General features: G+C 40.4%; 8 protein-coding genes across 10 annotated transcripts; 6 read left to right on the plus strand and 2 right to left on the minus strand.

Annotated features, from left to right (window-relative positions):
• Positions 1-536: 536 nt before the first annotated feature.
• Positions 537-5,303, minus strand: LOC146963984 (semaphorin-4E-like). Its single transcript, XM_085768076.1, has 13 exons — positions 5,166-5,303; positions 4,953-4,964; positions 4,726-4,821; positions 4,255-4,354; positions 4,021-4,131; positions 3,337-3,485; positions 3,095-3,264; positions 2,824-2,974; positions 2,508-2,730; positions 2,291-2,409; positions 2,038-2,204; positions 1,899-1,948; positions 537-1,023 (listed from the first exon to the last, which is right to left on the minus strand). Exons 1-13 carry the CDS (start codon positions 5,301-5,303, stop codon positions 602-604), a joined length of 1,908 nt encoding a protein of 635 aa, XP_085624202.1. The 3' UTR covers positions 537-601.
• Positions 5,304-9,380: 4,077 nt separating this feature from the next.
• LOC146963985 (serine palmitoyltransferase 2-like) lies at positions 9,381-39,028 on the plus strand. The gene is made up of 12 exons (XM_085767272.1): positions 9,381-9,816; positions 12,212-12,406; positions 13,487-13,641; positions 17,046-17,194; positions 21,914-22,038; positions 23,236-23,329; positions 24,433-24,538; positions 25,791-26,010; positions 26,669-26,795; positions 30,942-31,077; positions 31,915-32,044; positions 38,388-39,028. The coding sequence occupies exons 1-12, from the start codon at positions 9,508-9,510 to the stop codon at positions 38,505-38,507; spliced, it is 1,866 nt and encodes a 621-aa protein (XP_085623398.1). The 5' UTR covers positions 9,381-9,507; the 3' UTR covers positions 38,508-39,028.
• A 6,290-nt stretch (positions 39,029-45,318) lies between these two features.
• On the plus strand, positions 45,319-51,968 carry LOC146963986 (alcohol dehydrogenase 1). Its single transcript, XM_085767524.1, has 9 exons — positions 45,319-45,344; positions 45,913-46,014; positions 47,334-47,475; positions 47,631-47,718; positions 48,903-49,122; positions 50,826-51,086; positions 51,236-51,368; positions 51,464-51,602; positions 51,702-51,968. Exons 1-9 carry the CDS (start codon positions 45,327-45,329, stop codon positions 51,733-51,735), a joined length of 1,137 nt encoding a protein of 378 aa, XP_085623650.1. The 5' UTR covers positions 45,319-45,326; the 3' UTR covers positions 51,736-51,968.
• Positions 51,969-55,065: 3,097 nt separating this feature from the next.
• LOC146963987 (alcohol dehydrogenase 1-like) lies at positions 55,066-59,123 on the plus strand. Of its 2 annotated transcripts, none has more exons than XM_085767526.1 (9): positions 55,066-55,339; positions 56,294-56,395; positions 56,500-56,635; positions 57,093-57,180; positions 57,307-57,526; positions 58,114-58,374; positions 58,477-58,609; positions 58,721-58,859; positions 58,963-59,123. In XM_085767526.1, the coding sequence occupies exons 1-9, from the start codon at positions 55,220-55,222 to the stop codon at positions 58,994-58,996; spliced, it is 1,233 nt and encodes a 410-aa protein (XP_085623652.1). In that variant the 5' UTR covers positions 55,066-55,219; the 3' UTR covers positions 58,997-59,123. The 2 variants fall into 2 exon arrangements, with proteins under 2 accessions (XP_085623652.1, XP_085623653.1); XM_085767527.1 differs by having other exon boundaries at positions 55,200-55,339; positions 57,307-57,521; positions 58,109-58,374.
• Positions 59,124-62,536: 3,413 nt separating this feature from the next.
• LOC146963988 (alcohol dehydrogenase 1-like) lies at positions 62,537-69,683 on the plus strand. Its single transcript, XM_085767528.1, has 9 exons — positions 62,537-62,687; positions 65,956-66,057; positions 67,061-67,202; positions 67,817-67,904; positions 68,123-68,342; positions 68,517-68,777; positions 68,969-69,101; positions 69,229-69,367; positions 69,481-69,683. The coding sequence occupies exons 1-9, from the start codon at positions 62,670-62,672 to the stop codon at positions 69,512-69,514; spliced, it is 1,137 nt and encodes a 378-aa protein (XP_085623654.1). The 5' UTR covers positions 62,537-62,669; the 3' UTR covers positions 69,515-69,683.
• Positions 69,684-72,666: 2,983 nt separating this feature from the next.
• LOC146963989 (alcohol dehydrogenase class-3 chain L) lies at positions 72,667-77,243 on the plus strand. Its single transcript, XM_085767529.1, has 9 exons — positions 72,667-72,712; positions 73,203-73,304; positions 74,093-74,234; positions 74,329-74,416; positions 74,520-74,739; positions 75,292-75,552; positions 75,649-75,784; positions 76,735-76,873; positions 77,144-77,243. Exons 1-9 carry the CDS (start codon positions 72,695-72,697, stop codon positions 77,166-77,168), a joined length of 1,131 nt encoding a protein of 376 aa, XP_085623655.1. The 5' UTR covers positions 72,667-72,694; the 3' UTR covers positions 77,169-77,243.
• A 2,328-nt stretch (positions 77,244-79,571) lies between these two features.
• metap1 (methionyl aminopeptidase 1) lies at positions 79,572-95,189 on the minus strand. 2 transcript variants are annotated; one of them, XM_085767906.1, is made up of 12 exons: positions 95,171-95,189; positions 93,672-93,796; positions 92,103-92,154; positions 91,878-91,987; positions 91,286-91,346; positions 85,885-85,976; positions 85,719-85,802; positions 84,572-84,710; positions 83,253-83,384; positions 82,588-82,731; positions 82,407-82,472; positions 79,572-81,761 (listed from the first exon to the last, which is right to left on the minus strand). In XM_085767906.1, exons 2-12 carry the CDS (start codon positions 93,786-93,788, stop codon positions 81,595-81,597), a joined length of 1,164 nt encoding a protein of 387 aa, XP_085624032.1. In that variant the 5' UTR covers positions 93,789-93,796; positions 95,171-95,189; the 3' UTR covers positions 79,572-81,594. The 2 variants fall into 2 exon arrangements, with proteins under 2 accessions (XP_085624032.1, XP_085624031.1); XM_085767905.1 differs by lacking the exon at positions 95,171-95,189 and having other exon boundaries at positions 93,672-93,798.
• On the plus strand, positions 94,694-105,442 carry eif4eb (eukaryotic translation initiation factor 4eb). Its single transcript, XM_085767908.1, has 7 exons — positions 94,694-94,724; positions 96,452-96,555; positions 98,699-98,794; positions 99,502-99,565; positions 101,511-101,624; positions 104,550-104,689; positions 104,774-105,442. The coding sequence occupies exons 1-7, from the start codon at positions 94,707-94,709 to the stop codon at positions 104,886-104,888; spliced, it is 651 nt and encodes a 216-aa protein (XP_085624034.1). The 5' UTR covers positions 94,694-94,706; the 3' UTR covers positions 104,889-105,442.
• The last annotated feature ends 20,484 nt before the right edge of the window (positions 105,443-125,926 follow it).

A 125,926-nucleotide genomic window follows, 5' to 3' on the forward strand; every position in this document is an offset into this window, starting at 1 on the left:
GAAATTCCTAAGAACAAATAGCCTAGGCTACCGCCAGAGTTTTGTGGAGTTGATAGGTCATTGTAGTTATGGATTGTATGTATTGGACGTGTAAATGTTAAGCACTGTTAGCTTTCAAAGAAACAGACTTTAGAGCCGGCTATAATTTAATAGTAAGCCTACATAAGCTCTCATGGCAGATGTATTAATTATACGTGTACATTTTATCAAGGCCTAAATTTATGCATAATTGGGCATAGCAGCTTTACATGAAGTGGACGTGTGGCAGGTAAAATTTTGTTAAAATTTCTTATATTATACTAAACAAGGAATGGCAAGACTCCCAACCCAATCAACAATTAAAAGTAGATGTAGCCTACCTTACAGATCATTTATGTAGGCTATTTGGAAGTCAGAGATAATCATTATTCTCTTTCACTTTGCAAACTGAATGATTGGATAATACTTGATTGTATATGTTTTCTGCATTTAATGAAACCACAACTGAGTACAGGTCAAAGACTTCTTTTAACACTCCCTCTCCTCCCCTGTGAGACCATCACTCCTATGACCACACTGAGCCTGACCGTTCTCCATGTGTTATTCCTTATTGGTCTGGTCATTACAATGGATTCATAGGGGTCACTTGACTGTTGTTTCTGTTTTCATTCCCTTGCTTCTTTGCCTTGATGTATGTGATACAAAGTAACTGAACCAGTACCAACAAGATGACACCCATGAGGATCAAAGTAATCATCAGGTCCCTTACAAGACTGTCAGAGTCCTGAACCTGGACCAGGTACTGGACCACAGTCTCGCGGTGCACTTTACCCTTCACCAGTTCTACTGTTTCACAGGTATAAAGCCCAGCTTCAGAAGAGGAGGGTCTGATGATGAGACCTTGGCTGAGCACAGTATGTCTGGGACCAGGAGAGAGGATGCTGTCAGAAAAGCGCCAGCTGACTGGTAGGTTGGTTCCAGGGGAACATGGGAGAACCTGCGCTATCTCAGTGGTGAGATGGACGACAGTCGGTTTCTTTGTCACTGAAGAAGAGATCAAGAATCAATGGTGAACATCTGCAATATACCCCTTATATTTCATTAAAGGGATAGTTCACCCAAAATTGAAATTTCACTCATTATCTACTCACCCTCATGTGGACTAAGGGCTGGGAGAAGTTTCTGAGTCCTCCGTGGCTTCTCTGAGTTACAGGGGGTTTCGGCGTAGCAGTGCGTAACGGTTGCAAATGGATACCAACTGTCTTCGTAACAAAAAGACACACCAAAAAACATACAAATACCTGCATGCTGCTCGTATGTAATGTCCGTCTTGTATTGAAGCCCTGAAATGTGAAATTGTCCCGAAAAAAATTAAATAAGTCTATTTTTCAAGCTTGTTTGTAGCGGAAGCTCCTCTTCCCGGTTCATCAAATTTGGACGAACCAGGGTCTGTCCTCTTCCCAGTTCGTCCAAATTTGCCGGGAAGAGGAGCTTTGAGAAGCTTCCGCTACAAAACAAGCTTGAAATATAAACTTATTTAATTTTTTTCGGGACAATTTCGCATTTAGGGGCTTCAATACAAGACGGACATTACATACGAGCAGCATGGAGGTATTTGGATATTTTTTGGTGTGTCAATTTGTTACGAAGACAGTTGGTATCCATTTGCAACCGTTATATGGACATGCACTGCTACGCCGAGACCCCCTGTAACTCAGAGAAGCCACGGAGGACTCAGAAACTTCTCCCAGCCCTTAGTCCACATGAGGGTGAGTAGATAATGAGTGAAATTTCAATTTTGGGTGAACTATCCCTTTAAGTTACATATAACCAAGATATTACTGTAAAAACCATGAAGATACAGTAAATGTGTAAGATCTAAGATTTTTGTCAGTTTCTGCTTGGGGGAATTAACTTACATTCAGAGGTTGGGCAACTCTTGGTGTCTCCATCACTGAGGCTTTGAATCCTTCAAGAAGAAAAACCTCTTTCAATACGGAAGCCAAAACCGCAGAGCATGTTCTCATTAGTAAAAGATCAACAGGACCTCTGACTTACATAGACTCAGTTGATGCGCCAACTACAGATGCACACTGGTCTCTGATCTTGTCCCAGCCACAGTAAGGGTCTCTGGAGAGAAGGCAATCATTGCAAGATGCGTAGTGGCTACAGTCCCTCACATCAACCTGAACAGCCATGTTATTGGTGCCGCTGTACAGCTGACCCTACAGAAATACGACACAGTTTGCTGCTGCCCTGTGAAAGGCTGTGCTTTGCATTATGAAAACATTATTCATAAACTGGGCCTCACTGTTTTGGAGACGAGCTGGAGGAACTTGACAGGCTCTGGGGTGGGAAACAGTTGCAGTTCCTCAATAACGTGAACATCCTCACCGTCAAACTTTACCGCCTTGTGCAGCCAACCAGAGTCTGAGGGAGTGCAAAGGCATGATCCAACCTGAAGCTCATCTGTCAAGATCTGTGCCATCTGTGTCTGACTCTGTTTATGCTGTACAGTTGTTGTATACCTGTGCCGATAAGCATAACCTGATGCTGTGTTTGGTTCAGTGATGTGACTTGGTCCACGACGATTTTGGAAAACCGTGTCCCTCTCTGGACCAGCAGAGGTTTACCAGTCATCGGTGTTACCACCCCTTCCATCAAAGGGTGGTTCTTCACAAAGAGCAGGGTCTTGTCCGAGAGGTCGAGAGTGGTCGTCACACCCATGGCCCGCATTTCATCATTAATGCACTATCAAAATATAACAATTGGATTATGAAGGTGTCACAATTCAAGAACCGTGTTTAAAGATTAGAATTCACTCCATCCTGGTTTGATACTGACCGAGCCAGGGTGGGGGAATGGCTCCTCCTCTGTGTATGTGTCCCAACTCCCATTCTCCCTCTCAGTCAGAAAACTCCCACTGAACACCTGACTGATGTCTGACAGCTTGTAGGCACAGACGGCAGATTTGGTGCACTCACCTGAGGACTCCCTATGACCAACACAAGAAAGATTTCCTGTTATTTTCTCTCCCCATGGTATTTATAACACATTTACATCTTACATCTTTATACTAATTAGTCACCACCCTCTGTTAAAACATGCAACTCACGAGCTGGAGGTGAATGTGGCGTAGAAGATGCTTCCATTATTTGGGTCGTGGAGAAGAAACACGTCCTGAACAAGAGCAGGTGAGCCTCCGTCGCCAAACTGGCAATCCAGACGGGCCTTCAAGAAAGAAGTCCACTTTTTCTGCAGGGTCCTTTCTCCCCCCAGGTCACTCTACAACAAGACACCTTCAATTACAAGTCAGATTTACAATTAGCTGCTCTTGCAAGGAAAATAATGGTCTACCTTGCAAACACGGGCAATCCTTGACACTCGGATGCTGTCACGGTGTTCCTCCACAGCGTTCTCAGTAAAGAATAAGAAAACATTGTCGTCTTCACTCTTCTCGCTGTCTTTACTTCCCTCAACAAGGTTTATGGAAATCATAGTAGGCTCTGAAACAAACCATTGGAAAACATGAGCTCAGATAAAGAAAATATAGTGTTGTGGTTTAGTTTAGTTTTAGTTTAAGTTTATTTGTCCCCACGGGGAAATTTGTTTTCACAGACTGCACAATGAGAGACAATACATCACAAGACAGACAATGGTATACACAACAACATCCACAGCAACAGTGACAACATACAGTACATGACGACACAGTGAAACAGCAGACAGACAGATCAATATTGGACAGACAGATCAGCGGGGCCTGCTGTTCAGGGCCGCTATAGCTGCAGGGATCAGGCTTTTTCCCAGGCGAGCCCTCCTGAATTTGAGGGTTCTGTATCTTCGTCCCGAGGGTAGTGGGGTGATGTATTTGTGCAGTGGGTGAGTGGTGTCTTGGACTATGGAGTTTGCTAGGCGGTTGATGGATTTTTCGTTTAGTTCTGTGAGGTTGGGTGTGGGGAGACCAATGATTTTAGCGGCTGTGTTTGTGATGCGTGTAGAGTTATGAACCGATTGTGAAGGTCTGTCTCAGCTGCTCACCGTTGAACCAGGACCGTTTCATCTCAGTCTTGAGAGGGTTTAGTCCATGTCTCTGAAACAGCAGCTCTGTGCCCAGAAAGTTGGAAGAAGTGGCGGTGTACAATGTGTTTCCTGTCAAGTGGAGAGGGAACAAGCCCTGGGTTGTTATTGCTGTGGTCAGTGGTCCTGTTCATCAGAGGGGAGCAGTTGTGACAAACGAAACCTTGAAGAATCTTTGGACAGCTGTGAACTCACCATCCATGAAGGAAGCAAAGTGGTCGTAGGGGTCAAAAGGAACTTTTCCCTTTCCCACCTGCCTGTTCCCGTCCAGTGAGACTTTTCCATTGTTGAAAATCTGTTGAAGGAGATGTAAATAGTGGGGCTCAGTTAGATATGTATATTGGGGGATGTAATCAATCATCTCATTTCAGTCAGCAGAAAAACAAATAAACAATTCATAAATGTTAAACTATTCCTTTTATTTACCAATTATTTTTTCCCTAGGATAATTAGCTATATATAGAAAGCATCATTTTCCCATGTTGCATATATTTTGTATACCCTCGGGTTGATAAAGCTCTAGGCTGCTAAGATTTCTCTTTTTATTTGTAATGTTTACAGCAGCTGGTTGTACCACTTGTTTCATGCTGGCCTCTAATTAGAACCCATACATCAAAATGAGACGGGAGCTGCATTTGGAGTCTTTGGGAAAGTAAAGTTACTTACCAGGTGGTCACATGCAGGGTTGAAAGCATTTGTCCCACACACAAGCATTTTTCCATCTCCCATTGTATGCAGCATCCGGATGAAGTTATCACAGTCCTAATGTAATAATACAGGATGAAATATTGGAGAGCCATGGCCGATGACACTCGGATGTGGTTATTCACTTCTTACTATACCTGTGTGTCCCTGCCTTTCATCTGACAAAGAGCTCTGTCTGCTGAACTCACTGTCCATTTAGCCTGAAAGAACAGAGAATTAAGAGAATTAGCAATGATCAAGAAGCCCTGATAATAAATCATATACAGTATACTGTATATGATTGATGATACTTTCCATTACTTTTTTTTACAATGCATAGATTCCCTTTTTTTTTTTTGCTTCAGTATGCTAAACTCCAAAACTAATTCCTCCACATTGGAAGTCACGATTTATCTGGTTACCTCACTGGTCTTTTTGGTGATGTTATCCAAGCTGAGAGCGAGCACTTTCCCTTTGGCTCCAACAACAAGCTGACCGATGTCGACTCTTATCATCAAAGAGCTCAACCCATCAAAATCAGACTCTTTGAACTGTTTCATGTCCATATCTGAAGCAACAAAGGATGAGAGGCTATCTTTCAAATCCATGTTCCATTGTTTTATGTTCACACTACTAATAATGTTGCACATGGACGGTTTTGTTCTGTTATTTTTTAGTGCCCTTTATTCCTTTTGCATGTTGTAGTTTGTACTATTCCTAAATCTATTTGATTGCTTTCATTATAATATCATATAGGTGATGTTTTATTTATTTGGATTATGTACCAAGTCTGTCGAAGTAGAATTGAAATGCACATTATTGTCTATAGACATTGTGTACAGTCTACAGGTCATATATTTTTTATAATCTACATTGGATGTCTTACCTTTGAAGGTAACACTCCTGCGGGGTTTGCTGCTTGTGGGAAAACTTTCACCCATGATGAGGAGGAAATAAAAGAGCACTACAGTCGGTCCCATGATGATCCTAATGGCCCAAAACAAAAACACACCCGTTCAGTGATTTAGCAAATTAGTGTCTGACCTGTCAGTGATCCTACTTTCCAAAAAGACACCAGTGAACAATTTGTGTATTCATTTATGTTGTTTAATTTGATTTGAAATTCAGTGTGGTTCCATAGAAACAAGTTTTACTATTCCATGCTCATCAACTGACTGATTAGTTCATGATGGTAACTGCTATAATTCACTGAACATCAGTAATTATGGGATATACGTATTCAAATGATAGGCTACTGACACATTTTCAGCACAAACATTTTGAACAACTGTCTAAATTGTAAATAATACTTTATGATGATTTTAATGCTATTTCTTGACCCTGCACGTTTATTAGTAGCCTATCTGTCAAGAGAGGGACACATTCTTGCACGTATAAAACTGTATTGTTCAGCACTTTCAATGGAACTGACAACCTGCTCTTTTACTGTAGTTGCAAATCCTCCATCTTGCACTAAAGCAGAGTCTGCAGGCATTCAGTGCAGCTGAAGACTGCAGAAGTTATACTGTAGCCTAGATGTGACATGTCTTGGTTCCACTACAGCCTCAAGCCACTAGAGGGAGCAACTAAACTGGGATTTTTACACAAGTAATGAAGAGTTCTACTGTGGCTGCACTGTAGGCAACATTATGAAGAAGAACAAAATAGTTAGGCTATTAAAAAGACTCCTCATGATTACTTAAAAATTCAGTGAACTAAACTGCTAACAATGTATTTTCTGTCATTGCACAGAGGTGAGTCAAGAGTGAACTGGCAGCGTAGGCTACATAAGGCTGATATCAAACCCTTGGACAAAGAGCCAGATGCTGGGGATTTACCAGTTAGCACTTGATTTCAATTCCGTTTATGACAGACATGACCTTAAAACTGCTGGCTGGCTCAGTTCCTTAATACCTCACATTATCAAGACAAATACAAATCTTTTCATAGCTATAAATTCATTAAGAAAGTAGATCCATAAAAACCTCACAAATTGATTTTAAGCAAATAGCACAGATAATTATCATACAAGATGAATGCAGCCTAATATCTGAGATAATCTGAAAAAAAAAAAAAGGTAACACTTTACAATAAGGGTCCCTTAAAGCAGAAGTAAGCGATCCGGTCGTTTTGGCTACAGTAACTTCTTGACAGCCGATGGAGTTAGCAGTCCCCGCCCTCGTCCCTACGTCACCATGTGCTCGCGCATCCCTTGGCTGCACACACAGAGAGGACCGCCCCTTTATGCCGTTCTCTCTCCTCATTGGATAAAGGTTGTAGGATACAAGGAAAGTTTTCTCCTCGGCTTACAGCAGAGCAGAGTGGCTGACAGACCCGTGTTTCAGACCAAACACTCTAAGTGATTGCTGTTGGAAGATAGAACTATTTAAGACTTAGGCCTATATTAACACAAATATTCCGCTTAGGCTACTTCTGCTTTAATTAACGTTAGTTATTACATTATTAAGCATAAACTAATGTGTTTATTAATGCTGAGTAATGCATAGGCTACATAATGATAACTAATTTCAATATTCAACTTTTAATTTATTAACTAACTTTGAGTAGTAAACATTAATTAACTGCTTACGAATTGGCTACATTAGCTAATTAATGTGTTTCCTATCCCTAAGTAATAGGGATGTCCCGATCACATTTTTTTGCCCCCGAGTCCGAGTCCGAGTCATTTGATTTTGAGTATCTGCCGATACCGAGTCCCGATCCGATACTTTGGCAATGCAGTAAAGTTTTTAATGTAGATCAACTGTATCATCCCACTATTTTTCTGTTCTTTGTGCTCTACTAGGGATGTAACAATATCACAATCTCACAATAATACTCTACCTCAATAACAAGCCCATGACATTTATTGCAGTATTGTAAGACATCACCCCCCCCCCCCCCCTCACTCACTCCGCTCCTTCTCCCTCCCTCCCTCCCTCCCTCCCTCACCCAGCTCACCTTGTTCCTTCTACCTCTCTAACTTTAAATAAATACCTGGTTCTGTATCTGCCATCAAGCAACACAACGGTAGTTTTTTATTCAACAGTATGAGAAGTTTAACAATGTCCGCGACATCTGCGCGGTCGGTCCGTGTGTCGGTCTCACGTGCGTTACGTCGGACTCGCTCTCAGTAGAAGCTGCAGTGACTGTTGTTGCTGCAGGTGTGTGTAGCGCTCAAACATCAACAACAAGCTGCTTGGAAGTCAGCAGTGAAACAACGCAGCCACACACACACAAACAAACAGTGAGCTGACACGGTGACACGATCGTCTCTCACACTCTCGCAAGCGCCGTCATTTCATATCGTTACTTGTCCACGACGACGCAGCCACACACACACACCGTGGAGCTGTGCGCCACAGACCATGCACAAAACACAAGCACGCTGCACCGAATGCGCGTCGCTTTGGGTAATGAGCGTACATGACGAACGTCTACAGTAAAAGTAATACATCTGAACACCCCCCATGCGGCCCGTCTTCGCTTTAGACAGATAGGAAAACCCTGACATGTAGATATGTAATATATCCGATTCCTGATCGGGATGTAACGTCCGATTCCGATCGAGTCTGAAACCACGTGATCGACCCCGATTTCCGATCACGTGATCGGATCGGGACATCCCTACTAAGTAATACATAATAATGATTGATATATCTGTAAACAGTTAATTCATGCTTAATAATGTGCTAACTAACGTTAATTAAGGGACCCTTATTGTAGCCTAAAGTGTTACCAAAAAATCCTTTAATGTCAAGACATATTATAGCCTATTTACAGCAGCCTGTGTGATATCCTTAAAGCAGAAGTAAGCGATCCGGTCGTTTTGGCTAACTTCCTGTCAGCCGATGGAGTTAGCAGTCCCCGCCCTTGTCATGGATCTATTGGTCCTCGTCCCTACATCACCACATTCACGCGCATCCCTTGGCTGCACACACAGAGAGGACCGCCCCTTTATGCCATTCTCTCTCCTCATTGGATAAAGGTTGTAGGATACAAGGAAAGTTTTCTCCTCAGCTTACAGCAGAGCAGAGTGACTGACAGACATGTGTTTCAGACCAAACACTCTAAGTGATTGCTGTCGGAAGATATAGCCTAACTATTTAAGACTTATATTAACACAAATATTCCGCTTACTTCTGCTTTAATTATTCAATCATATTGATAGGCTACTGTCATGCATTTATATCACCCTGCTTGGATATCAGCTTTTGTTAACATGTTTCTTTTTTTTTAAAGGCACCATAACACTGTTTTATATGGGATAATGCCTGACAAGGTGTTCATTATCAGGAACTTTTATTTTATTTCGTTTTTGTGACAACTGTAACACTTGATTATATAATTTTATAAGTTTAGTGATTCCTTCATGATTTTAATTGACATTTTTGTCAATTTTTACCCTTTTTTAGGTCTATAATAGGCTACATGAAGTCAACCCCTACAGTAGGCTATAAAAGAACCCCTAAAATAACGTAAATCTTATTGGGATTTAACAATTTATTCAGGTTGTACAACTGACTTACCTCCTGAAAGTGCTGTAAACATGATTAAAAGTGAATCAAGTTGACATACGCCAAGCCCCGCCCTTTTCGTACACGTGAACCTCTTTGCCCCGCCCCCTCCTGCAGGCTCCGATGTGACTTATTGGGCGTTGATTTCCGGTATTTAATGTCTGGATTTTCAGGTTTCACCGTGTGTGTGTAATGTGTGTGCGAGTGTGTGCGTGTGTGCGTGTCCTCCTATGTGTGTGCGCGTTGCATGTGCGAGCGAGGGAGTGAGGGAGTTTGTAGTGCGGCTCTGAACGTCCCCCGGCTCGGATACTGTCACCGCTTTGCACCGCAGGCGAGCTCCGGAGCTCCGTGTGTTCCTACATGCAAGTTACCGTCGCGGGTCCACAACCGTCGGCCAGCAATGACTGAAAGCCCCGCGACCAAGCCAGCCGATGGGGAAGTGTGTCACCGCGTGAAGAACGGACTGAAACCGGAGAGAAACGGCTTGGTGAAGAGCCTGCACCGCTGCCATGAGCAGCAGCACAGCAACAACCACCGCCACCCCGAGGAGGAGGAGGTGAGGCCCGGGATGGGACGGGGAGGACAGGCTGGTGGAGCCGGGGAAGCATCCACTATGTGGACTGTGGACACACACAAACACCAGAACGATTGTTGTCTATATTGTCATTTTATAAACTGATAAGACAGATGTTTTTAATGCGCTGACGACTCCTGCTGTTGATAGTCTCCTCTCCTGGCAGTTTGTTGTCATAGAGACAGACCAAACTACATTGAAAACACCGTAGATTTAACAGTTTTCCACCTTTTTTCAACGGCAATTTCTTCCTTAAAACACAATTGAAAAGCGGTTTCAGCATCACTTTGAGACACTTTTTCATTCGGCATACTCTTAATGGCTCTAAGCGTCATGTGAATGGATTAAAATCTCAACTTTTATGAATGAGTTTCTGCTGAGCTCCACCACTCCCCACACAGGTTTCACAGGAGGAGGATGATTCAAAAAGGCGCATGGCTCAACTGTGAAAGTTGACATTGCACAATGTGTCACGAATTTTAGAGCAGGTCCAGCTCAGTATGTGTCTGTAATAAGAGACACTAACCGAGGATAATATAACTCCTTTGTGTGATGAATCCTACAGTCATACCAACTGGGGGCTGTTCACTGCCTGGTGACAACAACATGTTTCAAAACTCATGCATCTGATAACTGTTTATGTTAAAGGGAGAGCAGAGTATTTCAGCATAAACCTCTTATTGACTTATTTGCAGATTGAACTGAAACTGTAGTGCCTTGTAGTAAAAGTTTGTAAAAGTTCCACTTTCTTGAAACAGGGAGAAACTGAGACTATGAGTCAGTGAGCAGGGGACTGGCTGAACTGGTCCACCTGTTCAGTCAGTGTCGTCCATTGAGACTGCATGAATGCTGCAGATCTGTTTTTTTTTTCCAAAGAGCTAATGAAATTTCCACCCTTGGGTGCACCCTCTGTTACTGTCCCAATTAACGTGTCCCCTCTGACTACATGGCTGGATGCTGTTACACACATGGGCATTGAGACTCACAGACATGTTGTGGTTCAGTAATTTGAGTGTGAATGTTGCATTGCATAATTTCCAAACGTGTCCTGGTAACTTGTTCCCTGCATGTTTAGACATTGAAGCAGTTTTCTCTGACATAACAGTGTCTGAAAAGTTGTGACACTCATAGTATGATAGTAATAATTCAGTGATGTAACTGCTGACAAAAGCAAAGTAATGATAGTTATCTGTAGTTTGAGATTCTTAAGTAAAAGTGGGGGAGAGACAGAGTGTCATTACCATCACTACACATCGTCGTGTATAAAACAAAGTATAATTTCATGCTGCTGAAGTGTAGTGCCCGACTAAGAGACTGAGGAGCTGGTGACTGAACCTCAGCTGATTAGCCTACAGTTCATGCAGATGTCAGCGTTGCTGCTCTGTAAGGTATTTGAGAGAGGCATGACCAGTCACATGTAGCGTCTAATAGCCATGAGCACAGAGACGGGCATGATGGGAAAGCAAATTGCATAACGTCTGGTGGCAGGGAGTTTCTGCCCGTCCACTCCGTAAAGACGGAGGCAATCGACACGTTGATAAATTGAGTTTTCTTTACAAAGAATGGGAAAGTGTAAAGTTTATTATTGCGTTGCTGATCACTTAGCATAGAGTGCTCAGATTTCCATCAACACAACCAGTTCTTTCCTTATTTGGCAGTCAAATCTTTCCTCTGTGGCATGTCACACGGTGTTTTCTTTCCTGTATGAACAGAACTTAATACAGTGGCCTTATCTTTCTCCCACCCAAAATTTGGCTCAACACAAGTCACTTTAGAGGAAGTTACAGAAACACTGCCCAACTGCAAGTGGACATTTATGTTTTCTCAGTCACAAGATTTTATCCATAGAAAATATTACGAAAATGTGTTTTGCATAGGAAGATTTGATTACTATTCTACATGCTAAACTTGTTTTGTTTTCCTATATGTTTAGCAGTGACTTTTGTGTTTTACCCCTTTTTACTGCCTCAACATGAAACTGTGCTATTTACTGAACCCAAAAGCAAACTGAATGTAGTGTTTACATTTTAAGTCATTGTGTCTTTTTTATTTAAAAAATGACAATATAAGACTGTAAAAACTTGCATTTAACAGCCTGAACGTATGGATTTTTAACAATTTATACATAGTTTACATGTTGAAACATAAACATAACGTTACCCTTGCCTAAACCTAACCCTGATCTGTATCACTTCATTTGAATATACTGTATCTGAAACACAATGATGGCATTGTAAACAAATTACAAATACATTAGAGTTATAATAGCTCCAATTATCTCTCTGTTGCCATATCTCAACATTCAAAGTGGTTTTATGAGCAATTTTTTCATGATGCTTCAGTAAAGTACTTTTTTTTTGGTTTCCATGTCACCCAGGTCCACACAGCCTCCCATCATGGCAGCCTGTACAGTCAGCCTTTCATTGAGTCTTTTGAGGAGACTCCCATGCTGGTGGCGGTCCTCACCTACATGGGTTACGGCATCCTGACCATCTTCGGCTACCTGCGTGACTTCCTCCGTCACTGGAAGATCGAAAGGTGCTACATCGCCAGAGAGAAGGAGGAACAAAGGGTGAGAAGACGCCACACACAGATGCAAGCTGAGAGTTTACAGGAAGAGGGTATAGAAAAGTCGTAGGGAAGACTTTGAGAACAAAACAAGTTGCTGGGATGGTATCCTTGTTGTTAGGAGTTGTACCGCGACAACGCTGTGTGCAGAGCTGCTGTCAAGGAACAGGAGGCAGGATGTATTTCAGGTGTGGAATGAAAGCGATTTTAATGAACCCAGCTCTAATTAACTGTACGCTGCCTGGTGACTCAGTGGAGAAACAGCAGTGATAACAAAAAATAAACCTGAGCTGTGATCCATTTGTTATTTTATTAAGCAGATGGCTTCGCTTTGTACACCGCAAAACTTCGAAGAGCTGCAGTGTCGGTGCGTGCGTGTGGTTGGCATTTGCAAAAAGAGGAAAACAAAGGACATTTGATGTAATCTTGTCTACTGTGATTACGTCCCAAACAGGAAATAGATTGCGAGAAAAGTGCTTGTGTAAATGCTGACACATTTGGCCGTTGAGTTGGATTTGTGTGCCTCATATCCAAACTGAGTGAGGCTGGTTGGTATAACATTTGAAATATTCTCCCTGAGGTGGCATTGCTTGTCTCTACAACAGTGCGCAATTTATCTTTTTGTCAGTCTACATCAAATAGAGTATATATCAGCACTTTTGGAACATGTCCTTCACCAGTGGGGTTGTTTTCTTGGTGTTATGTAATATTTGATAGTGAAGCCCATTGTTTTTAGTATTTGGTAATGTTGAGGAAAGGAAGCTTGTGGAGTAGATACGGGGAAGTCGTTAAATCACCCTGAGGATATCCCACAGATATTTCCTCCAAGAACTAAGGAAAATGAACTCCCTCACTCATGTGTCATGTGTTTTAAATGTTACACATTGTATTTCTAGGGATGAAATTCCTTCCAGCTAAGCTTTTTCAAAAGTATGAGAGGCACGTACTGTAGGTCTTTGAAGTAGCCAGTAGTTCTATAAACTCATAAAACAAACATGCGTGATTTCTGGTGAAAATTCCTGCTCTGGTCACAGTCCTGTCTCTGCTCTCTCCTATTGTGTTCTCTTTATCCGCACATGTCCAGGACTTTGTTCCCCTCTACCAGGACTTTGAGAACTTTTACACCAGAAACCTCTACATGCGGATCAGAGACAACTGGAACAGGCCCATATGCAGCGTCCCAGGCGCCAAAATGGACCTGATGGAACGGACGTCCCGCGACTACAACTGGACTTTTGAGTAAGAAAGACAAATCCTGTTATTAAAGGGATAGTAGCATTTTTTTAAAGTGGGGTTGTATGATCTACAAATAGCCCCTAAGTACTTTAATTGCAGTAGCAGACTCTCTGCACTCCTCCCGTTAGCAACGCCAGCCCATAGCCCTGCCCAGAGATTTACAACATACAGTGTTGTGAACAGACCCAAAGAAACGGCCTATTTTCGCGGCTTAAAAGAGGTTTTACCTAAAAAAAAAATACACAGTTCCATTGTTCGCTATAATATAATTTTTTCCAGCCCCTCAAAGTGCAAGAAAAACTCAGTTTTTATTTGGATCTAACCAACTGCTGATCGGCAGGCGCTAACCCTGAGCAGAGGGATACGTGAGTTGGTTAGGTCCAAATAAAAACTGTGTTTTTCTTGCACTTTGAAGGGCTGGAAAAAATTATATTATAGCGAACAATGGAACTGTGTTTTTTTTTTCAGGTAAAACCTCTTTTAGACCGTGAAAATAGGTCGTTTCTTTGGGTCTGTTCACAACACTGTATGTTGTAAATCTCTGGGCAGGGCTATGGGCTGGCGTTGCTAACGGGAGGAGTGCAGAGAGTCTTCTACTGCAATTAAAGTACTTAGGGGCTATTTGTAGATCATACAACCCCACTTTAAAAAAATGCTACTATCCCTTTAAGGAGTGTGAAGATGTTCATCTACATGTTAGCCTGCAGGGTTCAGACCGTGCGGAGCTGGAGGCAACAAACGGCAAGAAAGTGTCAACTGTGTAGCTAATATCCTCATCAAGGTCGAGGTCTTGCTGTGCTAACACTCTTATCTCGTACAAACACACAAAAAAAGGCAGCACATTTCAGTATACAGTAGACAAAAGACTTGGTAAAGCTACAGCAGACAGCAGATGCACAGGCCACAGCTCACCAAGAATTACAGTCCAAATATTGACAGCAGTATTAGCCACAAACACCCAGTATCAACAGTCTATAATTTATGTAAAGAAAGAAAAAAAAACTAGAACTGCAACTAACAATCTGCCAATTACTTAGTTGTTGTTGTTATGTTTGGGTCTTTTTGTGTGTGTTGGGTCTTTTTTTAAAAAGGTCAAAAAAGCTGAACTTCAAAAGTCGTTTTGTCCAATTAAGAGTCCAAAAGTTTTTTGCAGAGCTGACAAAGAAAACCAACAAATATTAGCATGTGAGAAGCATGTAGCTGTAATTACTATTCAAGCATTAATTGTTTAATTATGAGCATTATAACTTATTTTGTTTAGATAACTCATATCATCATCTTTCAGATCTCCTCCTGTTTTGTTCAAACAATTGTCCAGAGCCCAAAGATAATCAATTTACAAAGGCATTAAACATCAGAGAGCAGCAAATCTTTATAGAAGCTGTAATCTACAGATGTTTAATGCAGTTGCTTCGTAAATTAATTTCAGCACTAAATTATATAACATTTATGAACCCGATCCCACGTACACTCTACTCCACCCTTTTCCTGTTATGCATTGGGGGGGAAAGACAAAAGATTAGGTGTACGTGTACAATTAACTGTAATTCACAGTATCTAACCTCAGAAATACTGTAGCCACAGACATAAATCTCTGGGATGCATTTGTAGATATACATGCATCATATTGTGCGTGAAAATCATCAGCATTTATCACGATCAGCATTTCTGCAGGTCTGGTTTGTAGTTTTAACAAAGATATTGTCTTCTTTTTAGTTTATTTAAACCAGTTCAAACTCAAATCCAGTTGAGCAAGGTATGGTTTCTAAAGTCTCAGTAGCTATAACCACAGAGCCACAACCTTATCTCCCCCAGTGTGGATTAGATAAGACCGCATTTGCAGTTATTTTGAAAAGGACCATTTCCTTCTCCTCTGGGGCACTCCCATGTGTAGTTTATCATCACGATGCATACTGTATCTTGTTACAGTGCTCACTGGTGTTTCAGGAAGGACAGAGGCCAGCCACACAGAGAGGTGTGTCATCACACACTGCAGCGAAAAGAGAGTTTTTACAGTCAAGTATGGAGTGCACGTAAGAGAAGCCGCATCAGACAACATGGCTGATCTTGAGATGGGAAAGACTGGAAAAGCAAAGAGAGACTTTCATGTTGTCCTCTCACTCCGCTTCAATTTAGTCTTTAATTATTTTTTTTTTTAACTCTTTTTTTATTATTTTTTTCACAACGGAAAATACAGTCAAAAGAAAATACAATCAGTAAAGCAATAAAGGAGAACAAAACAGCCAGTCATATCGACAGCAACAGGAAAAAATAAAAAATACAAGACGGAACGAAACAAAACAAAAATAAATAGATAAACAAACAACCAAAGACAGGTATAGACATTATATCAAAATGGGCACCATAGTTCTATCACAAAATCACAAACAGGGACGATACTGCCACATCAAGTTCCTTTTTCTTTTTTCTTCTTTTTCCCCCACTCATTCCATAGCAGTTAGAAAACAAGACCACATGTTTTCATATTTATCCACTGAGTTTGTGTTACAATATATGACTCTTTCCAGTTTTGCTATTTTAATGAGTACATTGAACCAGACTTGGATACTAGGAGCTGATGTAGCTTTCCAATGGCAATATAGTAGCTTCTTAGCAACAGTTAAAGCAGAAGTAAGCGATCCGGTCGTTTTGGCTAATGCTGCGTTCCAGGCAGGCTTTTGAAACCGTAAATTACAGCTTCAAGTCACGACTTACAACTTTGTAGCGTTCCAGGCAACCCGTAACTCGTGTTTTTCCGACCTGTTTTACCTGTGAAAGTCACTATAACGGCCACTCATAACTTCTGACCTGTGAACTCGCACCAGATCGAACTGGTACGACTTCACAGGTCGGAAAAACACGAGTTACAGGTTGCCCTGAACGCACCATAACTTCTTGTCAGCCGACGGAGTTAGCAGCCCCCGCCCTCGTCGTGGATCTATTGGTCCTTGTCCCTACGTCACCACATTCACGCGCATCCCTTGGCTGCACACACAGCCCTTCATGCCGTTCTCTCTCCTCATTGGATAAAAATTGTAGGATACGAGAAAAGTTTTCTCCTCGGCTCAGAGCAGAGCAGAGTGACTGACAGACCCGTGTTTCGGACCAAACACTCTATGTAAGTGATTGCTGTCGGAAGATAGAACTATTTAAGACTTATATTAACACAAAAATATCGCTTACTTCTGCTTTAAGGCTATTGCTAGCCATTTATTATTTGCCTGGTTCGCAAGCCTGGAAAAGATACCCAGAAGACAGACAGCAGGATCCGGCTCTATATGAGTTCTAGTTATTTTGCTTAATTAGCTCTGCTGATCATTATTATTAATTGTACCAATGAACCTGTGAAAACATTGGCTTCCTCTCATTGATCGTTTCCTCTCTGACTCTCTCTTTCTCTCTCCCAGGTACACAGATCGGGTAGTGCAGGATGTGATTAACTTGGGCTCGTATAATTATCTCGGCTTCGCTGAGAACACAGGTCCATGTGCCGACTCTGCAGCTGAGATCACCATGAAGTATGGCGTCGGAGTTGCAAGCACCAGGCAGGAAATTGGTACAAACACACACACACACAAGCGCCAGACACACCCACCGTTATTACTGTCACATTGCTGAACTTTACAGCAGCAATGACGCATCAATTCACAGATCAATTCACCCCAGTAAACAAAGCATCACAGACCAACCTGTGTGTAGTGTGTAGAGGCCAAAACAATGGATTACATCTGTAGATGTAGTGTTTGATTGTCATGCAAAGAGCAGGATCAAGGATGCCCTGATTGATCAGCCACGGCTCATCATCAGTACGTTTTCATAAAATACGTGATTGGTAGATTGGAAATTATGCTTTTGGTCATAGATCACCTTAAAATCAATCATCTGTGATTAATACCTTGTGTTTCCAGCTGAAAGAAGTGCCATGTGACTAAATGAGCAGGCACGCTGATAACATTTAGGCCATCTGCAATGCATGCAAAAGATCAGCGGTATTGGTTGATCATGGTCATAAATGATCCGCGTGATTGTGGCATCCCTAATCATAATGCATAGTTTTATTATCTCAGCTTCATTTCTCCTGCCTTGCAAACATTTTTGCTCTTGGACAAAATCTTAGGTGACTTTAAAGAAGCTATGATTAATTTTATAATGTGTGAGGTTTCCCTTCAGTGTTGCTCACCAGAATACATTGTTTCTGTTCTACTGACCTGAAACAACATTATTGCCATTATTGATTCATCTCTAGTGTAATTTTTTGATCAAATGTTTAGTCTCTCCAGTTTACTGACATTTTTATCTGTCACGTATTTTTTCTGAAAAACGACAAAAAGATTAAAATTTACATTTGATACAGTATAAAATAGACCAGGGGTACTCAAATACATTTGTCAAAGGGCCAGAATTTTTCTTAACAGACACCTTGGGGGCCGAACATTCAAATAGGCCTAGATTGAAATTAAATTCACCTTTTTTGTCTAATAATTTAAATATTTTTATTTTACTTGTAAGCACATCATTTTTATTTATACACTTCACGGTGTTTTGTAAATGTCTTGACATTATCATATCATCATTTACATATCATGCTGGAGCTTTTACACTGCTGACTTGTATCCTCAGACATGCCCTGTGATTTTCAGCTTAAATATGACCTGACCATCACAGGACATGTCTGACTCTGTTCTGAGGATACAAGTCATTGGTCCTGAAATGTGTGTTTCTCTTCTATAATACACATTCTACATCTCAGAGGTGACGTCTTTCCACACACGGGCTTCCTTCACCTTTCAAACTAGGCAGAGCTCAGTGGGAAACAGTAGGAGAGACACAGGCCGATGGAACCGGGACACAACAGCGGGGGAGAAGCAGGTCGTGCAGCTGTGCGCCGCAGACGTGCACGGAAAAACAATCGCGTCTCATCAAATGCGCGCGGCTACGGCTTTTGAGTTGTGAGCGTGCATGACGCGCGGCTACATTGAATGTATGATGCACACACAGTTGAACCAAGACGGCAGTCAAAATCACCCACGGCCTTTGCAGACAGGCAGGGAAAACTCTGCAGTCCAGCCCGCTCCCCAAACACTCGCACATGGTGATTTGGGTTCGTCAGCGTTTCTGTATCCCAGTGCAGGGCCTCACAGGCACACACAAACGCTCCGCACGTGTTTCGAAGTCCCAGCGCTTTGACTTACAGGCACACGGACCCCGAGAAATACAGTATACAGTAATATGTAAACTAGTAGAACTCAGTCGCGAGCCTGATTGGAAGGTTCGGTGGGCCGGATGCGGCCCGCGGGCCGCCTATTGAGTACCGCTGAAATAGACAAAAGCCGCAAATCCTCAGATTTGAGAAGTTGGATCCAAAAATTTTGTATTTCACTACAATTTTTCTAATATTTGTTTCTGACAATCATCTGTTTAAGTCAGTTTTTCTTAACAGCTTTTTTTTTTTTTTTTTTAAGATTTGAATTTTAGCTTTTTTCGCTAGCATTGTGCCTCTTCTCAAAAAACATTGCCTTAAAGTTATCATAAACTCAACAGAGCATATTAAAGCCTTTACCTTAATTTACACATTGAAAAAACGACTCCAAACAAAATGCAACAAAATATTGATAAAAACAACATTGTTATTGAAATATTTCAAAAAAATGAATCAAAACACAAATTAAGCCCAGGATTAAGTCACTAAGTCCAGAACGATACAAATGTGTCAGTATTTCTGAGAATCAAGCTTGAAAAACTGTTGAAAATAATATCTGGAGATTAGAGGTGTCTTCAAGGATTTATAGTTACTTTCATAATCTGTGGCTGAAGCCAGACTGCAGAGCATGTTTGATAAGATCCAGATGAGCCTGGGGGAAGTGAAGTAGACCATCTGTTTAACAGATATTTACAGATACAGTTGAACCAGTGACGCATCTCTTCTTATACAGAAAGAAGGCCTGCCCACATCTTGATAGAGGGAGCAGTAGTGGGGGCTGCATATGATTTGTCAACTCAAAGTGTTCTAAGTTGATGCACATGACTGTAGAGGAGATGACATGTCATGTAGCACTGACAGACAAACTGACTCTCTGTGGTCAAGTTTTATTATGTTTGTGCAGTGAAAGACTTAAAGCAGATATCAGTGGAATGTTTTTGTTAATATAAGTCCTAAATAGTCCTATTTTCCGTCAGCAATCACTTACATGAAGTATTTCAGCCTAAACACGAGTCTCTCCGTCACTCTGCTCTGCTGTAATCCGAGGAGAAAATTTTCCTTGTGGGATACAAGTGTTATCCAATGAGGGGAGAGAACGGCATGAAGGGCTGTGTGTGCAGCCAAGGGATGCGCGTGAATGTGGTGACGTAGCACGAGGACCAATTGATGCCTGACAAGGGCGGGGGCTGCTAACTCATGGTGCGTTCAAGGAAACTCGTACTTTGTGTTTTTCCTTCCTGTGAAGTCATACCAGTTCGATCTGGTACGAGTTCACGGGTCGGAAGTTACGAGTGGCCGTTATAGGGAACTTTCACAGACAACAGGACGGTAAAAACACGAGCTACGGGTTACCTGGAACGCTACCAAGTCGTAGTTGTGACTTGAAGCTGTAACTTACGGTTTCAAAAGCCTGCCTTGAACACAGCATTAGCCGAAACGGCCGTGCCGATGATATCTGCTTTAAGTCATCTGGTGTTATTTTGCTAAATAAGCAGTAACATAAAGAAAACGCTCGACTATATGGGCTACTATGCTTATTTGTTTTCTTACCAAGAGTTTAATAAGAAGATAGATCCCTCCTGTATGTCTATAAACCATATATGAAGCTACAACCAGCAGCTGGTTAGTTAACCTCAGAGGAAAACGGCTACCTTGACTCTGTCCATATGTAAAACTACTTTGCTTACCAGCACCCATATAGAATAGTTTTGAGCAATTTGTACATAAACCAACCTTCGTGCCTTTACAATTAAATTAATTTATACAAAAAACTGCAGATACGACTTGATCTTTTAAGGAGCTGGTGGGTGTATTTTTGAATGTTGAAGAGCCAAGCAGCTCTGTCTCCCTTTCCAGTCTTGCTCCAATCTGCTAAACTAACCTAAACATTCCTGGACTGTATCTTAACAGTGAGTGTCTTATATGAAAGTGTTAAGCAATAAATGTTGAACTATCTTATCCTACCAAAATAACTTTTCTTGGCATGCAGTGTCTTCAGAAAGTACTCAGTCCCCTGCACTTTTTGAACACTTTGTCTTGTAGACTCAATTTTAAATGGATAAAACAGCTATTTTAAGACGAGGCCCATGGTTCACCTCTCAGCACAACACTGGCCTGAAGCACACCAGCCAAGAATACGCTGGAGTGACTTCAGGACAACTCTGTTGACCGTCCTTGAGTGGCCCAGCCAAGCCCAGGCTTAAATCCCATCGGACATGATGATGGCGCTTCACAGATGCTTCTGGTTCAGTTTGATGGAGCTTGAGAGGATCTGCCAGGAGGAGTGGGATAAATCCACGTGTGCAGAGCTCGTAGGGATTTACCCAAGATAGAAGATTCAAAACTGAATTTAATACCAACGTACTACAAACTGCTGAATTAAGGGTCTTAAAAAATTATTATACATAAATCAAAGTTTTCTGCTTTTCGATTTTTCATAAATTTATGATCATGGGTTATTGAGTATAGATTGATGTGGGTAAAAGCCAGTCTTACTCATTTACAACAGAGGCTCCATACTTTGGAATTCTCATCTTCATGTACAGTAGTTAAATTATCTTCATCCCTCAATACTTTTAAGTTAAGACTGAAAGCTTACCTGTTAAATCAAGGTTCCTAATAGTTTCTTTTCCAGTCATTGGATCATTATCTCTTTACATGCTCATACACTCACTCAGTCAGAAATAAAAACATGGGTATGTATAAATATAAAATAATTGTATCTATCTCCTTAGAGTGTGTGCTATAAAATGGCACTTGTATTGCTTTCTTTTTTGTTGTTATTTGTTGTTGCTTTCTCCTATTGTTGTTGATGTATCTTCAGAATGTATGTATATTTCTTGGGGAGGTGTTTTTTATAAGCCCGTATAGGGTTTTTTAACCTCTCCCGCACTTACTATTCTTGTTTCATTTCTGTTTTTTGTAATTGTCTTTTATTATGGTGCAAATAAATAAATACAAATACAACACAATGAAGAATGCAACAAGGGAATACCTTCTGATGCCACTGTAGGTCTTCTTCAGGTTCTGAGGAGTCATGTGTTTATTGGTGACCTGTTTGTGTCTGTTTTTCAGGCAACTTGGACCGACATGAGGAGATGGAGAAACTGGTGGCAAAGTTCCTGGGCGTGGAGTCGGCCATGGCGTTTGGGATGGGCTTCGCTACCAACTCCATGAACATACCAGCGCTGGCTGGGAAGGTAAGACCAGAGGTGATGGGCTGCTCCACACTAGAACTCATCTATTCTTACAGCAAAGATTCCTTATCTCTGTTTTTAGGCTTCCTTCTCGTTTCCCAGCCAGACTCACTCTATGTTGACACAGCATTTTTTTTCCCTTTTTCTTTCTACCTCCCTCCCACTTCCTCCTCTTATAATACAAGAATGTAGGTTTTCATTGGACTGTAGCACTTAAACAGGAACATTTCATAACAGAATCCTATCACAGGGCACCAGCAGCACAGAAAAGACACAAAATCACCCTCTGGCGTTGTGTCAGGAGGAAACTTCATGTTTGTACAAGTGAATAGTAGCACAACTGCATGACAGGGTGAAAAAAAGAAAAAACAAAGGGGTCAAACCTGTCTTGTTTTGTCACATTGCTGCGGATGTTGTTTGGCAGGTAGATATTTCAGCGTGGAATCAGTGGAGGTTGTGAGGCTGCTGCTTTAAATTCTTTAGCTCTTGTGAAAATATACAAACCTCATGGTGAAGATGTGTTTACATAAACATAGGAGCGCTCACTTCCACACTACACAACCAATAAATATTGGAGCAAACTGATTTTTGAAAATGTGTTATGCTATCTGCCACCTCAGAAAAAAAAAGGAAGAGCTCTGGAAAAAATTAAGAGACCACTCCCAAAATGATCAGTGTCTCTAGTTTTACTATTTATAGGTATGTGTTTGAGTAAAATTAAATGAAATGTTTTTTTTGTTTTATTCTGTCAACTACCGACAACATTTCTCCCAAAATTGAAAAAAAAAAAAAGTCATTTAGAGCTTTTATTGGCTAATGACTAAACTAGTCTAAATAACAGAAATATAAAGTCTTTTCAGACCTTGAATAATAATAATAATGCAAAGAAAACATGTTCATATTTACAGTTTTTACAGTTTTTGTGGGATAATGTCAATGTTTAATCCCAGCAGTGGTTTTTATAATCTTACTATAAAACCAGATGTGGTTCAGGTGATGACCTCAACAGTGTCTCATTAAGTAGAATGAGTTGTGTTTGTGTTGGTGTTTAAAAAAGAAAAGAAAAGAAAAGAATGACTGTCATACATGTAGAGATGCTTTTAAGAAACATTTGTGAAAGTGGTCTCTTATTTTTTTCCAGAGCTGTATATGTTTGAATAATGAATGCTAATTAATTAATAATGGTATGGTGACCTGCAGGGGTGTCTGATCCTGAGTGATGAACTGAACCATGCCTCCCTGGTGCTGGGAGCCAGGCTCTCTGGGTCTATGATCAGAGTCTTCAAACACAACAGTGAGTACAATAGTAGTACTTTACCACTTTCTTTGGCTGAAACACTGTAAAACATATTAGAAAACTGACTGTGGCTAAATCGACTTCAGTTTGAGGAATCTGGTGCTGTTCATGCTAGCTCTCGGTCACACTGCTGAAACATTAGATCTGAATTGACTAGATATCCTCTTCATTGCACTTGCTCTTCCTCATATGAGTCAGTTTTCCATTGAAAACTCACACATTGTATTGGACTGTCTTTCAACACAGACTTCATTTTCACACAATGGAAGAAACATCTGTGGTTGTCACTGCTGCAGAAGAGAAGAGCTAGCTAGCTGCTAGTGAGACTAAAATAAAAGTGTCAAGTGTCGATTTAACACTGATTAATAATATAAGGTTAGCTCTCAATCTTGACGAACATGTGACACTTGTGTTTGTAATTAGTTGTAGTAATGATATGTCCCTTTTTCTTCAATATTTCTGGCTCGGGCAATTAGTCACAGCTCGACTTTAACAGTTGTGTGATTCTTTCACAAATAATCTGTCGGAGTAATTTGTCGGATAATCCATCTGGAGAAGCTTTATACTATTTGACATGAATTACTAGTTAGCCGTTATTGCTTCACTAATGATCCAATCAAAACTCCTCAGCTCAGCACAGTCAGCCGTTTCTTGTCTATTTTTACAGTTTTAATCAATCGATTATTATTATTATTATTATTATTATTATTATTATTATTATTATTATTATTATTATTATTAAATATAGCTTGTCTTGTCAGCTACAGCTACAAAAAAAACCTGCAAGCACATTCCAGGGGTTTGAAAACACACATCACTGTCATTTTTTTAGAATATGGAGTTGAACCACAAACATGCTAAGAACTAGGCCAAAATTATGGAAGAATCTCATATTTGTGTGATTGTTGTGTTTTTCTACAACAGCTATTCAGTCGGAGCAGGACTGTCTACTGTTTATTTGAAGGTCCATTGAAACTGTGTACCGTAGGCGGAGGTCTTACTGCTTCAAATACATTTCTGACTAACCAGAAACTGATAGTGGTTTCCTGCCGCCGTAGGTGCCACAACTTTCATTTTCAATCTCTTGATTTTGCGGTCAGATATGCAGAGCCTTGAGAAGCTGCTGAGAGAAGCCATAGTTCACGGTCAGCCCAGGACTCACAGACCATGGAAGAAGATCCTCATCGTGGTGGAGGGCATTTACAGGTACTTTTGTCTATTTTCTTTATGAGATAGATGCTTGAATAAAAAAACTTTTCAGACGCTCAGAGGCTTTCTGCAACATTAACACAAATGTGTCATTTGCCAAAAGTAATAATGCAAGTCATTTTGAAAGTTCCAGTGATTCACTGACTTTACTTGTTCCTGGTTTCAAACGAACACCGCCTGACTGACTAAACTGCACCAGCATCAGATTTTGTACATCAGTAAATAAACTGATTTTTTTTTTTTTAAACTCTTTATTTATAGATCATTTTCATCTTTTAGTACAATACAAAAGACAAATACAAAACATTGAACAATTACCCATATTCAAGGTCCGGGGGTGATCAATAAATCCGAAAGACAAAGTATCATATCCAGTACGTGCATACAGTCTCATTCATTGACCAGGTAGACTTGCCATTTCTGCCACCGTTTTTCACCTAGATCTTTTTGGAGTCTGACTGAGTATGTCATTTGCTCTAGTACATGTAGTTGTTTTACAATATTAACAAAAGAATCTGTAGTGGGGGCATTTTTCTGGAGCCAACATTTTGTGATGGCCTTTTTACTTCCAGCAAGACCCTAAGTAGGTACCGATCAGCTTTACTCAACCCATCTGGCATATTCCCAAGATAGAGAGTTGTGAATAATACATTGATATTAAAACATAGAACCTTTGAAATAATTTTTGTCACTTCTCTCCAAAAAAACTGAATGGAGGGGCAAGACCAAAAAATATGGGCATGATCAGCAAGGACCTCTCCACATTCTCTCCAGCAGGCCAGTTGTGTACCAGTCTGTTGGGACTTCTGCTTGGGGGTTATAAAGAAACAAATTAAACTTTTCCAACAAAAGTCTCTCCAAGTCCAGGAGTTGGTGGAGGATGACTGTGTTTTCCAAGCGTTTAACCACATGTCCTCTGATATTACAATGTTTAACTCTTTTTCCCCATCGTTGTTTTATGTAGTCCGTTGAATCCTTCTTCAAAGAGGTGATGCTGTGGTATAACTTGCTTAATAAACTGATTTTTGAAGTTATAAACTGATCAAACTGGTTTTGCCTATAAAATCATTACTACAGTCCTACATGAATTATTTATACATAACAATACACTTGATAACCACTTGTCATTCAGGTTAATTGTGTTTTCAGCAAACTTCCTGGATTGTGAAGGAACTAACATGAATTAACATGACCACATCATGACATTGTGTTTAACGCTGACTGATACCTTGCTGTGTCCTCTCTGCAGCATGGAGGGCAGTATAGTCCGCCTGCCGGAGGTGATAGCGCTGAAGAAGCGCTACCGGGCTTACCTGTACCTAGATGAGGCCCACAGCATCGGGGCGCTGGGGCCCAGAGGGAGAGGTGTGGTCGATTACTTTGGCCTAGATCCCTGTGATGTGGATGTCATGATGGGCACATTCACCAAGAGCTTTGGAGCCGCGGGGGGATACATCGCAGGGAAACGGGTGAGGATGGAGCGCTGTGGGTTTATTTTATGGGCATATAGAAAGAAGCAAAAGACAGTATACTGTTGCATGGAATAGATTCAGGTTCACATTTTGCATTATCTTGCACTGTTGTTGCTGGTGGATGCAATCTTCTAAGATCAGAGGTTAGTTACAGTGTAAAGTAGCTAAGTTTGAACTTAGAAAATGAAAATGACACCTGTCATCTCGACAATGTGGACTTACTGCCTTGGAATTCATCTGTGCTGCATTCCTGACATACTAGTCCTATTCATAACACATCATTATGATGACACCAGTCTGTCAAACATCTTAGAGCTTTAAAAAAAACTGTCTGATTTTTTTTTTTTTTTTTTTGAGCAAACATGAGGCATGAATCTCAAGTATAAAACTGGGTCATCATATTGTAGGCTGTAACTTATAATAAAGTGTTAATTTGAGTGGTCGGAAATATTATACTGACATACTGTCACTTAACTTAAAGTCTTCTTACGTTCTAAAATGAGCATGTTACAGTAATACAGCATTTTCATCTTAAGAAGTACAATTTGACTTCTTAATATGGACATCAAAATCAACATGTTCCATAATAAAGGTGGTAACAGCAGTGTTTTTCATGCATATTTACTTACTCGTCTTGTGTATCTGCTGGGTTTAGGAGCTTATTGAGTACCTGCACTTGCATTCTCACAGTGCAGTCTACGCCACCTCCATGTCTCCTCCTGTGGTGGAGCAAATCATCACTTCTATGAAGTGCATTATGGGAGAAGATGGCACAACAATAGGTGAGTCCAAATATTGAACTTTTTTTATAACTTTTTAAACTTTTTTTTTTGTATGTCACAATCTAGGTATTGACAATAACTTTTTTTGCAAAAAGATAGGGGTTGCCTTTTTAGTGTCTGTTATATGCAATTGTTATGGTTACAAACTCATCTAATTAATTTGCCAAATAGACACAAAACACAATAACAAAGTGTAAGATACATTTTACTGAGTGTGTTTTTATCATCATAGTTATCATTGATATCATTTGAAATCTTTTGGCCACAATAATCAATATATTCACTCACTACTCACTATCAGGAGTGAGTGGTTAAGAACTGCCATGTCAGACTTTATGCTGCAATGAGGGCATAAAGATGTTTCCAAAAGTAGTTAATGAACCAACTCTGACAGGTTCTAACATTAAAGGCACAAAAAAGTAAAGAAAATGTGATTTTGTGGAACGAATGAAATCCCTTTGGGTTTCTTCCTGTTCCAGCAACAAAGACAAGCCCCTTGATGTCTCCATAAAAAAAAAATGCTGAAAGAAAGCTTAATTAAAAATGACATCTGTTCTTTCAAATACTCTACCTCATTCCTGTGAAGTCCCCAACCAGATCAAATGATATCATTTAAAGTTACATTTATGAGAGCGCTGCATCTTCTAGTTGAGATGAAAACTCCACGTTACAGCCAAATATTTTAAAGGAGTCGGGGCAGAGGTGGAAATTAAATGGAATTATTTACAGGTTAATGTCAATGCAGATGTAACAGAGATGATCAGAAGGTGGAGAGGGATAGGACAAGGTGGTGGTGCACAAAAGAAGAACTTAATCAAAACTGGCATTAACCTGAATGACCTCAATAATGTTTATCAGGTCAGAGCCACTCAGAGTTAAAGGGCCATTCTGGCAAACCCTCTCCACGCTCTTCATGCAGAGTTTCAACTCCTCCCATCTAAGAGGAGGTACACGTTCCCCTGTCAGGCCAAATCAAATAGATGTTTAAAGTCCTTTGTCCTGTCTGCCGTTAGATTCCTCAATACGCTGTAGGTGAACCTGTTGGGAACGATGTACAGTACTGTAATCTGTGATGACTATATGAATGAATGAATGAATGAATGAATATTTATTTAAGTGTCATGCACCAATTAAGGCGCCCAGCCTATAAGGGCTTACAAGACACATTTCATATTTAGACACCAAACAAAATCATCAGAGCACAGACAAAACAAAAACAAAAACCACATGGAATTCACATAAATAATTCACTTTTTCTTTTTGACCAGGCACTTTTTATGAAAGTAGCTATAGTAAAGACTTCTTTTCTGAAGAACCATTCCAACTTTACCTCATCATCAACCCAAAACAACTCAGGTTTCACATTTTGCATTTTCTGAAACAAAAACTGCCTGGCTTCGTCATATAACGGACAATGAAACACAAAATGCAGTTCATCCTCAATTACATTTAGATTACATAATGTGCATAGTCTTTCATCCTCAGGTACTGAGTTAAACCTACCTACTTCTATTGCCTTCTATATGTATTTATTGTATTATTGTGTGTGCTATGTGAGATCTACTGTGTTTTGACTTTTGCTGCACGATTTTCAAATCAAATCAAATCAAACAATTACAAAAAGGGCACCAAGCAATAATCCTGGTGTGCATAGATAGATTGTTAACCATGAGTTAGGTTGTACGGCTCAGAGCAGAGTGAAGTGTTCAGGTGCCTTCTTTTTAGTCAGGACCCCGAATGACGACAACAGACACCAAACAGGACTGTTGCACCTGGAGGAAAAAAAACAGGGGCAGGAGGAAGGGAGAAGAAAAACACAAACCCTTTTCCGTTGTATTGCATTGTATTGCATATTAAAAGATCTGGAGGAGTAGCATATGACAAGGTCAATGTTTTACTCAGATGAATAAAGGAGCTGACAGCAACAAAGACTCAACATGCCAGGTAGATTGAAAGCTTGGAAGTGAAAATAGACCAGAAGTGACAAGTCAGATGCTGCACAAAGCAACACGGCACACAATAAAAAAAAAAGTTGTATCAAGAAAGGCAATCATTCAAAGAAAATAAACTGGATGAGGATTGTTATGAAATTAAGGTGAATGATATGTCTTGGACGTCATTTCAAAATAAACTTTTCAGTTAATTTCAGTCACTGAAATTCTCATCGTCAGCCACTAGATGTCAGTGCAAACTACAGCAGAGAGAGATGACGCTGTTGAAGGCCTAAAGAAACATTTCTGATAGTTTTGCATGTGTGACCAGCAGGGCATTAGCGAATCCTGTTGATTCACTGTCTTGTGATTTTCTGTTTAATGATACTACTGTAGTTACCCCTATAGCTTAGTATAGTATAGTAGTATTAGCAGTATAGTAATAATATAGTAATATTTAAATAGTCTTTTTATCCCAAATTTGAATTTGAATTTGAATGTATTAAAGGATAGCCCCTTGAGATGTAGCATCTCATTTTCAAGGGGGTCCCTGAACAAACATATACATAGAACACACAACATCAACAATACACTACATTACATTGTAGACATACATAACATGACAATACAACAAATACAGACATCTTGCTCACACACTCCCACATACCACCTCTACCCCCATAAATTTAACAAACAGAATAGAAATATTAAATAACATAGTAGGAATAACGAAATAACAAAATGGAGAAAGAAAGAATAACAATGAATGAATCAATCAATTAAGTAATTAACTAAAAACATGAGCAATTTGTTTTAAGATATAAATATAGAAATTGATCCTTTCAGGTTGTTATGCACTTCTGTTTCTCCTCCTTCACGGGGTCAACTCAATCACAGTCCTGCACCATAGTGTAATGTCTAAATAATAAATTGATTGATTGACTGATTATAAAATGCAAAATCACCATGGTACATGGTCTCAATACATCTTACAATAAAAACATGTCATCATAACAACATCCTCTGCCCTTAGACCCTCACATCGACTGAGGGAAAACTCCATGGAAAACCCTTTTAACAGGGAAAAATCGGAGAAAAATAATATAATATAAAATCTAAATGTAACAAACTGGTTGGAACTGAGGTCAGGTAAGGTATATTATACTTACCTGTGGTCCAAGATGTAAATAATTAGTTTGTAAGAGGAGAGACGGTAAAAGATCCCACAAAATTTCAGATTCAAATTTATTTGTTGTTGTCCCACTGGGGAAGTTTGTTTTCACAGTCCGTATATACACCAAACATATACTACAAACACAGGATTTATAATATATACCAGCCACTCCCTATTGTAGTGTCTGTAATTTGCAGTAAGTATTTACTATTAACTGTTAAGTTATCGTTTTTTTTTCCTAATGGTCAGATGGCTGTAAAATCATTTTGAAACGCAAATAAACATAGACTCATTTGTATGCACCTCTGCAAAAATATGCATGCAATTGTGTTTTTGAGTAGTTGGGGAAAACTAAATTTGTGCGCACACTAAACAGAGTTTGTTGCCTTGTGTTTGATGCAACCCCTTCTTTTCAGAGAAGCCACTGAAGAGATCTCCTGTGGGAGAAGGGAGGAAAAAAAATAACAGAGAAACTCAGAACTTTATCTCCCCATGGTGCCTGGATTCTGTAACTCTCACATGTTTTCTCATGAATGTGATTGTTTTTCAGCTGCTTGTCAACCATCGTTTTTTTCATCTTTTCAAAGCAGCGTCACCCTCACTGATTTCCTTTCTTTTCTTCCCAACCAGAAATATCAGATCTGGTAAAGAAAAACTCAGTCTGAAAGGGAGAGGAGTCTTTATTAAACTCTTCTTTGTCACTTCTTGTACATGTTTATTTTAACCAAGTTATTTTTAACCAAGAGTCGTAAGTTCTACCGAATAATCATCAACATTCAGTGCAGGTCAAGACAGTAAATAAACATACACATACTGTTCATTAACAACAAGCGGATTGCTAAACTTACTGTAAGTGCAGATTATGTTCATACATTGTAGTGACCTCCTATCAATACTGTAGTGGTTAAAAAACTTTATATAAACAAGGCGTGTGATCATCAGGTGTATGTATCTAAACACCAGCTAAAAGTTTGGTCAACTGGCAATGGATTTGCTGTCATCTCTCGTCGACTCTTCAGAATCTCTTCTCATCACCTCCAGGCCGTGACCGCGTCCGACAGCTGGCAGAGAACACAGTCTACTTCCGCCAGAGGCTTCGAGAAATGGGCTTCATCATCTACGGCAACAACGACTCCCCCGTCGTACCCATGATGCTCTACATGCCCGCCAAGATAGGGTGAGGCTTTGACTTTGACTGGCTGCTGCTGGATGTGATCCACCAAGGATATTGACCTGTTTTTATTTACTTTATTTTTAAGTGCAAAGTTTTGAGGTTTTATAAAGGAGAACATAACATCACATAACATAAACCAGACAGAATACAGAACCTTCAGTATCACTGAGGGAGATAAATCATTGTTGTTTTGTTTATTGAGGATCCCCATTAGCCGACGCACAAACGCCAGGCTAGTCTTCCTTCGGTCCTTTTCAAAAGTTTAAAATAAAATAACAATACACAGATCCAGTTACAATAAAAAGAAAGGAAAAAAGAAAGTTCTCAAAATGATAAAATAAAATAACAATACACAAATCCAGTTACAAAACATACACAGATCCAGTTACAATAAAAAAGAAAGGAAAAAGGGAAAGAAAAAGAAAGACGGTGTATCAGGAAGAAAAGAAATGAACAATAATATTGCTCTGTGTAGCATGGGGTTACAATAATCCAAGAGGGAGGGGGTAGTGGAAGGCTGGCATAAACCAACCGGCCATGGAAGTCCATCCAGTCTACATGGGGAGCGGGGAAGGTGATATATTAAACAGTTTTATGGGTAACAGTCAGAATGAAGGTTCAGACAGTCTTGATAATGGAAAAGGTAGTTTTACAAAAGAAGAGTTCAAACTCCTCTCACTAAGCATTTCACAGTCTCCCTCAGTGGATCCAGTTGCTCAGTTGTATAATGTTTCAACAGTCTTAAAGTTGCTTTACATGAATAACTTATGACGTGTGTCTTTTTTTTTTGTTTTGTTTTGTTTTTGTTTCCTGTGTCTACCTCGTCTTTTGTCCCACCAGAGCGTTTGGTAGGGAGATGCTGAGGAGGAACATCGGGGTGGTGGTGGTGGGTTTCCCTGCCACGCCCATCATCGAGTCCCGGGCACGCTTCTGCATCTCAGCCGCCCACACTAAAGACGTGCTCGACAGGGTAAATCACTACTTCCACTACTAAGCAAAGAGTTTTTTTAGATGGATAACAAGCAACTCTCACTTAAAAGGTTCCACTTTCAATTTCAAAACATATGTTGCAAATACTTTTCTGACTAAACAAGCATTTTGATGGCAAAAAAAACCTTCTCTCCCATGTTTGGACACCTGAAATGTGACCATTAGCACTAACGGGTAAAATTCTATTGATATACAGCTCCTGCACACGTAAGTGGAGCCAAACCTGCATTGTTTTTCTTCTCATTTATTTATTTTTTTTGTATTTTTAGCCTGCAAGGGGTATTGATGGTGACTATTCATGCATAGCCAGATCTCAGTATGCTCTGCCCACACAGGAGTAAGGTCTGGGAAGCCATTATTATTCAGTGAAAAACACTCTCTGGGCCTTCTAGACTTTCTTTAATTAGTCAGAATTGTCAGTCCAAAGCTTTAATTGCACTAAGCTTTACTGCTGCTTCTGCTAGGTCTTGTTCTGGGAGGGTCATGGCTAATTACTGGATGTGTGTAGGCTACACATCAAGTTTTTGTTTTGTTTTGTTTGTTTTTTCTTCAAAGTTTTCAAGTGTGTTGCTTGTTAACTTGATTTGCCAGGAGGGAGAGTGGGGTACAACATGCCAATTTTCTACAATTGGCATGGAGAGCTACTGGCTGTTACTAGCTGTTGAGAGTTATAGTCCTACTATAAGTTAGTGCCCTCCTGTTCCACTGTAATGACCCCCAAGAAAGTAAGACAAGAGATGACGGCGATATTAAAGGGAAGAGTAGGGCAGTCTAATGGGCAGAAACATGTTCTCTAACTGGGAGGACACAGGTTAGATCTGTTGTGTCCACAAGTGTCCACTAGCGTAGAAAACTTTCTGAGTCTCCTCAGACACGGATCATTAGAAGTGTATCACTCTGAGAAGTTGAGTTGAAGCAACCCCATTCAGAAACGACAGGAAAGCATCAATAGGTTGGGGCTGCAGGTTAATGCGAGGTGTATTCACAGTGTTCAGAGTTCAGACCACCACTCCAGTCGTCCTCCTTATTCATTGTGTTGCTGTACAAAAGCACAGAGCTTTGATCGCTCTTAGCAACACATCAAAAAAAGGCGCCTACTCTTCTCAACAAGGCCTCTTCTGCTGTACTGAAATGAGCTCGTTGCTGAGCCCACCACACTGCCTTTTCCACTCACGGGCCTTAAGTCCTCTTATTATGTCGCCACGACAACTACACAGCCGTAGATGGAGACATGACGTTTTAGGCTTGACGTTCCTACTTTTGTGAATGTAAAATCTCGTGTTCACCTTCAGTAGGGCTGGGGCGACATGCTTTTCTCCCGATTCGATTCTTCTACGATTTTTTGGATGGCGATTCGATTTAAATTGCGATTCTACGATATTGCCGATTCTCTCGATTTTAAGTCTGCATTTTTAACATTTATCTGCACACAAATACTGTAGGAGCCTATAAATTAACATACTCCATTATAAAGTGAACTTAAACCCTTTTCAAACCCTGTACTCTCTGTATGTAAAAAAGGCTAACAAATGCACATTGCACAATATTTTAAAAAATTAAAATAAAAAAAAATCGGATTTGGAAAAAAAAAAAATTGATTTAAAAATCGTCAAAAAAGATATTGCGATATTTATATGAATCGATTTTTTCTCCCACCCCTAACCTTCAGGGACGTTCTGTTGGTCTGAACGTTCAGTTTGGACTCATGGGAGAAGTGATGAGATTTTAGTTCAAGGTTAGGTTTGGTTTGGTGCTATATGGCTTACGGTTAGAGAGTTAGGGTTGGCCCATAATAATATAATCAGTGCATTAAGACTTATTCCACCCTTGACAATACTGTGAATATCATTTGGCACATAATTGGTTTAAGACATCAGCATCAAATTCTCCTCTCCTGCTCTTTCCTCTGGTGTCTCTCCCTGCCCATCTGGAAAACTCTGTGCATGTGCAACATAGCTGTGCAGGTGTGTGTGTGTGTGTGTGTGTGTGTATGTGTGTATCTGGAATGGAGGGAACTGAGGCCGGAGAGGGAAAATGGCAACGGGCCAAAGCGAGTTTATCTGTCTGTAGCCACAGTAACTAACTGAGGATGGAGGCAGACAAATCGGTTCAGAGAAGATACTGTCTGTTTGCATGTCAGGCAGCTGCATCACTGCTGCTGCAGCTCTGCATTGTTGCTGACAGCTCGACTTGACTTGTTTACCCTCGTTCAGAGCAAGACGCACACACACTCACACACTAATGGAGAGTGTCTCCATGTATAGAAGGATTACATTGGAGATTTTGAATACTGCCATATATATTTATTCCTTATGTTCCATATCACCCACACATAGGCCAGGGTTAGAGGGTATGATTCCTTTAGTGCAGTGGTTCCCAAAGTGTGGTAGGCGTACCCCTAGGGGTACGTGAGCACATTGCAGGGGGTACGTAGACACATTAATTAATTTATTACCAAGATGATAACTACATATCCCGAGTCACTTCAGAAGCCCATCACTGAAATGGTACATGCACCACAACTAGTTCCCCTCAGAAGACAACAACCTGTAGCACAACTTTGTATAGTTGTCAAAAGTATCGATGCAAAAGGGCGCTTCCGGATACATGACTGATTCCTAAAAGTATTGATATTAACAGCGCGCCCCCACAACACCCGTCGCCCACGTACTCGACACTCGAGCAGGCAGCGTCCAGAGCGTTTGGACCTGAGTAACTGACGCACGTAGGGTGAATTTAGCCGTAAGAGTTTAAAACGGCAAAATTAATGGCAACACTCTTCTGTTGTCTCCTCTCTTTTTCTCCGCTGGCTGCATGCACGTGTGTGTGTGTTGTGAGAGAGAAAGGAGGGGGGAGCCCCGCCCGTCAGAGGAGAGGAGATGCATTGTAATGAATGTAATGAAACAACAGCAACACATTAGACGCTGAAATTGCACAACTCACAGCACAAGCTTTTCATTTAATTAAAAAAAAAAACATCTGTTATAAGTCCTTTTGATTATAATAAAAATAAAATAATGGAACAATAATGGGAAAAAAAATAAGCTGGGAGGCACTGCTGCTGTATTGAATATGATGTCATATTGAATAATTTTCCTGGGTATTGGTATCGAGTTTGAAATTTTAGTATTGTGACAATCCTACAACTCTGTGAAGACACATTTGGCCACAACAAACACCACAACAGCCAGAAACAACTAAAATGCAGGAGAATATGTGTAAAATGTCTTTGTACAAATTGAAGAGAGAAATTGAAATGATTTTCATTTCATAATTAGTTGTGTTACGTTCTATATGACCACTTTTGGAGAATCATCAACACGTATGAGGGAGGGGGTACTACTCTGGGGGTACGCAAGACAAAAAAGTTTGGGAACCACTGCTTTAGTGGGTTGGAGTAGAGTTGTAGTGTTACACAATTTAACAGAATTGTCCAACTGTGACATCGTAATGTTCTGTGGTAATACTTTTCTGGACGTTATTTAGTGCTGGAAGTCAAACAGGAGGGAGATTGTAACCATCTGGTTGTAAGAGTCTTCACTTCCTCTCCCTAGATGACCTGCAGGTCAGAGCCCCCCCCCATTAGTTTTACTCCTCTTTCCTCCACTGTAAAAAACTAGTCCCAATAGTTTTCTCAAATCTCCCATGTCAGTGCGATGATAACTTCCATTTTGACCAAAATACAGTACACATGAAGCGTACTTGAGACTCGGAAGCAGACAGTGGGCCTGTCCCATTCCTCCACACTTGGCTCAGTGCGCTTGGTTACACACACACTTTGGTGACGTTTTGCCAGCGGAACGTATATTTGCATATAGTGTGCAAGCATGTATTAAGTGGCCAAGTGTGTGGGGGGATATTTAAAAGCAATCGGGACACACAGCCTGTGCCATTGCGCACACTAGCACAACTACAACACACAAACACACAGCAACAGTTTTTATAAACAGTCTCATCTACTCCTAAAGTGTCTCTATGCGCAAGATTCAAATCATGTGCAAGCCCAACTCCGTAAGTAAATAAAACAAACAAGAAAAACGAAAAACATAAAATAAAAACATGAACAGAGCATAATGAATATAAAATATGACATTAAAAAGTCATAATTATGAGATAGAAAGTTAATTTCATTTTATTGAGATTAATTCAATCGCATTTCCTGAACGTGACTTGTTGCTCCCGGTGACGGCGGACTTCACCGTGGTGCATTGTGGGATTTATACTTGGCCAAATACCACTCGGATGCGCTCTTACCTTAAAGAGATAGTTCACCCAAAATTGAAATTGCACTCATTATCTACTCACCCTCATGTGGACTAAGGGCTGGGAGAAGTTTCAGAGTCCTCCGTGGCTTCTCTGAGTTACAGGGGGTCTCGGCGTAGCAGTGCATGTCCATATAACGGTTGCAAGTGGATACCAACAGTCTTCGTAATGTCTTGTATTGAAGCCCCGAAATGCAAAATTGTCCCAAAAAAAATTTCCAAATTTGGACGAACCGGGAAGAGGAGCTTCGAGAAGCTTCCGCTACAAACGAGCTTGAAAAATATACTTATTTAATTTTTTTTCGGGACAATTTCGCATTTTGGGGCTTCAATACAAGACGGACATTACATACGAGCAGCATGGAGGTATTTGGATGTTTTTTGGTGTGTCTTTTTGTTATGAAGACAGTTGGTATCCATTTGCAACCGTTATATGGACATGCACTGCTACGCCGAGACCCCCTGTAACTCAGAAAAGCCACGGAGGACTCTGAAACTTCTCCCAGGCCTTAGTCCACATGAGGGTGAATAGATAATGAGTGAAATTTCAATTTTGGGTGAACTATCGCTTTAAGTGTGGGTGAAGTGCAAATCAAGCGTGCTGCACTTTCGGTTGTTGGAAAAATGGGACACAGTTGCGCCCATGAACGCGCACGCCAAGTGCCCAAGTGTGTAAGTGTGATGGAGTGTGCATATTGGGACCGGCCCTGTGACTCCAAGGCGTGCTGAGTCTGTTCAAGGTGTTATCTTCTCATGTTCTTCTTCTTCTGGAGACAGGCAGTGTGAGTAGTGTAGTGCTGTAGTGTCTTTATCTTTCATGTTAACCCCCCCTCTCTTTCTCTGTTGGCCTTTCACTCTGTATCGTTCCCTCACACTTTGATGTGTCATGTCGGTTTGTGGTTCTTTTACCTACCGTTGAGCTTGGCAGTTGTGTCTCCTCATTTACACACACACCTATACACACACACACATGTACTCTTTTATTTTCTTCAGACCTTTCATGTCATTGATCACATGAATCCCGGCTTTAAACGTCAAATCCTGACTAACCTACATGGACATGAAAGAAGTGAGGACAGATGCATTTACACATATAAAGTCAATGGAAAGACAAGAATGGAGATGAATGGCACAGCTTCTCTGCCAACACCACAAACCGACGTGCTGCTCCTCAGTTTCACTTGTTTTTTTTATTTGACAGTTTCACACAGAACTTTCTGGTGGCTGTAGGAGTCTCTCCATGTTTCTCCTTCTGCCACAGTAAAAAAGGAACATTTACATTTTTTCAGACAAGATGAGAGTCTCAGAAACTTTTTTTTTTTTTTCCGGAAATCAATGCCCGACCCCATCCCTATTCCCAATGTCAACATTGGCACGTGTACCTGTAGTGAAAACCACACCCTCTCCCCGTGACAGGTGTGGAGTGGACGTGGTTTACACATCTTATTTGCATTTCAAGGTGCAGACACAGAAATGGCTCGTTCTCAGGAGAGCTCTGGAGAGACACTTTCAGATTACTGAGATGTAGAGCTGCAGATTGATTTGGTGACAATATACTAGGAATACAATATGGTTGGACAACTTAGACCCATGTGAAATGCAGCTTAATATGGAACCTAAATGGAAGTCGTCGCCAGAAAGTAACAAATCTACACATCCCACAAAAAGAAGCCACTATACAAATTCAGGCAGCAGCAGATCTGTCACATGTTCTCTATTGTGATATGTAACATGACATTAGTCATTCCTGCTGCTTGAAATCTAGAAAATGTAATCATTAGTCAGGAATAAAGCAGTTTCCGTCTGAACAAACACTTCAGATTTGTTCACATGGCAACAAGATGTGACTTCACCTCACACACGAACAATAGGAGTGAAATATCTGGTCCGAGTGCAGCATTAAAGCTGTGGTCTTGCCTGTTTTTAAAGGACGATTGTGGCTTCATTTTGAGAGACAGATGTGTTTTTTTTCCATGAAATCTTGCTTGGTGCAGCTTTAAATTGGCTCCAGCCACATATTGCACTTCACATTGATGGTTTTTGTTTTTTTTTGTCTCCCAGGCTCTGAGTGCCATCAGTGAGGTAGGAGACCTTCTTCAGCTCAAGTACTCCCGACACAGAATACAGCCGTCTTTGGCGCGGCCTTTTGACGATAACGTTTATGAGGACATTGACGACTGACGAACGGCCTCCCCTCGTTCGGCGTGGACCTGAAGAAGCGCAGAAAACGACGAGTCAAGGTGGATCACAAGTCTTCCACAAGGACCAAGATGTGCACAGGTGCCCCCACCCACCCACCCCACCCTTGTCACTGGCTTGCCATAACGTAACCCCGCCCCTCCAATAAAATGAAAACACTTAGAACTGTCATTTAATTCTACTTTGCCTTACCTAAACATACAGAACATGTGGTGAATGCACTGAAAAATAGCACCTCTGCTTTTTCCTGTGTACTTTTTCATTTTCTTCCTTTTTTTTTTTTTTTAATCATTTTCTGTCTGAACCTTTTGTTTTTAGGTAAATGTGTGACTGTTTGTACTGCTCGTATCCATCGTGTTAAGCCTTGTTGTGTATGTAGACAGGTGTCAGCTTTCCATGTCTCTGAAACCGTGAGATTCTGGGATATTTTTCTTTTATATTGTGGTTCGAAAATGAACTTTATAAACTTAAGATTGCTTTTAATTATTCAGAATTAAAAGAAACCAACACACACCATCTTTCATTCACAACAGCCCAGTCACAGGTGCCATAGACTGAAAAAAGATAGCACTGGATGTTGCATTGTTTGCACAGGACCGCACGAGTTCTCATCATTTTGGCTCCATCAAACAAAGTTGGGGTGTCAACTCCCAATAAAACGGATCTGGCTGAAGTAGAAACACAGTCTTTGGTCCAAGGATTGGATAATTAAATGATCCATATTTGGAATTCCTGCCATGTACCAATTTGTTTTGTCCCCTCTAAGAGCTTGCGTTCTTTTCAGACTTGAGTTTGACGCCACTGTGTTCTATACTTGGTCCCTTTAAGTTTTGTCAGTGTAGGTTTTTTTTTTTTCTTTTTCTTCTCAGTTTTATTTGTTTTTCTAATGTGGAACCCAGAGAACTTTACTCACGTCTACATGCTAAAAAACTAACTTACAATCATACTTAAATACCTTGAACGTGACTTTACTACACATTTCTGAACTAGTCACCATTCTGACCACATTACATTGTTGGTTCTTCAAGACATGCTAAAAATTACATTGTTAATGTCGCACTACCAAAAACAATTACTTCATGTCAGATGCTGAACAGCATGGTTACACAAATCAGTGCACTTGTTTTGACCTTTTGGGAAATGCATATAGTCTACAGTAGTTCTGCCTTTTTCTTCACATCAAGTAAGATGTGGAAAAGCAATGTTTGTGTTGGAGCTCGGTCATCCAACCAAGAGTCATTCAAAACACCTAACTTCCTTGGGTCCATAGCGTTTGACATGGATTGGATGAGCTGTTTAACATAAGCTTTTAAATCAATGTAGTTTAGTAGGGCTTGATTTGACGGAGCCAAGTGAGCTGTTTCCTTTGTGTCCAGTCTTCCAGCTAAGCTAAGGTAATTACTCGCTGGTGCTGCATTTAGCATCCTGGGTATGACACTCCTACAGTAACTTGCAAATTTTCATGAAATATCAAAGTATTGCTAAAATCTGGGGGCGGTTAGGTGTTTGTTTGCTATAGTAAGCTAATTTACTTAGTTGTACATCAGCTGACACCAGCTCAGAGACGGTTAGTGGCAAGGTAAATAAATACACTCGTAAAGGATGTTCTAAATGGAAAACATACTGTAAGACACACTTTCTGCTTTATTACTCAAATCAGTTATTTACTCTCTCATCCAATTTACAGTGTCGTTGTCACATTAAAATGAGCGTTTTCAATAATTTTCTAAGATCTTAATTGACATTGTTACCAATAATAATATTTTTGCATTTTTAGAGTTTTAGAGTTTACTCAGCAGAATTGATATTGATATCCCCACTGCTACAAACTTGGAATATAATTTAAAATGTGCGAAAATAGTTTACAATAAAGTGTATTTATGTGCCATGAGTGGTTCAACTTTAAATGAAAGAAAACACTTAAAATGCCAGTTTTTATTCATCATCACTTAATGTAATATTACAGTGTAGACTAGCAGTCAGTTGTTGCCATCAGTAAAATGAAAAGAAATGTCAGTTGAAGCTTGAATGGGGAATTTGATGCCTAAGTGTCTGGATTTAATCTCTTCTTCCCTTAATTTTGTTACAGTATATGTCACTATCACTGGCACACTGCAAAAACTCCAAATCTTTCCAAGAATATTTGTCTCATTTCTTGTCAAAATGTTTCATTTCTAGTCAGAACTAATCTCTTTCCACTTAAAATAAGACTCATCACCTAAAAATTAACTTGTTTTTAGATCATTTACTTGTTTCAAACTAATTTTCACTTGAAATAGGTTGAAAAATCTGCCAATGAAAGCAGGTTTTTTGTGCTTGTAATAAGAAAGAAAAACCTTTTCTACTTATTTCAAGTGAAAATATGCTTGAAATAAGTAAAACGTGTCTAAAAACAAGCTACTTTTAATGTGAGGAGTCTTATTTTAGGTATAATGAGATTTGCTTTGACTGGACATTACATTATACCTAGAAATAGGCCAAATATTCTTGGTAAGATTTTGTTTTTGCAGTGCATCCTTTATTGTGAGTGTATATGTAAGGTTTTTAGTTTGTTTGTTTGTTTGTTTGCTTTTATTGACCGATTTATTGTATTTTTGAATCATTCTAAGTCTTATCTATCACAGATCACGAGGCCAAAGGGGAGACTGTTAGACTAGTCTTGATTTTCTTTGTTTGTTTGTTTTCTGTTTGGCCAGAATCTGTCCAGTTTAATGCAAGTGTAAGCTGTTGTTCTCTACCAAAGTGTGGAGGGTCAGTTTAGCCAGTTCAGAAATTGAATAAAAAAATTCTATTTATAATGAAATCTCCAGACTTGTTTGGGGAATATTTAAAGTATTAGGACTAAACTAGTCTGAATATAATTCAACGTTGTTGGTAATTTCCCTCATTTCCACCCTTTCTCTTGGGTGCTTCTTCATAATAGACCTCACTGCTTTCTATCTGATGGTGTTTTAATGCCTTGTAAAACAAAGTGCTATCTTTCTGCTGTGACTCAACAGTCATTAATAACTTTAATCAGTGTGTGACAGGGGTGTGTGTGTGTGTGTTTATGTGTGTGTTTGCTTGCATTGTGGTGTTATTCCATGTCACTGCACTTTTGCCTTGCTTTTCTTTCACTCACACACCTTGTCTTGAACTCGCGGTTCATTTTTACAATGTGCTATCGAGCTTTTACACTCCTTAATGAAGGCAGCTGTAAAAAGTAAAAAAAAAGAGAAGAATTCCACATGCATACAGTTACACTTGCATGTGTGCACACTGGCAAATATTTTGTAACTACTTGTTCCTCATAACGATGCATGTACAGCTGCTCTGCACCACAGCCAGCCACAGGTGCTCAATGATATACACTGTTCTGCTAGATGTGACTTATTTGAATGTTGTCATAAAAAAAAAATCTGTGTCATTCCAGAGAAAGTTAACATTTCTGTCCAGGCTCTAGAGACGTCTTCTCTCGTTTTCTTTTATGTAATGTGTCATAGAAATGTATTCCCTGCAAAAGACTCCAAACCATATTCTTGGAATGATTGTCCATGAGCTGCAAACTTGACAAGTGACAATGTTCCACTTAAAGATACAGAATGTCTCTTAATGTATTTTTAAGTTTACACACAGGAAAGTTATAAAAATGATTCTAAAGTTATTGGGAACGTATTTTAGTATCAAAATATAATTATGTAAAATCCCAAGACCTTATTGCCTGATGTCTTAACAATGCAGTTGTTGGCTCTTTATAAACATTAACAAGATCCATTTGATCCCTGGATGTGTTGTCCATTAAAACTACGGGATGTTTCTTTAATGATTTTAATGGTAAAATCATGTTGGTCCTGGAAAAACAAATATCGCAAAAGCAAAGTAACCTTCCCACCTTCTTTTATGGTCTATAAGACGACATGAAATGCCACTATAAAGAGAAAGTCCCACTATTTTGTACAAAGTTTACTTAGTTTTATTGTTAAGAATATTTTGTTTACTATGGAGTGACCGGGGAAAGATGGTTACCACTATTACCGGCAGCGTTTGTTGGAAGCGCTCGTGTGGTCCAATGATGGAGGCAGTCGGTTCAGTGGTTGGGTGCATGTTACCACACATCAGAGATGGAGATTTTCTGATACAGTGCCTTTTGAAGCAAATGGTTTTCTAAGAATTCTGACAAGCAAATGTGTCATAACTTGGATTGTTCATCTTTTACAGTCTGATTTGACCTCTTTTACCTTCAACAATACTGATAACTAGCACTGGGTGTGTTCTCTGTGTTGACTAATTGCCATGCATTTGACCATAGAAAATGCACCATTTGCAACATATCAGCATACAATAAAAATGTAAAGTGTCACCCATGTTAATGATAGTAAATCATTAAAAAAAAGAAAACAAAACTATTTTGAATTGATCTCTGTTTTTTTAAGAACTTTCTGTGACCTGGTGTGGTCAACCAGGGCTGGGACCACATACTAGAAGCTTCACACACACAGGGACAGAAAACACCATACAATAGCAGCAATACTCATAACAGTTACAAGTGTTGTAATCTTTTCATTTTTTATAACTTCATAATATTATTTTGTGCTCTTTTGTCTTCTGCAAAGCACCATGAATTGCCTCAGTATGAACTATCCTCCACAAATAACCTCACCACCCCTTCCCACCTCATTAATTAATGGACTTTGAGTGGACTGTATTGTAGATAAAGGTACAGTATATTGTCCACTACCTCTACTATATAGTATCTCAGTTGTGGTAACTAATTATGACTCTATCTGTTAGTGGGAGGAGACGCCACCTCCCTGTCCCATGTCAAGGAGAGGAAGAGATCAGTAAGGACCAACGGATATCAGAGAGGAACTAAACTATAGGAAAATAACAAACCTTTGATGCTGGAAACACACCCCACACAGGCATCATAGGGAGGGCAAGATAATGGTGAAACTAATCAGGGCAGAACTGACAATCCCATATACATAAGAAGTGAATACCAGAGTAAAATAGGAGACTGTAAGTGGTTGAAAGACACCATGAAAAGCATACGGTGACTAAGGAGCAGGGAGTCATATGAAAAATAGCCTACTGTTTCATTTCGACAAACAGTCCTCTTCATCCTGCTGTTCACATTTTGGCATCATGAGACCAAGATGACGCCTAACAATCCATCAACAACCTGGCCATGTTGAGGCTTCAGATGGGATGTTGTCAGAGGGAAGTGTCCACTGATCTTAAGAGTGTCACAGTGTCATCAGTAGGTTGAACAGAGACTGGAAGAGTAACATTTTTTTGTTGTGGTATATCAACCACTGTTGTTAGCTCTTGTTTCAATAAATTGTTTGAAATGAATAAATTACCATTCCATACTTCTACTTAAATGCCCTACTTCCATAATATAATATCACCGCAGCATGAACTTTTGACATTTTCTATAAATTTCACCCCGAAGTCGAATATCCCTAACCTTCAGAAGAGAAAAGCATGAGACTGAAGTGAAGACGGTGAACAGTTAGAGGACGTGACCTTCCACTATGATAGTAAGGACAGTAAGGTACCCCATGTGTCTACCAGCCACCACATTCACCACCTGTTTTCTACAGGAACTGAAAGAGTGAGAAGGATCTTTCTATATCAAGCCATAAAGTTTATTCTCTTAATAAACTATAAACCACTGTCAGCTTTTGCTGCCTGGTTGTTTTGCTGCACATCCCAAATGGCTTTTATTGTATTTGCCAATATCATTCACTTAGAGTTAGTGGAATGACCCTGTTGAATTGTTATGTGGTGACAATAAAGTTAACTTGATCCTCAGATCTGGATCATGGAACTGGGGCAGAGAGTGACAGGAGTATGGAAGCTGAGAATGGCCACGTCCATATATTTTTTCTTATTACTGTTTTCTCGTGGTAACGGCTAATTATTTTGTTATCTCAAGGTAACAAAGTCCGTTTTCTCGTGGTAACGCCTTATTATTTTGTAATTTCGAGATAACGGTTTCTCGTGATAACTAATTAATTTATTTGGTCATCTCGTGGCAGTACTTGGTTAGCCACTGTATGTTCGTAGCAGGAGACTAAAGGGAGTCTGTCGCAAGTTCAAGTTACCATCCCAGGCGGATGGACTTCCGATTTTTTTTCAAATTTCGCAGCTGATAAGCTCCCACCCCCTCCGTCCATTTAGGAATCACCAAAACCACACCACACCCCCACCGCTCTGCTCGTGCATGTGCTTCATTCCTCATTTGGCTTTATTCCACATTTGTGGAATGAATCCGGTGTGATTATCTATGACCGAATCACACCAGTGCTGATACAGTACTCCCTCTCGTGTGATATTGCAGAATCACGAGAAAGCGGTCTTTGTTATATCGAGATAACGAAGTCGTTATCACGAGAAAACAGACTTTGTTATGTTTGTATACTGTGTGTCCACTAGATTGATTTGAACCTGAAACTCCAACAAAGTCAAAGTTGTTTTGTCTCATCAGGACAATATTTCATCTTAAAATGAATTATATAATAATAAATAATTAATCTGCATGATTGATGTAGTCCTCATCTTTTTTTATTCAGCTCCACAGTCTCTACATCTAGCTCCAGATTTGAATATCAGGAACTTTTTACAGTTATTGTTGACCTGTTCAAAGCACTGTCCAAACATTCAAAGTCCCCGCCCATCAAAGTGCTTGCGCAACTTTTTCTCTCTCTCACAGTATATGAGCTTGAAGCCCAAGCTTCTGTCTCCCACAACCTCCGGTCCTCCAGATTGTCCTTCATCCTCAACTCCTCTCTCGATTTTTGCTATCACAACTGAAAAATGGCCACAGCTGGTAAGGTAGGTACATGATTGAGTATATGAACTGTGATGTTTTTCTGTGCTGTAAGTATAATCAGGTAAATGATAAACATCAGAATTCAAATTGTCTTTAAGTGATTATCAAATATTTTCAGATTTAAATTAAATAATTTAATTGTGAATGAGTGTAATAAACCAAGCTTACACCTGAGGTTGTGTTTCCATGCTGTTTTAATGTTATTTTCTTGAAACATGCATTAATTATTTCTGTTAAAAAGAAAGAAAGAATAAATACATCATAAAATGCAGAATAATGAAACCACTGCACAATACAAAAAAATGCATATGGGTTATAAGTCAGTTTGCCACCATTCAATAACTGTTGAAATCACAAGATAGTATTATTCTATCCACCATTCAAGCCTGCAGAGTAAAATGCAGAGAGCCACTTGAAGTGTCTGAGCTGGTGCCAGGTTGATGTAGTGTGTTTTAGGAACCTGCCATACATCATGTTCACAGAATCTGACCCTGGTAACATTTCACTGAGGCTGCAGCCAATAAAATGACATTTTTCTTGAGTATTTCATCTGGTGTCACTGACCTCTAGGTCATCAAGTGCAAGGCAGCAGTGGCCTGGGCGCCCAACAAGCCTCTGGTGATGGAGGAGATTGAGGTGGCCCCACCCCAGGCCAACGAGGTCCGCATCAAGGTGAGAAACGCACACTGCCACAGACATACTGTACGAAAACACACACACACACACACACATTTAAGCAAGCGTATAGTTTGATTGGGGAGATCATAGCCTACTGCAGATTTTAGAGACTTATTCTAACCAGAAATACAATACAGGAAATAATTAGGTTCTCCATTAGTTTCATACTTTGCCCAAATACATTATTTAAAAGCCATATCTGATATTGGTATCGATATTTAAAGTACCATTTGAAAGGATTACTTGCACCACCAATCTCACTGAAAGTCCACTTTATGCAGCTTTCAGCTTCTCCTGGTTCACAATTTAATTCATTAAACAAAGTTGTAACAAGGAGCTGATGACACAAGAGAAATAAATTCCAAAGATATTTTCAGGGGTTTGGACTTAAAGGGATAGTTCAACATTTTGGCAAATTGGCCCATTGCCATAATCGCTATAGTCATAGCAGTAGGTTCATTACCTTTAATTGTAGGTGTAAGCTATTTTCAGTACGGCGGAGCGCAGCAGCTGGCTGCTCAGAGCTACGCTATGGAGGCTAAGGGAATTTCTTGGTTTCCCTCATTAAACTCATCAAATTCAACATCCCAAAACTCCACAGCGCTTTTGTAGACAAGTTGTGACCTGCACAACCACCACGCTATGAGATAATGACGGAACGATACGAAACGGAGCCGTTTTCGAGGTAAATACAGGGTAAATACGGAGACTGCTTGCTGAAAAACTGTCCCTGAACGCAACGCGCATCAGCGGTTTTGTATGAATTTACCTCGAAAACGGCTCCGTTTCGTATCGTTCCGTCATTATCTCATAGCGTGGTGGTTGTGCAGCTCACAACTTGTCTACAAAAGCGCTGTGGAGTTTTGGGATTTTGTATTTGATGAGTTTAATGAGGGAAACCAAGAAATTCCCTTAGCCTCCATAGCGTAGCTCTGAGCAGCCTGCTGCTGCGCTCCGCTGTACTAAAAATAGCTTACACCTACAATTAAAGGTAACGAACCTACTGCTATGACTATAGCAATTATGGCAATGGGCCAATTTGCCAAAATGTTGAACTATCCCTTTAAGATAAGGGTGGTTCCACCAAGAGTGCCATTTCCGTCCACAGCCTGTTAAATGTATAAAAACATGTAACAATATAATATAAATTACATTTTATTATTAAACAAAGCGCCATACACATGAATCATTGTAGAAATTAAAAATAAAAATTTTTAAAGAAATTTAAAAAGGCATCCAAAACACTGATACATAGCCTTTGTATAAACACAAATTAATGTCCCTAGTCTGTGTGATTGTTGTCTACGGTGCAGATTGTTGCAACCGGGGTGTGCCACACAGACCTTTACCACTTGTTTGAGGGCATGCACGAAGATGGCTTCCCAGCAGTCCTTGGCCATGAGGGAGCTGGCATTGTGGAGAGCGTCGGGCGTGGAGTCACTGAATTTCAACCTGGTAAGTTAAAGCTTACAACCTTTAGTGTTCATTTGTCTAATTGCTTGTATTTCTCTGCTTGTATAGGACTTGGTGACAATGGCAAGACCAAAGACATTCACTCCACCTTTTCACATTTGATTAATATGAATTTCTTTTCTTTTTTTAAATTCCAGGTGACAAGGTGATTCCTCTGTTTATCTCCCAGTGTGGAGAGTGTCGCTTTTGTAAGAGCCCTAAGACCAACCAGTGTGAAAAAGGATGGTGAGCTTGTCTTAATTCATCAAGGATGTGTTAATCATGTTATAAACCTATTTGTTAATGCGTAGGCATCATGCCTACATATATCCTGGTGCTCAAGCAATGTGGGTGTGTGAGAAGGAATAAATCAGTCCAACACAATCTGTTTTTTCTGGAACGCAGATCTATCAACTCACACTTTTATTTGATCCAACCTAACTTCCTCTGCTTCCCTTTCACGTCCCTTCTTCACCTCGATCCTCCGCCCTCAGACTAAGCAGTGCCCACTAGCTATAGCAGCCGATATCAAACTAAACTATACTGTTAACACTAAAGGGTGTGCAAACAAGATAATATTACAGATATAGATACAATTACATAGAAATGTGCTGTTTAACAAGTTATTACATAACACAATTTGAATCTCAAACTATGTTAAAGGGATAGTAGCATTTTTTTTAAAGTGGGGTTGTATGATCTACAAATAGACCCTAAGTACTTTAATTGCAGTAGAAGACTCTCTGCACTCCTCCCGTTAGCAACGCCAGCCCGTAGCCCTGCCCAGAGATTTACAACATACAGTGTTGTGAACAGACCCAAAGAAACAGCCTATTTTCGTGGCCTAAAAGAGGTTTTACCTGAAAAAAAAAAAACACAGTTCCATTGTTCGCTATAATATAATTTTTTCCAGCCCTTCAAAGTGCAGGAAAAACACAGTTTTTATTTGGACCTAACCAACTGCTGATCGGTGGGCGCTAACCCTGGGCGGAGGGATACGCGAGTTGGTTAGGTCCAAATAAAAACTGTGTTTTTCCTGCACTTTGAAGGGCTGGAAAAAATTATATTATAGCGAACAATGGAACTGTGTTTTTTTTTTTTCAGGTAAAACCTCTTTTAGGCCACGAATATAGGCCGTTTCTGTGGGTCTGTTCACAACACTGTATGTTGTAAATCTCTGGGCAGGGCTATGGGCTGGCGTTACTAACGGGAGGAGTGCAGAGAGTCTTCTACTGCAATTAAAGTACTTAGGGGCTATTTGTAGATCATACAACCCCACTTTTAAAAAAAATGCTACTATCCCTTTAACACAACTGTTGGTTGGTTTTTAAGCACAAAGAACAGTTCAGTTTCTGGCGTTTTGTTGAACAGAAGCAATGCACAAATTTAGCTGCGGATGTTATTTTTATTTTAGTAACTTCTCTGTTCAGGGCTGCTGGTCGACATGATGTGATGGCACCAAAGGAGTCCAGGTTCACCTGTAAGGGGAAGAAGATTCTGCAGTTTATGGGAACTAGCACTTTCTCACAGTACACCGTGATGAACCAGATGGATGTGGCTAAGATCGACCCCGCCGCCCCTCTGGACAAAGTCTGTCTCCTTGGATGTGGCGTCTGCACAGGGTTTGGAGCAGCAGTTAATACTGCTAAGGTGTGTATGTCCTTTCACTGGTGATGGCCAATACTGTACCTGCTATAATTCTTTCTTCACACACCTTCCCGAGATGATTTATTAAAGCAGAAGTAAGCGATCCGGTCATTTTGGCTAATGCTGCGTTCCAGGCAGGCTTTTGAAACCGTAAATTACAGCTTCAAGTCACAACTTACGACTTTGTAGCGTTCCAGGCAACCCACTCGTGTTTCTCCGACCTGTTTTACCTGTGAAAGTCACTATAACTTTGCTATAACGGCCACTCGTAACTTCCGACCCGTGAAGTCGTACCAGATCGAACTGGTACGACTTCACAGGTCGGAAAAACACGAGTTACGAGTTGCTTTGAACGCACCATAACAGTCCTTGTCCCTACGTCACCACATTCACGGCGTCCCTTGGCTGCACACACAGCCCTGCATGCCGTTCTCTCTCCTCATTGGATAAAAACTGTAGGATACGATAAATGTTTTCTCCTCGGCTCAGAGCAGAGTGACTGACAGACCCGTGTTTCGGTCCAAACACTCTATGTAAGTGATTGCTGTCGGAAGATATAACTATTTAAGACTTATATTAACACAAATATATCACTTAGCCTACTTCTGCTTTAACTCAAGCATCAGAAATTCAATCTACTGTCTCTGGCTCATGTTTATTACCACACAGAACTAGCTTGGCTAACACCAGACCTCATCTCAATGTAGATTGAGATTCGGTCTGAGGTCTTCGTATTTGAGGCGTGGTTTATGAAAGCCCAGAGCTGTTTATTGGGCGCTATGAATGTCTATCAAATGCGTCTGTAGGCTACGTAGCTTAGCCAATCGTATCAATCATACCCGATGACGTATGTAGAGCGACAGAAATCCGATGAGGAAAGAAACGCTAAACGTTACTCTTTTTTCAAAATAAACTTGCAGTCTTGACTACTTAAAAAACTTTCTAACGCTGCATCAAAAGGTAAAGCGTCTGCCGCCATGTTGGATCTAGAGCACTGGAAAAGAGAGTAACGACACCACCATTGACTCCCGTGGTAAGGGTTTTGCGCCCCGAGTGGCAGGATATGGGTATTGCAAAAGCGCCCAGAAAACCCATTCACTCCAATGTATGTGTGTTGCCCACTTGCTTGTAAATTGATGAAAACGGCCGTGTTTTTGTTTTTAGGTGTCTTGGTCATATCAAATTATACTTATAATTTGTTTATTACAAAATGTAGATTGAAACATTAATGTAGACAACTGTTTTTTTTTACTCGCCTATGTGTTAATGTTTATCTGTAAAGGATCCTCAATGATGCTATTAACGTGGGTGATCTAAATGTCCTTAAATTATTGAAAATACCACACTTGCTCATCATTCACCAGCAATGCAGAGATATCAGTTCTTGGGCGCTTTTGCAAAACCCACATTCCTCCATCAGGAGGCGCTTCCATTGGACCAATGCGACCAACTCTCTTTTCCAGTGCTCTAGTTGGATCAACAAGCTATCAACCAAGTCACTTCGGTGTGTCGTTATCGTTGTGCTGCCCCCTCCCCCATTCTGTGACTGGTTTCCTCGTTGAGGGAAAAATTGGGTGCATGGTTTCCAGGCGGACTTGCAGAGCAAATAAATTTGTGCGCAAAGCAGCATGGGTATCCAGGGTAACACAGAACATAAAGAAGTCCAGAGTACTTCAGTGACATCTTGTCTCTTATTGCCACTTTAGGTTGAGCCAGGCTCCACCTGTGCTGTGTTTGGTCTGGGAGCTGTGGGTTTGGCTGCAGTCATGGGCTGCAAGGCTGCAGGAGCCAAGAAGATCTTCGCTGTTGACATCAATCCAGACAAGTGTGAGGTGGCCAAGGTGTTTGGTGCAACCGATTTCGTGAACCCCAAGGATCACAGTAAACCCATCAGCCAAGTGCTGTCTGAGATGACCGGTGGAGGAGTGGACTACTCTCTGGAGTGCGTGGGGAGTGTGGCAGTCATGGTGAGACATTAAGAGAAGTTTGCGTAAGACACAGGATTTGATGTGAAGTGGTTCAGTTACACAATTAAAAGCCACATTTCCTCAGCTACTACAGGATCTGAATCTGTGCTCTTTTGTTTGTTGACATTGTTTTCTCTTTCCACATGTAGCGCAGCGCCTTGGAGGCCTGCGTGAAAGGCTGGGGTGTCAGTGTGTTGGTCGGCTGGACAGATGTGTACGACGTCGCCACTCGACCCATTCAGCTCATTGCTGGACGAACATGGAAGGGCTCCCTGTTTGGAGGTTAGGCGCGTTCTCCATGATAGATCAACCAGTATTATTATATCTCTGTTTGGTCTTATTTCATCATGTGTGTGTGTGTGATCTTTGTGGCTCAGGATTTAAGAGCAAAGATGGCGTACCTCAGATGGTTAAAGCCTACCTGGACAAGAAAGTGAAGCTGGATGAGTTTATCACTCACAAAATGACCTTGGCCCAGGTCAACGATGCCATTGAACTGATGAAGCACGGCAAATGGTGCGTTTATGATTTCACAACTAGGCTGCAGGTTTATCCGTTAACTGCAAAGATCAATAATTAACTAAGAGTCTGTTTTTTTTGTTTTTTGTTTTGCAGCATCAGGACGGTGTTGAGTGTTTCTCCACAATGACACCACAAACCAAAAAGCATTGAATGACCTGCGTTCTGAATCTCAACATAATATTCGTACTCACCATGCAAAACACACAATGAAGAGGTGTGCACACAGTATTGTGCAAGCCTGACTGTGGGCAATCAACATCTTTCAGTGGATTATGTGAAGATTGTGTTTGTGGTGTTCATGTAAACCAAAGATAAACATGCAAAAGTGTTTATGGAGCAGAATAAATCATCCAAACAGAACTGAATGGACGTGTTGTGGTTTTGTTGTTATAAAACGTTCCTTACCATGTCACTAAACTCTGAAATACTTTGTGCTTTGTATAAAGTTATAGGTCATTATGAGGGAAAACAGCATTCCAGCTAAATATCAGGTATTTTGATTTTATGGCAATTAATGCATTGCAAGACCATTTTTCCTTAGCAATGAAAGCCAATAAGCTAAAAACTGTGTACGGTATCTAATTACATTTGCAATAGTCTAATTATATATAATCAGATAACCAGGACAACATTTACATAGTTGTTTCAGTTTTTGTCTTTCATTGCCCTCTGCCTCAGTGAAATGTTTCCTGTCCTGTTTTGACTGCAAAACTATCCAAACAGTTGTACGCAATCAAGTATTTACACTGGCAACTACAAGACACTAACAAGCCAAAAAAGATAATGTTGAAAGTCACAGTGGGATAAAAATCTCCAGAAATGTGGGAAAGCCACTACACATGTGATAAACACATTTATCCAGTGTGTCAATAACTGATTTGCAACCCCCCTGAAACTTGTGTTTGCCAAACAACTTGTGTGCATGTTTGTAGTATTAATTTTATGATGGAATATGTTCAGCAATGAACATTCAGAGAGAGGCAGAGAGAGCAGAGGAGAGGCCAGAAGGGAGGGGGGGCATTGTCAAAAATGTAATAAATTGATTGTGTGTTTCTCCATTTTTAAAAAAATATTCATTTAGTATCTTTCAAGAATTGAATTACGACCTTGCTTTTAGAGAATTCCATGAAAAAGAACTATGAGTCCTGTTATAAACACTTATTTTACTACTTTTCATGTTTTGTAAAACTAATAACTAATTAACTATATACACTGACATCCTCCCAAAAACTTACACAGTTATAAATGACAAAAAATGAATCAATTAGATGATGTGAATACACAGAGTGGTAGACACATGTTTGCACTGTAGACAATGGCTCAGCCTTGGCCTCTGGAGGAAGAGGTTGGGGACATCATCTATATCCAGTGCAGGGAGTGATTGTTTTTAATCACTCCCTGCACAAAAGTAATCATGCTCCACAAGAGCAGAGACAGGATCAGATCTCCACTGGGATCAGGCTGCTGATGATGGGGCTGATCATTGTTGTCGTCTCCCACCACTCACTCCCCTGAGGGATCCAGCAGATCACCAGTCTGGAGCAATGTTGTGCAAGATTTCACAGCATGCCATATCGCTATATCGCTATATCGCTATATCGCTATATCGCTATCATTTACCTTTAACTTTCATTGTTTTTTGTTGTTGTTTTTTTCATTATTCCAAATGCAGTGAAAACATCATTGCAGTTGAAATCACCGTTTTCACATTTACGTATGAAGAAGAAAAACAGAGTTTTTGGTTGCCACGTCATGCGTGCATGCTGCGTTTGCTTGTGATGTCATATTCTGTTAGCTCTTCTGTTTACATGCTGATGGCACTTAGAACTGCAGTGAATTTCTTGTTTATTTGTGCAATGGCAGACGTGGCCAAAGCAGTGTTGCTTTTAAATTTACTTACAGGACTTCTTACATGTTTACACATTAACGTACAGTTACTATTCCTCCATACTGAGGAACACAGACATCAGAATGTGCTATGGAGAATACTGCTACTCAGCCCTTCCAGTGATGTAACTAGCTTTCAAATTTTCATAACCCCACCAAATTGTGGAAATATCACCACGACAGCTCTTTGACATAGGGTGTTTGGCTTGCCTTCCAGGCCCAAAAATGTGAGGATTGACAATCTTTGAGTATAGTATGTATGTCTATGAATATTCTCATTCATCCAGGTCATTGTTCTCTCTCTCTCAAAATGAATCATAGGCAACTGGACTTGTATTTGTCTAGGAAGACGTTTCGCCTCTTATCCAAGGGGCTTCATCAGTTCGTATGCATCGGTCTCACTAGTCTGCATAGTCTGACCAGTTTGAGTATAGTTCCACCTGTTACCAGGAGAAGGGCTGGGGCGGGGCAAGCAGTGGCTGATTTGCATTTAAAGGGACAGCTAGGCTCTGAAACCAGCAGGGCTGTTTTGATGAAAAGAGCTGTGATGTTTGATCCTTTGGGTATTTTGACCAAAGCATGTCACAGACATGTCTTTAAGACACCTGTAGAAAAGGGGCATAATATGTCTCCTTTGCTTTTTTGTGAGTAGTGTATTTAAATTAAATAAGGAATTGCAGATAGAAATCATTCTGCAGCCATTAATAATTGTGTTTCACAAGTTAAAGCAGAAGTAAGCGATCCGGTCGTTTTGGCTAATGCTGTGTTCCAGGCAGGCTTTTGAAACCGTAAATTACAGCTTCACGTCACGACTTGCGATTTTGTAGTGTTCCAGGCAACCCACTCGTGTTTTTCCGACCTGTTTTACCTGTGAAAGTCACTATAACGGCCACTCGTAACTTCCGACCCGTGAAGTCATACCAGATTGAACTGGTACGACTTCACAGGTCGGAAAAACACGAGTTACGAGTTGCCTTGAACGCACCATAACGTCTTGTCAGCCGATGGAGTTAGCAGCCCCCGCCCTTGTCATGGATCCATTGGTCCTCGTCCCTGCACACACAGCCCTTCATGCCGTTCTCTCTCCTCATTGGATAAAACTTGTAGGATACAAGAAAAGTTTTCTCCTCGGCTCAGAGCAGAGCAGAGTGACTGACAGACCCGTGTTTCGGTCCAAACACTCTATGTAAGTGATTGCTGTCGGAAGATATAACTATTTAAGACTTATATTAACACAAAAATATCGCTTACTTCTGCTTTAACTCTATTGCAGAGTGAATGTAGATCACTGCGTTAGAGGGCGTCACCCCGGAACCTTTGTCAGTGGGCTCGTGTTACCCCGCCCTGGTAAAACAGGCACACCTGTTGTGTTGCACCATGCAATGTTCCGCCTGCTGGCTAATGTGTGCCATGTGTGTATGTAGCTGCCAATGTGAGTAAAAGAGCAAACACAGTATCCTACGTCTGCGTGTATTATTGCTAAGTAAAGCAACCACTCGGGTTACTACAGGAACTATTTTAATTTGTGGAAAAGGGGCATACTATACCTCCTTTACTTTTTTGTGAGTAGTGTATATCGCAGATAGAAATCATTCTGCAGCCATTAATGCATTGTGTTTCACAAGTTAACTCCATATTAGCTTGTCAGTGGCTTTGATACCATATCGTGACTAAAGTCTATGTCGATGTAAATGTTTGCCAGACGATGACATAATGCAGAAATAATGACCCTCAACCCTGAGATCTCTGTTGTCTCCTCCCCACACCTGTCCTGCAGCTGCTCTCAACTCCTCTTTCCTTCATCTACTCTCACTTTTGCAGCAAAAATGTCCACAGCGGGCAAGGTAAGTATGTGAGCACTTTTAGTTAGTGTACAGTAGTCAGTCACAAAAGATTCTGCATGTGTAAAAATCTGCAGTTGTTCATTTTCATGTCAACACTGAACATTTCAGTCTAAACAACGTTAAGGAAATTAAGTAATCTAAAACCTTTGAGTGATAATGTTTCAAGGCATGACTTCCTGTGCAACGCTGTGTGCGTACACTTCACATGATCCAGCTCAAAGTTCACTTCACACCGATGACCGTGTTTCATTGTGTAGTAAATCAGGACAGTTCATAACAAATTGTTTGGTAAATGTTATTGATCTTCATAAACAGTTTGTATTTTGCAGGAATGTATTGTATACATATTCAATGCATTACCGTCATTATTAATCTATATTGAAGGTAAAGGTATATTTTTGATGCAATGGAAATGTATGCATGTATACTGCATTTTCTATCTTTCTATCAAGTTGCTTGCTAGCTAGTCTTTCTATTTAACACAGTTTGACAGAACTTGCATAATTTGACAATGAGTGTAGTGGTATACCACTTAATCTATACAAGGTTAGTTAATATGTTTGCCAATGTGGAAATTCATTGTCCTGTGGAGCTACTGCATTAAAACATTCTGAAACATTTGTTCACATTGTGTACTTTTGACTCATTTAGACATTGAAATCAGCCTGTGATGACTACTTAGCTTGAATCATACATGCACAAAGCATCTTAGCTTTACATCCTGGCCCTCGCCAATGTAGAATTTTGCCTTTTGCAGCAAATGTGAAGAGCTGACAACATGTTTTGCTTATTTACCTATGAGATGCAAACACATGAGTGGTCAGGGTCAATGAGCGTAGTGGTTGCCATATCTGTCTGAGCTCTGGCACTTGGTTGATGTAATTGTACTTGGATTATGATAGCAATATAGCTAACATTAATACCACAATTTAATGTGGTATCACTTCCTAATAGGTCATCAAGTGCAAGGCAGCAGTGGCCTGGGAGCCCAAAAAGCCTTTGGTGATTGAGGAGATTGAGGTAGCCCCACCCCAGGCCGATGAGGTCCGCATCAAGGTAAGAAACTGCTATCTAGACGTGACTACAGTATGTACACACACAGGCTTGTTTACTGCACATGCTTTCCATTGTGAAGTCATTGGTTGGTTATCTTGGTGCAGATGGTGGCGACGGCTGTGTGCCACACAGATCTTTATCACCTCTTTGAAGGTAAAGTCGGCTTCCCAACTGTCCTGGGCCATGAGGGAGCTGGCATCGTAGAGAGCGTCGGGCCTGGGGTCACTGAATTTCAACCAGGTTGGTTTTCAATTTTCAGATTTAATCATTTACTCACCTCAGGAAAATAAATTGTTAATTAACTAGCTAATCTACAGTAAAAGCCTGACCAGCGGTCCACCCTGACCCTGATTGCAAAGGGTTTTTTCCTTCTTATGAAGAAACTTTTCCTTGGCTCTGCCACCAAGTGTTATTGAGTCCCTGGGAATAATTGGCATAGCACAGCTATGTATACAGTATGAACTTGAAAATCTAGGCTTTAGACATTACACTCATGGAGTTGTGCTCTAATTATTCAACTTGGACATTTGTTTTACAGTAATACGTTAAAGAAGTTACTCTAAAGCCCCCAGGATTCAGGGGATACGTAACTGAGGCATATCCTTGCTATTTTTTGTTTTACACTGTTGTCAACGTTTCTAAATTGGAAAATGCATGTGACAAAACTACATTGTTATTGTTTTGTTTTTTTCTCTAGGTGATAAGGTGATTCCTGTATTTGTCTCCCAGTGTAGAGAATGCCGCTTCTGTAAGAGTCCCAAGACCAACCAGTGTGAAAGAGCATGGTGAGCTTTACAGTCATCAGCTGCTTTCAACCACTCTCACACATATTTCCTATTTGTAATTTTGTTCATCTTTGTTCGTCTTTTTCTTTTTTGTTTTGTTTTGTTTTGTTCAACCACTTTGTTCAGGACAGGCAGAGACCCTGCAATGATGGCATCAGCAGACTCCAGGCTCACCTGTAAGGGGAAGAAGGTTCTTCAGTTTGTAGGCACCAGCACATTCTCTGAGTACACTGTGGTGAACCAGATCGCTGTGGCCAAGATCGAGCCTTCTGCCCCTCTGGACAAAGTCTGTCTCATCGGCTGTGGGATTTGCACTGGATATGGAGCAGCAGTTAATACTGCTAAGGTGTGCAGGTTTTACTTTGAACATGATTATTAATAGATTAAAACAACTGTGTGGGACTAATTTTGTCTTTGACAAATGAACTCAAAATTATTTACCAGATTCGAAAGTTTAGTAAGTGCTTAAAGGGATAGTAGCATTTTTTTAAAGTGGGGTTGTATGATCTACAAATAGCCCCTACTTTAATTTCAGTAGAAGACTCTCTGCACTCCTCCCGTTAGCAACCTGCACTTTGAGGGGCTGGAAAAAAAATTATATTATAGCGAACAATGGAACTGTGTATTTTTTTTCAGGTAAAACCTCTTTTAGGCCACGAAAATAGGCTGTTTCTTTGGGTCCATTCACAACACTGTATGTTGTAAATCTCTGGGCAGGGCTATGGGCTGGCGTTGCTAACGGGAGGAGTGCAGAGAGTGCTACTGCAATTAAAGTACTTGGGGGCCATTTGTAGATCATACAACCCCACTTTAAAAAAAAAAATGCTACTATCCCTTTAAGGCAGACAAAACCTGTCGATATACTGTACCTGTATGGAGAATCAGTAAGACCATCTTAAAGCGCCATGCTGACCAAAGACTTTATCACCAAAGGTTGAAGCAGGCTCCACCTGTGCTGTGTTTGGTCTTGGAGCTGTGGGTTTGGCTGCAGTCATGGGCTGCAAGGCTGCAGGAGCCCAAAGGATTTTTGCTGTTGACTTAAATCCAGACAAGTTTGAGAAAGCCAAGGAGTTTGGTGCAACCGATTTTATGAACCCCAAGGATCACAGTAAACCCATCAGCCAAGTGCTGGCTGAGATGACTGGTGGGGGAGTGGACTTTTCCCTGGAGTGTGTGGGGAATGTGGAAGTCATGGTGAGACAAATCTGTTACTAAATTATAGCTTTACTGTAGTCAAATCCACTTAGGACCTGCATCCGTCTGCCCACTGACATTGTGTTGTTTCTCCTCATGTAGCGCAGTGCCTTGGACTCCTGTATTCCCAGCTGGGGAGTCAGTGTGATTGTTGGCTGGACAGACTTGCAAGATGTTTCCACCCGACCTGTTCAGCTGATCGCTGGCCGCACATGGAAAGGCTCCATGTTTGGAGGTGACCCAACCAACCACTAACTCTCTTTGTCTCTTGTAATTATTTAGCTTGTTGTCTTCTGGATAAGATGGTGCTTTCATTTTGTAAATTTGTGTGCTTGTTTTAACTCAGGCTTTAAGGGGAAGGATGGTGTGTCTCAGATGGTTAAAGCCTACATGGACAAGAAGATTAAAGTGGATGAGTTCATCACTCACAACATGACTTTGGACCAGATCAATGACGCCATTGAACTGATGCAGCAGAGCAAATGGTACACTGACACTGCAATACTTTGCTCATCATTAATGATATATTAACAGTATTTACATACTATATAAGAGTCTACTAAATCTTACTCATTTTCTTGTCTGCAGCATCCGGACCGTCCTGAGCTTTTCTCCACAGTAGAACAACTGTGTTGCTTTCAATTAAAGTAATTCAGGGATTTCTCATATTACACAGAATGTAAACTTAATATTTGCACAAATAATATGATCCATATAATAAAGAGATATTTTATTGTGTTTGCCTATAACTTTGAACAATGAACACTATGTTCCGAATATGACATCATCTTTGTTGTTCATATATGACATGGCTCTCAAACATAAAACACAAATACAAATACAGACAATACAGACAATACAAACAAAAACACAAAATGAAGAGAGAGAGAGAGAGAGAGAGAGAGAGAGAGAGGCCTTTGGCTGAAACGGGAGAAAGTCAGCTTCAAAGACGTCACGCTGTGGGTGTTGTTTCACAGATCCCGGAAGTGCAAATGTAGATTAATCGATATTCTGAAGAAAGATCTGATTATTAGCCATAACGTTGTAACCATCCAAGGCAGACTGTGTAACGATAGTATGTGCTTCTGTCGAGTCCAAAATCCCCGTGTAATATCAACTTTATTTTAAGAAAACACGTTTTATTTCCAATGTCATATCACGGAGAAGCACTACATTACCCATAATCCTCATGTCTACCAGCGACGTGTCTGATTGGTCGAGCTTAAATATTATTTTCTTATTTATTAACTAAAAAATAAAACAAATTGAGCTTATATTATTTTCTTATTAACTAAAAGGTCTTAACATCTTTTTTTGTTGAACAAAACAGTGCAGTATTGTGAAGGTTGGCCTAAAATTTGTCTTCTTTTTTTTTCTTCTCTTTTTTAATAATTTTCACCAGCATCTTTCTAGTCCACATCACATCACATTCAATGTAATTTTTAATTAAATGAGTGAAATTTTATATGTTATCTGAAAAACACCGGCGTTGCCCGTTGCCTTGGTAACGCCGGTGTGTCCTCCATATTCCCATATTCACCGCGTTTTCTGTCCCCCCCCCGCCAGACCACTTCCGGCCAGACCACAGTAAGTAACGTTAACTCTCTCCCGTTTCAGCCAAAGGCCTCTTTATTATTTCAAATCACAAAATTATATTACTGTTATTTCTTCCATTGTAGCACATCGTTTTTACTGCGGAGCTTAGTTTGAGTGTTTTAATATGATGCATTGTTATCGTTGTTAACTCTAGCTTGACCATACAGTCTAATAGGAGCTTGACCGACCGAACGTTAGCAGATTATGCTATTGTTGCATGACAACTAGCTGATAGATATAAGATTTAGATTGTCAGTCAGTCTGTCAACCACCGAAATCAGCTGTCTCTGGCAAGAGCTGTTTAGATTGTCAGTCAGTCTGTCAACCACCGAAATCAGACACTTCCGCTGACGCTGGAAGTGAGTAAGTTAGGGCACTACACACACACACACACACACTGTTATTTACACACACACACACACACACACACACACACACACACACACACACACACACACACACACACAGAACTGTCTGTAGGCTTAAATATGAAATAAACTTGTGCAGTGACTTGCTTGTGTCAGAGTGAATGTAGTACTATCTGATATTTGTACATTAAGGATTGGTTTGTATTGTACATAGTGGTTTTGATTACTCATTTATTTGAAAACTATTCTAATTATGTTTTTCTTTTTCTTGTTTTGCAGCTTCATTGCAACATTTACATTGAAACACACATACACACACACTCACCATAAAAAACAAAGGCACTTTTAAGAGCCATTCTGTTCTCTCTTCTCTCTCATTCTCTCTCTCTTTCAGCCAGTCTCTCTCTCTCTCTCTCTCTTCATTTTGTGTTTTTGTTTGTATTGTAGATTGTCTGTATTTGTATTTGTGCTTTATGTTTGAGAGCCATGTCTCTCAATTCTGCTGCAAGGATCTTTGATGATCCTGGAGAGGCTAGGGTGCACATGGCAGCATTAATTAGTGCTGCATATGTCCAAGAGGCCAGGGTGAGGCTTTTCATGATAAACAAAACAACTACCCAAGTCTAAATGATCATTGCTATTGCTTTTTCCTGATGCTGTTCTGTTACTGATACTGTAATGTAAAGGGTCAGTTAGATCCTTTTGTGCAGCTGTCGAGTAATGCTTAATTTTAATTGTTGCCATCTTGTGTTTTAACTTACAACTTTGTTGTTACACTTTTTAAAGCTTGATCTCAAACTCTGCAAACATATAGGAAGCCATGGCCAAAGAAAACCCTGCTGTGCAAACAAAAAGGAATAAAAGCAGAAAGAGATCCTTCCCCAATTCAGCTGTCAAAAGCAGACGTGGGAAACGTCGGCCAACACAGTCAGGTTTGTTCTTTGATTACTATACCGTATTTTATGAAAAGTTTTAATTCATTAAGTAATTATTTTGTAGGGTACCAGTATAACTGGATGTAAGTTAAAGATACCACTGTTGCAATGTGTGTGAAACATACATCATACATCACACGAAAGAATTAGAGATATTAAGAACCTGTGACTGATAATCCTTGCTTGTGTTTTATGTACCCTGCTCTGGGTAATATTGTGTGACAAATATAAATTGTGTTAGTAATAATGTGGACATTTTTTTCTTAGTTTCCTTGCCTTCAGTCGTTATGGAACATTTTCATATTAAAATTACTGTGTTATTTTAGATTGATTGTAGAGTTAAGCAAATGTTACTATCTCTGCAGCTGCACAAGCCAGAGTAAGGCACCCTGATCCTGAAGAAATCCTCCAGATGGAAGATCAGGAGTTGACAAGCCTTGGTGAGTGCATTGATTGTTACAGTAGTTCACGGTCAGTACATTTTTTCCCATTTTCTCTATTTATTTACTCATCTAGTTACTCATTATTACGTGTTAAATTGTATCTATTGAGTTAATGTATATTTGGTAGAGGCATTACTCTCTAATACTGTTAATGAGTTACATCATGTTGCTTTTACTATTCAGCAAATGAGGTGTGAGGAAAAATTTGTGGGGCTGTACCTGTTGTGACGAATGGTGCACAGTACAATAATGGGCATTTAGCAGGTTTAGGCCATAGCCCTTGTGAGTAAGTATGCGTAAGTATGAGGATTATGGGTAATGTAGTGCTTCTCCGTGATATGACATTGGAAATAAAACGTGTTTTCTTAAAATAAAGTTGATATTACACGGGGATTTTGGACTCGACAGAAGCACATACCATCGTTACACAGTCTGTCTTGGATGGTTACAGCGTTATGGCTAATAATCCGATCTTTCTTAACAATATCGATTAGTCTACATTTGCACTTCCGGGATCTGAAACACCACCCACAGCGTGACGTCTTTGAAGCTGAAAATGCGTGCATCCACCACGACACGGTTTGCGTGGCCATCTCACGGAATTTGGACTCATTGGCTTTCAGTGGAGACTGTTTCCGTGTAGGCCTCATGTAATTTTAACACATTACGTGAAAGGAGCACGGAATCTGGTACTAGGTGTTCGTGGTCATTTCACGCATTTCTGTGAGATCAGGTTGTGTTTGTTTGTTCTGTTGCCCTGCTTTTGTTTACTTGTCAAACTTTCCTGCGATGTGTCGATAAAAAAGTAACTAGTAATAGTCTCAAAGTGCAGACAAACGAAGCAAAGTCCGCGCCCATCTGAATGTTTGCCAAATTTTTCCATACTTAAACAGTTAAGTTCCACATGTAGCTGCTGATCAACTCTTCTCTCGCTCATCTTCTTTGCAGCAAAAATGGCTACAGCTGGCAAGGTTAGTATAATCCACCATGAGAGCATTTATTTACGTAGTATTTTTATGGCATTCCTAGCCTATATGTGTGTGCTCCTGTCATACAATTCATATTTATGTATGAGGCTGATTTCGAGGCTGGATTGTGGATGTGTATAATATCTTGTTTATGCTATGAATAAATGTTACAATGTTGTGTAATGTGTGCATAAACACACACATTTATATGAAGAATTATACCAAAAACAAAGTTGAAATCTTCACTTTAGTGTTGTAATGAAAAATTGTAATTGTCATGTAACAGCTTAGTTTACCTTTGAAATATTAAGGGCCTGATTTACTAAAGGTTTGCGTGTGTAAAAATGTGAGCAAACTTGATAGCATGCACAAACACATGTTGAAGCTGATCTACTACAAAGACAGTGGGCAGCACCTGCTGCTCAACACTGGTCAGAGCATCTCTTCCCTGTTTGACATGAAACAACTTGCAGCTGTATAGCTGTTGGAAATAAAAGCTAGAATTCACCTTTTTGTGCACAATGGATTGGAGAGAGAACACTCTAATTCCACGACTTTGGACTTCAAGTGTTTGAACATTCATAGCGTATTTCTTGCAACAGACTGCAGCACTCACCAAGTGCAAGATTTACTGACAAGACATAGGTAAAACATTATCCTAAAAAAATTAAAACACAATATTTCTCTTGCTTTTGTCAAAAAAAACAACAACAAAAAAAAAGTCAAATACTAGATCTGATTGGGAGAGCCAGTCCAGTGTTTGTTGATTCTGTTTTATTCATCCATCCATCCATCCATTTTCATCCGCTTATCCGAGTCCGGGTCGCGGGGGCAGCAGTCAGAGCAGGGATCCCCAGACTTCCCTCTCCCCGGACACTTCCTCCAGCTCTTCCGGGGGGACCCCAAGGCGTTCCCAGGCCGGCCGAGTGATGTAGTCACTCCAGCGTGTCCTGGGTCTTCCCCGGGGCCTCCTCCCGGTGGGACATGCCCGGAACACCTCACGAGGGAGGCGTCCAGGGGGCATCCTATACAGGTGCCCGAGCCACCTCAGCTGGCTCCTCTCGATGTGGAGGAGCAGCGGCTCTACTCCGAGCTCCTCCTGGGTGACAGAGCTCCTCACCCTATCTCGAAGGGAGCGCCCCGCCACCCTGCGGAGGAAGCTAATTTCGGCCGCTTGTATCCGGGATCCCGTTCTTTCGGTCATGACCCAGAGTTCATGACCATAGGTGAGGGTGGGAACGTAGATTGACCGGTAAATCGAGAGCTTCGCCTTTCGGCTCAGCTCCTTCTTCACCACGACGGACCGATACAACGACCCCATACTCCCGGAGTACCCCCCACAGGATGCCACGTGGGACACGGTCGAAAGCCTTCTCCAAGTCCACAAAACACATGTGGACTTGTTGGGCAAACTCCCATGCACCCTCGAGCACCCTGCGGAGGGTGTAGAGCTGGTCCAGCGTTCCACGGCCAGGACGAAAACCGCATTGTTCCTCCTGAATCCGAGGTTCAACTATCGGCCAAATTCTCCTCTCCAGTACCCTGGAATAGACTTTCCCCGGGAGGCTGAGGAGTGTGATCCCCCGATAGTTGGAACACACCCTCCGGTCCCCCTTTTTGAAGAGAGGGACCACCACCCCGGTCTGCCAGTCCAGAGGCACTGTCCCCAACTGCCACACGATGCTGCAGAGGTCCACAGTTCGGGGATTGCCACCGCGACAGGCGCCGGAGACCATACGGCCACAGCTCCGGACGGCCGCGTCAACAATAAATAAAACTGAGCATCACTTAAAGGGATAGTTCAACATTTGGTGTTCAAATAACAACCTTATGTTGAACACCGCAAAGACCAAAGAGGTCATAGTTGATTTTAGGAGGTCCAGGAAGACTCAACATGCCCCGATCTGTATACAGGGAGAGGCGGTGGAGCGTGTTGACACCATCAAGTTCCTGGGCATCCACATTTCCTCTGACCTCTCCTGGTCATTGAACATCTCACTCCTGGTGAAGAAGGCCCAACAACGGCTCTTCTTCCTCAGGAGGCTGAAGCGAGCTGGTCTCTCCTCCAAACTGCTCGCAGACTTTTACAGAGCAACAATTGAGAGCATCCTGTGCCTCAGTATGACGGTGTGGTACGGCAGCTGTACGGCAGGGGACAAGAAGGACCTGGCCCGGGTGGTGAGAACTGCACAGGGGATCGTGGGCTGCCGTCTGCCTGATCTGGACTCTGTTTACACCTCTCGAGTCCAGAGGAGGGCTAGATGCATCACCTTAGACCCCACCCACCCAGGCTACGAACTGTTTGTACCGCTGCCGTCTGGCAAGCGGTACAGGTACATCAAGGCAACCACTACAAGGCTTCAGAATAGCTTTTTTCCTAGAGCGGTGAAGGCTATCGCCCCCTTGTAGTGGCATGCACGCACACACACACACACACACACACACACTTACACGTACTTTCCCTCCCAGATACACTCAGACTGGCACTTATGCACTTTATTTCCCTGTCCCCAGCTACCCCCACATACTTGTGCAAATTGTATTCTTTATCTTTATTTTTCTATTCTATTTATTACTGTATTGTATGTTGTGTTTTTAAGCCGTGGGTCCGAAGACAATTTCATTATCTTGAATAATGACAATAAAGATACTCTGACTCTGACTCTGACTTTGGCAAATTGGCCAATTGCCATAATCTCTATAGTCATAGCAGTAGGTTTGTTACCTTTATTTGTCGGTGTAAGATATTTTTAGAACGGCCAAACCTAGCCTAGATGCTACGGAGGTTAATGGGATTTCTTGATTTCCCTCATCAAACTCATCAAATACACAATCCAACAACTCCAAAATACTCTGGTGGACAAGTTGTGACCTGCACATTCACCACGCTATGAGATAATAATGGAACGTTACAAAACAGAGTTGTTTTCGAGGTAAATACAGAGACTGCTTGCAGAAAAACTGCCGGCAGGAACGCGCATCAGCTGTTTTGCATGAATTTACCTCTAAAACAACTCTGTCTGGTAACGTTCTGTTACTATCTCATAGTGTGGTGAATGTGCAGGTCACAACTTGTCCACGAGAGCGTTTTGGAGTTTCATAGAGTGAAATGTGAGAAGAAGGAATTATCCTAAATTATATGAAGTGTTTGAAGTTCAACAAACTAGTTGAAGTTTGTGTTGTGATGTTGTGGTGCACTTTTCCAGCCTGGTATACAGTAGTTCTGACAGAGAGACAATTCATATGTCATGTTGGTCAATTTGCCCCCAAGGTCATCAAGTGCAAGGCAGCAGTGGCCTGGGAGTTCAACAAGCCTCTAGTGATTGAGGAGATTGAGGTAGCTCCACCACAGGCCAACGAGGTCCGCATCAAGGTGAGAGCCCGCTCTGAAGACATACACACAGCGTTGTTTAGTGTCAGGATTTTTGTTTAGTGATGCTTTGAATATCCATTTATTGACATCTTTCATATTAGTGCTAAATAATGTGGATTGTGTGAATATTGAAGTAGTGATAGTGAAGGAGAGTCTCTGCAGTCTTAACATTGAACTGCTGAGATGATGTCATCCATCTACTCCAGCAAGCCCATAAACACTTGGATCGGTGGTGGCACAGTGAGAACCACAGTCCTTGATTTTTCCAATGCATTCAACACCATCCAGCCTGTGCTACTGAGTGATAATAAGCTGCAGGTGATGGGTGTCGATGTTCAATAGGAATTAGATCAGGGCTCATAGAAGGGCACTTCAGAGTAGTCCAATGTTTTGTTCTTCACCATTCTTGGGTGTCTCCTGACTTGTGTCTTAGACCGGGCTTTCTGACACTGGGCAGCACATTTCGACCAAAATGTCTTAAGATTTCATTGAACCCTGCACAGATAGATTCAAGACACGCTGTGCCAAGTGCAGCAAAGCAGCCCCAGAACATAACTGAGCCTGATGTTTCACTACAGTGTTCTTTTCTTTGTATGCTTCATTTTTGCATCTGTGTACGATGTGCTGATGTGACTTGCCAAAAAGCTTCAGTTTTGGATCAAAAAGCTCCAGTTTTGTCCCATTTGCCCACAAAACATCTGACAGAATGTCCTTTGTTCCTTTACTTTGGTTAGTTTCAAGCAATTTCAGTGACAATTGTGGGGCTTTCTTTCTTTATCAGAAGGGTACCAACAACTTTGTCCACGCCTGTATATTTTTACTCAAATTGTTTTTTTTTTATTCTCCTATTTTTTTATGTACACTGTTTTAATGCTTGCTGCTGTGACACAATCATCTCCCAGTCTGCGATCAATAAAGTACATCAGAATCATCATCTCCGTCTTTGTACTCCTCTCATGAGGTTGTACCTGTAAATGTTTTCAGAGTTTCATCTTCATTGCAGATCGTGGCGACCTCAGTGTGCCATACAGACCTGTACTGCCTTTTGGAGAATATGAATAAAGAGAATTTCCCAATCATCCTTGGGCATGAGGCAGCCGGTATCGTAGAAAGTGTCGGACCTGGAGTCACTGAATTTCAGCCAGGTCAGTTTTCAGTTCTCTAACACTTGCATTAAGCTTTGGTTCTAAATGACAACCCTCCTGATCAGTACCTTTATGGCTCATTGTTAATTGCATGTTTTTGGCTTATTTGTGCCATTCTGGCCATAATTCTTTTTGCATTATTCTAAAGTCTGTGTATGAGACGCAAGAGTCACAAGAGAACATTGGGTAACACTTTACAATAAGGGTCCCTTAATTAACATTAGTTAGTACATTATTAAGCATTGATATATAAACTAATGTGTTAATTAATGCAGAGTAATGCATACATAATGATAACTAATTACATTATTCAACTTTTAATTTATTAACTAACTTTGAGTAGTAAACATTAATTAACTGCTTACTAATAGGCTACATAAATTAATGTGTTTCCTAACCCTAAGTAATACATAATAATGATTGTTAATATATCTGTAAACAGTTAATTAATGCTTAATAATGTACTAACTAACGTTAATTAAGGGACCCTTATTGTAAAGTGTTACTGAACATTGTTTTAAAATTTTAGGTGATAAGGTGATGTTCTGTTCTCAAAGTTTCTAAAGTGGAAAATGTATGTGACGATGCTACATTGTTAATGTTTTTTTCTCCAGGTGATAAGGTGATTCCTCTGTTCGTCTCACAGTGTAGAGAATGTCGCTTCTGTAAGAGTCCCAAGACCAACCTTTGTAAAAACTCATGGTGAGCCTCATAATCATCAGCTGCTGTCAACCATTCAATTTCCTCCTTATTCTCAGATTTGTTTACAATTATAGGGCATGTATTATGTATTACAAGGAAATGGTGGCATCCCAGACTTTCAGCTGTAAGGGGGAATTGCACCTGTCTCAAAACTATCAATGCAATGCACAGGTTTAGCTGCGGATGTTATTTTTATTTTAGTAACCTTTTCTTTTCAGGTCTGCTGGTCGACCTGATGCGATGGCACCGAAAGACTCCAGGCTCACCTGTAAGGGAAAGAAGATTCAGCAGTTTTTGGGCACCAGCACCTTCTCTGAGTACACTGTGGTCAACCAGATCGCTGTGACCAAGATCGAGCCTTCTGCCCCTCTGGACAAAGTCTGTCTCCTCGGCTGTGGGATTTGCTCTGGATATGGAGCAGCAGTTAATACTGCTAAGGTTTGTGTGTATTGGTGTTGGCTTGATTGTTGGATTTAAACATTAGAATAGAACATTGTATGTTGTGTGGTGTTTTTAGATAAATATATATTGTTGAAATTGTTTGAAAGACAAGTCAAGCACTAAAGCCCTCCAGCCTTAATGCCATGCTGACCAAAGACTCTTTTACCAAAGGTTGAAGCAGGCTCCACCTGTGCTGTGTTTGGTCTGGGAGCTGTGGGTTTGGCTGCAGTCATGGGCTGCAAGGCTGCAGGAGCCCAAAGGATTTTTGCTGTTGACTTAAATCCAGACAAGTTTGAGAAAGCCAAGGAGTTTGGTGCAACCGATTTCGTGAACCCCAAGGATCACAGTAAACCCATCAGCCAAGTGCTGGCTGAGATGACTGGTGGAGGAGTGGACTACTCTCTGGAGTGTGTGGGGAATGTGGAAGTCATGGTGAGACCAATTTGATTTAGAGTGTAAAGTGTTGTTACCTAACAATATTAAAAAAACAAAAAAAAACAAAGTCACTTGCCTTTTCCAAGTACTTATTGAATAATAGCTCAAAATGATTCACTGGTCAGAGATTTGAAACTGCATCCCTCTGTTAAGCACCCACTGACATTGTCTTGTTTCTCCTCATGTAGCGCAGCGCTTTTGAGTCCTGTATTCCCAGCTGGGGAGTCAGTGTGATTGTTGGCTGGACAAACTTGCAAGATGTTTCCACCCGACCTGTTCAGCTGCTCGCTGGGCGCACATGGAAGGGCTCCAGATTTGGAGGTGACGCAAATGACAACCAACCACTAACTAATGAATCTCTTTGGTCTTGTGTCCTGAAAATATTTAGCTTGTTGACTTCTAAATAAGATGGTGCTTTTATTTCATTTGTGTGCTTGTTTTAACTCAGGCTTTAAGGGGAAGGATGGTGTGTCTCAGATGGTTAAAGCCTACATGGACAAGAAGATTAAAGTGGATGAGTTCATCACTCACAACATGACTTTGGACCAGATCAATGACGCCATTGAACTGATGCAGCAGAGCAAATGGTACACTGACGCTACTACAACACTTACCTCAATATTACCAACTCTTTAATAAATGTATTAGCAGTAATAATATGTGAAGGTCTGCTCAGTTTGATCTTTTCTCTTTTCTGCAGCATCCGGGCAATCCTGAGCTTTTCTCCACAGTGAAACCACTGTGTTGCTTTCAGTGGCACTAAAGGAATTCAGGAATTTACCACCACAGATTTTCTACATAATATAATGTGTATTACATGCAGATTATGAGTTTGAGAATTGTCTGCAGTGTTACCACACATGTCAAGAATGTTCATGTAGTAAAATAAATGCTATAAAGAGACAGGGTGTGTGACCTCTTTGTTTCTTACGTATCTGTTGTGGGTGTCAGATTAATGATGCCTGTGGATATCTATGAAACTAGAATGACACTCATTACAACCAGGGACAAACATTTTCTTTCCCCAGATCCAGAAAAGCATTGAGTATGTCTAATTTACCTCAAGATCCATACATTATTAATCTCCATCAAATTAATGTAGTATTTTTGAAATCCTGATGACAACCAAACAAACACAAGTGAAAACACCTGCCCTCCTTCATGGGATAACTATATTTTTTATAATGTTCAATAGTTTCAGCTCTGATTTACAAAGACCAGCCCAATTATAACAGCATTTGCTCCATTTAAGCAGAAGCATATTTTATTTTTAGTCTGACGGGATGGGCTGCAGCATTTATCCATGAGACCATAGAAATTACCATCAATGACTACTCTCCCCAAGTATCCCCAGATTATTATCATCACTTCATTTGGGTTTACACAGTAGATTCACTGCGGTTTCACTGATGTCAATCATGATTGGTCTTAAAAAATAATATACTCTATACATGATATCTCTTTTCAAATTATTCTGCAAAAGTAGCACCATATCCTCATCTTGTAGAGCTCTGGTTGTCTCTCATCAACAATGTGTAATAGCAGAATCATGACTGTTCACTGAGTCATAAAAGTTCTTTTTCTTTTCTTTTATTTGATTAGCAAAATTGAAAACACTTCTACAAAATGAGAACATTTTCTTTCATAGCAGGGCGATTCTTCAACTAGGTGCACTTTTAGCCATGTGAACTTGAAAAAAAAAAAGTTATTCAAAACTGACCTAACACAGTCTCATAAGTTAAAATAGTTTGTCTAGTTTTAAGATCTGTAAGAGGACAAACTTAGATTACAAGGCAAATTGTTAATTTTGTACATTTTTTCTGATCTGCGATGAACAAATGTCATTTCCACCACATCTCAATATACAACTGTTATTCAATTATAAATAACTTATACCACTCTAAGACTATCTAAGACCCTTTTTGTAACGATGTTTTACCATTTTTTTCCATAATACACAATAATCATACATTTATGAATTAAATAAATTCAATCTCTTAAGGACCAACTGCTGAATTGTACACCTGCTACATCTGGAATTTAATATTGCTTGGGTAGGGGCTTTTTAGAAAATAAATAACTTGAATTATTATGTAAAGTGGATCATGACCTTTTAAATTGTGGAGATTTTTTTTATGTGTGTTGAGAACTTTACAATAATTTTTTAAAATGTCTTTGGTGGTGGAAATGACAGGGTGTTGTGGAAATGACAACAAATTAACGTGAATGTATAGAAACAGTAGACATTTATTTGAACATTTCTTAAACTGTCATCAAACAAAACCATCCCTGGTTGTAGCCAATATCTAAGTTCCATCAAATAATAGATGACAAAAATGTATTTAGTCCCTAGGCCTGTGACCTTTCTGCTGCTGTCTTACGTGGCATCTTAAAAAAATATAAATAAATGGAATATAACATATAATTATATTATTAATGTTGATTAATGTTAATTTAATATGTAATATTAAAAAATCACTACTCTCACAATCCATATCACTTGGACTTTAAGCATAAATGTCATTTCCACCACACTACTTTCTTTTCCACCACAGAGGATGATGTGGTGGAAATGATGGTGGTGGAAATGACATTTCTACAGTATTTTGTGAAAAAATGCAGACTGGCTTAACTAATTAGCTTTGAATTGATACTTAGGATTTCATGTACTATGCAAAATACACTTATTCAACTAAAAAAAAAAAACTTTAAAAAAACACCTATGAAGGTATAACATGTTTGGAAATGACGTGCAATAAATATATATACTGATCGAGCAACATTTATCTTAATGTTTCTTCAATAGTTGTTGATGAAATTGAAAATTCCCTCCATGTCCAACATGTGCTCTGATGTCAGTGTACATTGCCATAGAAACCATCCATACAATCTCTCAGAGAATTTTTTTAAGGGGACATTACAGTGCTGTGGTGGAAATGACCGTGATACTGTGCGACAGCTATATTTTGGATAAAAAATAATATTGATGGCTGTCTTACATTAAACACTATAATGTGTTTTAGTTATTTTACTGATACTTAATTCAGGCACATTAGTAGTTTTCAAATAAATCACATTTTTAAACATTATTTTCATTGTTGAAGTTTAAAAGTCTGGGTGCGCGACAAGGGTAAAACAGTGATTTTGACACTTGTAAGAATGTTGAAAAGTATGAAAAAATTATAATAGAAAGGTGGTACATTTTTTCTAAGGTGGTTTTATTGTTAGTTTGACAAAGAAAGTGGAATTTATACAATATTATGTGTATTTTTTTAAATATGACCAAAGAACATAAAAGTGCCCGTATAGTCTAAGAATCACCCAGCAGCAAAATAATTTTCCTATTTGGATTATTGTGAATTATCCATAGAAAACCACTGGGGTCTCAAAACAGGAATTAAATTAAGAGACATTATTTTTACTTGGCAGTGCATATATATTTGATTGCTTTTTATATTTATACAACCTTGCATGTGCTCGGCAAAAACTTAATCGCCCACTGATAAGGAGCTGATCTGACCTCCCAGGTACATGTGCTCACGTGTCCATTGTAGGTGGACTATAAGACCCCATGTGCAATAAGCTTTAAGCTTTAATGAACTGTGTTGTGACACCCATATAAGAACCAGCAATAAACTTTCAGCAATCTGTGCTACAGTAGCTCAGTAGCTATCAGTGCTCATAACGTTATGGCTAGGTGGTCTATATACAGACATACTATATAATATATGACCTCTGTTGAAAGACATGAAGGAGGAAATGAGCACTGTGTAAACACGGAAGATCAGCAGCAGCACTGTCAGGACACGCGGGCCAGCCCTCAGGGGCTGGGCTCTTTGTGATTGGTTTAGTCCTTGATAAGACTTGTACACTCTGACCTAACTCTGTGAGGGAGAGTCCGCTTGTGAAACAACATGGCAACTTCAGGGAAGGTAAGCATCCTGACTTTTTTAGAGAGGCTTTGAATGGATGTGATTCAACACGCACAAAGAAAAACACTGCTAAGATTGTCAAGACGTCTGTCCACTCAGTCAGATGTTTGTAGAGTAGAGAGGATGTTTACATTACAGGGGTATGGAGGGTGTGTTCAGAGCTAAACAGCGTCTCCATTGCACTTTAATTGAGTTTTGTGTGTCTCTTGTAAGACTTCTCAGTCCTCTCTTTCAGACTTCCTGTTGTTGCAACACTCCATATAAAGGCGGATGTATAAGTCTTAAGGAGAGTTTAATTCAGCCTGGGAAAAATAAAACAGAGAACTGATACTGAACATACTAGGACTTTATGTTGTCCGAAAAGACTGTGATTTGTTTTCCTTCATTTCAATTTGTCTGCATCCACTGTTGCACTGAATGGGTTAAATATCCAGGAGGTTTGGCTACGTTGACAGATTCCAGACCAGCTGAGGCTCTTGTTGTGTTGTAGGTGATCCGGTGCAGAGCTGCAGTAGCATGGGAGGCTGGGAAACCTCTCGTGATGGAGGAGGTGGAGGTGGCGCCTCCCAAAGCCGGAGAGGTTCGCCTCAAGGTAAACACTCACCGCTGATCAGTCTGCAATTTATACTGATATTTACTACAAAGCATTCATTATGTTGGTGGACAAGTTATGACCATATGATTATCAGCTCATTTCTAAGACTTATCAGATTTCTGTTGTACAACACTACAGTGCACTTTGCACCCTGATATGGTATTAACAAATAAAAGATTAAAAAAAAAATTGTCATCTTCACTGCTAGCCTACTTTATACTTACTTTAGCTTTGCCAAGAAAGGCCTTCTCTTTATTGTAATACAATCTTTACACCAGTAATAAAACCTTAATTTATCAAATTCTAATAAAGTAATATTAATAATAAAATTAATTTGCACAGCAGCCTTCATACAAGAAAGTGTTTTTACAGCCACGAAATTACAGCTGATAAGTGCTTCACATGAAAGAACTTAAAAGCCCTGATGTAAAATAAAAAATAATAAGATAAAATAAAATAAAATTAACAATTGATAGAAGTTTCAAAGTGTGATTACAAAGGACGCATAAAATTGGTAAAGCTTTTAGTGCATAAATGTGGCACTAAGTGCAAAAAAATCAGAGCTAGTTAAAGTTAATAGCGTACATTTTTTAGCTTTCTTTTAGTGAGCTAGCTTCTTTTATTGATGTGTTTGGGCCATAGCTGACCAAGTAGAAGATATAAATGAGAACTAAATAAGGATTATCCCTGATTGTTTTCCTATATGCCATCAGATGTCCATCCTCAGGTAATGCCATCAGTAGTTGTAGACTCTGCATGGATCACAGCCCTGTCCTTTATTCCAGGTTGTGGCCACAGGGATCTGTCACACCGACTCCTACACACTGAGTGGCTCCGACCCGGAGGGAGTTTTCCCTGTAGTTCTGGGCCATGAGGGAGCTGGTATCGTGGAGAGTGTTGGAGAGGGAGTCACCAACTTTCAACCAGGTTCTCTTCTCTTCTCTTCTCTTCTCTTCTCTCCCATAATGACATTTATCATTGCAGTGTAAGGGTTGGAATATAACAGTGTGTTGTGTTTTAGGGGACACGGTCATACCCTTGTACGTCCCACAGTGTGGAGAGTGCAAGTTCTGTAAAAATCCCAAAACCAACTTGTGTCAAAAGATCAGGTAACGATACTGGGTTAAAGCTCCTCTGTAGATCAGCAACTATGATACATATCCTGCCTTGTGTGGCACCTCTGAACACTTTGATCCGTGTCATGTTCCTCAGGCTCACTCAGGGCAAAGGCTTGATGCCAGATGGGACATCCCGTTTCTCCTGCAAAGGCAAGAGCCTCTTCCACTTCATGGGCTGCAGTACGTTCACAGAGTACACCGTGGTGGCTGAGATCTCCCTGGCCAAAGTCAACCCCAGAGCCCCTCTGGATAAGGTCTGCCTGCTGGGCTGTGGCATCACCACTGGATATGGCGCTGCTTTAAACACTGCCAAGGTAAGCTAGCCTCTCATTAGATTGATTACAGACAACCACTAATGTTCAGAGGGGGATTTATGCGAGAAAAGCATATTTTCATAGCATCATGTTTATTGAGTTTTTTGGTTTTCATTTGTTTAAATCAATTACTCTTTTAATCTGAAATATTGTATTCCTTATCATCCATGTGGACTACAATACCCTGGGTCTCCTCTTTGTTAGCATGCTTACACATAAACTAAGGTGGTGAACAAAAAAAAACTTCCAATTAAACGTCAGCATGTTAGTGTTGCCATTGGGAGCCTGTTTACATCAGCATTTAGATCAAAATACTGAGTGGAGAGCCCCTGTGATGATTTTTAATAAGGATTTGAATATTCAATTATTTATATTGTGTATTTACATAATATTATGTAAAGAATGTAGCTATCATGTAAAATGTATTGTTTTTGAATGATTACATTCAGCATTAATTTATGGTAATACAGTTGTGTTTCCTGCTGTTTATCATGTCATTAACCACAGAGATGTGCTGATGTGTGCTTGCCTCTCCCATCTCTCTGTATGCAGGTGGAGGCTGGGTCCACCTGTGCTGTGTTTGGCCTGGGGGCACTGGGGCTCGCAGCAATCATGGGCTGTAAAGCAGCTGGGGCCGCCAGGATTATCGGAATCGACCTCAATCCGGACAAGTTTCCAACTGCTCGAGGGTTTGGGGCCACAGAATTGGTGAACCCGAAGGAGCACAAGAAGCCGATCCAAGAGGTGCTGGTGGAGATGACTGACGGAGGCGTGGACTACTCCTTCGAGTGTGTGGGCAACGTGGCAATCATGGTGAGAGGGCAACACTAATCCCAAAGGTTGAGTCTGTGGTCAGGTGTTGTCAGGATCAGATTGTGGTGATTGAGTGGTGATGTTTCCTGACGGCAGAGAGCAGCCCTGGAGGCCTGCCATAAAGGATGGGGAACCAGCGTCATCATCGGGGTTGCAGCAGCCGGACAAGAGATCTCCACCCGGCCGTTCCAGCTGGTGACCGGACGCACCTGGAAAGGCACCGCCTTCGGAGGTCAGTGGTTAGATATTGTGAAGATGAAGGTGAAAATCATATTTGAGCAGATGTCCAATTAAGTTTCCAGTATTTCACCACCCATGTGAATAGCCTACATAGAATTTACTCATTAGGTCACTCCACAGTGAGCAGCAAATTGAAATTTTGGACACGTGAATAATTTCGCATCATCACGAAGAGGCACACTTTCACTCACTTTCAATTTTCACAGTGTTTGGATCACTGTGATCAAAGGGTATGGGTTTGGTGTCATAATTGGTAGTCTCTGCCCTTTCAGCCAATCAGATATCAGCGTGCTTAAATTGGTTGTTTTGGAGACACAGCTCATAGGAGGGCACAGTGGAAATATCTGATATGACTTCAAACCTTGATAGGGGAATTTTGTCTTCCCAAAATATTGTGATCCTCTGACTTTTCATACAGTGGTGTGAGGAGTCAGATTATCAAATCAGATTATCGTGCGAGATATGAAATGTCAAGACATTTGTGGTCGCTGGGGTAACTCATATTTAACATCCGACCTCCTCCTTTAGAGCAACAAGCAGGTTGACACTTTTAGTTTACTGAGATGAATCCACAACTATTCACAGATGGTTCATGACGTCCATGTTATTCACAGGATGACGTAAACTGATTAGACTGTGATTCATCATAATGATACTGAGGAAGCAACTAACAGCAAATAAGGAGCCGAGTTGGATGAAAATAGCTCACATGAGCATATTCTTGATTGTGTATTATTCCATGTATGAATCATAGCCATTCATCCACTCACTGTTCCCACACCCAGCTTTCATACAGGGTCACATAAGCACAAAGTAAACTAATCACTCCTTGTATATAATACATACTTTGCCATGTGGGCTGGAGGACAAGCTTGTGCAAACATTTTACTCTAAGATAAATGTGGTGTGAGTCACTTAAAGAGTTTTTACACGTTTTCCCAGGATACAAGAGCGTCGACAGTGTCCCCAAACTGGTGGACGAGTACATGAACAAGAAGCTCAAAGTGGATGAATTTGTGACTCACACTTTGCCCTTTGAGAAGATCACCGACGGTTTCGACCTTATGCATGCTGGGAAATGGTAAGCCTTGATTTAAGGTACAAGCCTAAGTTGTTTGTTATGTTAATGTGCATAGTGCTGCAGCGTCCCTCTGGGTAAGATCAGTTTAGACCTTATGCATATCGGCTGCATTCTGTTGAGGACAAAGCTGAGATGTGATGAAGAGGTGTGAGACCTTGAGAGGCTTTCATTCAAATAAAAGAATCAACTGTGTCATTTCATTTGAGCCTTAGAAGAAAAAAAGAAAAAAACACATTATATTCACAGTCTAATCCCATTTTCCTCCCTCAGCATCCGAGTCGTCCTCCAGTTCTAGATGGAGAGGAGCAGAGAAAACCATGATGTCACTCCGTGTTTACTTTGCTGAGTTTAATAAAGAATCTTTCCGTTCCCTGTCTGAGTCTGTTTTATTTGAACAATGCACAGTCAGACACCTCTTTGATCAGCGTTTCCCCCCCTGAAGGAACACAGAGAGGAAACACTGTGAGGAGATAAAACAGAGGAGCCAAAACAAGATTATTCAGAAATATTCAGAAATATCCTTTGATCTAGACTGAATGAATAATAAGGCTGTGCAACAACAAACAGCCAAATGGCATCGGTGTTGGCAGGTTGTTAATCGATGAGGACACTGCTGAACGGGAGCAGCACACAGACACAGAGGTCTGATGAAGTGGTTTAAAACCGCGCGGAAAACACTGCAGGAGAGTGGAGCCTGTTGAAACACTTGCAGAACACCCTTTGATTATCGTCCCTGTAGGATTTCAGCACAAGGCTGGCTTTATTCTGTTGTCTGGTTAACAATGGGTAGTTGGGTACACAAACTTTTCGCTGTAAATCTAAAGCGTCTTAAAGCCTGGGGACCACACTGGCAAAAAAAGTTGGCTCAAACTATATTCAACTCAAGAGGACCATCACAGCGTCTTGCAGTCAGGTGTGCCATTTATAAGGGAAAACATGTCGACAGTTCAATTCAGCTGAAAACATAAATGTTGCCTCCACTTTATTTCGGTGGTGACCAGGACCAAAGCTGATATAATGATATAATACAGTATAAGTGGATAATTCAAAGGATAGTGGGTCTTTTGGTTTGATGGAGTTAATCAACCTTAAACTAGGTCTTTTTTGACCCAAGATGTAACAGGATGTGTCAGTGTCAAGTAATAGGAGTGTGATTTTGAAGGACGATGGTGAAAACAAATCGTGCCAAAATGGGTCTGTTGTTTTCATGATTAAATGAGCAGCAATAAACACAATCATGGAAAGTCAGTGCTTGAGATGTAATGTAATAAGACTGGCCTCAGAAAATTGAGTATATGCTTCATTTATCTAAATTACACTAGATTACATAATGAAGTTTAGGCTTTTTTAGTGCTTTTTCAACCTGCAATCGAGGTCCTAGGTCTTTTTGTGTCTTTACTAATGAAGTGTCCATTAAAAGGCAAAGCAAAATGCCTCTAGAATAAGACTGACTTTAAAGCACACAAAGTCCTGTCATCATCTCCTTTTTTTTTTTTTTTGCAGTTTTTGTACAATTTAACACGCAAGGAACAGTGCGACCTGTTCATTAGTGAGCTGTTGGTGCTTTCTGTTACCTTTGGATAGAGACGTCCACCTTTTCAGTGGTAATGGGAACCATCATTTGGCTCAGCTCTGCCACAGGAGTTGTCCCTTCGTTAAGTGCTACTTTTGGCTTTAATAATTCAGCCAGATTTAGTGTTGTTTTGACCCCATGACTGGTGTGTATGACTGTTAGACTTTGACTAGTCAATCAAATGCTATTAGATGTGTAGGAATTTGTCTTTTTTTTTACTTTCAAGCACAGTTATATGTTTGTGTTTTCTTTCAGTAAAATGCATAAACGGTAACTTAATTTCTCCTCTGGATCAGATCATCCTTGTGCTATTATTGGCACGGAAATAAAGCTCTGACTTGAGCCAGCAGATGCATAGATGTTTAGTGTTTTGCTAAACTAACCAGTTGCAGTTTAATATATTCTGTAATTCATCTCCACCTGAAACATAGTGATAAGTAACATTGCAATGTTGGAGTACATATCACATACATATGAAGTTCAAGTGCAACTTACAGTTGTGACAGACACTAAACAGCTTGATAATAATAGAGGAAGAGATTTCATTTCTTTGTACCTCCTTTTATTCTCCTTGACATTTCAGATACAGCACTAGCTAATTGTGTAGCAATGCTGCTCGGACATTGTTAATAATAAAACAAGGAGATATTCTTGTGATGCAACAGTTTGATTTGTATTTCTTTCTATAAGATGTGCTAATGCGAGTCTATGTGTCTATGTAAAATGACCTTAAGTTAGTACCATTGTTCATTCACATGCTATTCTGTTCCAGACTAATGTCAGTGTTTTGTTGAGTATTTCTTTTCAGATGAATCACAGCTCTTTCTCAGTGGAGAAGAGCAATCACTTTGTATCAAAACAACTAGCATTAACTTTGCTCCATAGCATGAATTATCCTGCATTAGTCTCTGCAAAGGAAGTCGGTCACTTTAGTGCCACTCGGGAGTAAACAAATAATCAATTCAACTGCATTTCAGAAAATCTTTGTCCTCCACTGAGTTTAAAAAGGCATTAAGGCTGAAAGGTACCCAGGGCCGCCCCACCCCCGTGTCATAAAAGGCTGGAAATTAAATGTTGGAGATAGCTCACATGTATTTAAAGGACAAACTCACCCATACAGAGCTTAAGAAGAGTCATTTATTACTCCATTAGAAGAAATACAAAGATGGCAGAGAAACTGTGATCACATAAGTCCTCTGAAAATGTAGAAATAATGAATGCTGCTCACACCAGGAAAATCCCCACATCAAGGTATATGTTGAAATATTGGGGAAATATCAGTCAACGCCCCTTGAGACATCTGGCAGCTCTTAACTATTTGTTTCACACATTAAGGCTCAATCTGCTACACCAGGGCTATTGGAAACACAAGACACCAAAGGAGTATTCCTCAAAGCAGGATTAACAAGTTCAACACTTGAATGACTTTCAGCTCAATCACCATTGCTTTCTTTTTGGGGTGTGGGGGATATCTACCTAGATGCTCTGTGGTTGCGTCACAATTCTCCTAGCAACAATCACTGACGTCCTCAACTAGCTGTGCGCTAATAATAGCCACATTCAAGATACAACAATTAAGTTGGACTGCTTCTACTGGACAAGTCATGAGATATGACAGTGATAATGGGGCTGTTACTGGTATTTGGTGGCCAATAAACAGGCATGAAGCAATAAATCAGCTGATGACTGAACAAGCACATAAACTGTTTTAATATGTTCTGGAAATGCATTTATTTGCTTTCTTGCTAAGGGTTAAACAACATTTGTTTCACTCTCATATCTGCCCATTAAATATGAGGCTGTAGCCAGGAGATGGCTAGCTTAGCTTAGCCTAGCTTAGAACAAGAGCGAGAGGTTGGGTAAATAACTATGATGCCTAATATAAAGCTAGAACTTCATACAAACGGATGTATATACAGTATTGAATGTCATAGAGCCTAGCTAGCTGTCTTCAGGTCCACTCTTCGTGCTAAGCTGTGCTAACCGTCTCTTGTAGGTTTGCAATGAACAAACCTGGCAAAGTGACATTAACTAACACTGTTGTTGTTTAATTGTTGTTTTTTATGTAAGTGTAACAATGACAAATTGTTGTTTTGCAAGGACTTACACCCCCATCTGGTTTCCTGTCTTAATTCTAAACTAAGCAATGCTAAACTAACATCTCCTAGCTGTAGCTTCATATTTAAAATGCAGATAAGACAGTAGTATTGACCTTTAGCAACTAAGCAAATGAGCACATTTAAAAAACAAAAAAAGAAACTTAAATTTGTGATTTGCGGGAACACATCACCTACTGTAAAGACATTTAAGTGTTGACCAATGTACAGCATTTGTCAACAATTACAACTTCCATAAGAACATTAATATTTCATAGCTGAAGTGCAACTTTGCTCTACTATATTGTAATTATCTGTCTAAATGCAAGCATCTAGATAGAAGCTCCCACAGAAGTTATAGTTGTTGACAAAGTTATGAATAAATACTGACATCTGATTACATTTACATTACAGTGTGATATAAACAATGTAAATGCTGATGCTGAAACAGGGTGGTATAAAATAAGGAACGTTTTCAGCTTGTTGTTCTACAATACGTTTTGCTTGTTGGTGAGCCGCCGGTGCGACTTGTTGACCCCGTTCCCAGAATTTCTCCTGTGCCACTCTCTACTATTGCTGGTTCTTTTCAGTCCGTCTCTGATAAATTCTCACAATGTAGTTAGCAGAGGGTGAGAGAAAAGAAGCAGCGCATGCCATACTACTTGGATATGCCCCGAGCTCCACAGCCAGCCAGTAAAAGCTCTGGGTGCCAAGACTTAGAAGAGATCAGAGTAGGTCTGATGTAAAGCCCCACCACGAAGCAAAACCAAATCTTATAAATACTCTTATATTTCCTTCAAAGGATACAGTTTTCACTAATAAAGCAATCCATATTCGATGTAAGACACATTCAAGTACTTCCATAAAGTTTGAGGAACCGATATTCAATGAGACCAATGAGAGCTACGGTCACACTGAGCTCTGGGGGAGCGGTGCCTCCTGTTTCGAGATGTGTGTGTGCGCGCGCGAGTGTTTGTGTGTGCGAGACCCAGAGGTGGCTGGGTGTCTGTGTCTGCAAAGTCCAGTCCTCGGTGTGCTCCGCCCCCCAGGCTCTACATTTGATTGAGGAAATGAGCGCGGCCGTTCTCCTCCAGGCGGCGGGTGAGGATCTCGCAGCCGGTCTCCGTCACCAGCAGGGTGTGTTCGAACTGGGCCGAGCGCTTCCCGTCTCTGGTCACCGCCGTCCAGCCGTCGGGCCACGTCTCGTCTTGCCAGCCACCTGAGATATAACACAAACACACACACACGCACATGGCTTAGGCTTACACACTATCAATTAAACAGAGGTGTAGAAACAAACACCCCAAGTCCGGAAAAGTCTCACTGGATCCCTGTGTGGTATAAATTGTTAAATGACCTGTTGTGAGGCGTGACTGCGTGACTGTGTCTGCTGCATCACGCATCGTTCAACTCCCTGTGAGCCCATCAACAGCCTAAAATCCACATTTATTCTTTTCTTCACTTCCCTTTGAAAAACACATCTCCTCATTTGGTAGTCTTTTTTTCTTTCGGTGTAGGTGAAATTCTGCTACTTCATGAGCTAAATAAACAAATCTCAAAACCCATTAGATCATCTAAAGAATTCACTGTGACAAAGCTGAAAGCGAGGCTCTTTTTCCTCGCTCATGAAAAGCTGACATCTTGAGATACATAGATTTCAAAGGACAGCGATGATTCTCTCTGATACTCTTTCATCTTATTCTAAGCTTATTTTATTGCCTCTTGAGCATATTTGTAAGATGTGATTGTAACAACTTTTATGTGATTTATGTAAATATGTTTTATTTCCATGGATTCAAACTATAATTAGAGCTATGATTATTATTATTGCTCACATTATTGATACAAAGGCAGTTTAACTTACCTTCACATATCATGGGCTCAATGGTAAACACATGGCCAGGCTTCATGACACCAACCGCTTTGTTTTCTGGGGGAAATTAATACATTTAGAAATCATAGCATAGCTGTAGCAAGGAAACATAAAGAATCTCTATTGCAACTTTTTAGAAATGTAGGACAGCCGACAGTGTAAGACTACCCACTGGCATAGTGTGGCACGTTAGGAGCAGTGTGGAAAAGTCTGTGAATGCCGTGGCCACAGTAACTCCGCACCACAGAGAAGCCGTTGGCCTGAGCGTGCTTCTGGATGATGTTACCCAACTCTCTGTAACGAACACCAGGCTTCACTGTGGAGGAGCAAGAACAAAGTGTGAGAGAGGGGTCATGGGGCTTTTAATAACTGTAGTTAATAGCCTGACTGAGATAAATCAACTTGAAAATAAAATCCATGTTTGCTTAGAAGTTGATAATAAAAGAAGAAGAATTGAAATCACTGTTATGTTATAAATAATCAACTTGTTCTCAAATGTCAATGCTCTCTGGTGGACAGTCTGTGTCATGGCAACACTTTTTCTGAGTGACTTTGGCCATGACTGTGCTGCTATTTCTTGCAACTTTTCAACTTGATACACGCATAACTTTAACAAGCATATAATCTGACATTAGCCTCCAGTTAGCTATGTTCCAATTCATAACAACATGTGTGTACAAAAGGATCTGTAGATAAACAGTCAGTTAACTAGATGATTTGAGTGTGGCAGTGAAGAAAGCTCCACTAATCAGAAATCATAAACTGTCTGGATAAAAACACTGTGCAATGCATCTTCAATATCAGTGCTATGACAGAAGATTGAGGTTAAATTCCTACCAGAGTCAATGGCTTGCATAAGGCATTCATATGTGGTCTGAACGAGCTTCTTTGCTCCTTCCTCCACCTCTCCGACAAAGAAGGTTTCGTTGAGGTCGCCATGGAAACCGTTGTGGTAGACGGTGATGTCCACTGCAAAAGAGTGAGATGATGAATATCTCAGAGCTGACAAACTGGGTCCTGTTCTGTTTCACACGAGGCAAAGTGCTGCGATGAATAATCTGTCTGAAAGAGTGTGAAGATGGACGTTTCATAAAACATCCACTCATTTGCAAGGCCAAACCAAATGTTCCCTTTTTTTTAAATTGCTGATGAAAGTGGAACTCCTATTGGGCAAACTGGAACTCTTCCCACTTTAGGTGAAATATAGTGAGCGGTGAATCTGACTAGCAAGGCCCCACTGGTAAAGGTTAATGAAACAATTTGTCTTGTCGGACCACGCAGCGAGAGATGAGTTGCTGGCAAAGTCCTCCATCAGATGCTCTGAGGGGAGTGGCTGATGGAAGACGTCGTCTCAGCAGAAATATTCATAAAGAGGCTAAAATTGGCCGAACTCCCGCTGACACCATTTCAGAACGCTGGTAAAACCATTCATCACGGAGGAGAAGTGTATCCACTTGGCTCTCTCTTCAATAAAACTTTTCCCGACACCCAACTTACTTTAACTATTCATGAGATTGTTTGGCTATTGAGATGTGAACGTAATATTAATGCATTAACATTTACACTATTGATACTGATTGTTAAATATTTGCATTTAAAAGTAGCAGTTTATGGACAAATGATTTAGGGTTTTTTTTTTTTCTTTTCTCTCATTTTATTTCATTATTATTATTATTATTATTAGTACTAGTAGTAGTGTAGTAGTATTTTTATTATAATTATATATATATATATATATATATTTTTACTATTATTATTTTTCTCCTGTTTTGATTTACCATGTATTTACGTGTCTATTTGATTTTTTTCTTTCCTTTTTTCTGCTGATATGAATTTGTCAGTAATTTACTTGTCTGTAAGGGTACTACATAACACTACTACATAATACTACATAATACTGTAGACTTGTAAAATATATTTTTGTGACTAAAAGTGGAATACAAAATATTAAAAAAAAAAGAAAAAAAGTAGCAGTTTAAAAAAGAACCAACACAAATTCATTAACAACAATTAAAGTCCTGTAAATCCTGTAATAAAGTCATGTTTCTGTCAGTTAAAAGAAATAAAAAAAATAAAACAAAATCTGTGAGAGATGAGAAAGTGTGGAGTGGCTGAAGGTGAGGCTAGGACGTGAGAGCAGTGTGTAATGAGCGTACCGTTGAGGATATCTCCGTCTTGTAGTAGTCTTCTGTCTGGGATCCCATGACAGATGACCTCATTGACAGACGTGCAGCAGGACTTGGGGAAGTTATAGTAGTTGAGAGGGGAGGGGTAGCAGTTCCTCGCTGTACAGGCCTGAACAGACAAAATCATGTTAGTTGTAAAGAGAGCAGGGAAGGCTCTAATATACACTAGTCCTATAGTTAGCTGTGTGTTGTATGAGTATGACATCAGACGGGAGAGTTTATCAAGTCAGCATATGGCAGAAATGCACCCGGTGTTGAATTGTTCTACAGGAGGGGGGTCTGTTTACATGTAGAAACTTGTTCCTGCATCATTTATCAGCAGAGTCTGTTCTACAAGACAGAGAGTCTGCAGTCATGCTAGCAGATGTGAGGCTGCGGTGCTTTGAGCTAAACGCTAACATCCACTAGGGATGGGAACGACTCGGGATTTGGAAAATTGATTGTCGAGGCCCATGTGTCGACTTTTTGTCGAATTGTCGGCCCTACACGTGCTTTTGTTGTGGTTTATTAACGCTGCTGTCGGCACGAGCGGACGAGGCAGCACGCGTTTGGTTTCTCTTTTTTTTCTTCTTTTTTTTCGTGCATGTCTGTGGTCCCCTATGAAGAATGCAACCATTGCATCCACCTGTTTTGCTCATGGTTTTGCCCTTTTTGCAGAGCCGGACTCGTCATCAACAGCACCACCACCTGAGACTGCAGGGAGCCCGGACAGCTGATCTCTTGACTCTGTCAGCATGCGCGCACGCTCCCATCACATGTGAAGTAGAATGAGGGTCAAGTAGCTATCCCATTTAGAAAATGTGGATTTGTTTTATTTAAAATATTTTATTTCATTAGGGGAAAAGTGGCACTTTCTGCTGTTTATTTGAATAGGAAATATTGAAAGAAAAAATGCAATTTACACATGGAAATCCCAGAAGCCCCGCCCCCTCGACATGTCGACACTATTTTTTTTGTCGAGGGGAGCATGTGTCGAATGTTGGTCGTTTTGTCGACAAAAAGTCCCATCCCTAACATCCACATGCTAATATATTCACAAAGGCAACGCTAACAATCTCATTTTTGGGTGATGAAGTTTTTCCCACTTTGGCTTGCGTGTGTGGTTTTTTGTATTTACCAGATGTACAGCATGGTCGATTTCTTCTGTTGTGACACCTGGTTTCACCATCAAGGCTGCGATGTCCAGGACTTCACGTGCCAGCTGCAAATGATATTACATGTCAAAATTGCTACATTTAATCAATGGAAACCATCAGTGAACAGGTGAAAGTCTATTCCGTTACCTTGCACACTACTCTCATGCCCTCGATGTCTTCAGGACAAAGGATCTTGATCTGTGACGTGCCCTTCAGAAACTGCTCAGACTCAGACATCCCTGTGGGATGGAAACACACAGATGGACAAACAGCGTCAATCACACATCAATACATCGATACTGAAACCTGACATTTTCGATGTGCAGCATCAATTTAGACCATTACAGCGGGATTTACATTCTCCTAATCAACATAGTGTTGAGTGACAACTGGGATTAGTAATCTGGCTGCAGGACGGCACAAAGCATCATTGTCCTTAATGTAATTTTGTAGTTACACGGCATCAGGCTAGATTTCTACCAATACCCAGCGTGAGAATACACTAGGTGAAAGCTTTATCAAGGCAATCTAGTCTGAGCCTCAGCACCTACCATAGTATTCACTGTTAGGTTTTACCTTCTGTGGTGTCTGACTCCTGGCAGCTTCGACAGGTCAAATAGTGCACTATTAATTCAACTCCAGACCGTGAGGACGAGTCATGAGATCAGATTCAGTTGCAGTGACAAATCAACAGAAACCTCTGAAGAACAGATCCAGCACAGCTCTACTCGCTACAGCAAAAGCCAAGTCTACTCAGAAAGCCAGGACTAGAGTTTGAGCTGTCAAAATGAAATTTAAATGTAAAATCTGTGTGTAGATTTGTTGATATCCTTCAGGATGACTTATTATGTAAAATGTTATATTTAAAACACATTTGAAAAGGGACTTTAGTAATTCAACAGGCCTATATTTTTTCTTTTACACCTGCAGGATGTGAATATCAGGGATTCTTGTCTGATTTCATGTCGTGTCTCTGCGTTGGGATCTCCCAGCTTCGGGGTTGCTCTGGGCAACCATGGCAGCAGCACTGTCTTTTAATCCCTTGTAAGCCTTTTTTCCAGTGGTTTATACATTTATCATTTTTCATATTTTCACCTCGAGTTAATCTCAGTTTTATTTATTGATGTATCTCTCATATATTATAGAGATGTACTTATGCCACATACATCATTTTTATCATGACATTCTTGAAACCTTAAACTGTCTTGCAGTGCTATGACGCTATGGGAAACTAGCTGCTCCTGCAGAAAATACACTACGGCATCAGCACCAGAGCAGAAACAGACTCTTATCACACTCACACTGTTGACTCAGAGGAGCAGAGCGGGACTGTCACTGTTATAGGAAACAACAGAAGCACAGATGTCAGCGCATTCAGTTTGACAATAAATCAGACTACCTGCAATTCACTATAGATTACACAAGAATCAGAGCATGTTGAACCTGCTCTACGCTACACTGAGAAGCATTTAGGAGCATATTTAAATACATGTTGGTCTAAAAGCACTGCAGCCGTGGACAATTCGCTGATCTATAATTTATTAACTCAATAACATGATTGCTGGATGAACATGAGCAGTTGCCTAGCAACACGGACTTGAGACAGGTTTGTGTACGAGTAGAATGCAACCCTCCTTTTGACCCCAGGAGCCTACGGTGTGAGTGCAACAATCAATTTAAATTACTTACGCTTTGATAGAGCTGCTCAGAAAACACACAAGTATGAGAGAATCACAGCGTGTATGTTACAATGATGTCATAAAGGAGCAGTTCACATCCTTATAGGTGCAATAGAGGAGATAATCAATGAACATGTCAATAAAATACAATAGATCCCCGATTTGACCCGAGCTCAATGGCATCGCTGTTTTTAGAAACACTAGCCCGTATCAGTCGTGCTCTGGTCCATGAATAGAAATCACAACAGAATGAAAGGCCACCGTAACCATGACTACCTGAGTATGGATCTATGCAGTTGTATGACAAGGATGCAGGGGGTTGCCATGGTTGCACAATGAATGACTTGCCCGGAGATGTGGACGCAAATAAGGCAGGACACGGCCATGTCAGTCAGATAATTAACACAGAGAGGCGCTAACTGGTGACAGCAGACCTGTCAGCAGGTTTACTTCTCCCTGCAGTCGCTCCGCTGCAGTTTGTGGTGACTAAACCAACGGTTGAAAGAGATCACAGTGAGATATTAATGGGCTGTTTCACAGAGGGACATCGATTTCAGCTCAGACTTTAAAATAATTGTAAGGAGAGAGCTGCATGACAACTCAATAAGTCTCAGGTGTCAAAATATCAAAAGAGGAATTGGGGAATTACATCAATGTCTAACATTTCTAATATTTATGTACATTATAACTGAAAAAGGAAACTAAAAATAGCACGTTTGTGCTATATTTTTAACTCCAATGAAATAATACTTGTACTACCACTCCAACTGAGAATAGAAATGTTGCTGTCAGCATATAATTAGGATTCAATGGCTCAACTGCAAAATCCTGGTTGTTAACTCTTTCGCGACCATTGACGAGTAAACTCGTCACAGCCTGCCGAACGTTCACGACCGGGTGCTGTTACAAACGTTTCTGGTTTGGAGATTCGGATCTGAAAGCCCGTTATCTCTGCTGTTTTCACGGTGTAGCGGAGCGGGCGCTGTGCAGCGGGGGCTGTGACCGGGGGCTGTGACCGGCCGCCCCCGCCCCAGAGCACTCATCGCCGGCCAGTCACACAGCAGTGTCACGGAGCTGCTGCGCTACGGCCAGAGACCCACACCGCTGCACCGCTGCTCTCCACGCTGCCACACCCCCCAGATTTGCCTACAAATATATTTATTTAGCCGTAGAAATGATTTGGGAGACATGCCACACTGCAGAGTACCGGTAAAGTACCGGTAGCAGATTGCCACTTGACACAAAAGTGCGTTTTTCTCTGAAACTAGAGCGGGAGCTCTGTTTTTGGAGAAACCCAGCTCTCTTCTTCTACTTCGTACTCACGAACGAAACGGCGGAAAAACTCGCCGTTTTTTCGAGGAGCACGTTGGAAAGTCACTCTTCAACCACGTGAAGACCGTTTGTTTCTAGGTGATGTACAGAGTTTGGTTCGATGTGAGAAAAAGGTAAACAAATAGCCAAAAACATGTGGTCCTGAGCGGATGTGCTGAGGAATTAGTGTGGTCGCGAAAGAGTTAATGACAGCACCATACTGTGTTTTGTGTTTACTTAAATTGTTATAAATCAGTTTTTTACTGAATTTGCTCACTTGGACTAAGTGGCAACAAATAGCAACATAGCATTGTTCAATAACTTAGCAATGAGCAGTTTTTACATTCAATTGCAACAAAACCTGTACAAGTGCAGTTCCTGATCTTCATTCAGCTTTGTCTTGGCTGTTGCCTACGGGGCTGTGAGTCGCCCCAACTATTCAGTTGGTGTAGAGTTCTTTGCTAACAACACAAGACGCATCAACTCATTTGTGTATTCATGCAAGAACTATACACAGCACATGCATGGATGACCACGTTGTCCAGACAGACTGAGACAGGACTTAAACAGGCTGAAGCTCTAATGGCGCATTTCCACTAGCACGGCTCGGCTCGATACGGCTCGGCACGGCACGGCTCGGCTCGGTTTGGTTGTGTTTCCATTACAACTGAGTATCACTAGTGCCGCCGTGACGTCATTTACACGGCGCCGAGCAACGCTCTAAACTCTGTAAATATATAACTTTAGCAACATTTGAAACATTTTCAGGCGAGAAAGTAGTCGTTTAGATCCCCAACGTGTTGAAAAACTGACAAAATACCAGCTGTTTACAATTTTGTTTCAACGAAGTCGGCGTTACTAAAGCTAGCCGTAGTGAGCAACGCACTTCCGGTTATTTTCACAAAATAAAACACCTGTTGCCTTTTATCATAAGGAAAGCCATTACGATAGAACTGGTGCTTTTACTTTGTAAACAGGAAGTGAACCTACCCTCGCTGTAGCTAGCTTTAAACCGCCGTTTTGACTGCTCTCGTCCCCATAACGGCATTTAATTTTCAATATGCCTTACCGGAGAGTCTTGCCAGCTCCGAGATCGGCCTGGTTCATTGTAAAACATTTATTTATTGATGTAAATGTGGTGTTTTCTGTGCGTACAGAACCCAAGGCAGTGCTGCTCTTCTTTCTAACCACAAACAAACTGCTGCTACAGCCACAATTGTTAGATTTAATCAATGAGACCAACATTTAAGAGTTTAACCAGCCGGTGGTAAACCTCTAAAAAGCCATCGGGGAAGTTAATTAGCGGTCTGTTCTCCTCGGGGTGACGGTGGTAGGCTGGCCGGCGGAGCACGTCAGGAGCCGGGCTGCTGCCTCTGTGATGTCGCGGTCGCTGCTCGGACCTGGAGCTTCACTTCTCCTAAACAGCCGTCGTTTGGATAAACTAACCGCACATGGGGATCTAAACAGTTACTTTCTCGCATGAAAAAATATTAAAACTTAATAAAGTCACGTAATAACAGAGCCAGTCTAAATATTAGAAATTCTCTGGTAATAACAGCTTCAGCAGGAACATTTCTGTTGTCGGTCGTCGAGTGGTTATGACGCTTCCAGTGACGACACTCATCGGCCAATCAGTGGAAGGCAGTCGGCTGACGTCACGTTTTAGTAACGCTTCGGCTCGCTTGGAACCAGGGCTGAGGTGATACCAAAACTGTACCCGGTTGCAGGTACTGCGTGCTAGTGGAAACACGCAATAGCGCGCCGAGCCGTGCCGTACCGAGCCGAACCGTGCTAGTGGAAATGCGCCATAAATGAGCACTCGCATGTCATCACATCGAGGCGATCAGTGGCCGACATGTGCTGTAGCGATCCAACACTCAGTGGGTCTCGGGAGGTGCAATCGTGTATTCTTCACTCCACCACTTGGCAATACAGTTTTGAATGGCACTCCCTGAGGACTGCACATGTAAATAGGCCATTTAAAAATGGTATCATTTATAAAAGGCCCAACTGCTCGAGTGGTTTTGAGTGTAAAGTCCTTTGGCTTTCAACACTTTGAAATGTGAGGGTACTGTATGTGAGGGCTGGCAATCATTTTTGTTCCCGTCTGTCATCGTCACACAGCACATGGCTGACAGTTCAAACCCCCTGTTCTTTAACTCCCACTGGATCAATGTTTTCTAATGATTTTACAACACATCTTTAGATTCCTACTCCTTCTGCAAACTGAGTCCGTGGTCAAAGGTTAAAACCAGTGGGTCAGCAATAGACATACTGACCATCCACATCATCCTTAAGCAGTCCTTAGAGGGACAAATCATACTATAATCACCACAGTGCCCAATCAAAGGACAAGTGATTGTAAATACCTCTTAAAATGATTATCGCTAATTTTTGCATGTTCTAAGGACATCAAAACTAGTGTTGTTGGTGTTGTTTCAATAAAAAAATGCAATGTGCATGATGTGAAAACTCAATAAATCATCAGTTTTTAAAGAAGATACCAAGCTGACCCATGATGATCAACTAAAAGCATGGTGAGAGAGCAGTGTGGTTACCTCTGGGATGATCAGCATAGTCAGGTCTTTGGATGTCACTAGGTACAAGCCTCATTGGAGTCTAGAACAAGGGACCAAGAAAACATACATGTTACATCGCTGAATTTACACAGATGTGCACTTCACTTAACACAATTAAAGGCTTAAGGCAAAGCCACAACGTTTAACATTTTACTGTCTGTTTTTCCCCAGTGCTGTCCTCCAGTCTTTTTAGGAGTGGCTTAATTGTTTCAACACTCTCACTACTTGTGTGCATCAGCAGGTTTCAACATCTGATATACGTTTTTTTTTTACTATTTTAATTAAAAGGCATTCTTTGTCTGCTTAAAGATATTTGTGTACTGCCCAAGGCATGAAACCTGTCTGAGTGAAGTGACACCTTCTCAGCTAACAGTGCATACCTGTGTCACAAAGGAGCAGTTGACATTTAAAGGTTGTGGTAAAAACAGGATCATAAATATCAAAACTTTCCTTTCTCGGTTACACTGTTGCAGAACTTAAAAGGTAAATGAGGATGAAGATGGTGATAAGAATATGCAAATCAGTCGAGCAACTTGGACTTCCAACCAACCGGAGACAGGAATGAACTTACCAGTGGGTAATAAGGGCGTAGTTTTCCTGTGTAGCGGTAGCCCGGCCATGGGTCTGTATTGATGTCCTTCTCCAAACAGTTCTTGGATTCATTCTGGTTCTTGTCCTCCTCTGACAAAAACACAACACAATTTCTCTAAAAGATTGTCCATTTGAACTGATAACCTAAGGGACATGCAACCTCTTTATCCAGTATGTCTGAGAAATAACCGAGTGTGATACCTACTTGCTTTTTTGTGCAACAACTTGTGAGACACCCAGCTCCCTTTGAAACATTCCTGAGAAAACACAAAGAAAACCTTTAAATGAGAAAACAGTGATGGACAGACATCAAGAGAAATTTGTATTATACCAAATGAAAATCACATGTACGATGATACAATCACTTAATCTATGTAGTTGGTGCACAACCTGTTCAAACTAGAGATGGAACATTTCTCCATATCTACAGTTGGGATTGTATCTCTTATGAGTTGTTTTTCTTTTTTGGTTGGGGTAGGGCACACTACTGCCTTGCCCAAAGGACTTGATCAAAATACTCCTGACACATGCAGTTGCAATACCATCTTCCGGTACTGCAACCAAGATCACAAATGTCTAGATCATGATCTTAATCTCGGTTGGAGAATCATTAGGCTACACCCCAAATTCAGGGAGAAACGTTTCCTAAATATCTCTCTACACGGGTCCTCACGACAGACACGCTGTCGTTTTATGTTAATTCCAATGGTTTGCATGCCTTTGCTAGACAGTTAGCTGAAACAGACAGGAAATGAGGAGAGCAGAGTCCGGTTGCACAGCCAAAAAACTGCCATCACAGCAAAAGACCTCCAGGGTCAAATACCACAGCACCATGTGAACATTTAAATTTCCTGTCAAACTAACTATTCATGAGGCTTTCAACAGGGAGAGCAAGGCATTTGATTTAATTAAAACTGTGTAACGGCTGCAGTTTGATGCTGAATGTCTGTCTTGACATTACAAATCCAGTGTCTGCTGCATCATAATCAATACAACACACATTTTTCCATATCTGCTCAAATGACTTGTTGCAAGCCCCTTACCTGTTTTAGTGAAAAACAACTAAAGGTGTGTAAAGTGCTAACGGCTCTGTTCATACAGCAGACAATTTGTGTATAAGTGCAGAGTAGCTTCCAGTATTAGGTAACACTAAGTATGTATGAGTTCTGGTAATTAAAGAGTTCATCTTTAACCTTACAGGTTTGCTGTGGGTGTGAGGGGGGTTATTCTTTCACAGCACCAGGATGAGGGTCAAACATCGTGGCAGCAAGTGATCTGTCACGCAACAGCAACTCTGCACTACTTTCCAACTCAAGTATCACTAGTTACAGTCTACTGAATTACAAGGCTATCAGGTTCCAACACAACATAAATCATTCATACAGTTTAACGCTGTCTGCAAATAGCTACTCTGTATAGTTTTTTTTTTTAATCATTATTATTTTGATCACAGACTTTGAATCATTTACTTTGGCTAACCAGCCTGCAGTTAGCAGCTAGCTTAGACGTCTTCCCCTCGGCCTGCTACAGACCGGGTGGTTTTTCAGTCACTGACCGCACTGTTCATCCTCAGTAATCTGTTTGATACTACACAGCCAGAAGGCAGTGGTTAAAGTTCAGCTAATGCGCTATTAGCGGGTTAAGAAGCACCTACACATGCCCACTTAGCTTGACAGTTAGCATTAGCAGCCTCGTGATAAGATAGAGGGAGGGGGCCTAGGTGTGCGGCTACAGCTTGACATTACAACCGGGCATGGCGAGAAAACAGCAGTACCTGTGAGCAGAAATAGGAGCCTTGGATAGCAAGCTTGATACATGTGGGACACTGAAGTTTGGCGTCCTTAGTGCAGCCCTCTGTCTCACACTCCCTTCTGGTCTCGGTGCTCGCCATGCCTTCGTCTGCAGGAGAGAGGGGTGGAGTCGCCGACAGTCAAGCAGCAGCCTGGTCCAAGGGGTTGGATCGAGCTGCGCGCGGACGTAACCCACAGGCGGCCATCTTGCGTCGGTCCATTTGATCTAGCTCTGTGTAGTAGCCAAGTGGGTGATCCAGTCATCTGCTCTAGACTAAATGAGGGCATTTTGTCCCTAAAATTTGTTTATTTTTCATCTAATTGAGCATGTGCAACGAGTAAATCAGCCCTTTCTTTCTTTCTTTCTAACACTGGTGAAACATGGAAAGGGTGACTCAAAGAATCTGGAATCTATCATTACAGTTGTCATGCCAATTTGTGTGGGGATCACGGATGAAAAGGATGTGTGAATATTTGGGTTACAAGTCCATTACAGTGTGCGCCCCTAAATTATCCAATGTGCTCCTCGTAACAACAAAAATGAAGTCTGGACTCTGGAGCCCTGCACTAAAACAAACACTACTCATAACTGTAAAATTTTGACCGTTTATACCTATTGCACAATGTTACTATAACAGAAAAGTACAGGATGAAATGAATGATTATAAGGATGCAGAATCATACCTGCATTTCTGATGTCCCCTAACAAACCAAACCATTTGAAAATCGGTCAAAAACTAAGAAGGTTCTGGTTATTTTAGCAGAAGATGAACCATAGGCATGATGCTCTGAGGGAGCGAACGGACCGACGCAAGATGGCGGCCGTGTGGCGACGCTGCGTCATTGGATAGTATCGTTAGGTGAGCCGTCTAGTCTTCTATGCAGCCAGCCAGCCAGCGGCGGCACCATACAGTCTGTGGGCGGCACACACGGCGCATGTCCTCACGCAGCGCTGCCGCCGTCACGTCGCACGGGGCTCGACCCAATCAACAGAAACTTTCCTAACAGAGATTTGTAAGATGGCGACCGCCGAACCGGTGAGCACTTTCTCCAACGAACATATCGAATCATTCGAGGGGGCTTTTTGTGCAATTTACAGAGGGTAGATTGTATTTGAAGTTGACGGACAGCGTTACACGTTAGTCCTAGAATGGAAATGGACCGCTGTTATTACCACACGTGCTGTTTAAAACCGGTTTCTAGTTTGTTTTCTGTGCCACGACCTAAGCGTGAAAGAGGAGTGTGTGTGTGTGGAGATCTCCCAACTTTAAGGCTGACGTTACAGTTAAACCGACGTGCCGTTAACTTTTCCCCGCTGGAGATAACCACACAAACTCAGATTATAAAACTAGTCACTGTCACAATTTAGGTTATCCGGTAAACTGCGGACCACAGAGGTATTTTCTTTTTCATAATATTTGTGTTTATTAGAAACTATTGGTAAACTCGGTACGAGGGATAAGGAATTAAATACAAACATTACTTGGTTCACGGAGCTGAAGTTTCAACTGTCAGAACTGGTCGTCAATGCTTCCTGTTGACCTCTGCGATGCAACAGTTGCTATTTTAGTAGCCATGCTTAACATGGCTGAATGATGTTGAAACAGCTGGGACTTACATTTTCATAGTTTTTTAAAAATCCCAATATCAGGATTTGGTGTATGACATCCACGCGGGGTTTTAAAACTGTAAAAAACAAACAAAAAAGTTTCTATTCTAGACTCTTAAGGTCAAATAGAGGCTGTTTAACTTTATGCAAACATCTTGAATGACAGCGATGAATTTCCCAAACGAAACTTGCTTCCATAATGTTAGCAGCTTACCAAACTTTAGCTTCACATCACAGTCAAATGTGGACCAGATGTTCATAACGGGTTTCATACGTGAACGCCCCCATCACAGAATTTATGCTGCAAGGGTTTAATTGGGATATCATGTTTTGATTGTTGATAACAGGGCATTGTGAAATAGTTACTTTTTTCCATATTTGTCTCACTTAAATGTTTAGGATCTTCAAACAAATTGTAATATAAGACAAAGATAACCTGAGTAGCTAAATATAAAATGCAGTTTTTAAGTGATTTCATTTATTAAGGGAAAAACCTATCCAAACCTACCTGTCACTGTGTGAAAAAGTAGGCTAATTGCCCCATTCACCGGTGGTTCACTGGAGGATAAAGCTTTAGAAATGTAACACTCCTGACTGATAGATGTCAGTGATGTAGTTTTTTCATATTTTCTTGAATTTCTTTAGATTGCAGGCATGTTGTGTTGCTTTTTGAGATCTCTCAGCCTACCTTACGTTGTCAGACAGGGCAGTGATCAGGACTGATTGTGGAGAGTGAAATTGAATTCAGCTTTCCAAAAAAGTTGATTTATCACAGTTAGCCTAATTTATGATTTAACAAGGGGGGGGGGGTTACTTTTCCACATGGGGCCAGGTAGGTTTGGATAGCTTTTTCTCTCGTCATTTAAAAATTGCATTTTATATTTACTCTGGTTATTTTTGTCTGATATTTTTGTTTGATGATCTTAAACATTTAAGTGTTACGAATATGCAAAACGGTAAGAAATCAGCTGTTACAATGTCACCATCTAGTTTCCATGGCTGATGGTCCACTTATGTAATCGAATGGCTGTTAGCTGTTAGCGGAGAGATTAGCTGCCATAGTTGTTGCAGTGATATCTCAGTAGAGATAGTGCATACTCTTTTGCATTGGGAACGGGAAGCCCCAACACTTACATGTGCCTCACTGCTTTTCAGGAAAGCAACCCATGTCCACCTCAGCCCGATGAAGATGGAGCTGAGGAGACCGGGCAGGAGGTAGTGAGCCCAGAGGCCTACATCAAACACCCCCTCCAGAACAGGTCAGCATCTGCAGTTTGACATTTATTTGATTAGATCAACAAGGACAAGACCTGAAGTTATTTGATCTAACATTAGAATTATGGGGGGGTGTTACCAGCAACCTTTTTTCCCAACATAGAGGAACAGCTTTAAGATAAGTAAACAGAATTGATTTTTTAGTCATCTGACTGAAGATTCACACTTTATATCTTTGGGTTTTGGGCCTTTGGTCAGACAAAACCATACATTTGGAAACATCACCTGGGAGTTAGACACCTTTTAATGAACATTTTCAACATTCTTTTACAATAGCCTGTTTTAATGCACAATTGATTGAATAATTAAGTCATATTTGTTGGTGTTGTATTTTGCCTAAGACTAATTTAAGCACAGTCATGTGAAATTAAAAAGGCTTGGAACAGTGTGTGTAAAATAAGTCTGTATAAGTGAAAATAGAAAAAGGTGGTATGCATCCACAGCCAGCTAAAGAACAGACTGGTGATTCATGTGCAACCATCCCGTTTGATCTCTGGCCATAGTTCAAGAACTGAATGACCCTTCCTCCACATAAATGAGAGGGGCTGGCTCATGGAGAGGTGTAAGCAAGACGTAAATTGACCATTCACTGAGAACAATGAATGCTTTGTTCACTGAGAGGGAGCTGCACAATTTTCCAAATTGTTTGTGTACAAAAAAAACTGAACACATTTGATTATCAGACGGATGACTAACTATTTTATTTTTAAGTGGATGTATACAAAATAAATAAATGTGATTGCCAAGGTTATTTTTCTTTTATCTTTATACGCAAGGGAAGAGTTCTCTCTGTGAGAAGTGCTATACAAATCAATGTTATTATAGTATGACACATCCTAGCAGCTAGTTTTCTAATATTAGACATAATGTAAATGTACAGTACGTGCACGGTGCAGAGGTTACTTGTGGCATTGATTCTCTCTGTGTGTTTTAGTATTCTCCATGTGTTAAAGTGGATTTCCGCTCACACTCCAAACAAACCTGGATTTGAGACTTTTTATTTCCCCACAGTGAGACTGTGATATTCTGTGATGGTCCGGTGACCTGTCCAAGGTGTTTCAGTGTTTTTCTCTGAATCCATACTCAGGTTCCAGCACTCGTTGGTGCTGCATACAAATAAGCAATGAATGAATATTTTATATATTTTTAAATTCCTCAAGGATATTTATGTTCAAAAGGGTCAAATAAAAAAAACAGTCAAAACTCAACAGACTGCCAGTCAGCTAAAAGAAAAGTTGGACTCTTGCACACTGGTGGCTCCCGGATCAGATGTCAGGTTTGAACTATACTGGCAGTTTACTGTAAACTGTTGGTTCAACTTTAATGTCCATATACATTACACAAAAAAAAGATCAAAATGCTGCAAAAAGAAATGTGCCACACTGTTTTTACCCTTCTATTTCTGACTCAGACACATTTGTATACACGTACAACAACAGACAGATTTGTATGTAGTACAACTGAGTAACTGAAACAACATAAGCCCACGGCACTCATTGATTTTCCTGATCCACATACTTCTTTACGGAGTCATAGAGTGCTTGAGTCCGTCTCAGCATGCGTTTGTCAAAGAAGTCAAAGAAACAACATGTGGAGTTCCTTCAAAGGGGCTGCTCGATACATGCTGGCTCAGATTATGGCCTTAAATCATTCAATAAAATATTTTACTGGACAAGTTCACAAGGAATACAAATATGTCGTTGGTATACTTGCTTATCAAACAGTGCAGCATGCTCATTATACCATTCAAATGAAGGGAATGTAGCTTGTATCACTTGACTCATTCTGTCCTTTTCTGTCATTTAAAACACTGCCAGCACCACTAACAGACTAGCACCTTTTTTAACAGTTTTATAATAGCGTCAACCTGCCACTGTTTTCTTTATTCTTCTTCAACCCAAAGAGCTTAACGCAGTTACTGAGCCATGAGAGGAATCGGCATTGAACAAGTATGATACAGCGCTACAATTAATTGGGCCGACGGTTTGATTTACTGAGCAGGTGCATCCATACGCACTATTTGCTCCAGAGCTCAATGGCTTTCAGTTACTTTTGTTTACTTTCTGTTTAATTAGGATTTTGTACACTTATGCAAATGCCTTTTTATCCCCGTTTCTCTCCTGACAGATGGTCTCTGTGGTTCTTCAAGAATGACAAGAGCAAAACATGGCAGGCCAACCTGCGACTCATCTCCAAATTTGACACGGTTGAAGATTTCTGGGCGTAAGGAGCAGTAAATCTTTCAGTGTCTTTGTATTTTTTTTCTCCACTCACCGTGGAGGAACCGCTGCAATTAAGTGTCATGTATGAAGGCACAGAGAGCTCAACGCACTGCGTCTTGAAGACATACATGCAAATAGACAAAACACGCTGTAAATTCAGAAAACATCTTCATCATTTTGACATCACATGTCCCACAAAAACACTCACAACGCATGCAGATAAAGAAACATGGTACATATTCAGTCCTGCAACACAAAGGAAGTGTTCCCAGGGGATGTTTAAAAGAGATTAACCTGGCTGGGAAGTAAAGGCACAAAATAACAAATATCCCAGTCATATTATTGCATTTATATTATATACTTATATTATTATTATTTCTGCATTCATTCTGATAGAGAGAGTGAGAGAGAAAGGAAAGCCTAGGGGAGAGAGGGGTGGGGGGGGACAAGTTGGATAGGTTGGTTGATGCCTTCATGGCACCCATGAATTTGCATGCATCTCCATGTGTTGACATGTTTGGGGATTTGTAGTTAATTTCAACGTTTTCTCTCAGATTTTGCAGCACATTAATATGTTTTTGCGCATTTTCTCTAATCAGTGCGTAGAGCTCTCTCAGCCGCCGTTGTCATGGGTATGTTTATATATTATCTTTGTAAGCTTTAATTAAGCGTGTGCTTCATTAACCCATGTGCTTTTGTCATTTGCAGCCTCTACAATCACATCCAGTTGTCGAGCAACCTCATGTCCGGCTGTGATTACTCTCTTTTTAAGGTAAGTTTATGTCCATTGGCGTGAGTAGATCAAATACAAATTAAAGCGTAGTTGAATTAATTTTTACCATTGAGAAAAGCATTTACATATTTTACCATTTGCACCACTTTGCGCTATTGCAGCGTTGTATATTTATCAACATTTACAAAGACAGCAGTGTTCTCTCTCCTTCTGATATTGACTCACTGAGACTAAAATAACCTTATTTATGACTTCCTTTTTAATGAGGAAATTCACACTTACACAGACATGAGGCATGGAAGTAAATATCAAGTGTATACAGTACAAATTAATTTGTTTATTGAAACATCAGATACAAGGCTGTTTTTTTGTGGCGGTCATTTAAAAAGATTGTGGTCGTGTCATTAGGTTTCACAGTGAACCTCGTGAGAACAATAAGGCATTAAATTGAAAATGTAATATAAACATCTCATCACTATCTCACCAATAAAGCCAAATTGCAAGATTTTTATGGCAGCTGATCCAGATAACGCTCCTGCAAACAGAACAATAGCTAATTGAATAGTTGACACACAGAATTCCAGTCAAAACAACAGCATCATTACTGGGGGGAAGACAAACAGACAGAAGTGGGAAGGTGTTTTTTTTTTTTTTTCTTTTGGTTCCCTGACTAAATCTGTCTCCACTGGCTCAGAACTCATCAGCTTAAAGGAGCTCATTTAACCAGATGTGCTGATAGAAAATGAGAAGCGTGGGCGGAAGAGTTTTGAGAAGCAGGCAGCAGCTATAGCAGCCACTAATTACAGTTTGTTTGAGCTAGGTGATAATAATAAATGGAAACGGCAGCAATCAAATATAGCTGCCGCTCTTTGATCGGAGTGCTTTATGCAAATCATTAGCAGGATCACCTGTGGCCAAGATTTACCAGTGAATCTGTTTTCACAGCAGGGGAGTTGGTTTATCAGCGCCTGTACAGTTTAAGTTTTACAATCTTTACAGTTACAGTCAGAGAGACTCTAGCTTTTTACATGTTCATATTTCTTTGCGATGTGTTGAAGCAGAGCGTGTAAAGAAAAGGAATACATACAATTTGAGAAAAACATCTCACACAAATTTTTAAAGGCATAGATCAACATTTTGGCAAATTGGCCCATTGCCATAATCCCTATGGTCTTAGCAATAGGTTCCTTACCTTTAATTGCCAGTGCAAGCTATTTTTAGAATGGAGGAGCAGAGCCGTGAGCTGCTCAGAGCTACCCTATGGAGGCTCATGGGATTTCTTGGTTTCCCTCATCAAACTCATCAAATACACAATCCAACAACTCCAAAACACTCTGGTGGACAAGTTGTGACCTGCACATTCACCACGCTATGAGATAATAACAGAACGTTACGAGGCAGCGTTGTTTTAGAGGTAAATTCATGCAAAACCGCTGATGCGCGTTCCTGTCGGGGGCAGTTTTTCAGCAAGCAGTCTCTGTATTTACCTCTAAATCAACTCTGTCTGGTAACGTTCCATTATTATCTCATAGCGAGGTGAATGTGCAGGTCACAACTTGTCCACCAGAGCGTTGTGGAGTTGTTGGATTGTGTATTTGATGAGTTTGATGAGGGAAACCAAGAAATCCCATTAGCCTCCGTAGTGTAGCTCTGAGCAGCTCAAGACTCTGCTTGGACGTTCTAAAAATAGCTTGCACCGGCAATTAAAGGTTACGAACCTACTATAGGAATTATGGCAATGGGCCAATTTGCCAAAATGTTGAACTATCCCTTTAACCATCACTGGAGAAAAACCAATGTGTTCTCACTCGGTTTTTAGTTTTCATCTAGTGGGATTCAAAGAATTCCCACTGTGGTTTTCTCAAAGTTGGAAGAGGTATTCTTCTCTCTCTGGTGACATCAAAATCCTGCTGGGAAACCTCACATTTAATGTTTTGGTGCAGTGGTTTGGGATGTGTATTGACAGTTTGACTCACGGCTGCAGGATGGCATTGAACCCATGTGGGAGGACGAGAGGAACAAGCGCGGCGGCCGCTGGCTGCTCACACTCAACAAGCAGCAGAGGAGATTAGACCTGGACCGCTTCTGGCTGGAGACGGTAGGTTTGGCTGCTTCTGTCACGTTCGCTGGCTGTTGCGCAAACAAGCGACTCTATTAATCATTTCTTAGTGCATCCTCCGAAAAGTAGTACATTTATTACCTGCTGGCAGTTGTAATTAGTGGGACCGCTCTGTCATCACGTTTGTCACATCGCTGATGCGGGTTATTACATTCTTTCATACCTGTTTAAAAGTCAATTGAGATGAGATTAGTCTTCCTGATGATGGAGTCGCAACAAAGTCTCATGGAGGAAACCGAAAGTGCTGGTAAATCCGCACAGTGTTGTGGCGCGTTATGTCGCCACCCTGAAAGGTCAGTGACAGTGATCCAGACATCCAGCATGCTGTGACTTGCCAGTGAGCAAACAGCACTTACTGTACTGTCAATACTGTAGCTGCTGGCCTGGGGGGCTGAGAGGGACCTCTTTGTTTTTCCAATGACATCCACATTCCACACTAATTGTTTTTGCCAGATGTGAAGCTGGAAGCGAAACAGTTTTTAATGAGACTGTTTTACATCAACTGCTGGGATATCGATTCCTGATTATTATTTTTTTAATGTGGAAGAATATGGATGTTTTCCCAGCTACCTACAAGCCGAAATGCTGCAGAGTTCTCCATGCGATCATTAGGGATGGGAAGCACCAGACCATACGATGCTATATTAGCATGATATTTAAGCCAATATGCAATATTATTGTGACTTAAAACATTTTGTGATATCCAGAGTATTGTAATAATATAATGTAATTGATTTATTACTGGTTTGCAATTGCAAATTATGTCCTGAAAAGAAAACAGCTGCGTCCACATGTGTTTTTATCAAATACAATAAAATGATCCGTGTGTTTGTCTCACTTTAATCATTTTTGTTCTTTCAAAATTGGATTGTCACACAGACAGGCTGAGCAACACACTCAATGCCAGTTTGTATGTTGATTTACATAATTAAAGATCGATACGTGGTGCATGTGTATTGATAGAATAAGAATATTGCTACACAATATTGTGATGCTAGTCTGTATCTTTTTCTTTCCCCACCACCTAGCAATCATAGGCACATGGGATGTTCTGGAGCAAGATATACTGACGTATATGGTGTAAATGGTAACCTCATGTATAAATGCAGATATTACTGACACTGCTTGGCTATAAATGCAACACTGCTTGCAGTTACATCATATAGCATCCAATATATATTTATATCAATACACTATCTGAGTCTGGTTTCTCTCTTTAACAAAGAGACAGTGCGGTACAACAAAAAGCAGGAAATCCAGGCTGTTAAAGTGGTGGGAGGTGAGCACAGAGGTAACCTACATGGAATAATGAGTGATCGCTCCTAACAGGGGCTAAGCAGCGCTTTTCCTTTTCTTCCAATTTTGGTTTTCCTTTGCATGAACACAGCGTGAGTACTCCACTGCTGAGCAACACTGCAGCAGGTGAACAAGAAACAACTCCTGTTTCTGTCACTCCCAGTGTAACCCCCCCACCCCCCACAGTTAACAGTTGAAAAAGATTTTCTGTCTTTCAGTGAGTTTTATTTTCATCACATAACAAGTTTTATAAATGTGAAAATCACATTTGGCCATCTAAGACCTTTAAAGTTATTGATAGGAAAGAGAACATTTAGATTACATTTACATATACACATACATTTAGATCAAGAATCATCCTAAATTTAAATAGATGTAGTTGTTCCTGCTGTCCTTCTGGGTCAAATTGACCCAGTCTGTTCCCTTCCTCCATCCTTCCTTCTTTCCTTCCTGTTTCTCTTCCTTCTTTCCAGAATCCTTTTTCTCTTCCTTCCTTCCTTCTTTCCGTTCTTCCTACCTAGAACGAATCTGTTCCCTCCCTCTTTCTTTCCTTCCCTTTTCCCTTCCTTCTTTCCCTCCCTCCCTCCCTTTCTTTCTTCCTTACTTCCTTTTTGACCCAATCTGTTCCCTTCCTCCATCCTTCCTTCCTTCCTTTTTCTCTTCCTTCTTTCCAGAATCATTTTCCCTTCCTTCCTTCCTTCCTTCCTTCCTTCCTTCCTTCCTTCCTTCCTTCCTTCTTTTGATCCAACTGACCCTCCATTTTTCTTTCCTTCCTTCTTTCCCTTTTTCCTTCCTACTTCCTTCCTAGAACCAATCTGTTCCCTCCCTCCATCTTTCTTTCCTTCCCTTTTCCATTCCTTCTTTCCTTTTTGACCCAATCTGTTCCCTTCCTCCATCCTTCCTTCCTTCCTTTTTCTCTTCCTTCTTTCCAGAATCCTTTTCCCCTTCCTTCCTCCCTCCCTTCCTTCCTTCTTTTGATCCAACTGACCCTCCATTTTTCTTTCCTTCCTTTTTTCCCTTCTTCCTTCCTAGAACGAATCTGTTCCCTCCCTCCATCTTTCTTTCCTTCCCTTTTCCCTTCCTTCTTTCCACAATCCTTTTCCCCTCCTTCCCTTCCTTCCTTCCTTCCTTTTTGACCCAATCTGTTCCCTTCCTCCATCTATCTTTCCTCCCATCTTTCTCTTTGTCCTTCCTTCCTTCCTTCTTTCCCTTTGTCCTTCCTGTCTTCCTTCCCTCCTTGACCCAGGTGGACAACAGGAGGGTTATGGGCAAAACAAAACATACAGTTTTCAAATGTTGTTGTGGACACAGATATTGTCTAAGTCATGTCATTGTGAATTTACGTGTAACCCTCCAAGAGGTGTGAGCGTGAATCATCTCAAATGGCATCCTGTCAGTGCTGTAGTAAAGCTGAATGACGGAGCGCTGCAGCAGAGCGTGGGAATCTCTAAAATGTCTAAATTCTTGGTGATTCACAGTAATTGAGGTGACGGACCTAACAATGTCTGCCTCTTTTACGAGAACCACAGAGGGTTAGCGGTTATGTTTAAAGTCAAAATGTGAGTCATCAGGTTTTATTTCTCTCCACCCCCCCCACCCCTCCTATAGCTCCTGTGCTTAGTGGGAGAGGCCTTCGACGACCACAGCGACGAAGTCTGCGGAGCCGTGGTCAACATCCGCACAAAAGGAGACAAAATAGCCGTCTGGACATCAGACTACGAGAACCGGGACGCCGTTACACACATAGGGTGAGTGGAATCCTCAGCATCAGTGTTTGGTCTAGACGTGATGACACTCTGCGTCCTCTCACACTGTCATTTTCCTGTCAACAGGAGAGTTTACAAGGAGCGCTTGGGGCTTCCCATGAAGATGACAATTGGCTACCAATCCCACGCAGACACAGCTACCAAAAGCGGTTCAACCACCAAGAACAAATTTGTCGTTTGAGAAATGCCCTAAGTGCCTCTTTCATTTTTCTTGTCTTATTTGTTGTTGGTGCATAATGTTTACTTTGCTGCAAAGACTCTGCGGAATGCAATCTGGAGGAAAGAAAAACCCAATGCCAAATATTTCCATAACCTGGTCAGGACTTGAACCACAGGAAAAGAAAAACCCCATGGAAAACAGATAAACAAGATTCTTCCAAAACACTAACAATGAGAGGTATTAATAGTGGATGATACTTAGAGTGCTTCATACTCTACTTAAGAAAATCTGTGTTGATTTTTTTCTTCTTTTTAATGGCAGGGAATCCTGAAATGCAAAAAAATGTATATTCTCACCCCTTTTTCTACAGCACTGTTGGCTTGCTGTAATCCTTAATGACATTAAACCCTTTTAATTTATTGTATTGATTTGCCTGCATATTATTAGATTATTAGACCTTTGTTTTATGCTTTTTGCCTTGGACTGTTGCATTTAATCAACCTTTTTAAAGTATTTCAAGACTCATATTCATTTGAGTGTTAATATAATTATTAAAACATTGGTTTTGCAGTTATGAGATGTTTAATTGTGGAATATTTTTATTTGCAAGCTGTAATTGGTACATTCCTTGTTATAAACAAATTGCTTTTTGACTCTCAGTGGTGCTGTATTGTAGGGTATTGACTTTAAGTGATTGACTTTTATCGACCGTGCACTGGGAGGCAGAAAAGCTGAGGATGTTTCTCACAGACCATACAAAAGTTTTCTACCCATGGTCTCAGTTCTCACCATAGACAGTTAGAGTATAGGAGACACGATCAATCTTAGGAAAACAGGGAAAAGTCATTCCCACAGCTTCCAAGCAGCTTAGAACTCACCATTAGTCAAGATGGTGTGAAAGTGCCACATTCAAATACAGCCACCCACCCCCACCCCATCATCTCCAGATCCCTTCAAATGTCAGTATGAAAAGAACTTTGAAATAAAAGGTTACTTTGGGCAACACAGCTCCTCATCTCACTTCATCGCCACCGGGCTGGCTTTAAAAATGTCATTTCAACATGACAAATGTCATCACATTTTCAAGGTTTGGCATTCCTTAAGCCAGCAGGCGAAGCATCTCCAACTAGATCCTCCCTGATCTGATGAAGCGTTAAGTGAGTGTGAGCGCTTCATTACGTCCTTGTTGAAGTTATGACACGGTTGTAGTAGTAACCTTTAAAGGCCAGTTGATTTATCATGTTAGATCCCTTTTGCAAAGCATGTGCTTCAGTTACATGAATGTATGTTGATGTCACCTTACTGGCATGGACATGACACAAAGTGTAGAAACTGAAGGAAAAGACAGTTTACACAGGTGGATCCGGAGTTGAGTCCACAGACACCAAGTTCAATGTGAGTCAGTTCCACATCTTAACTATACATAAAGTCCTATTCTCACCTGTGTCACAGAGGAAAGAGTGCATTTAATATAAAATCAAGTAGCTGTTCTTCATATTCACATCCCAAACCTGGCTTTAAACACTACACTGAAGTCAGTGCTTAATTACAAGAGTTGATTTCCATAATTGTGACAGCTAAAGTTGATATTTTTGTCATATGGGGTAGTTTGAGGTGTGGTTATGCACAGTAGGTACATTACCTGCTTTAAAGGGATAGTATCTATCCCTTTAAATCCTAAACGGCTCACTCGCTAAGTCAACCAGGAGCACACCTTTCGATCCCACCTTAAAAAAAGAAAGAAACTTAACTAACCCTTTAAAAGCCTGTGATTAATTAATTTGTATTGAGACAGAAAGTATTTGCCAGATAAGGGGAACAGCAATGTATGAACAAGAGCAGATACCCATTTGTCATACACATTAAACATTAAATGAAATGTGTTGCACTTCAATTAAATCTAATTTAATTACATTTTTGAGATGCTTTGTCAAATCAAAGTAATACTAATATTAAACTACAGTATTTGCAATGTTAACATAAAAATCTAACCCTCAATTTTCTTTTATTTAACCAGAAAGGTGTAAATTACAGAATATCTAGTCATCGTTAATGAATGTCATACTGTAACCTCAGTGAGCAGTTTATTAGGTACACCTGACTAAAATTAATATGGAATAATACAGCGCTGCAATAAATCCTACCCTAATGAAAGTTATAAGCTGAATTTATGTTGATGTTTTGATTGAACCCTACTGCCATTTTGGAGGATGTAAGTTTGAATTTTTAATGGGATACACAAATCATATGATCTCAGGGAAAACATATAAAGATTGTATATATTCAAGATAGAAGTCACTGCAAAATTATGACAATAAAATATGTTAGGCCATAAAACAGTCATAAAAGGGAAATGCAGGTTTTATTGAAACTCTCTACTAGCACATATGAATATAATCATTTTTCATCTGTCTATTGTGCATGGTAATGAAAGCCAAATGTCTCCGTCTGTGCAGACAAGTAAACCCAGGGCCACCGACTCTGTCACTTTATTAAATGGGGTTAGAGACTTACCCTGGCAGCAATGAACACAATCAATGTGGCAAATTGAACTCTCCAGTTGACCCCCTGTCGCTGCAGGGCCTCCTTGTTTTCCAATCAGAGGCACTTATCAAAATCCCAAACCCTCCAACGTGAGACGATGGGTCAAATCAATCGGACAGGAGGACATAATGCAGCAGGGGAAATACAAAATAAAGGCTAAAAGAAGAAGCGGGGGAAAATGAGTTTCATAACTGATTTGAATGGAGCAGAAAAGCACAGACACAAAAGATAAAATGCTATTACTGTGGAATATTTATCCAGCTGACTTATTTTAGGGCAGTACTGGGCATCTCTGTTGATGCTACATGGCTCCAGGCAAGTTCAATAGGTAATCATTTCACTGCTGTCCATCACTTTACACTGGAGGGAGCTGCAACCCTGTTTAACTTTAAACTGGTGTTTGTAAGGCCAGTAGGCAGTACAGGGGTTGATTTGTTTACAGCCATAAGTCTACATCCTACAGGCTTTCATCTTAAAAGGCAGTGATTTAGAGGCTCAGTGTTGTGAGGATTACACCACAGTGTTGTCTGTCTGCCTGGGTATTTGCTATCTTGGGCTTTTGATGGTGGCAGCTCACAATTCACAGGAAAAGAAATTAAGCGAGGCAGCAACACAAGCTGTATTGTGTTTACAGGGGTGAAGAGGGAATTTCAGACAATCAGCAAAAGCATAAAACATCAAAAAGGAACTTTATTGCGTTGCTATGAAAGCAGAGACGCTCACAAACTGTTTCCCTGTGATGGGGTGTTATAGAAACAATGTACATCAGGAGGGAATTACACATCACACATAATGAAAGAGAAAATAAAGTGTATCATATAGGGTACATGTTGCCAGAAGCTATAATTAGGACATTACATTGTGTAATACCGCTACAACTAAAGGATCTAAGCCGCGGTCATTTGTGAAGCTCAATGTTTTATCAGCTTACCATTCTGTAGATAGCTGATCAATTTCCCCTGGGTCTGCTCGGGTGCTCATTTCTCTCCCACCAGCGTTGGGATCAATGGTTGGATTTGTTAACCCAGATTAAATGAATGAAGAGGGTAATGAGAGAGGCAATTAGCCTACTTTGCGGCCCCATGTTTGGGAATGCTTGGATTACACTTAAAGCCCAGACACATATACTTAACATGTATGCAGAAGGACTCAGGAGACCCTATCAGAACATGAACACAGAGTACGGTCATGCTGCGTAAAGCCATCATTGCACACTTGCTGGTGTTTTCAGTATCGATCCAAACTCCCTGTGCACCTGTAGTGCCAATACTAGCCGACTCCTAACAGCCAACTGAGAAGAAACAGCATATTACCCCCATGTTAGCTCACAGTTGCCGGCTCCCAGCACACACTAGGATTGATTTGAACATGTTATCGATCACCTGTAAGCCGTATCTCTGATGAATATCTAGTTAGTTATCTTTTCTTTTCTTTTCTTTTTTTCAACTTTCAACTGTCAGTGATAGCTCCAAGGGGCTACCGTCTGTCCTGCTTTGAATGGTTGAAGAGGGTTGAAAACCTGAAATTTTAGAATGTGGCCAAGAATTGATTGGAATTGTTCAAGACTCAGAATATCTATAGGACCACCCTCATGCCAGTCCGTTACATAATATGAAACTAAGGCTAGGAGATGTTAGCTCATTGTGTTAGCTCAAAGCCCACTAAGAAATTGAAGGGGTGAAACAACATGTTGTGTTTCTAAGCGATCTGACTCCAACAGTTAGCTTTTTTGGATAAGCCATATTGATTCCTAGTTTAAGCTTCATGTAGCCTACTACAAAGGACAAACACAGTTAGAGGGTGATCATCTTCTCACTCTTCTCTTCTATTGGCATGAAATGGAATAAGTGCATTTCCAAAAGGTAAAACTGTTTCTGTAAACTATACTGATAACCAAGCTTTTTTTTTTTTAATGAAGTACTGTGAGCTTGGTCTGAGTGAAGGCCAAGCTTTACCCATTGTAACATAAACAAGAAAAGAAAGCTCAGAATGTATTTCCAACTTTAGGCCTGTTTATGTGGGCTAACACAGTTCGCTATGGTGCTTAAAGCTTAAGGCTTTATAAGCTCCAGCTTTCAGATGAATGGAACCAAAAATGTGCTGTACCCAGAATCTGAAAGCCACAGCTTTTCACAATACATCACACCTCCAATTCTAACTCAATTACACATCAACAAAAAATAAAGACATGTTATGTGGCTTGTTTACCATTTTTATGAGGAAGATTTTTCACATTTACATTTTTTTTAGAAAGTATCTTACAACTGTAATGAATGTAAATTATAACAAAATTCACAATAAAAGAAGTATGTTCTTGCTTTCTTTCATGGGGCTTTGAGTAAAAATTGTTAGGTTGCACACGTTTATCTATTTGAATAATATTGATTTACTTTTTTATTCTTGCTTCTTCACTTGCCCAAGGAACCATCAAATAAAAACACGAGCAGTACCACTCAGGCGCGTAGGCAGGAGTGGGCCTGGCCGGGCCAGTGCCGCCCACACGAATCACTGGCCCGCCCGTCCACGTTTCATAAGAAGAAAAATGTAATTGATTAAATTAAATTAATTGCAGTTAATCGATTGTTTTCAATGGGAGTTGTTCTGTGAAATATTAACAAACAAAGCCGACAGACATGTAGCGGATCTCTGTTTAAAACGTTGGTGCAGCGCACTGAGCACACAAGGGAGAGAGGATGTGAAAAGATACAATGTTACCTGTTGTATAATACTGGACTCAGCCATGTAGCACAATCGCTAAAACACCAAGCTTTTTGACTCGTTATAGCCTAGGCTATAACGAGCTTTTTGACTCGTTATAGCCTAGGCTATAACGAGTCAAAAAGCTGCAGACACTGATAACTGATCACTGCCTGAAGAGTTTGAAAGCAGCCTCTAACTTCATGAACGCAGCTCAAACAGACCCGGTCAGAGCGATAGCTCTGGACCCGGTGCTTCAGCACGGTGACGCTTTGATAAATACAGCGGATCCGCGCTGGTTTACAGTAGGCTAGCCTATCCTCTCGTATAGCCGGTCGCTACCGGAGCTTAATGTTTTTTTTTTTAAAGAAAAAAAAAGCGCTCCTCGCGGTGGAGCAGAGTTTCCTCTACTACAGCTGATCAGCTGACATGTGGTCAATAGCTACAGACCTGTCACAGTCACAGGTGCATTTCATTTTTTATAGGACTTCAACCTCAAAGCTGTCTGTCCTCAGACTGTCCTGACCTGTCCCTGAACATCACACAGGGACAACATGGAGCTGCCTGTGTGATTGGTTACTGAGTTTTACTGTTTACATAGGTACAGTTAAATAGTACAGTTTATCATCATAGTGGCAGGAAAGATCATTTCATCTGTATGTATCACATATTGTGTTGGTCAAGAGCAAGTTACAAAAAAAAAAAGAAAAAAGTTGTGCAATAAAATGGTTAACAGTGATGTGCGCTAGATGAAATGCACTGTCCTGAGAAAAGATGGCCCATCCAATTTTGTACTGGCCCACCCAAAATTAGAATTCTGCCTACGCCACTGGTAGGCTACCACTCTGCTGTTGCAACCTGCATTGTGGTCGATGGTGGAATTGCAGGTTGAATGACAGGTGTCACTTTCATATTCTTTCACAGTTTCCTTATATAGCCTATGGACCGTTTTCTATTGTCCTTGTAATCTACTGGGGAAAGTCCTGAAGATCTACCAGTAGATTGTGATTAACAGGTTGACAACTGCAGCTGCTTTTAGCCATTTGTCATTTCCCCACTTTGAGCTGTCCTTTGGTTTGTGGTCATTTAGTTTCTTTCAGAATCAGACTTTTTTTTCTCATTTAATCATTGCTACAGACCATCTTGCCCTTTTCCTCTCTCCTTTGCCAATTGAAAAATACATTAATTAACACAGTTTGCATTGCGTTAATTAACGCGGTGATTTGTTTCTTTAATACAGTGATTGTTAATGGTGTCCTCAGGTCCCACGGTGCCGTTAGTCTGTCTTACCAGGTGGTTAATTGCATTCACCTGGCGTCACAGGTGTCAATTAGCTGCTCATTAGAGGGCTGGCACAAAAAGCAGCAGGCTGAAGTCACACTGTGGAAAACCACTGCTTTGTAAATAAAAGAAGTGGAAAAACCCCAGAGAAGGAAAGAGGAAAATATAACGTTTAAGGTTGGTACAGCTGAAGCTGGGGGGGTCGGTCAATGAGTTTGAGCACTTTCCAAAAAACTTTTGAAGATACTCAATCAATAGAATTTCTCATTAATTTCAGCTGTGCCTTCATCTAACTTTTAAAGGGTGGCGAGGTCACAAAGTGGCAGAGTTGACACCAACTGGAGGTAATTAGCGTAGCCTTTAGTGGAGTTTCATGGTGTTTGCTCTGGTGGTTATGTATTAAATTATCTGGTAATAATAACCCCCTATTCACTCCCTGCCATTCAGCTGTGACAAATAAGCTCCAGAGATCCAGTGGTCATGTTTAATTTGGTGTCTCGATTCAGTGAGGTGAATATTTTGTTATGGCATACCTACAAATTAATTGTTGAAAACAGGAAAACAGGAAAGCAGGGCTGCTGCTGGTAACTGCAGATTAAAAGCAACAGTCTGACCAATACTGGATGTTTGAGGTTGGTATACGTCTGATAGATGATCAATAAACATTTTTTAAACACGTAAAAATATATATTGAAATGGACCCTTTCAGTTGAAGTTAATTGTGATCAAGATAGGCTACATGTTAAGTAGCCTACAACATTTTACAGTTGAAAAATCATCTTATAAAACCTCAGACCTCCATAGCCAACAATGTCTGCAGATGTTTATTGTAACCAGAGCTGTATTCATCAGTGTGTTCTGGCCAACACTGACATATTATCACATCATAGGGTAAGAAACATCCGTCTCTGAGCTTGAACATGGGTTAATGAGAGCAATGGGACTAAATCAAAACTGTCAAGTTGTTGGCCAGGGACTCTGAAGCAGGATTAAAAAAAGAAGAAAAAAAACTCAGTAGAGCTGCGGGGAATTGCCGATTTGAGGTGAGGTATCATTCTGTGTTCCTAACTACAGGTGAACTCCTCACATAAACATAGACATTAGATATAAACCTATTGATTAATGGATGTACTAGTTGCCGTTACAAATTATATAAATTGAGGACTGTGGTGACAAAGCTTGAGAGAAATATCTGGGGGAAACAACATTATCTCTTTTCCTTGTGAAGTTTAATTAATGCTCAGGTCTTTTTTTGGATACTGCCTACAAAAGCAACAAACTGTGACAATTAACATGTGGCATAATGGCTACAATATACAGTTGATAATGCAGTATGGAATTGGGGCACAGATAAAACTGTAGGCATAAATTAATTGTAGAAAGCCTCTGAGATGCAATTCTTCTTGTACAGCTGGGGCACACAACATTCACAGAAATAAACAGAAAGCTGCAACAGTTAGTGGAAAATGAAGAAATTATATGATACCTTCAGGCAAAAACACTGCACTATGCATGCAATAAACAGGTGGAAACTGTATAATGCTGCGATCTAACCTCCAGGCCACGACTGCTCTTACAAGGACTTCAGCTACATTATTGCAGAAAGAAAAAAAAAACACACACTGCCTTTCTTTTAGTACAGTAGATACTTGTTTTCGCTCCAGAACCATTACGTCAATGAGTGCTTTTACCAGTGCTTGAGTGCACAGGCTACATGTTTCTAATGGGTGTCCCCAGAGGGAGGCCCTAACCTTAACACAATTTCACCAAGCTTTGTTTGGCTTTTATTGGAATAAATGAAATAAATCATACACTTTTATTGGCATTTTATTATTTGATACTTGCAGATGTGTTTGATGACAATCTCGCTTTTCTTATTCTTCTTTTTTTGTGTGTGTGTGTTTAATGCCTCGAGTACTTTGCAGTCTGGTGCTGCCTTTGTGCACTTGGCTTGCCTTCACCGACTGATGCAGCTTCCAACTATTGAACGCCCACCTCCGAGCCACTTGTCACTTTTTCACGGTTGTTACCTCTCAGTAATTCCCAAACAGGAGCAGTATGAAGAATTGTGCTGGGCGATTTTAACGTGCTCAATAAACTGCTTTTTTTTGTTTTTTTTGTTTAATTGCCCCTCTGCAGCAGAATTTTGCTTAAACATGGCTGCACTTGAAATGAAATTGCACAATATTGCATGCAGAAGTCAGGATAATGAACTGTTAAAGTGATTACAGATAGGACTATTGTTTTTTAAATGTGTTTATTCAGTGTTTGTTGTCCTGTAAACACATACCGAGTGAGAATAACATGTGAAAGCTTCAGTTTTGCCAGTTAACATGACATTATTACAGGATATCTTATTAACGACCTGCTTGGTGGAGCTGCTCCCATGACATTCCATTAATGACCTGTTTTTAGCTCTGTGATTTGAATCCTCATCGCCTGATCATGCTCCCCATGTTCTCGTTCGCCAGGTATTGGTGGCAGAATAATTTCATTACACGTGCTGAACACCCAGCCGCTTGTTATTACACAGGGTCACTGGGTTTTTCTGCTGCCTTCTGACCAATTTGCCTCCCACAACACAATAAAGAAGAAGTTAGACTGCTGTGCTCTTTGCACGAGCTGGAAGTCACAGACCTCAGGACCAGTGATAATACAGTTAATTAATGCCTCGCTCCTCTGTGATAACCAGACACTTTATCCTCCACCTTCACAAAAATACTGTATCTCTTTCCCTGGAGGCAAAATCTCCCAAAATTGTGCACTTGCTTAAAACACACACACACACACACACACACACACACACACACACACACTGAGCTACACAGAAATATTTTAAGCTTGAGGGTCATTGCAAATTCTGCCATTAATATAACATACAGCTGACTGTTTAATATTTTATTTTACTTGTGTTGTAGAGTACGAGGAGAAATTTTCCAAAATGTGAGCTTCTTCTTTATCTCTCCTCAGCTCAGCGTCCAGGTCAGAACCCAAAACTTGAACATGTGGTTTAAACATAAGAACATCCTAAAATACAGTTTTTGTTTTATATATACACCACTCAAGTCTTTTTATACTAGAAAGCTACAGTATAGCCAGCAGGTGGTTGGTTTATTTTAGAATAGCATTTGGAAACAACTAGCCTGACTTTGTTCAAAGGTAAAACAAGAGTCTACATTTTTGCAAAGAGTTCTTAATACAGTGTTTATTGAAACTAGGCATATGCATTGAATGAATGAATGAATGAATGAATGAATGTATTTTTATTTTCGAACATGTATGAAAAAATATATGTAACTATTTGTACATACAAAATAAAATAAAAAATAGAGCCAAGACATAACAAAACACAGCATATTGTTCAAAAAAGGAGTAGGAAGAAGTAAAAAAACGTTTTAATTTCCCTCCCCTTTTTAACTATTCTTCAGTTTGTAACTACTACATACAATACAATACACCTGTATAAATATATACCCTAAATACACATCATAAATATCTGTATATATACTGTATATAATTCCAAATATAAAAATATACTACATACATATCCTTATAAATATTTAATATACTGTATATATAAACTATCCCCAAAATTAAATATATAGGCTACCATATATACCCTATACTAAGTTAGTTACAATGATCTTGAGATATGAGTCCACTATGGAGTATAATATATTTAATTATTTTTTTACAGGACAAAAAAATTGTGAACTTGTGGTGTGAGAGCATGTTAACTAATAATCGCTAAACCCAAAGAAGCAACATACAAGGTACATAAGACATAGTGGAGTCCCCTTAGTTTTGCAGGTCATTAGTCATTAATCAAAGTAGTGAGCAAAGTAAAATATGGACTACGACTGATTGGCACAGAAACAGAAAACCTTGCCTACCCTGTGTTGCTACTAGCATGGCAAAAAAAATTCCTACCTGTAACCTCCAGAGCCATTTTCATTCATTGCACCGCACCCCACAGCATGCATGGAGAACACCTCGTTCTATCTGAAAAGGGCTTAAAACTCATCCAATCAGCACATCATTTCTTGAAGAGTTTTTAATCTTTAAAGGTGTACAGAAAAGAAAAATGAATTTGATTCCACTATGGGTCATAAAATTAGTGTAATAACTCATCCATCAGACGATGTAGCCCAAACTTTGTGCAAAATTCTATTTTCGAGTAAATCCGGGATGAAAGTTGGGTAGTTTTTTTTCGCATTGGATAATGCAGGCACACGGACTATGCATCACGCTGCTCACGATTCATCAGCCACTGATATTGGATCCGTCATCTGTCAATCAAACGTCTGAGACACACACACACACCGAGCTTGGTCTCACCCCAAACATTATATCCCGCCCGCTCGATAACGACGAATCAAATTTGTTTTCCTTACTCGGGTAAACTTGTGCGGCAACTCGTGGAAACTCGTAGGAGGCGTGACAAACAGGACAAACGGCCATTTCTGAAAAACCTTTAAAGGAACAACGAGGAGTTTTGGAATGAGCCTCCGCCGTGAAATTCTTTGACCGGCACAAGACAGACTCATGTGTTCATTCATCAAGAATTAAAGTCAGAGATTCAAAGACGATCAGATACCGTCGTAGTTGGGGCGGTGTTTAGCTCAGTTGGTAGAGCACCCGCCCCATGTGTTGAGGCTATAGTCCTTGCTGCAGGCGGCCCCGGTTCGAGTCCCGCGTCGGACGGCCCTATCCTGCATGTCATTCCCCCCATCTCTGCCTCCCATTTCCTGTCACACTCTCAACTGTCCTATCGAATAAAGGCATAAAAAGCCAAAAAATATACTTAAAAAAAAAAAAAGATACCGTCGTAGTTCCCACCATAAACGGCGATTCTGCAGCGTTATTCTCATGACTCGCCACAAAACTTAAAGTAAGGAAACGCTGGTCGGCTCGCCCAGCATTTCCGCCACCACTAACAAAATAACGACAGAGACAAAACGATATATTTATCGAAAATGGGCCCATTAACTGACTTAATTAATTAACTTTTTTATTGTCGCAGAATTTTTCGTTCTGCCGATGGAGAAACTCCTCGTTGTCCCTTTAACCTGCTAAACCAGTGGTTTTCCAGTCTTGTGCTAAGCTACGCTAACCCAAGCCACCTACAGCTTCCTGGTACAGACACAACTGAGTGCAGACATGAAAGTGGTATAAAATATTCTAATTCAACTCTTAACAAGCCAAAGTGAAAATGTCAAACAAAACCCTGACCCCAAAAGTCCAGTTACATGCCTACAGTATTTAGTTATAACAAAATGTCAAATAGCATTTGACTTTTTACCAGGATAAGCCAGAGCAAACCCAACATGCCTGTGTTGTGTATTTACTCTGGAGCATGACCTTTAAACAGATTTCTGAGTGGTGATACACACAAACTCGACTCAACCCCTGGACAGCAGCACCGGCCGTGGCGGAGCGGATCAGATTGTGGTGGTGTTGTTTGTATAAGGGTGAGCTGTCACCTAACCTAACATATCATACCATATGTAACCTGCTGTAGTTCACATGAGCACCAGGAGGCCGATCAATCATCAGCTGGAGTGGAGAGCAGACAGAACCCTGGATGGTATGGTTTATAACCTCCTATTTCATGCCTTAGTTTGTACAGTCTGTGACACATATTGACAGTTTTGAAATATCCAAGGGATTGAATATATAAAAAGTTGCTATGTCATTGTGAGCGACACGGCATCTGTCCACAGTAAAACCCTGCATACTACTAGATGATACCCATGTACCCAGGACCCCACTGTGACACCAACATGGTACACCCAGCATCAACCTAGGACTGGCCTCAGTCACAGAACACCTTTGGCATCATGAAGTCAAGATGGCATGATTGTTTTTTTCCTCAAGGCCTCGGAGGTGAGACCAAATGCTGTGCCTTCTGTCCCCGTTGTTTCTGCCTTTCTGCACAACCTCTGCGTGAGTACAGGCGACATTTTATGATTTAAGCCAGATGCTTGTGACCCTGAGGCTCCATGGTCACCAGGCTCTGTGACAGAGGGGAAGAGTCGTGTTGAGCAGGGGGACCAACCTGCAGCTTGTCACTATGCCCCTTAGATCTTTTGAATTAGGTTACTGCTCTCTCTGCTTTTATCTTATCAAGCTATCTCCCTCATTTCACCAATATACTTTGAAATTAGATTTGTTTCCCCCATTGTTGCTTGGTCTTTCATCAATGAATGAATTGGAACCATTTTTTGTCCAATCCAAGGAGCTCTTACAATGATCTAATATAATGATCACTTTTTTTGGTCAACAGTGAATGAATGAATGAATGAATGAATGAATGAATGAATGAATGAATGTATTTTTATTTTCGAACATGTATATAAAAAATATATGTAACTATTTGTACATACAAAATACATAAAAATAAAAATAGAGCCAAGACATATGAAAACACAGCATATTGTTTGAAAAAGGAGTAGGAAGAAGTAAAAAACTGTTTAATTTCCCACCCCTTTTTAACTATTCTTCAGTTTGTAACTACTACATAATACATAATACCTATATAAATATATACCATACACACATAATAATTATCTCAATCATAAATAATATAATACACCTATATAAATATATACCCTAACAAAAAAATGTATCACAAAAAATAAATATATACCCTAAATACACATCATAAATATCTACAACAGTCAAAATGAAGGTTACATAAGGCACAGTGACAACAATTTGATCTGTTCATATGTACAGTACCTTCATTCTAAATTTTAAATACTGTAGGACCACATTTATTTGCTTTGTGTTTGTCTTTTCCATCCCTCCCATTCTTGGCTTCACACGTTTTTTCCCCAGGCACATCTTCTCAATAATGAGTCTACTGGGAAGAACAAGTGAAGCAAACAGATTGATATTAATTCAGGACAAATTAGATGACTACAAAAGTGACTTTTACTTCATAAGGCATAATTACTGTCATCCTGATCTGGCAGCGTGCGCTTCCCGTTTATGAAAAGGCTGTCAGTCTCAAATTAAGTTTAGTCTCCTCATCTGACCTTTTGAGTTAGATTAGAAAAAGGAAAATTGAAATGTCATGTACCCTATATTTTAATCATCGGGGATACAGTGAAATCATATTTCTTGTTTATCAATCCAAAATGTCAAAATGCAAGACGCTTATATTTATAGATTTTCCTCCATCATTATTTGCCATTAGTGAGGCAAATATTCTCCAAATTTCAGCAGGAGTCTGCGATGGTACAGACATGAGGAGAATACAAAAAAGAAACTAACTGCTTCATCATAAGCACAGGAGGTTGTGCAGGGAAAATGAACAGGATGTATTCTCTTATTTACACTTGTTTCAACCTATGTGCATAGGTATATCTTATATTCAAACATATAATTGATGTCTTATCCATTATCCTGATCAATCCCAAATTCATTCTGCAGCAGAACAATACAAGCAGTCAGAGACTATAGAAGGACAAGGAGTCCTGCAGCAGATGGTCTGTCCCCCACAGAGCCCTGGTCTCAACATCATGGAGTCAGTCTGGGATTACAAGACAGAAGAGAGAATAAATCCGCACAACTGTGGCAAGACTCTCCAGGATGCTTGAACAACATAACAGCCTTTTGTTTAAAAAAAAAAAAAAAGAAAGAAAGAAGAAGACAAGAGTCTATAGTCATGATAAATGCAGGTATCAAAATGCTTACAATAACAATGTTAGCCTATAATGAAAATAATATTACACATCTTAGATAACTGTGTTTCCATGCTAATTTTCTATTTAGCACCGAACACGGCTCAGGCAGATGGAAATGTCAGTGTTGTGGGTATTTGATCATCAACCATTAGAAGGCAGCTTGGCTTGACTTGATACAGCATGAGTAAGACGGATGATCATCAGAATTATTACTATTCATTTGAAGTGGGGCATGAATGAGCTGTGCAGCATGCAGTGACTTTTACAGATACATAAGCAGAGCGGAAGACGTCAGGTCAAGTCAAGTCAATTTTATTTATATAGCGCCAACAAAGTTATCTCAGGGCACCGTAGACTTTCTCTTCACAACGGTATTTACAGAGACTCAACAGATCCTCAGTCAACCCATCAAAGATCTTGGGAGAGAGAATGTGCAAACAGTGGTGGACAGTAACGGAGTAAATTTACTAGAGTACTGTACTTAAGTACATATCCAGAGGATTTGTACTTTACTTGAGTATTAGATTTCTTTGGTACTTATTACTCTTACTTGAATACATTTCCAAGACAAATATTTTTACTTTTACTCGAGTTTATTTCTAGGAAGCCTGAAAAGTACTCGTTACTTTCAGGTCTGCTCTTTTTTTTTTTTTCTAAAATCCTATTGGACACAAGCTGTGTTTGTCAAAAGAAGGAAACTTTAACCCCTAAAAGCAGCACATCAGTGCAGGCGGTTTCAAAGAGTTCATTCTCAGAAACAAGAGTTAAAAGCTCCTTAAATTCATTTAGAAAAAAATATAGTAATTCATTGATGTGAAAAATAAGAAATTTACTCTTGCTCTTATTTTTACTTAAAGTACATTTAAAAGCATGTACTTTTGGATACTTAAAGCAGAAGTAAGCGATCCGGTCATTTTGGCTAATGCTGCGTTCCAGGCAGGCTTTTGAAACCGTAAATTACAGCTTCAAGTCACAACTTACGACTTTGTAGCGTTCCAGGCAACCCACTCGTGTTTTTCCGACCTGTTTTACCTGTGAAAGTCACTATAACGGCCACTCATAACTTCCGACCCGTGAACTCGTACCAGATCGAACTGGTCCTACGACTTCACAGGTCGGAAAAAACACAAGTTACGAGTTGCTTTGAACGCACCATAACAGTCCTCGACCCTACGTCACCACATTCACGGCGTCCCTTGGCTGCACACACAGCCCTGCATGCCGTTCTCTCTCCTCATTGGATAAAAACTGTAGGATACGAGAAATGTTTTCTCCTCGGCTCAGAGCAGAGCAGAGTGACTGACAGACCCGTGTTTCGGTCCAAACACTCTATGTAAGTGATTGCTGTCGGAAGATATAACTATTTAAGACTTATATTAACACAAATATATCACTTACTTCTGCTTTAAGTACCTTTAAAAGCAAGTACTTTTTTACTCTTACTCGAGTAACATGTCGACTGAGTTACTTTTACTTGTAACTGAGTACATTTTGACCAGTAGTATTTGTACTCCTACTCAAGTACTGAGTACTCTGTCCATCTCTGTGTGCAAATGTACAAATTACTGCTCCCCTATTTTTCCTTGACAAACCCCAGCTTGCTCCAGTCTTTGTCAGCAAGGCACAGTAATGCACATGAAAATGACCACCAGGAGAGATGCAGCTGTTGGTTGTCAACCCAACTTCCAGACATGATGGCAGTAAATTGCAAGATGAACGCGAAGAAGCAATATCACATCCTTTATGGGGCAGAATGTAGAGAAGTGATACCGCTTCCACTTCGGTATCTGCAGTTCGTCCAATAACTGTAAACATTTTGCTCGCCATCGTTAATGTCATCCTGTTGGTGGAGCAGCAGGATCTCTGGGGAACATGGATATCTGTATAGTATTTCATGGCAATCCATGCAGCAGTCATTGTCACAGGCTATCAGACCACGAGCCACACTGCTAGAGTGCCATAAAAATATATTAAATAAAACAGAACATGTTGTATAAACCAGTCGGTGAGCCTGTTTAATAAGCAGTAGGCAAAAAGAAAAAAGAAAAAAAAAAATCTCTTTACCAATGCAGCGATGTGTGTGAACCTCCTCTCACCGACAGTAGGCTGTGTTGCCATGACAAACCAGACAGTTCAACACCGACTAACTGGAAATATTACCACTTCAACTCCAATATATGGCAGTACCAGCACCATGAAGTACTGATACAAAACACTGTTCACTAAAAATGTACATAGTAAAACCAAACACATTTAAAGTATGTTGGCTATTCTATATTCAGCAAATGAATACTTAATGTTTTAATTGACTGTGTGTATGATTCTATGGGGAGAACAACATTTGCATTTTAAATGCTACACTGTTGTGTCATTTCTGAACCCTCATGTAAGCATAGCGAGTTAAATTAAATCAAAGGATTGTCTTGGAAAAGAAAAACAGCTAATGGGGGGGATTAATTTCTCTCATTTATTGTTTTGTTTCAGTTCATGTTCAATCCATCAAATGAAAAGCTTTTACAGAGCCTGGTAAATTTGATACAAGTTAATGCAATTAACATCGCTTTTACAACCAAAGAGCTGTGACGAGGACAATGCATCAAACAGGAAAAGGAAATATTTGATGTTACCATCGTGAATTGTGCAAGTGTATTGAATTATGGAGCAATAAAGTGTAAACAGCTCTGGACATTTTAGGTTATGCTTTATTTCCTCCTCAGCATGGTTGCCATAGATGCCAGAACTGTGCCTGTTCCTCTTTGGTCTCTGGTTGTCTTTACTGCTTCTATTTTGGTCTCCGTCTCAGTCCAAAGTGTCAGGCGGTGTAGGGGGGGGCGGGTGGGGAGTGGCAAGCCAGTCTTTCACCACAGGGAGAGAAACGGAGTGTTAGGTTGTCTAGCCAGAACCCCACCGAGACGTTAGCCCCACAGGTACATGCTAATGAAGACAGTGGAATCAATATTCCTGCCATCCTCCCCACAGCAACCAACACACACCATGCACACATTTATATTCCTTTGCTTCTGAGGACCTTTCATTGACTATGCTTAGTCCCTATCTCCACATCTGAAACCTGAACTACCTCCTATTATTAATACTATTCTAATCTCATTTCAGTTTATGAGTACGTGCCAGAGTGCCTTTACTAAGCCACTGTACATTTTCATAGATGTAAAACAATGTTAAAGGACTGCTTTGGCATTTTGGGAAATACAATTTTCACATTATGCTATCAAATGAAGATAAAAACAGAATATTTTAAACATACCGATCAACCATCAATGTTCTGTGAAACTTCCCATAAATCCACAACAAGGTGTGAGGAGTTGACCTACTCTATAATAAAAGAATTACAAATAAATCTCACTTATACAGGGGGGCTTCAACAAATATAAAACAAACTGTGTCAGGCAATTAGATTAAAGGGATACTTCAACATTTTGGCAAATTACCCATTGCCATAATCCCTATAGTCTTATTGTAGGAGTAGCCTATAGATTCGTTACCTTTATTTGTCGGTGCAAGCTATTTTTAGAACGGTGGAGCAGAGCCGCGAGCTGCTCAGAGCTACGCTGCAGGGGCTCATGGGATTTCTTGGTTTCCCTCATTAAACTCATAAAATACACAATCCAACAACTCCAAAACGCTCTTGTGGGCAAGTTGTGACCTGCATATTCACCATGCTATGAGATAATAATGGAACTTTACTCCTCTGCTCCGCCATTCAAAAAAGAACTTGCACCAACAATTAAAGGTAATAAACCTACTCCTAAAACTATAGGGATTATGGAAATGGGCCAATTTGCCAAAATGTTGAACTATCTCTTTAAACTCAAATACAAAGCTACATCCAGAAGGTGGTTAGCATAATTAGCATAAAGACTGAAGCTATAGGAAAACAGCTTTCTTGGTTCTGGCTAAAGGTGAGCAATATTAATTGTCCAGCATTTACATGTTTGACCATATCTCTCTCTGTCTTTAATGACAAGTTGTGGTATTTGTATTAATTCATTTTTTATTTTTTATTTTTACTTCCCCCCACTTTTATTCTATGCCAGGATAATGCTGAAATGGCTCAATGGGCAAACATGACTATGTTATTGTTAGGGTTGGGCGGTATGACGGTATTATACCGTGTGACGGTATAAAATGTCTACCGGTAGAGATTTTGCAATACCGTTTATACCGGAGAAAGAGCAGATGTCTGCGGCATCTCTCTGAAGTCACTGTAGTTACACCGCCTAGACACACGGGGGAGCCGGCACTGCAGCAGACTGCTTGGCGTGGTTGCATCAGCACGACGAAGAAGAAACAGCTTTACCGTTACCGGAGGCTTACCGGAGTGATAACAATCATGGCGGAGGCGGAGAGTGAAAGCAGAAGTGGGAGCATAATATAATACATCCATGAGTGGGAGTCACGAGGAAACGGAGGCAGCCCGACCCGCCCAACAAGACGAAAAAGTGAAAAGTGAAAGTAATTCACTCCAGCCGTAATTTTTTTCGATCAATCAGCTGTGTTTACCGTTTCATGTGTCATAGTTCTGATGTTTAGACAGATGAATTAGACCTCTAACACATCCTAAAGTTTGACTTGTCAGAGTTTTTCAGAAGAGGAATAAGTCAGGTTATAAGCAATGCTAATTTCTGTTAGCCCGTCTATGGTGTTTTACATTATACGTTAGCATTAAGCTAGCGGGCTTTTTATGCTTAGTTGTGACACTGGCTGTGTGTGTTTTAAACGTTATTTCAAACTATGTGGGTTTGATTGAACATCTTTGATGCTTAAATATATATTGCCGCTTAACATTGCTTTACTCCTCTTTCTATGTGCCATTTTTACTGTAGGACAGGCTAGCATAGGACACTGTTTATTATGGTCACTTCCGTCCCTCTCACCCACCGTTTTTCCGTCAGTTGTTGACATTTGAGCCCGTACTACCATAGACTGTAAAGGTTACTTACTACCTTAGGAACTCTAAAGTAACTTTTTTGATTTTCCCGGTTTGACCTGTTTGAACAGCCATAGACAGCACAGACCGTAGGCATTTTTGTAAAATGCAAATTTGTGATGTTGTGATTTCTTTTTATATAATTGCACTAACTGGAGCAAGACTGCTCTGACATGTTTCCTGTTTATTTGTTTTTTTAAATAGAAATCCAAGTTAAAAAATAAAAGAGGAAATTGATCAAATGCGACAGTATGGTTATTTTAAGCACTTGAATTTACAGGGGGAAAAAAACATACCGTGATATATACCGTTACCGTGATATGAAATTACTCATACCGTGATATAAGATTTTGCTCATACCGCCCAACCCTAGTTATTGTCATCTAACTGAAAGCAAATGTATTCCCCAATATGTTGACACATGTGTTTGTGTCTGTACTTGTTTCATCTGGTTCAGATTTAGAGAAAAGTAATTTCTCACTTGAGCTTCATGGACAGACATGAAAGTGCGAGGTGAAAGTGATGCATCTAATCCAAGAAAGTGAAAAAAAAAACAAAAAAAACACATTTCCCAAAATACCAGACTATTTCTTTGACCATGGTATGAACAAGAAAAGGTTTTGTGTAACTTTTTCAAAGCCCAGCATATCCTTTTATCCACTAGACTACATTCTGCTATATTGAGGATATTGTCAGTGGATATATTGATACCTGTCTGCCTCCAATGATATTGATTTCTCCCTGCATTATGGCTGAGATGGTAAAATTACAAGTTGGAATAGGCCCTTCTTTTTGATCCTCCATGAAGACTGCTATAGACATGAGTTTGGCCAAAACAAAAATAGTGCGATTAGTAGAAATTTTTGAGAATACACCATTCATCACCAAAGTATTAGACTAAGCTTAATGTTTTTCAAGCTCCAGTAAGATTTTTTTTTACCTTGTTTTCCTGTGAATATAGCCACTATCTGTCTTCATTTGCCACACTGAAAGATGTTATCCAGCACTAACCTCCATCTCCCTGCAGTTGTTCTCTTTTCTATCTTGTCTTTGTAAGTGTAGGAGATACATTTATTAATATGCTCAATTTGAAACATTTTCAATATGTGCAGATCTCTGCTCCAGTTTCCACTATCCTGGGGAAAGGTGTGCTCAAATGTACCCACTCAGGTCTTTTCACTGAATTTGTATTCAAACACACTAAAATTCACATTGGTTTCTTTCTAACCACACCTTTAGAATTTTTTGTTATGGACCCTACCTTTCAGTCAGTGAAGCAGAATAAAAGTTCTGAGTTTGACACAATGCAGAAAATGGGCCATAAAACACAAATTTGAATGAATAAAAATATTGCCAAATGTATAAAAAAAAAAAAGTTTCAAATGTGAAAAAATAACCAGTATTCTCAACGCTGAGGGCACGTCAGCTGAAGTTAGTGAACTCACACCTGGAGTCGAGAACGGTTCTGCGTCCTTGTCTGTTAAGTTTAAAGGGATAGTTCACCCAAAATTGAAATTTCACTCATGATCTACTCACCCTCATGTGGACTAAGGGCTGGGAGAAGTTTCAGAGTCCTCCGTGGCTTCTCTGAGTTACAGGTGGTCTTGGCGTAGCAGTGCATGTCCATATAACGGTTGCAAATGGATACCAACTGTCTTCGTAACAAAAAGACACACCAAAAAACATCCAAATACCTCCATGCTGCTCTGTAATGTCCGTCTTGTATTGAAGCCCCGAAATGCGAAATTGTCCCGAAAAAAATTAAATAAGTCTATTTTTCAAGCTTGTTTGTAGCGGAAGCTTCTCAAAGCTCCTCTTCCCGTTTCGTCAAATTTGGACGAACTGGGAAGAGGACAGACCCTGGAAGAGGAGCTTCCGCTACAAACAAGCTTGAAATA

The sequence above is a fragment of the Trachurus japonicus genome, chromosome 22, assembly GCF_045865225.1.
Source record: "Trachurus japonicus isolate A0001 chromosome 22, Traja_1.0".
Classification (NCBI taxonomy): Eukaryota; Metazoa; Chordata; class Actinopteri; order Carangiformes; family Carangidae; genus Trachurus; species Trachurus japonicus.

Coding starts and splice junctions, on each gene's coding strand:
- LOC146963988 (XM_085767528.1), top strand. Junction 68,343..68,516: donor CAGCAGTTAATACTGCTAAG/GTTTGTGTGTAT, acceptor CTTTTACCAAAG/GTTGAAGCAGGCTCCACCTG. Junction 69,368..69,480: donor CTGATGCAGCAGAGCAAATG/GTACACTGACGC, acceptor TCTTTTCTGCAG/CATCCGGGCAATCCTGAGCT.
- LOC146963984 (XM_085768076.1), bottom strand. CDS start 5,303: ATGAAACAGTTCAAAGAGTCTGATTTTGATGGGTTGAGCTCTTTGATG. Junction 3,265..3,336: donor GGATTGCCCGTGTTTGCAAG/GTAGACCATTAT, acceptor GTCTTGTTGTAG/AGTGACCTGGGGGGAGAAAG. Junction 2,410..2,507: donor GGTTATGCTTATCGGCACAG/GTATACAACAAC, acceptor GCACTCCCTCAG/ACTCTGGTTGGCTGCACAAG.
- LOC146963986 (XM_085767524.1), top strand. Junction 47,719..48,902: donor AACCAGTGTGAAAAAGGATG/GTGAGCTTGTCT, acceptor TTCTCTGTTCAG/GGCTGCTGGTCGACATGATG. Junction 51,087..51,235: donor TGGGGAGTGTGGCAGTCATG/GTGAGACATTAA, acceptor TTCCACATGTAG/CGCAGCGCCTTGGAGGCCTG.
- LOC146963989 (XM_085767529.1), top strand. Junction 74,740..75,291: donor CTGCTTTAAACACTGCCAAG/GTAAGCTAGCCT, acceptor CTCTGTATGCAG/GTGGAGGCTGGGTCCACCTG. Junction 76,874..77,143: donor CTTATGCATGCTGGGAAATG/GTAAGCCTTGAT, acceptor TTCCTCCCTCAG/CATCCGAGTCGTCCTCCAGT.
- LOC146963987 (XM_085767526.1), top strand. CDS start 55,220: ATGACCCTCAACCCTGAGATCTCTGTTGTCTCCTCCCCACACCTGTCC. Junction 55,340..56,293: donor AAATGTCCACAGCGGGCAAG/GTAAGTATGTGA, acceptor ACTTCCTAATAG/GTCATCAAGTGCAAGGCAGC. Junction 56,396..56,499: donor CCGATGAGGTCCGCATCAAG/GTAAGAAACTGC, acceptor ATCTTGGTGCAG/ATGGTGGCGACGGCTGTGTG.
- LOC146963985 (XM_085767272.1), top strand. CDS start 9,508: ATGTGCGAGCGAGGGAGTGAGGGAGTTTGTAGTGCGGCTCTGAACGTC. Junction 22,039..23,235: donor TACCAGCGCTGGCTGGGAAG/GTAAGACCAGAG, acceptor GGTGACCTGCAG/GGGTGTCTGATCCTGAGTGA. Junction 26,011..26,668: donor GATACATCGCAGGGAAACGG/GTGAGGATGGAG, acceptor TGCTGGGTTTAG/GAGCTTATTGAGTACCTGCA.
- metap1 (XM_085767906.1), bottom strand. CDS start 93,788: ATGGCGAGCACCGAGACCAGAAGGGAGTGTGAGACAGAGGGCTGCACT. Junction 82,473..82,587: donor TAACGTGCCACACTATGCCA/GTGGGTAGTCTT, acceptor AATTTCCCCCAG/AAAACAAAGCGGTTGGTGTC. Junction 81,762..82,406: donor TGAGCCCATGATATGTGAAG/GTAAGTTAAACT, acceptor GTTATATCTCAG/GTGGCTGGCAAGACGAGACG.
- eif4eb (XM_085767908.1), top strand. Junction 96,556..98,698: donor AAACACCCCCTCCAGAACAG/GTCAGCATCTGC, acceptor CTCTCCTGACAG/ATGGTCTCTGTGGTTCTTCA. Junction 98,795..99,501: donor ACGGTTGAAGATTTCTGGGC/GTAAGGAGCAGT, acceptor TGTCATTTGCAG/CCTCTACAATCACATCCAGT.